The sequence below is a fragment of the Falco biarmicus genome, chromosome 4 (genome assembly GCF_023638135.1).
Source record: "Falco biarmicus isolate bFalBia1 chromosome 4, bFalBia1.pri, whole genome shotgun sequence".
NCBI lineage: Eukaryota > Metazoa > Chordata > Aves > Falconiformes > Falconidae > Falco > Falco biarmicus.
This window is the reverse complement of record NC_079291.1, coordinates 48,213,776-48,357,954: the sequence shown is the minus strand read 5'-3', so window position 1 is coordinate 48,357,954 and position 144,179 is coordinate 48,213,776.

The window sequence follows — 144,179 nt, the reverse complement described above, 5'->3', positions numbered from 1 at the left end:
AGAAAAGGTCCAGAGAAGAACAAAAAGGGTGTTAAAAGGTATAAAACAGAGTTTGTAAAAGAAGTGACTAAATAGCTGTAGGAAAAAAGTGAGACTACAATGCTCTACAAAATCATGAATGGCATGGAGACTGGTAGACATGGATAGATAATCAATCTTTTAGATAGTCTATTTTCCAGAAGACCCAGAAACTACCAGGTGAAACTGGTGGGATCCTTGCTCTACGTGAATAAAAGGTGGACAAACAACCTTACTGTCAGGAAATCACTTGACTTGAAAATAGCCAAACAATTACATTATACCTGTTTTATTCTTATCAGGGCAACCACTATACAAGCAAAATACAGAGCTATACAAAGCTTTGGTCTGAAACACAATCACACATCTTATGTCCACATAGTTTTATAACCATCTGGTCAATTTGAGTTAAAAAACATAACTTACTATTTGAGTTACACTAAAACTGAATGATGACATTCAATTTGGAGTATTGTGTAATAATACTCCCAAGAAACATTGACAGTTCTAAACAGATTCTCAATCCCAAAACTTCAGATGTGATAATTCATCTCAAACTGTTAACTTTCTGGGGTAGAGTTTTGTCAGCACCACTGTCAGCACAGTCTCTGTATGCAGGCCAATTATTTATACAGTGATAAATGTGTATTTTTAGCTACCTTTCCAGCTGCAACTATTGTTAGGACTTTGGTTTGGGTATTTTTTTCTCTTTTTTTTTTTTTCTGGCAGATGAGAGTAGTAAGTTGCTTGTGCTAGGAAGTGCTGCATTTCAATACTAGGAAGAGCTAGTTAATAAACAAAAAAGGTTTATTCTCTTTCAAAGGAGCAAAGAAATACAAATTTTGAGATCCTATAGGACCTCAGATTTAGGTAAAGGTAGTTGCATTTATTGGATTAGTAGTAATAGTAACAAGCAATTTACTCTCAGCAAATGAATAGTTAGTAATAACAACTAGATTCTTTCTCACACAAATACACACATATTTGCTGAAGTTCCAGGCAAAAATTATTTGGCTGATGGCCTGCTTGTATCACTAAGGCTCAGGCTCAGAGCATGTAGCAAGACTTCTAGTACCCCCCTATGAATTGCTAATCAGGAATCCTATGAGCCATAGCCTATGCCAGTATCTGTGCTTTATGTAAAACACACAAGTGGCTTTTGGACCTTCAAATGCAGATGTCCAGACCATACACAGAAAGCAAGCAAATATAAGCAAAATAATGTGTTTTTTTTTTTAAAAAAAAAGCAATATAGCTATTTTTTTAAACATAGTAACAAATCTCCTTTTTCAAGTTAATAATCCTATTACTCATTTCCTGAAAAAATCCTTGACATTTATGTTTTTTAAAACACTCAAAAAACGCCCCAACAAACACCCCATATAACTAGACGTATTGTTGTGACCAGTTCACCAATAGCCCTGAACATTATCCAAAGCACAGCATTTAAAGCAAGACACATATCCCTGGCAATTAATTTTAATTATAATTTTTAGGGGTGATTTTTAAGGGCAGGCAAAGTAGGCTACCATGAAGAAATGCAAGACATGGCTGTAAAAACATGTGTACCATAGAATAGTTTTGGTTGGCAGGGACCATTAAAGGTCATCTAGCCCAACACGCCTGCAATGAGCAGGGACATCTGTAAGCAGATCAGGTTGCTCAGAGCCCCATCCAACCTGACCTTGAATGTTGCCAGGGATGCAGCATCTACCTCTTCTCTGGGCAGCCTGTTCCAGTCTTTCACCATACATAAAAATGCAATTTTCTGAAATTGGAGCTCACAGACAAGAAATGTTTCCTGGTTAAAGCTGTCAAACTGACAACAGTGATGAGTCTCATTTTCTTAGTACTGTATTGGAAAGTCATGGAGGGCGGAAGCAGAAAATGTTCCTCTAACCCTAAAAACTACACAGGAGTCAAGGTCAATTGGTATTTTATATATGAAGTCAAAAGTTGGACAAGGCATAAAACTATATAAACTTACACAACTTGTGAAAGGCAAGCTTCGTTTTCAAAATTAATGTACTTTTTCCCCTAACCTTTTCTTCAAAACTACCATAATGCCACTAAATTAGTTTTCCATTCCAGCATTCTTCATCACATTCTAATCTTCTCTGGCATCTGAAATGTGATTTCTTATCAGCAAAACTAACTTATTTTTCTCCCTCTAGTCCTGTGAAAATATTTAAGCATTCAAAGTTATGTAACCTAGTGTCCAAATTATACTGGACAAGGTTTAATATATTAAAACAAGAAAGAAAGAGTAAGAAGTAAAACGCACTAATGAAGTGGCAGAACTTACGGTTCTCCCTTCAGAGCACACTGCTCCACAGCTTGAGGAATCCAGATGGAGAATTTACTTCAGATTGCCACTGTACACTTCCTGTTCAATTTGCTGGGCAGATAAAATATATTCACTGTCTTTCCTAATAAATTCAAAGTCTGAATTGTTTCTCAAAGAATCCCTCAGATTCATGAAAATATCTGAACATGTTTCCTTTATTTAAATGGCTTTAAAAAGTTGAACAAATAGGTTCTTGTAATTCAGCCATATTCTAGCCTCTGCTCATTCTGGCTTTGTCACTGCAAAAATCAACTTTCATTTATACAAGAGTGTACAGAAGTATAGAAGAAATTGTGCTATTTTCTGCATATTAGAGGCGATGTTATCTTATGTAGGGAAATGTGTGTTTACAGAGCACGATCCAGTGTGCAATGTAAAGCCAGTTTGCCTGACATTTGACACCAAAGATAACATTATACAAATGTTTACATTTTATACATGGGTGGGATGGGATGTGCTAAAATCAAGTGAATTTTCTTATATTGAAAGCAAAACGGCATTCAGAAATCAAATTCAGTGGAATTCAGCAGAAAGACTACAAGAATAACAAGAAACACTTCCATGTTGAAGTCCTACACATGTAGACCATGTTTCTCCTTTTCCTGTGGACTACAGTAAGTCAAACTGTCCAACCCTTAGTATTTTACAACATTATTTTCTTCCCTTGTCACTGGCAGGAAAGCAAATTGAAATATAACCCTTTGTATGCAATGCTTTTGGGTAAAACAATCCAAAGAGTACCTATGCAAATGTAGATATTTTAAATGCACTGTAGCGTTTACACTGCGGCAACACATGTAGAAGTGACAAGCTGACGACTACTCTAACAGCTGTGTGTGTTTGATACAACTGCAAGAGTAGTTTGTAGTTTTTCATTTCCATCAGGTAGCATCTCAGAAGGACAAATTTCCTAGGAGGAGGGGACATGAACAAAAAACCTTGTGATTTGCTGATAACTGGAACTGTCTTGAAATAAAAACTTTCCATACCGAAGATGCATTAATTTTTAGTTTTCTAATTTAAGACTTCATTCCTGATTTATAGAACAAGCTTTAGTGATTATCATTACTTTTCCAAAGTCACATTGCAACATTTCTTTTGGCTTTTCTTCACATCTTCACAGCCACTAGATATCATAATGGGAGATATTTTAATTATCAGTCAGAAATGTGAAAATCCTGTACACCTAAAAAGAGAAATTGTTGTTGGATTAAAATTTAGAACTGTTACATCAATGTATTACAGCAACACAAATAACACACAGTAACGATTCCAGTTTTACTTCTTCCAGTCTCATCAGGTTCTCTTACTCCTTACTATTTGCTGCAGCTCTAAGTTAGTTAACAAATGTACAGTTTGCAGGGTATGCCTTGATTTGAACAGCATCAAAATCCTGGTCTAATAAAATAGAAAATACTAGTTATATTAGTAACAAGAAAGTAATACACTGTGAACTATGCTGATTAAATTTACAGATGCTATACATATATCAAAATCAGAAATTAAGTAGAAGTTGGAAAAGAAAGCTCTCCATTTCACAGAAGGAAGTTAAGCACACTTACAGCAGATTACGGCATGGTATGGCAATTAATTTACACCATGGCTTGGTTGACACAGTGTAGCCTGAACTTTTTTTAATACAGAACTATTATGTGTAAGAATTAGATTTAAGTGAATAACTGTCCTCCCCTATCCATTTACCTATCCGTATGGCTGATTATCTTTTTTTGTTGTTGTTTTGGATCATTTTAGTACACATTCCCACCATTTACCACTTGTAAAATAATTATGCAGTTCATTTCTACATTCCAAACCTACAGGTCACTGTAATGTCTGAGTATGTATCGTATAACCTCAAAAACTCAGACATGTGTCATATTTTCTACAGCTACTACAATCAAATAATCTTCCAGATTCTGGTCTAAGTATGAAAAATTAATAAAATATTAATTCAACTTCAGTTTTCAATGCATATTGAAATGCTGCCAATAATTACAATGCTTTGGGAGAGCATTCAAAATGGAAATTACTATTGCAGATTTGTTTGAAAAATAAACCCTGAGCCAAAAGCTGCAGACTTCATTACAGAAGTCTACAAAAGTGTGTGATTTTTTTTTTCCCCTCCCCATCCTCCTCAGAGCTCTCACTATGCAGAACTTCAGCACATTTTTAACATGATATTATTTGAATCCATTTTTTTCTTATTTCTCCATGACAAAAGTAACCTGTATTCTGGAGAGACAACACTGCAATTTAGCACACCAGGTTCACAGAAAGCGAGCTGGTACCACACATATAACAAATACACCAGCTGCTAACTTAACAAAAATTCTAACATTCAGTCATATGTGTTTCTGCAGATAAATAAAACTGCACACATTTTTCATATATTTAATTTTGTCTTTTGTACTCTGTTAAGACAACCTTCTACAGACCTCACTTCAAAGCTATGTGGGAAATTCAAGAGATGGAAAAGAGACACTATGCAACTATTAAAAATGGAGCAAGAACCAAGTAGGCAGTCTAGCAGGAAATTAGTGGAGACCTATAGATTCCTACATCCCTCTCCAGTTTTTTTGTATATTAATATTCCATTAGGGTGTTAGTACAGAAAAAAACAACATAATCTGAAGTGCACACTTTTGACTTTTCGCAGCTAACAGGCAGGAGTCTTACTTTTACCTAGTCTCCTGTAGCCATTTAATTCTTAGCCATGACTACCTAAATGTATGAATTCAACTGAAAAAAAAATAAAAAATTAAAAAACATATTATCTCAAAAGACTCCTCTTCATGGTTTGGGCAGTCTCCTGGAAGGCAGGAAATTACATTCAAACCTTCTTTGACTGCAAAGACTCTAAAACATCTGGATAAATCCCCTCCTACCAGGCTACTATTTAAGAGACAGTGAGGGCTGCTGCGGTCAGTGGGTGACTTCTACTCAGTTAGGTGCTCTCAGTTGGAAGAGCTCTCTCTCCTCTCAGTCAATAGGTGTGTTGGCAAAGAAAATGTGCCACCATCTGTGATACAGCCCAAAACAGGATGGTTTCATTGGTTTGTCCTCAGGGCATGCTGTCCCCTTATCATTACCCAGGCATTGTCTAGGATAGTGCTAATAATGTTAGCCAAAACCATGCCAAGGAAATATAAATAATGAAACACTACGGAGCATGAAAGTGCTTAATTCCTTGCTCTGGCCTTATTTAGAGCATTAACACAGGCATACCTGGATAGAGGAACACCATATTTTCAGACATATCAATCTTCAAAGAAGATGGTCTGAATCCTTATTAATTTTTAGCATTGTTTTTCCTTTTGTTGAACTTACTTATTCCTAATTGGTTTTGCCAAGATTAAATTTATTATCTGATTTTCAGAGGTGGCAAGGAATTAAAATGTTTGCTTTCAATGTAGTATTGAGCATGTGGAACACGAAATCATAAATTTAACTTTGGCAAGGAGAGTTAGGGCAATGGCACAGTGAAGAGAAACACAGGTAGTCTCCCAAAAGGAACCGAACACCTTAGAATAATAACACAGGATACTAACAAAAAGGCATATAGCCAACACAATAAAGTTAAATTTGGAGCAGCTTGAGTGAGATAAAGGTTTTGTATGGTTTTTTACCTCATGAGAAATGCTAATCATTTTTATTACCATTTTCTAACTTAAAAATTACTAAAAAAAGGAACAGCAATGAAAAAGAAGACCATGAAATAGATGATATTTGTGTTTAAATCAGTGCCAGCTTTGTCAGTGATTTCAATAACTCATGATTTCATCTTATCCTGCTAGAGCTTCAGTCTTAACTAGTTCTCAGTCTGGTCTTGGACTTTGATGGAAACCTTGAGTGCCTAGATATTGCTGAAGTGACAGCAGAGACCATATAGCTGTACTTTCACAAGATTCATCATCATTCAATGGCTATCCAATGTACATTGAGCCCTACGAAGGCTTCTGTAATTTGTTCATATTTTCTCATTTATACTGGCAAATACATAAAATATACATACCTTTTCAGACAAATTGACAACCTTCTATAAATTTAAAATCTAGCTGTAACTCCACTTATTGTCAAAACAAGACAAGAATTTCTATTTTTGAAACCCTTTAAACTATTGGTATTGTCACCTTTGCAAAAATGAAGAAAATCAGCCTATATATTGCAGATGTGTAATTTGCAGGAGGAATGAAAATGTGAAATGGTGATCTTGTTTCCTTTCTTTTGACAGGTCCTGTATAGCTTGTTTAGCAGTATTTCTGCTCCTGTCTTTTTCAAGAACACGTTCAGATTAGATTTACAGTAGAATCCTACAGACAAACCACAGTCAGTTTATGAGTGTTGAGAGGATCCACAAGAGGCCCTGGAGGGGCAGACAGTCTGCAGTAGTTGTGGTCTAAAGATGGTGGAAACTCAAAACCTTTAGTTTAGGCCTCTAGACTAGTTGTTGCTCTAAGTAGATATGAATGAATATTATTCTACTTATTTAGTGCACATATACTTTTTTCCCCTGTACTAACTAGCTAACAGGAGTTATTATTGACGCAAAGTAAAACTATTCCCCTGGTTTATAGCTGGTTGTTCAGTTTCCCTGCTAAATAAACACTTTTCTAAATAAATTATGATTTTCAGATGGCTTCAAAAAGAAAACAAAAAATAATTAGGTTTTGACCACTATTTTGCTCCTTAATGCTATGTAAAGAAGACCTGGGGGGGGTGTGTCTGTGCCATCTTTTATTTTGGTTTATTTTTTACTATAAGTTCATTATCATTTTCCATTCTTTTTCTGAAAAGATTCTACCTCAGATTCCAAAGAACTGTAACATGTTTACTTGAGACAGCAATTTCATAGCCTAACATGTTTACTTGAGACAGCAATTTCATAGCCTTAGCTTTTACTGCTGCTATTGGTTATACTCTGGGCATTTTTCCGATCTCAATATCAACTCTGAGAACGGAAAGACTGGCATTTAAGGGGACACTAACACCAAACAAGAAGGGAGCCATGAGATGACAACTTAAGAAACCATTCTTAGTATTGCCAGGTACCCAGAGGAACTTCTTGCTTTTAGTACTAGGTGAATCAATCATATTGAGTGCCTTGATATAAATCCCCACGGGATGCCTGAGCCAGCTCAGTTTCTGAGTCACTAATGAGTCATAATGCTTTGTCAAAAAATTGCTCCTCAGCACTTCAGGTTCAAGTAGAGGGAATTCTGAACTCACACCAGTGCTCCATAGGAGGTCTGTAACAAAGCAAGAGAAGGTCTGTAGGCAGACACGGTACCTTTTATTCTACCACCTGGTGTGGCTGGAGAAATTAGACATGTTTTCAGTCACACAGGTCCTTCTTTAGGTCTGAAATAACTTTAAAAACTAAATACTACTAAAGAGCAGTGGCTCAAAGTTTAGTTAGTACGTATCAATTAGACTATCTTTGAAAGAAAAGATAGTTGGTGACTGTGAAGCAGAGGAGATGTAATTAGAGGAAGAGGAAAGAGAGGCAGAAAGATGGTAAGGTATTTTCAGCCCAGGGAGAAAAGAAAGAAAAGTATGCTGTGGGACATGGAGAGGTTGCGAGGGAAAGGCACAGAGATTTTACTCTGCCGTAAAATTAGTATCTCTCTATAGAGCCCAAGGTTATCTATCAGTAAAGAGATACATTTTCATTCTCAGCATCTCTCAAAGGTGTTCTGAGGGTTTCTTTTCTTTTTCCCCCCAATTATAACTGTGTTTTAACAAGTGCTACCATGTCCACTTACTGCTTCCTTACTACTATTTTCCTTGTGTTCCTATCATCTTTGATACCTACAGCAAGATTACTCTGTAGTAAAGCAAGAAAGAAAAGACAATAATGATCTAATACATGAAAAGAACAATTGCCTATAATTGAAGAAGAAAAAAAGGTTGTTACAGGCAATTTCCATTTGTCACATATTAACCCAAAATTTCGTAATTTAGTTCTGTTTCTTTGGAAGGTTACATGGTCTGGATTACAGGACAGTAGTAGGTGTATCAATACTACCTGTTCACAGGTGGGACAGCAGAGCCTTCCTCTCATAAACCTGTGTATGTGCATAGTTGAAGGATAGGTAACATCTATATGTCCTTTTCTGGATTACTTTACAGGCAGGTTACTCTCATTTCCACTCCAATACTGCGAACCTTAGTTCTAGTCAGTATCTACCATGTGCAAGACATCCCAAGTGTTGTCATTAGTTGTAGATGTGCACACTCACCAAAAAAAAATTTGCTGTTCTTCTCAATACCAATATGTATCAGTTATAATGAAACATGAAAACATTAACACTAAATATTAATGAGCACTATAGTATGAGTAGCAAGTAACAAACTTGTTCCTGTCATTGAAATGTTTCTAATAAGCACATTATATATAAATACATAAATGCTGTAGATCTCAGCTAGTGAAGTGGTCTTTAGTCCCTTGTGGAAGCAGGAGACAATTCAAGAAAGAGCTTAGGATAGGGACAAAGTAAATAGCTCCAGGATCCTAACACAGGGTCGATACTTCCAGATATCCTGAATGATTTGACACTGTTTATTACTGTTTCTAAACAGTAGATGATTTTCTGTATTTATGATGATTTCAAATATTCACAAAAACATACATATTTACACATACACGTGTGAGTGTTCATGTGTGTGTCAATGTTTAGCAGTCAGAAGCCTGCTTTCTTTCTTTTCCTTTCTTGCTTGCTTGCTTTTTTTTCTTCATACCTGCCCTCTTTCTTGCTTGCTTTTCTTCTTTCCTCCTTTCCTCCTTCCTTCCTTTCTTTTCCTTCCTATCTTTCTTTTATTTTTCTTTCTCTTTCTCTCTCTCTCCCTGGCCCGCCCCCCCCCCCCCCCCCCCCCCTTTTCTTTCTCTTCCTGCCTGCCTTCCTTTTTTGATTGCTTGATAGGAGGGAAATAACAATAGAACTCAACTAATATAAATCTTTAGAGTGTGATTCATTTAGCATACTTTTAGCCACCTAAGATGAAGTCATCTAAATTCCCTCCAGATGAATTACCACATGGATCAACTGTCTCTTGATGTCCCATTACCTCTAAATAAAATATAGGAGGTGGGGCTCGCTGCTCGTGGCTGAAGACAGATGAATGTAAGTGCCTATATGGAGATGTCTGGAGAGCTATTCAGGACTCACTGTGGACACAAGCATCCAATCAGCTGCATAACTCTCCAGATTCTATCATCTGAATCAACTAAGGGCTGGATAAAGTTGCTGAAACATAGATTTCTAGTATAGTTTGAGGTGTCCTGGAGAATCTAAGATATACATGGAGGATCAATAGGTAAGACTCACTGAAAACCCATGTTCTTCTGGAGGAAAATATGGAAGCCAGGTGAGATATCATAAAGAATTTCATGCTGACGTTAGGTGACTATTTCGAGGCAAATGAACTGAATGACTGACCTTTGTGGACTGTATAAGGAGCTTAGAGTACAAGTAATCCCCTAAATGTAGCTCTATTAAACTGAATTTTTGGTTGATGGCCTATCAATACACCCAGCAGAGACTTCTGCTGCCTAAACATGAGCACCTAGTGCCATTTGAGAGTCTCTAAATCACCTCTAAGATCTGATCTTACAAGCAGGACCAAAGATATCAGGTATGCGATAACGTATCTAGAGTGTCAAATGGAGGCCAGGTATGAGACATCACAAAACTTAAATAAACCTAGATGTCTAAGATGAGGAAACTTCAATCCACCCCCTGATTTGTATTTAACTAAAAGTAGATTTGGTTAATCTTATTTTCAATTATGGACACAATTAACACATTGAAGTCTGATTTTGTAGAAAAGCAAGGTCTAAATGCTGAAGGCCATATCTTTAAACTAACAGTATTCCTAGATAGTTGTTATAGTTTTGTAAACCATTTATGTACCTTATAATGCCACAAAAATGAAGATTATAGCATCAGATTTTATTAGAAATTATAAATACCTATAGATTGAAAATTATCTTTTCTCTATTTTTTATATAATTGAGACTGTATTTTATGTAAGATGAAGTGATTTCAATGGAAAATTTTGCACCTATTTAAACATTTCTACCTGAAGATCCCAAGTCATTGTACAGATGTGAATACATTTAAGCTAATAGAATTTCTGTAGCATCACATTCCAGATTCTCTTTTTTAAATGATAGATCACAACAAAATGAAATGTTCTGTAGTGTATGAATGATGTGCTATGAAAAATATATATCTCATACATGAATGCTATAGTATAATGCATTTCCTGATCACAGAAACTTGATTGATTGATATCATTTATTCTGTGTTAGCTGAACATATTCTCCAAAGAGTTTAATTCACTACAGATTCAGATCCAGAGACAATAAATTTTGATAAGCTCTCCTGAACCCCTTACTCTGAGTGAATCCATATTGCGACTCCAGAGAAAAGTAAATTTTCCACTTCCTGCCAATCTCTAATCTCTCCAACTATGAAAGTTATTCTTGGGGTTTTTTTGACAAGATGAAAAAGTTCACAAAATTTGCCTTCTTTCTTGTTAAAAATCTATATTAATAATCTCTCCATTAATACTGATCTCTTATTCAGGTTCCATATTTTGAGCTTTCTGTGCCTCCTCGGCAAAGCTATAGTACTGATCCTAGAGAGACTTCTTTATTTCAGCAGGTACTCTGACATCTTTCTTATCAGGCAAGCCAAAAAAAAAAAAAAGCCCGAATCAATGTAATTGCTCTACAAGTCTTGGAGCCAAACTCAGATCACTCCCTACAGGACTTAGAACATATGGAACCAATAGTATTTACATGACTAAAAGAGGTTATTCAGGATACTTGTTTTGCAATGTTTCTAGACTTTGGAAATAAATTTAGTCTTCCCATCGTGTTTTCAGCTCTGAAGATATGTACATCTCTAATCATAGTTGCATCTGTGCTCCCCCTAAATACACTAACAGCTGCCAGAATCAACAAGGAACCACCAAGTCATGAGAGCCCTTCTATGTGCAGTCAGCACACTTCTCGTACTTGCCACTTGCATCCAGTCAAGCTGAAAACACAATACAGACAATATTATATTGCCTGCAGTGATTCTGCATAACAGCCTAGTGCTTAGTGCCTGGGTCCGTGAAGAAGAAAACCCAGGCGTCCCCAGCCAGCAAGCAGGATTGAACCTGTTGGCATTAATCCCATGCCAGTGAATTAACCTTAAATATGAAGCTTGGATTAAAGGCTACTCTTCATCCCAACCATCAATACAAAATCACTTCTCGTTTTACGACCATAATGTCTCATAACAGCTGCTTTTTACTGTAATGGTAAAACTATGTCCTAAAAAATATATGAGCAGAGGAGAAGGAACATTCAAAGTCACTGAGCCTGTGCAACAGAACTCACTTTTCTACAGGAGATAAATAAACCACAGTTATCTATCTGTCAGAGTATGAGAAAAATTTATTCTTTCAGTTTATTTTTCCTTCACACAAAGTTCCACACATAAGGAATCCGATTAAAGAACTAAATTCTTTCTCCTACTTATTTTTAAATAGTGTTACTGACATTCCTGTACATTCAGCTATCCAAGCTCTGGGATTGATTTAATACAGGCAGAAATATCAGTTTTTCTTAATATATCCAATTTAAAAGAATTTTTAGTTTTGTGTACTATTTTTTCAGATATTGGTAATATCTACAAATGAGCATTATCTTTTATCATTCCAGGAGAAAATTAACAGTGCTAAATCATAATCTGCTCTAGCAGAAACTGGAATCCTCTGCAAATGCAAAAAAAATCTGCCTTTTGAGTGTGTTTTGCTTTGAATTGGTTTCTTCATTTTATAAATCCTAATAATTTGCTACTACTTTGTAACAGGAAAACATGAACATAGAAATTAAAACTCCTTTCAAAGGGAAAGCTGAAGCATTGGTTCAGAAAAAGCCAATCTGCAACAGTTTAACATTTTGGAATTATTTTTTGCCCATATCCACAAATTCGTATGCGTGTCTAGTTAAAGCTCTGTTATAACCATCGCTGGTATTTGCGTCTCAAGTCTATAGCTTTTGTACTTTAACCTTCTGAGACAGAGGTTGGAGTTGGGAATGTTTGGAATAAACTCCAGCAGGTGGAGATAAAGAGTAGTAACGAACACAACGTGCCTCCAAATAGCACAGTCTGGTTTTCATCATCTGGGAGTTCGTGTGGTTTAAGTGACACCACTTGACAGAGAAGGATGACTGATTCAGTGCTACAACCACTGCCACCCTTAGTCTGCAAAACCAGTAGACTGCCTGGTGCCTCTGTGCTGGCAGTGCCTTTGGTTAATCACACGGCGGCAGCTGGCCAGCAGGACGCTCCAGCTCAGAGCCAGCTACGCTGATTGACTGCCTTGATCTGAAGTGTCTGAAGTGACTAATGATGCAGAGGAATAAGATCTAGCAGGAATGAAGGTTGGTGAAAACTCCTGAGGTCACCAATGCATGTCTAGCATTTGTTTGCTCTTGCCAGCTGACCAGCAAGACGGGCGGGCTGCATGGAGAACGTATGGCATTTTCCTGGAGGCAGTAGCAATTTGAAAGAGAGGGAATGGGAATCTTATCTAGGAATAGGTAAATGAAATATAGACAGGATTTTTAGGTTAGGATTAATTTATTTTATTTTAGCTACGGGATTCGTAGCTTGCAGTAATTCAGACAGAAGCACAGATTCCACTGTTCCTTTCCTTTGCAGCTCACAGTAATTTATTGTGGAACAGGCCAACATGAAAAATTAACTCTCTCCCTCAACAGACACTGAGTCAGTATAGTCAACATATTGTGTAAAAAAAGAAGTCTCTTCCTCAATTATGATAACTACGTATTGTGTAACAACACAATTTGTTGACTGACTGTGAGAACATCATCATGAAAATATTGCCCCACTGCAAAACCATAGGCCCTGAGATCCTGACGCACTCATTTTAAATTTCTTTATCCTAAAACCGTTTTCTGGGTTATGAGCACAACCTAGGGTCTTGCATAATGGGATCTAAAAAACACATTATCCACAGCAGCAGCATTACTAGCAGGGTATTTGTCTTCCCTCTGTCTCCTAACAAACTTAAGCTGGTTATTACCCTCTTTTTCATCACTAGGAACAGGTAATCTGATGGGGCACACATGAAGAAACTGGCAGGTGTTTTTGACTCACTTTAGGAAGATGTGTGCAAAATATTGGAGACAACCTGAGTGTTACAGTATGACCTTTAAAGTATGACTGCCCATGGCTGAAAGACATTAATCTCAGACATCAATTTGTTTTCAAAATGAAAATGGCCATGTAGATTGGGCATTTAGTACTGTTTCTGTGCTATAGATCTCTGATGTGCTCTAACAAAGTCTCTGGATACTGCTGTCCACTGGATCACACAATGATTTTGGGCTTAATTGTGCAAAATAACAGTGGCTCCTATGTTGGAGTCTGTATTTGAGAGGTGGCTGGAGCTGCATCATGCCAGAGGGAGCACTGCCACTGTAATGATGGAGGAGTAGAATCTGGGGCATTCTTCTGTCTTACGAAACTGTTCCAGGGAGTAGATTCAGCCTTGCTAGGAAAGGCTGGAGTTAAAAGGTCTTGTGGCTTTTTGAGTGAGAGCAGCAGAATCCAGCATAGTCATCACGGAACCTATCCAAGGGAGAGGGAAAGTCACTCTGAGATGATATTATTCTGGATGAGTTTTAGTTTTACAACTTCTGTTTTCTTGGAATGTAAAGTAGTAATGCAACTCTTTTATACTGAAAGTGGATGAATGTTAAAGGTTGTTGTTCTTTGTTGTTGTTGTTGTTCTTTACTGACTTTTCCTGAATTTTAGCTTCTTTTACCATTAAGGAAAATCTCAGTCCAATGGGAAACTAAGTTAGTGATGACAGACATGGTGATGGAGCAAAGAAAATGTAAATTATACCATTCACCCTCTCAAACTTACTTATAATCATCCATGATTGGTCTTTAAGTACAAGAATTAAAAAAAAAAAAAGGCCACATAAATAATGTTTTTTTGAGTATCTTGTTGAAGACAGTGAGGCCATGCAACTTTAAGTTATAAGGTTTAGGAGGAGTGTTTTTCTTACATTGATTAGAAAGTATCTGTTTTTCATTTAATTTAGTGTTATAGGTTATTTCCCTAACAACACAATAATGGGAACTTGAGTAATCTATCTTTCAAATGTCAAACTGGATTAGAGAGATTTCACTCTAGTGACTACGACAGTTTAATTCTAGCAGTTTGATAAGAATTTAATCTTTTTTTCCAAAGAGATAACTGTAACTTTTAAATCATCATTTTCCATCCATGAAGAAGAATCTACCTGTAGTATTCAGCTGAAGCACTGAACTACATCACTGCAGTTACCATTATGTTCTTAATTTCTCAGGCTGATTCCTCTAAGCACATTTTCAATATTATCCTGTAAATGGGTAGGTTCCATAAAAGTCATTTTCTTCTCCAAAATATTTGATTATCCTATGTGATGATTATTAGGAACAAATGTAGTTTCAGCTGTCTAAAGAGCTTCTTCTATTCCCAATATTTTAAATGAAGAAAGACAAATTCCTGTCACTTGTATAATTGCTCAAGATAGTTAAGGCCAGCTTTTTAAAACACAAAACTTAATCCTCTTTATGCCTGCTTTTGTAGTCCATCTTTTCTGAAATTAGGTACTGTATAACATCTGGAGTATGACACATGATAGTCAGTACTGAAATCTGTCTTCAAAATACTAATAATTTTGTCATAGAATTAAAAAAAATGTGAAAAGTAGATAATTTTCATACAATTTTTGCTTCTGATTTCATTGCCCAAAAGAACCATATAGTTCTTTTAGTAGTACGAAATTCATAAAACCATCTGCATAGACACAACAAACTAGAGATCACATCTAATGAAATAAAGCTCAAAATATGTATTTGATTTATTTAAAATGTTACAAAGACCCACAAAGTCTTCAAATCCTGAAGGCTCTTTTACAAATATTTCTCTCTTACAAGAATACATTTTTGTGTGTGTGGTCCTTCGCATTAGAGGACTGGAGAGCAATGAAGATTTGCATTGAGCCAGCACTGTAATTCCATTCAGTAGTCTAATGCTTTTTAAACAAAAAAAAAAGTAAAATACTTATGTAGACAAGCAGATACTGTATACTTTGTTTATTCTACAAGTCAATCTGTGATCATAAGCTCTTGGTAAATGTGTGCTCTTTGGAGATTAGATTTAACATACTTGCATTTACTTGCAATTAAAATGTTGCTTTCGTGATGACTGTTGCATGGGCTGCAGTATTTCATCAGTGACATAACATAATGTAAAGATAAGAGTTAAATAGAAAGAAGTCTGTTGTGAATATGGCTGTGGTCTGTTTCTGAAATCAACAGTTTATGGCAGTTTTATATGGATAATTTTTCACTTCTTTAACCTTCCTTCAGTTTGACACTATCAGATCCTGAATCTGTAATTATTTTTCTGGTGGGTTTTCTGGGGTTTGGGTTTTTTCTTCTTTAAAAAATGCCGTCATTTTACAGCCTCTACCATGTTTGTTAAAGAACAAAGATGCTTTTCTTCCTTACTTATATGATTTATTGACTATTATGCACCCAACACTTCCAAATTGCTTCCAAAGGCAATAAAGTAGCAGGATAAATTCTAAGAAACAAATGTATGACAGAATTCACTTGTTGACTCTAAAAACAAAAAATTCAACATTAATGTTGTATTTTTTCATGGTATTTAAGTTTTTTAGACTAAATGCAAAAAGGTCCTTTTATTTTGCCATGCTGCATCAGTCCAAAGGGATTGACTTAGTATATTGGAGATATTTATGATGCGAGGAACATAACAGTCCTTTAGCAGTTCCAAGCCTGCGATGGCAATACACTTTTGCGTTTACTTTCATAGCTCTGTTTACTAAGCTAACACATACCTAAAGCAGACTATGTTATTAAAGACATCATAATTGTACAATATATTTATGAACCATATTCTCACCTCTAACAAACCAGCTTAGCTCTGTTAACTACGGTATAGTTATACTGATGTATACAATATGGCAATGTAGTATCCATATACATGCATACATACACATTCATCCCACATGAAATCGCTTACACACACATATAACAAGCAGTTCAAAGAAACTGATGACACTGGTAATTTTAGAAACTTCCATTTCATAGGAGTAGAAATAAGAACTCAGTAAAAATTTCAATATAGCAATCCATTTCAGTAGTAATTTCACATCTAAAAATTTAGAGGAGGAAACCAAGCTGCTATCATCTAATCTTATTTTCCCTCTGCTTCGACTTGTGAATTCGTAACTTCCACTTCACCATCTCCACCTTCTTCTCCCTTGCCTTTCAGTTTTCAGAATCATTCAGTTGAAAAACAGTATTTCCTCACTTATCAAGGATCTAGTGTACGTTTTCATCTGGATTCATCTCTCATGCTTTTTTAAGCCAAAAATTCAAACTCTTCTCATCTATATCCATTGTTCTACTTCTTCCATAACAACTATGCTAACTTCTTTCCAGATTTCTTTTAAAATTTTATCATAGACAGTACATTTTTGTGGGAACTTAAATAAATGTTCTGTCTTTTGTCAATTATTTCTGAAATCTTTCCTGAACCACTATCCTGATGCTCCATACAAACTGGTTACAATTAATTGTCATGAACTGAAGAATATTTCTGTGTTGTACCATAAAGCAGTCATTATTTTATCAAGGAATATAAATATCTTAAGGGTGAGTGTGAAGAGGATGGGGCCAGGCTCTTTTCAGTGGTGCCCAGTGACAGGACAAGGGGCAACAGGCAAAAACTGCAATGCAGGGAGTTCCAGCTGAGTTTAGGGAAGAACTTCTTTACTTTGAGGGTGACAGAGCCCTGGAACAGGCTGCCCAGAGAGGCTGTGCAGTCTCCTTCTCTGATGACATTCAAAACCCATTTGGACACAATTCTGTGCAACCTGCTCTAGATGAACCTGCTTTAGCAGGGGTTGGACTAGATGATCCCCAGAGCTCCCTTCCAACCCTGACCTTTCTGTGATCCTGTGAATCACAAAATCCTTTGTAATTTTAATATGAAAAATATATTTACCGTTAAGTACTGAAGTTGAACACCAACACAGTGAAGCTTGGAATAAGCAAAACAAAGATCATGGTAGAATGGAGGCAATGAGTAGAGTATAAGACATGTTACAGAACATATTTCATAGATGAAAAAGATATTGTCCTTCAGTTTGTAACATTAGGCAGAATCTCCGTTGGATAGAGAGTAATTAATGAAGTCATTGCTCCTTCATTGGTATTGAGAAATTTACAGGCTGTCACAGAATACAAAAGTTTCCACGACTGGGAAGATGAAGATCTGTGATCCAACAGGATGCATTAATGCAGTGCTCTGCAAATGAGTAGCAAGTCTCTGCAGAAAGTAGCAACCACTCAAAATTTTTCTTAAATTTCAGACAATCCCCATTCAGCATTGGAATCAAATTCAGAATTTAAGAAAATATTTGCTACTGTTCATATCTTCTCCTCTTAACTTAAGCAATGAAGGTTTCTTTTCCAGTTTTGAAATGTGTCACTTGTGACCATTCACATGATAAAGAGCTTAAATTTCAAAACAAGACTCTTTTTAACAAGACCTAGTCTTTTTCAAAATATTTTCACAACAGAGAAATTAGAAGAAATTTCAAGTAGCTCTTGTGACAAACACAGTCCAAGATGTTTTTCCTTTTTGCTAAATAGAAATATACCCTTGCAATGTCAGTTTGTTTGCAGGTGAAATGCAAAATCCTCAGATGGTCACTGATTTCATTAGGAAATGTCTATCTCACTCTTCTAGCCCTACTGCACAAGATCAATTAAAGCATTCATTTTAATAGACTACCTTTATATTTTGTTTATATTTGTTGATCTGACTGCCACTATCTTTGATCAAATGCAGGCAGAATCTCCTGACCTTTAGATCACTTTGTAAGGTCGAGCTTTTTTCTGTTGTATCACACAGGGAGGTAATTAAATACTATGCTAAGGATTTCATTACTAGTCCCACTGAACTCTCCAGCTGTAGTTAGCTCAATTATTTCAAATTACGCATGTGATTTAAATAACTTGTGGCATATTTGTGCATATGGTAAGCAACATTTCATAAGTATATCTTATAAATGTTACTAATAATTACTAATAGGTAAGCAAATGTAAAGGAAAAGGCAACTGAGTTCTTACAAGCATTCAAAGCCTTTCCTCCCTCCCTACTCCTCCCCCTGCCTAACACTGGGTTTTGGAAAACATAAGCCCTACATTTACAGGGTGTCTTTATATTTTGCTAAGCTATATAAGATTTGTTCAAGCTTCCCTCCTGTGTGCCCTAAAATATTTTTGTTAATGAAAGAAAACTTTGAGAAGCACATTTATGTTAAAAAAATGAAAAGATTTTCATTAAAATTCGTAGAACTGCAATTGCACAAGCTAAATTTTATCTGATAGCAGCTTGCAAGTTCTTGTTAATTAACTACATTAAATAAATTGATTGCACCTTTCCTATTTCTGTTAATTAATATGTGCTAAGAATCATTGTGAGAAGAAGAAGTAGGATGAACAGCACTGATGGTATCAATGTTACAGCCGCCTGTCACATCTGCCAAAAAGTAGGCTGAAAGTTTCTAAAAAATAGTGAGATACATTATAATGAAGACTTAGGGGAGAGAAAGAGATGAATACTGGCATTTAAACATCCGTACCAGCCCTCGCAGAATTGATGACTGCAAGTGGGTGTAGCTGTCAACTAATATTCTCCTAATAACTTTATTACCTAGGGAAATCAGATACCCTAGTGAGTGTGTATTTTTACCCTCCTGAAACTAATATACATGTAAACTGTGTCAAAGAGGTATCAGATTGTTTGCTATATGGTGAACATATATAATCCACCATACCATGTATCTCTGGGTCAAAAATCAGAAAAATATATACCCTTTGGAATAATTCACTTTTTGAATTTCAATAAAAATCGCAACCCAGCTCTGCTCTGTGCCTGGGCATGCATAGCTCAACCTTTTAAGGTAACAGAAATCTCACTGATCCCAGCAGAGGGAATATCCCAGTGGTTTCACCACTTTCCTTCTCATTGCTTTTGAGGTGCCACAGTCACAGCGGGGCCCTACTACTCCTTCCTGCATTGCCCATCAATCAGTTAGTCTTTGGGGAACATAAATTTTTTAGTTGGACAGCTGGGAGGTTGGGAGGCAAAAAAACACTTCAGGGATATTATACAGCTGTGAGATATCAAACCATGATACTTGGGGTTTATGGCACACAGGTTTCTGCCCAGGTTGTCCAGCTTCATATCCATATACAAACTTTCCCTTTAATGTCCAGGGCCACCATCTCTCCCCAGTCAGTCTCTCTGAAGCATTTTCTCTGGCACTGAGAGGCACAAATAAGGCAGGGTTTACTCAGGAGCCTCCTGTCATGATCTCAGTGATGGGATACAATGTGGGAAATATAGTAGATTTAAGAGATGAAGAATTCATGAAGACTTCATGAAACTCCTTGACCCCCAATTGTTTCATATCATATTAGGAAAAATGTCACAAATTCACTGGGTTATATGCAATATAGAAGAAAGGATATCTGTCAAAAGTTTTCTGTACTTTATATATTTAACATTGTCTTTTTCCTTTGTTCCTTAGCGCAATCTTTCAAAAACATACGTAACTGCCTTCTAAAGTTAATCACCTCTCTTGGTGCCATTCTTTGATTCATCTTCTGTGAAATCAACCACTTCCACTTCCATCTCCCTGTTCCCTACCCTCAAGAAAATTGATTCTCTAATTTGGACTGGAGCTGGTTTTTCTCTATACAGAGAGAAACAAAGATCAATTTTAAAATCCTGATAGATTTTAATCTTTATTTGGCAGCTTGCATACAATACCTTGTTAAAAGAAATCAGTTCTCTAGTTCAAGGGCCCCTTGTTAATCTTTCGCACTCGTATTTTTCCTCACTATTCTACTATATTTTCTGCCTCTTAGGGGGATGGGCATTTATTTTAGTTGGATTAATTTTGATTGCAGCATTCTTGACTGCATTTTAAGTATTTCCCATGCATTACTGAATCCCAGCCAAATCACTTTAACTCATTTCACATTCATTCAAGTAGCTATTGACGAAGTAAAAATAATACTGCAGTGCATAAAAAGCTTGAATAGCTTCCTTTCTGATTAGTGTAGCAGTTAAAAACTCAGGCTAACATCATAGGCAGCTCTGTTCTGAATTTCGAAGAACAGATTTAGATCTCACTCTTTCACCACTTATAGATTTAATTCCTAAAAAAATATAATTTTGTCAAGTTTTACAGTTTCATCTTTTCAAATCATTCAAGGACTTCTGATTTAATCCTTCATCTGTCTGCCAAATTCAGTTTTGTCAATAATAGTGCTATGTAACACCATTTTGGTTGTGAAAGAATTCAATTTCCAAATGGTACCTTTTATCACTTTGAATCAATACATTTTTATCAAAGGTATATGAAGAACCACCAATAATTCAATAACTAATGAACCAACTCAACCAAATGACAGTCTTTGAGAAGCATGATGTACTTGCAGGGCCTCATCCTGTACTCAATCAATACAGACTTTACAGAGTGAAAAAATTTGGATATCAAATGGGTATAACCAACCCAGACACATAGATGTGCTTTTATTCTTTCTGGTCACAAGCTTAGGTTTCTGCATGTACTTTCTTGTGAAATATTTATGTTTGTTTTCAGAAAAACAAAACAGTATCTTAAATTGTCTGTTATGAAATAGATCCAAACTAAGGCAAAGATTTCAATCTAGGAGAAAAACATTTAACTACTGCTCTTCAGTCAAACTATCCAGGACCCAGTGTTCCCAGACAATTCTTCTAAACAACAGGCTAGTGGATTTGGAAGCAAGTTCTTTGACCCTTGGCTAGTAACTGGCACATTGTATTTTTTCTGAACCTTAAGTAATTTTCTGTACCAAGATAATTCTATGTATATAATTACAGCATTAGTGCAAAAATTGTTCCAGCTGTCCAGAAGGTTTTGCTATTTGATGATATCATAACCAGGGTGTTATTAAATCTCACAGCAGCTGGAGACATGAATCCAGTCAAGCAAGAATCCTATAGAGATATCGAGTAGTGATGGATTTCCTGCGTATCTTTCAGTGAAAAAACCCTAAGGTTTTTAAATAAGTCATAATGTCAGCAGAATTTTTTAAACAAATCTACATCATCAGTTGAAACTATTTTTAAATTTGTATGAAGGTAAAAGTTGATACCATCTCTTTTGAAGTCTAAAAACTTTCAGGTAGTAAATCAAATTCACAAAATAAGTGCATGTATTTCTTGTGTGAATAATAATTTCATGTTTCCAAACACTGGTAGAAATAATGTGGAACATACAGTATCAGCATACTGCTAAGAAGAGACAAAGTACTTCTCCAACTTTAGTCTGAAAACCATTCACTGTGTTATGAATGCAGAATGTATCCTTTCAATAAAATAAAAAGATAGCACACAAAGAAGATTTTAATCTTAATTTGCATTTAGAACCACATGGAAGAGCCTAAGGCCTTGCAGATATTTCTGTACATTTTATATTCAAGTCAAGTCAAAGTATATAGTCTTGCTGGACAAAGAAACATTATGCAATGGCCATCCACTCTGATTTTCATCATCTTTTTTTATCATCTGATGAGACTTGGTGGATTTTTTAAATGCCAGTGCCAATAATGATGTTATTTAAAAAAAAAAATAACCTCTTTAAAGAAACTAGCAATTACTGCATAGTAGCTGGAATGTTACAGTATTGTAGGAAGCCATAGCACCCGGCAAAAAATACGCTTCTCCAAAGTACTAATCTAGTGCAAAAGGGGAATATTGATCCTGCCTAACTTCATTTTTACACTTTAATGAAGAGATTCAGAACCTCATTTTTCCTTTAAGATAATGGAAGACAGGTGACTGCGTCCAGGAATTACAACAAAGCTGTTTAAATTAGGTGTTAGTCAGGTACCTGATTTAAATATCTGTGTGTACTGATGTGCCTCTCACTTTTTTCCATTGCTGTCACAGAGAATGGGGAAGCCTATGAATGTGACTTATCCAGCTAAGTTCTTTAAGAAGTGGTGTGACTGCCTTCCTCAGCCTCATATACACAGTTTCGATCAGATGGTGGGTACCTACAAATGAGATCTATAAAAGTCACCAACCTGAACACCTGTAGCTGAAAATGCTTGAGATAGCTGATAGCAGCTTTATTACTTCTACACTGGAGTAAGATCCATTTTGTAATGAGCTTATGCATGGCAGCAAAACGTCACATACACTAAAGAAGTGAAGATGAGACCACAGGCTCTTGTTTTGTCTTTGAATTAGACAACATACTCAATCTATTTGCTAATGTGAATTAGTGGATTATATAGTCCCCATACATTTATGCTGATATATACTAATTTCCAGTGTTATGTTCTTGGTTTTGCTTTCAGCATAACAACATTACATTTTGCAGGAACTTTTACTTTTCTTATCCTGCTTCCAGAGTCCTACCCATATATCTTTTCTCTGTATCCACAGAGACAGAGGGAAACTTGGAGTAAAAATAGTTAGAGGACAGAAAAATAAAGTTAGGGAGGGATGGGAAAGCTGATTTTGCCAAATTTAGACCCCATCAAAAACCCTTGGGCTCTGTATTGCAAAACAGACCTGGAAACTTTAGAGTACTGGTATGGTCTGGTGTTTGTTACTTTTTTCTTTTTCTTCTTCTTCTTTTTTTTTTTTTAATACTCCTCTGGTAACCCTAGAAACAGAGCAAGGTTTGCTTTCAGGCAAGAAAAGCTGCTTGCTGGAACAAGTTAACATTAAGAAAGAATACATACTCAAAACTGGAAAATAGAGGCAAGTAACATGGTTTCTTTCTTTGGAAAACTCAGGAGTTTTAACCGGTCTTTTCTGTGCTGACAGCAATTTCGATCCTTAAAAGCCTTTTACTGAAGAAGTAGCCATCACTCTACGGTCAAACTGTGACCTTAAGTTAGAGAATATACGTGTTCATGAGTAGACCCTAAAAAGCAGTCCTTATTCAACCAGCTTCATACACTTCACTGAGGAAAGATTGATCAACGTGTTACAAGACTAAGCCTTTTTTTCTGTTTCTACATGCACTTTGGAGGAGGAATATATCAAAGAACAATGCCATAAAAACATATTCCTTCTATGAAAAATACACAGCATAGCAAATTATGTTCTACCGTGACTGCCTTCCTTTCCTGAGAGCTTAAATTCAAGAGAAAAAGATATAGAGCAGAAAGAAGACTTTTGAAAGCATTGGTTAGCATGGACATCCCCAGAAAAAGAATATATATGTGGAACAAATTTTTAAGCTCACTCTGGGACCCAGTATAACATATAGTCATAGCTCTGCAGGTGAATATTGATCAGGAGCCATAAGCAGTAACAGACTGACTTTTATTTCTGTGCTCCAGATGGAAAGCAATTGACTGCTGCACCAGAAGACCTTTCCACTGTCCAGCTGGAGGCCCTGTGCTGGCACACACTTCCCTTGAATGGCACAGTTTGGCTCTTCGCAAGGACACTGATCTGTGCATGTGGTGAGTTGAATGTGGCTGGATTCCAGGTGCTCACCAGTCTGCTCTATCACTCCCCTCCATTGGATCTGGGAAAGAAAGTATAAAAAAAGGCTCGGGGGTTGAAATAAGGACAGGGGGAGATCATTCACCAGTTACTGTCATGGGCAAAACAGATTTGACTTGGGAAAATTAGTTCAATTTATTACTATTCGACTCAGAGTAGGATAATGAGAAATACATCCAAAACTTAAAAACACCTTCCCCCCACCCTTCCCTTCTTCCTGGGCTTTGCTTTACTCTGCAGTTCTCTACCTCCTTCCCACTAAGTGTCACATGGGGGTGAGGAACAGGCGTTGTGGTCAGTTCATCACATTTTGTCTCTGCCACTCCTTCCTCCTCACGCTCTGCCCCAGCTCCAGCGTGGGGTCCCTCCCACGGGAGACAGTTCTCCATGAACTTCTGCAAGGTGAGTCCTTCCCACAGGCTGCAGTTTTTCACACTGCTCCAGCCTGGGTTCCCGTGGGGTCAAAAGCCCTGCACGCCATCCTGCTCCAGCCTGGGCTCCTCTCTCCACAGAGCCACAGGTCCTGCCAGTAGCCGGCTCCAGCACAGGCTTCCCACAGGGTCACAGCCTTTTCCAGGCATCCCCCTGCTCTGGCATGGGGTCCTCCATGGGCTTCAGGGGCACAGCCTGCCTCTCCACGGTCTTCGTCACAGGCTGCCCGGGGATCTCTTCTCCAATACCTGGAGCACCTTTTCCTTCTCCTCCTTCACTGGCCTTGGTGTCTGCAGAGTTGTTGCTCTCACATAGCCTCTTTCCTCTCTTCTGCTGTAATTTGTTGTGCAGGATTTTTCCCTCCCCTTCTTAAATACATTATCCCAGAGGCACTACCACCATCACTGATGGCTCAGCCTTGGCCAGCGGCAGGTCCCTCTGAGAGCTGGCTGGCATTGGCTCCATTGGTCATGGGGGACACTTCTGGTAGCTTCTCACAGAAGCCGCCCCTGTGCCCCCCGCTACCAAAACCTTGTCATGCAAACCCAATGCAGTGCATGACTGCACAGTTATAAAGAATTTCAACTGAATTGCCTGTAAAAATTTTGACACCAAACACTTTCTGCTGGTGATGAATTTATTTTAACAAACTGGCTAAATTGATCACTTAGAAGCTATCCATCAACTAATTTAATGAAATCTGGCTAAGTTACAGAAATCCTGCTGAGATCTGTTCTTTCCTCTTTTCTGACATACACTAGACTGGAATTTTACTGAACCAGTCCCAGCCTGTGCTGTACACCTAATTTTTCACATGGTAGCAGATACCTTGCATTAGTATTCTGTGAAGAGTATTCACACACGACCCCAAAAACACATGCTCGTGAGAATCCTGCTTCTGAGAGGAAACTGAGTAGCTCCTTTCCCTTCATTGAGAAGCTAACCCTGTTTCTTCAAAAGGATTCCAGTTATGTAACAGAACATTTTAAGATCTAACTTTTAGAAGTTCTACCACTATGGTAGAATGGCATCTACCAAGTCAAAATGAGCACAGTTTTTTTTCCATATGTGATGGATGAGGACAGTTAGATATCTAAGCAGATGCACATGTGAACACATGCAGGTAGAAAAAAGCCAGCCTCTGCCCACTGAGAGGAGGACAGCATGCTAGCTGTGCCCATTATTTCTGTCTTTCTGAAAAAATGTGTCTCTAAGACAGATCCTGTACTACAGCTAGCAAATGCCTAATCAAATGGGGATGCGAGAAAAGGAGCTTCTCTGTACCTGTCTGGCCATGCAGATTTGTCCTAAAAATGTGATTCACAAAAGCTGATTTAAAAACCAGTAACAATCTTTATTTCTTATAAAAGCAGGGTGATCTTTGGAAAAGAGGTGTTACTGTCTGGAGTTGAAGGAATGGTTTTGACTTCACTTAAATCCATCAGAAGTTAGTATGGCTGGTCAGTTTTCTCTCATAAAAACAGGGAAAGTCAATACTCCTCTTTTATTTCTCTAGCTTACTACACTTGCTTGCACTGTGAAACTGAGGTTATCTCCAATTTTGCACAAGGGAATCTGAACCAGCATTTCTAGGGTAAATTCTCTAGCAATTAGGCAAGAAAGTAATCAGAATTGTGGCTAAAAATATTATCTCATACAGGAGCTGCATAAACAATCGTGTGTGTTAATTTCATGTCAAAAGAGCCCAGTTTCTTTAGGCTTTGTCCCATTTCACTAAAGAGTGTGAAGTTCTGTCTTATTAGGGAATTCAAGGGGAAAAAAGAAAACAAACAGTAGATGGTAAATTCAAGGACTTCTGGCCAGAAATGTTTGCTATACCAAGACGGCTGTACAACATTACCCTTCTCTAGACCCAGTTGTCTCCCTTTGATTAAAGGCAATGTCAGGAAAGCATTCAGCCTTGATTATTTACTTTTTTAAAAATGAAAATATGGATGACCCATTAATTCCTTTGCTAGTTTGTGAAAATAGTTCTTCTGTCTTTTCCATGATAATTTTATTGTAATGTAATGCATTGTGTCTGACTATAAAAGTAATTTGACCGACTGTTAACTCTCACTTCTTCACTAGAAGTTTTGTTTCAAATCTTTTTGCTAGCCTGTTCATCCCACCTTTCCACCTGTTCATACTAATACCTCTGACTGATTTGAACAAATGATTACTCTATAGAAACAGTAGGTAGTGTTAGAATTCAGTTGCCCCATACACTGGCTGTTTCAAGTGCAGCCATGAGCTGACACATACACAAATTGTTTCGATTATTTTCACTATGCTTATCTAAATTTGCCAAAGCGTTTGAGCAGATGTGCTTGGCTACCATCTTTGGATCTATGCCTATGTCCTTATATGTAATATTATTGATAGTATATAGTACCGGCACTGAATATGTTACATTTAGCTTTGAGTGTAACATGGTCATGCTATATACTACATTAGCAAATATGCAACCCTATCGGTTAACCTAGAATCAAATCCACAAACTTCATCAAAAGGAGGCACCCACATTGTCATCACATTTCTTAGTGCTTAGAAGTCTATTTCTGAGCATGTTCACCACTAAATCTAATGCTTTTGAATGCTGGGCACCTGCCCAATCTTGTCAACTCACAAACTAGTACCTACTGGTCTGACTGGGGGTATGCTCTCAAGTTAATTTTCCCAGTCATCAGTTAATTTTCCCAGTCATCAGCAATGCAAAAATGTTCCCCTCCTCCCTAGATTACCCCACCCACTAGCTCAATAATTAAAGTACCCACTCCTGAAGTAGGCAACAGAAGTCAAATGTTCATTGCTGTCCAAGGGTGGAAGTTCTAACCATGAAGCAGTACTGCTTCTGGTGATGAGATGCTCTCAGGCTTTCTCTAGAATGTAATTATGTGGAATGGGATATGTGTTCTGGTCACCCTTCCTGTTACATGGGATGCACATAAACCCCTGATCCAGTTCTTGGGCCTCATCCTCCAACAACAAAGAACATGTGTTTCTTTAGCAGTCAAGAGAGGCATTTTCTCCTGTAGCCACAGCTATGAATCTGGTTTCAGGTTTTCTTCATTCTAGCACAAAACACCTTCCTGATGCATTCTACTGTGTCTTAAGTCCTCTTTGCTATAACATTCAGCAGGTGATAGTATTTGCAATCTAATGCCTTTAATTGTCTCATAATGCAGGCAGGCAACAGGGCCTCCAGCTTCAGTGGGGGAACCTGCGGTAGAAGGAGGCAATGCTTTTGCAAAGGCAGTCTGCAGTAGCAGGAGGAACTAGTCTCTTGTTTGAATGGGAGACAATTTTACTCTGGAATAACTGTCCAGCAGTTCTTGTGTGCCATTCAGCTTTTCCCAGTGTCTGTCAGTGATTCAGATCATAGTGGGAAAGCCAAAAACCAAACTACAAACAGCACAAAATACAGCTAATTGAGGATGCTGACAAAGCATTATCTGGATGCTTTGGACCACGCGTGTGTGAAAAACAATTTCACTCCTATTTAACTGAACTCCTATATCAGTCTTGTATTGACACAAGGTTCTTGATTGCAATCTGACTTTTCCTGGCTCAACACAGGTTCCATCCTTTTTTTTTCTTGTGAAGTTAAAAAGTGAACATTGGGTTTTGTGTATATCTATTACATAAATTGTTATGTTTTGCTTATTAAGTTGGAGGAATATGTTACTCTCCAGATTGACAATCAGATGGATAAGGTTGATATTCTACTTACATTGCAAATAAGCCAATTCACCCTGTTTGTTCTTTGCTAGTTCAATTGTATGTCTTGTACACCAGACCCATTGAACCTGGTAAAGCTAGACCACTTCTCTCTTCATAGTGAACACAATAATTATTTTTTCCAATCTGTCCGCTGGCTTTTCCCCATGTTTGAACTGATTTAAAAGTTAATGGTTCATTTGCGAGCTTTTGACTTCTGTACAATATGTAGTATTCTGTTCCAAATAGAAGAACAGAAAAACTAACCTCCTCTCACTGTCTTCTAGTGAATTTTGAACTTTTACTGCAAGACTTTTGGCTATAGGCACTTTTTTGATATACAGCAGCAACACTTGGTAAATTTTATCATTCCTGAAATGCATCCAGCTAAATCATTGACTGCCTCTCAACTCAGTGCTCAGGGTCTACATTCACTGGTTCACTCCTGATAATGAGCATTAATGTAATAATGAGATTTTTCTTAGCTTGAAAGAGAGTCTATAATAAAACACTGACTTATTTCAATGGTTTGACTCCATAAAATGCCTACAAACACAATCTAAAGAGGTGATATCACCAAGTAGCTCACCAAGTTAACCAGAACTGGGGCAATTAATGGGATGCGTGTAATAATGGATCACCCTGAACATCTAAGCAGAGGTATAAAGGTGCTGCATAAGCTGCGACAGACACATTGGAAAGATATCTAAAAGGCAGCCTTTTTTAATGGAAACCAGAAGTGTCCCCAGCACAGGCCTTGTACAAACACACTTAAAAGGGCAGTCCCCACATGACTCACTTTCTAAATAAGAGCATAAATACTATTGCTTCAGTCTTTGGGGACAATCTAAAAAAAAATAAATATTTTGATAATTCAGATTTATGATGAGAGGAGTGCATTTTGTCCTACGTGTGTTGCGATATTGAAACACAGTGCTCTGTGAAAGCAAGTGGTCTGCTATATGGAGTTTTACAAGAATACTGTTCAGTTAGTTTAGAAAACTGATGTTAAAGTAAGACTTAAAATACAAACTATATCAAACCTAGAAAAAATATAAATCAAAATAAAAATGTGCTTGAATGAGGTTTTAGAGTTTAAGTGCAAGACCAATCTTTTGTGTAGTATTCTGCAGTATTTTTGAAAATATGTCTATCCTCAATAAAAAAAGTTGGAACCTTAAAAAAAAGATAACTTCTCTGAAAATTTTGGTCTTAATAGGATGTTTTGGAAGTAATTTTAATATTATAGTTTTCTTTTAAGATTTTCCAATCCATCTGTAATTTGAATAGCAACACAACTTCATCCACACAGACTAAAGTCTCGCTTACAAATAGTCCTTAAACTTTTTTACTGCTATCAGAGATTTTACTGAAATTAAGAGAATCTTTTTTCTTTCTTGCTTTTTTTAACAAGAGTTACAAAACAATAATATTACTTTTTTATCAAGAATTGCAAAATTTCAGGTAATCATATAGTAGACATAAATTCATATTTTTTCGCTTCTGTTTCATCAACCAGATTATTCCTAAATTGCTGATCATCATCCATTAACATCATCCTATAACAGAAATGAGCTGCAATTTTAGTTCTCTTATCATGATTAACACAAACCCTCTCAAATCCAGCTTTCTATTATAGACTCCCTGAGGTTTTATCCAATTGACTAACTGCAACCAGTTAATCAGAAAACCATTAATTTAATTTAACAGGCCACAAATGCTTCATATATAGTTTTGCAGCTTCCTGTAATAATTAACTGCACCTGCTACATTAAAAATCTCCATAGTAGACATACACAATAAGTTTGTGATAAGGCATAGCTTCAGATGTTTAGTGGGATGCTGCATTATTTACTGACACTGGAGTTTTAACTCTTTGTGTCCATTAAACTGTTATTATTTGGGGAACATTTTAGCGACTGTAGAGGGAGATTCTGTAGGAGACAAAATGATCTAGATATGTATATGACATCTTTTGTATCACAGTCTGTATCATATAAGTTCTCTGCTGTGGAGTAGCAAGTTTGGTATGTTACAATTTTAAATAAAATCAATAAATAAAATAGTAATAGCAGAAGTAAGATGCAATGATTTGGCACAGGTCAAAATGAAGGTGGTGATTGCAAATAAATTCTACATTTTGAGTAATGCTTTTCCTTTTAGCTACTGAAACCTTCCCAGTTTTGATGGGTTAACTGGTGTTGATAAAAATTTGGAAAGGAGAAAGAAGGAAGCTTTATATTTGGTACATTTGTTCTGTAATTTAGTGACATGCATAGGTCCACATTTGTGGTGACTGACTGAATTCTTGTTGGCTTTTGCTCTAGTGCCTCCCCTGACCCTCTCTGGACATCACTGGAAAAGCTGAGTAAGATGTCAGAAGGCGGCCCATTCCCCCAGGGAGCCTGAGCCCTCTCCCACCTGGAGCACAACAGTGAACCACACAAAAATTGCCACCAGCTGACCACTAAGAGGCTATGGGGCTAACTGCTGCCTGGCAGATGAAAGCAGTGTCTCTTTGGTTGTGTAAGTTGTCTTTCAACCTGTGGTTGAAACATATCTGTTAGATGTCATTCTTCTCTACTGGAGCAATGATTGCACAGGTCCTCCACAAACCAGATTCAGTCTCGGCAAGACAGCTGTTTATACTGTTCTGCTAAGCCTGTCATTCTCAACTCATTACAGCAACTTTCATGTCAAATTCCTGGTAGATGTAGAGAGTTCACATCAGCAAATATTACTTATGCAAGTGAGAGTTACAGAGTAAACCAGGGAGGAGATTCAGCAGTTGCCCCTTCCAGTGCTTATGCCACCCACACCTAGCTATACAAAATTATATTATTTGTGGCACACTGTATTTAGCGGATACGTTATCTTGCAGAAGGTTCCCATGCCCCTCCACAACAACTATCAAATATCAACTCCATATGTTTCAATTATACCACATACTGTTGAAGCAAGTATAGATAAAAAGGTATATCATAGTGCATTGACAAGCACTTCTGGATGTATCTTCAAGATAATAGGCAAGGTTTTTCCTTCAAAGTGATAGCACTTCTAAGGCAAAAAACAGACTGTTAGGAGGGACAGTCTTTAGACAGCCATCATACCAGAAATAAGTTTTCTAAGACTTCTGTAACTTTAAATGGTTCAGTAAAGCACAAGCTTTAATTTACTCAGCTTTATCAACTTTTTTTTGGTTACTTCTATCAACTATCTGGTTTTACTAAGACAGTAACACAAAACTCTGCAGGCAAAGCAGAGAAGAAGTGATGGAGGGAGTACAGCTGTAGAGCATTTCTGCCTGAAGCTGCCAGGCTCTTCCTGAAAACCTGTGTCCCCTTCAGGATCACTCCGTCATCCAGAAAGCACTGTGTATGCCTTTATGTGCACATGCATAGTCTTACAAAAGGCAAAAAAAAACATCATCAGCAGGCAAGCTTTCTACATCTTTAAGTCCATTTTATAACGTCATTGGCTTTGGGAGGTAACATAACATTACTTTTTTTGGGCAATTTTTTTATGTGTTACAAAGTGGGTGGATGAGGGAGGGGAAAAAACTTGAACTCTAGCTGTCTGAACCATAGGGGAGGCCAGAGAGAGGGGATAGAAAGGTCAGAGGGACCTTGGGGACCTTGAATTCATTACTCTGATTACTAATTTGTGTATGCCTTGTGGGGTACATCAAGAGAATGAGGTTGGCATTTGTTTGTTTTTATCTGCAGTGTGTTGCCTTGTGGCCTTTGCTAAAATGAAGAAGTATAATCTCCATGGTGCAAAACGAAAGCCAGCAAGCCTCCTGCCAAGAGGCAGACAGCGAGAAATGCTTTCTGGGCACTCCTCTTTTGGGCCATTTGCCAGGTGAAACATTTTAAGATTTCTCCACCATTTACATAAACATGTCTTTCTCCTTTTCATAATCACAGGGGTCTGGGAGTTGGGTTTTTTCCTATACTTTTGTGTTTCTTTTCTGGTTAGGGAAATAGATAGCCATTGCTTTACATACCTTGGTTGTCAAGCTTTAGGATTTGTCTTTTAAGAGAGCACAGTAATAATCTTTGCGTTTTCTCACCAGTATTGTATTGCAGCCAAATTTTACGGTTGCAGAAAGCATTAGTGGGACAGGACAAGAGGCATTTTTGACTTTGATTTAATATGAAATTTTACATTGCAGCCCCAGCTCTTTGCATCATTACTGTAATTATTTGGCATGCTTTATTTTTCACACTGACTGCAGAAAGGCACTATTCCTGGCCCCCAAGAACAGCAGTGTCTGGTATAAACAGAATATTACTCAGATACAGGGAGGCCAGTCAGTCAACAACATGTTCATACATGACGTAGTGTTATTAACTGCATTTCATAAATCCTAGCTGTGTTGACTTCCAGTCTAAACTCCTCCTTGTTTCTTGCTGGTATTTTTGTATCTTTTTTTTCACTGGTTCAAAAAGTATTTCCTTTTTAAAACTTGGTCAATTATTTATACGAGAATACAGAAGGCACAACATTTAACATATCAAACAAGGACAGCTTCCCTGCTTAGAGCAACTTTGAATGTCAAGACTCAGTCATGCTGTGTAGGTACAACTGAGATTATCATGCTTTGGCAAGATAGAATTACTCTGGAGGTTCAAGGAACAGAAACAGACTACACCCTACTCTACCTTCCTTTTGGCAGTTCCAGACTATTGCTTCACTGCAGCTGACCTGGTCTTTGTAAGATAAGGAAACCAGTTTCTTCTCCCTCTCTTCCTATCCCATACAAATCCTTTACTAATCCCTTTGCAATGGTTTTCTTCTACAATAGAAACCACAATAGAAACAACAAGGTGAAATTTCTAAAACGGCAGCCAAAGAATATGGGGACCTGTAAGCAGCAGTTGCCACCCAGCCTAGGGATATGTGAAGAACACGGCCCTTCTTCCTGCTCCACTCCTAGGAAAGTAAACAGGACCAAAAATAAAGCAAAACCTACTAAAACATCATAAATGCAGCAACACCATCTACCTCAGTAGTATAATGGCAATATAATGGGGGCTACTTCACAATTTACCTTGCATAACATTTAGAAGAGCTAGTTATGAAGTGTCATCACTAATGACATAACAAGAATGAAGAAAAAGCAAAGCTAGGACTGAGTAAGGAAGACTGGTAGAGAGTGAGGTCTGCCCTCAAGCGGATCTAGCTGGCAGGCATAAAGCTCTAGATGGGAAGTAATCTTGAATTCTCATGTAGTGAGTAGAGATATCATGGTAAGAAAAGATTGAGAAGAGGGTTCCAGGCATAGCAGTAAAAAGTCTTTAATCATAGAATCATAGAACAGTTTGGGTTAGAAGGAACCTTAAAGATCATCTAGTTGCAACCCCCCTGCCCAAGGAGACCTTCCACTAGACCAGGTTGCTCAAAGCTCCATCCAACCTGGCCTTGAGTACTGCCAGGGATGGGGCATCCACAGCTTCTCTGGGCAACCTGTAATAATAATAATGAGGCATTTGCAAGTTAGGCCCCACCATGGAGTAATCTGGGGAGATTTCTGAGGAAAAGGTATCAATTACATATTGATGTATGTAGAAAATAACTTAGTTTCTAAAGAAAATGCATCAACTTCTTTCTGCACTACAACATGATGTAAATACCATACTGTAACTGGCATCACTAGAGGATATGTTCAGCCAACGTCCAGCATGGCACTAAGAGAATCTAATTTATCATTGTTGCTTATTTCTATTACAGTTATTCCACTGGGAAGAAAAATCCCTGCAATTTAAATTTTTTTCTGCTTTCCTCTTTTTAAGCTTAATGCAAGTCATAGCTCCAGAGAAACCATCTGGGATTTCAGATATAGAGATTTGTCAGTCCCTCTGTATAAGAAATTGAAGTTCTGATGAAAATAGTGACTTGTCTCTATTTCACATCTGGACAACTTTGTAGTCAGGAATGGAACTAAAGCATGAATTCTGAGCATTAATTTTCATTTGTTTGTTATGATATAAGGTATCTCACAGGAGGCAAAGGGTTATTTTACAGAACGTTGGAGAGCAGTGCAAAAATGAGAGGTTTTAAAGCCATGAGAATAAATTATCATTTTTACTTTGGTGGTTAAATTGCTAAATCAAAACTGAACAGCTGTCTTAGTTCAACCTATATTTTAATTTCAGTAAGTTTTCTTGTCAAAAAAGAATATTTCACTTAATTTGTTGGGGCATCTAATCAGTTTTAAAATTGTTCAGTGATTTTGTGAGAAGCTATGAAGTAGTTAATATTCTGAACTTCTTTCATAATTTTTCTTAGGTGTTATGTTTTTCTAATTCAGACTGAATTTTTAAAAAACTAGTTTCCTCAAAATATATTTTTGACTCATTATGGCCCCTGAAAACTCATGTTGTTTTACCCTGTACCCCATATATAAGATTTAACAATAATCTGACCAATGAGTATTTTTAAAAATGCAAGTTGAATTGCACATATCATATCAGAAAACCTCTCTCCATTGACTACAACTTTAGAAATTATTCTCAGAGTGTCAAAGTTTAGACAAAAATGATCTCACAGGTTTTTTGCCTCTCTCTCTAATAGGAATTTCCACAGGGATTAAGCAACATGAATAAATATGAAACAGAAAAATTTTGGCACCCAGGAGCCCCATAAACATGAAAATAAGGATTACTTGAGTTCTGAATCACTGGCTCTGTTGATGTAACTTAGGAAAACTAAAACTTCTTTCAAAATGTCAAATAATGGGGGCACATTTGTACAACAGCAGTTTTTTTACAGGTGGCTTGTAAAAGTTGCTTTTGACTGCATCCATACCTAGAGCACCTTCCCAATGATGGCACCTCACTTGTGTTTCAGCCACGGCTGAGGCTTTTAGGGTACCTGCAGTGTGATCCAATGGCTTTCCCTTTGTCTGCTGAAAAGGGCATTTTCATGCAGCCCTATTCAGCATGCACAGACATTTCTGTAATTTCTGGCAATTTTTTATACAAACCAAATACACAGATTACAGATCCATTAGTGCTTCATTGACAATAATTGTGTTTGGCTTAGGCTGTAAGAGGAATGAAGACCATCTTTGTAATGTTATCAAGAGAAGCAGTATAAACTTCATTCTTTGGTTGCTTGAGAATAAAAAACTTTAAGTGTAGTTAAACATGTGGTGCCAAGCATGCAAAAAGTTACTTATGTGAGTAATTTCTTCAATTTGTTATTTCTGTGATGTATTAAGCACCTGAAAAAATACTTCCTGTTCTTTGCCAGCATTCTCTCTATATATATACAGAAATCACACACAGAGAAACAGAATAATCAGTTATTTTCCATAGGTGTGGGGTTTTTTCAACAGTGCATGAAGAAATGCATTCTGTGATTCACTTGTTTTGGCAAATTTTCATAGTCAATAATTGCCCGTTAAAAATGTATATGAAAATCCCCAGTTGTATTAATACCAGAAGAATAATAGTTTAAGCAGTTTTGCTGTCCATAACTGTGGCTTTGTCTCAGTAGGAGAGATATAGGCTTAAAAATACTAAGGACTTTATAGCTTCAAGTCAACACGACTATATACAAAACGTTTGCTTTTTTGCTATCAGTGTAAGTTCCAGGTGGCAACTTCCTGCAGCGCTTTCATTTTCCAATGGTCTAACAACAATCATTACAATAGACTAGTTCTGGAGAGATAAATACATGCCTGATAATACAGCAGGGGTGAAAAGATTGTGCTGAAGAAAATAAAACAAAATCAAAGTATTTCACTCAAACTTTCTGCCAGAGCAGTCAGAAATTGCAAATCAAATAAAATTATCCCTAAATTCCAAACCAAAATTGAAATTTAACTGTGCTTCCTTGAAGAGAAGAAATAATCAGGTCTTTCTTCTAGCTCCTTCCTTCTGTCTACCAATCTCTGCAACCCAGACACACGCCATTCAAGTAACACAGACCTTTTCTTCAAAACTGCTCTGTGGAACTGCTCTGAGAACAGTGGAGCCTGGCGTTCTCAGGTGCCCCTAACACACCTGCCTGGGCTCACATGGGGACAGAAAGGCTGAGAGAAAAGTGGCCATCTCTAGTACCTACTTTATATTTATTTGGCCTCCATGAGGCTTTGTTCATAAACATTTCTTTCCTGGTGAGAAAAGAACACCATCACACAGTCACGATGTGATGACTATATGCTAGATTAGACTTCTGGGTATTATCTCTGTCAGGTGAGGATCAATTTTCTGTTAAAAGCTGACATATTCACATAGTGTTCCACTTTATGGCATCAACTTTTGAGCAAAATTACTTTCCCCTTGTGTCACTGAACTGTAACTTTTATTTATATATATATATATATATAAAATTAAAAAGCAGTAAGTGTTACGCAGACGTGAGGTATCTGGGTTGTTCATATGGCAAGGAGAAAAGAGTATATGGTGAAATATATACAACTGTGTAAATGTTTGATATTTTAGCTATAATAAAAATCTATAGCATTCAGCTATAGATTCTTCACTCTCTCTTCATCTTCACTCTCTCAAAAAACTCTTGAGCAGGCACCTTTTCAGAGGATGCTCAAGAGAAATATAAAGGTGAGATAGTATATGGGGACGGTGTGGGGAGGGGGTTGTGTGTGCGTGTGTGTGTGTGTGTGTATTTTTTCACAATTCATAGGAAAAATTGCCAATGGAAGAAGTAATTGATACAGCAGAAAAGTAGGAAAGTTCACTGCTGGGGGAAGATACTTGTAGAGAAAAGAAGTAAGAAGTTCCTGCCTAACAAATAAGAGAGTTTGGGAAAACATTTAGGTCAGTCCATGGTGAAGTTGCAGGAAATTCAAGGAGTGCCTTGAACATAACAGCCTCTTTCTTTTTGGCCTGAAAGTTTTCCTGTTAAGAGTCAGGTCAGTGAATATACTTTATCTTGGGAATACATTAAGAGAAAGAGTAGAGGGCTTTCTGCCGCCAAAGAAAGCCTAAACTATTTATACTTGACAAAAGGGAGGAAGAAAATCTTATGGAGCAAGGCATTTTGCAGGGATTTAAATGACCCCGTATGTGATTTACAGCTCTGCCACTGATCTATTGCGTGACCTTAGGCAAGTCACTTCACCTTTATGCCTCAGTTAACCTGTTCTACTGACATAATAACACTGAGCCTTACTGGGCTTCAAGATGATGAAACATTTCTTTCTTAGAGCTAAATCCCCTCTGTGATGTGAAAAAAAAACCCACCAGTGATTAATGTAATCCATTGTTCAAACTGAGCAAATGTACTTATGTGTTTGAAAAACATAATTTCAAACTTTAATGGTCTGTTTTTTTCATTTGTAATCTGAACTCATAACCGATTTGGACAGGTTTGATTAAAAGAATAGTGAGTATTTCCTAATATGAGCCAAGAAGTGGATGTGCGAGTATCTCAGTGGTAAGGAACGTGCATATAACAAATCGGAGTCCCTTTGCATTCCCTCCAGCATGCCTCTGGCTGTAGGAGCCAGAATCTAGCCCTAAATTAATAATTAGCACTTTCAGTTTAAGCTCTCCAGGAAATGTCATGAGGACAGACAGAAGTACTAGAAAATGTTAGTGGGCAGTGTAGAAAGGTAAGTGCCAAGAGATTTATACCCAGCATTCTTGACAAGCAAGAACAGAATATCAGGATTTAAATAACCCACTGGCAAGACCTTTCACATCAATTTGACTGTGGTGGGAGGAGAAACTCTACAGGGATGGCCTGTGTGTGTCTTCGCAGGTAATAAGAAAGAGGTACTCACATCAGCATGCATGTGAATACAGAAAGGGCTAAACCCCCTGTATTTATAAGGGGCTAAAGTCATATATCAAGTTATGCTTCCCCTTAGCCGTGTATGAATTTTGAATTCAGCAGAAGAAAGTGGGGGACCAAAACTCTCTGATCAACAGCAAGAAAATAGATTCAATTCAGCAATAAAATTATCACAAATGCTATGATAAAGGCTGCATATAAAATCTTGTCTCCCCGTACAATGTGGCAACATATTTTTCCTTTGAGATAATACTGCCAATGTTCAGTATATTTTTAGAGATGAGCCTAGTAACACATTATGGACAGATTTTTGATGAAGCCTCAAACCAGCATACAATTTTATACACATAATTAGTCCCAAGCACTGCATTTTTAGTGCAATTACCTAAATCTTGCCACTTCTTCCTACAGGTATATAATTAAATTAGATTTTTAAAAGACATCCACAAACGAAAAAAAAAAAATGTTCTGAACAACATAGCTTCCAAGTATCTTGTAAATTGTCCTAAATAAGTAGGCACTAATTTTCACAGAGTTGGTATTTTATTCCTTAGTTTTGTAACATGTCACCGAGTCAGCTGGAGAATATTTGGTTTGTTATTAACAACATCTATTAAACTAAAAAAGCACCTTTTTAAATTTATATTTTAAGTTCTAGATGTTCTTGAGATGGGTTTGTGGTCTCAAGTTCTTGAGTTTTTTGAACATTACATTAGAACAGCAAGTAGTTGACACAGGAATTGTGAAGCCATACCTGAAAATCTGGCATAGAATACAAAATGTATTCTACCCATGCCTGAAAAAAGTTTAAATTTGAGTGACCAGAATGGCATAAAACCATATTCCACCTCATTCTAATCACTACTATATATACGTGTGTGCCTGTATCTGTATGTATAAATAAGTAAAGATACATAATGTATGTATATGTGAAAAAATATATATACTGTGTAGATAGTGTGTATACATGTGTTATATATATATATATGTAAAAGGAAATACGTGTAGGTGATACCACATTTTTAAACACAATGTTTGAACCAGATAAAACATACCCTGGTGTTCTACAGAAACACAGTTGAGCCTTTTTATAAACCCTACCTACTTCACATATCAAAGAGCCCATCACAGGTGGTTGTAGTCATATTAGAGGAGCCTGTCCGAAAAGGGTCAGAGATTTAGGTGGGGTTTGGTTGTTCAGACACCCTCCCGGGTTAGCTGAGGTTTGCAGCCAGGTGTATATATATGTTAACAGCCATTGTGGCGTTTCTACTGCAGCACAGGGCTGCTTACAGGGCAGGATGAAAGGCGGTTCAGCACTCGGCTGAGTACTGAAGCAGCCAGGCCAAATTAACCAAAGCTAGACCTGCCTCCTTGGCTGCAGAGCGTGCCAACTCCTGGGCTTTGCCATAAACCAAATTTCTACGCACACACGTGCAGGCACACGTGTAAATGGACAAATTACCTGCATATCTCCGGCTGCCCGTTGTCTGAGGTGCACTACTGCAGAGTACTGTTGTCCATCAGGTTATGCCTTCCTTGTCTGGAAACCTGCCAATGGATGCACTGAAGACTACATGGATTTTGAATCCTGCTGAGGCTGTAGCATGAAGAAGGGCTGAAAGTTGTCTCAGGACGTTAGGATTTACTTCTGCATGTGGTCCCTAGTAGAAATGAAGGCATCTTTAGTGAGTTGCTGGCAGCAACAGAGGCACCTAAAGGGTTAGGCAGCAGCTGAGCTGGGATTTTGAGAATCAGAGTGGTGCCGAAATGGGGGTTTGACTATTGGTCCTCGTTTAGGTACTAAAATAAATTCAGTTAGCTGGCAAATTTGAAACTGCTCCTCAGAAAAAAAATCTGGCTTTAATTGTGGCTGCTGAGCTGTTTCAAAAATCTGGTCCTGTACAAATACACTGTAAATGTAAGCAAATACTGATCCCTTGCTGAGTTCTCAGATCTATTGCAAACAATCCAAGCCTTCATAAAAATACACAGCTTTTCACTTATCCTATATTTTGTCTCATATTAGGTCACTAGCCAAAAAGTCTCTTGCCAGCAGTCAGTTTAATAGGGAGAAGGAAACAGTCTTATTAGTTAGGTTTATTTATGATGACAAAAGGAAAATCATGAAAAGCCGAAGTTGTAAGTGGTAATTTATTCCTGATAAGTAGTAAATCAGCAGGATTTCACTGCCCACATGGGGACCTGCAGTTAAATAATTAATGATAAATAATGAGCCTCATAAATGTTCACAGTGGTTTTGAGCAACTGTTTATACATGAACTCATTCTACAAACTCTCCTGCTGCTATAATCATGATAACCTGGTGTCCTTACTGCATTACAAAAACATAAGATGATAACACCAGCCATCTCTGTGGTTAAGTTTATATCGTTCATTGCCAGGTTAAACTAATTATTCACTGCCTCCAAGGCAGTACTGGGCTAATATTTCAAACTGATGTATCTTTAGTCATGATAAACTTAGCTCACACTGTATCATCATGCATTCCACTGATGTGGCCTTTGCCTGAAAAAAAATGCAGAATTATTAAAAGAAGTGGGCAACAGGAGAAGGCTCTAAACCTTTATATTCTGGGTCTGAAACCAGTGAAAAATACTGGTAGTAGTAGTAGTAAAAAACAGAAATATAAAAATGCAGTTAAAAACATATTTTCCCATGTATCAAAGGGTCTGAACACTTGTAGATTTGTATGCATGATTTTTCATCACCATTGTTCAGCACTGGCCACCAGAAGAGTCCAAAGTCAGCTCTAACATGGTAATCTTTACATTCCAGAAAAATAAATTGCCTGAGAATGCCCTCAGTCCTCATTGACTAATATTATGATAAAGAACCCATGATTGTGCCAATGACTATTTTTTTTTCTTTTTTTTTTTTCTTTCCCTTTTCTAGCTCCTAATCTTGTTTCTCCTGTATTCTCTGGCTATCATGTCATGACTTTCATGGGATGCAAGATCAGTACTTCAATAGTTCAAATCTGTTGTGCTGGTCAAATTTGGTTTTACTTCAGAAGCATCCAACATGACTCCACAGCGAACCGACTTACTGGGACTGAGGGTAATCATCACAGTTGTCTTCACTTTCAGTCTACCAACATGCACCACACACAGACATTCTGCATGTACAAATTATTAAATTCAGTACTGAGTTATATTCAGAGCTTATGAAAATCCACCCTTTTAGCTGGTCTGTCATGCTCAGAGATACTTTTGGATTTTGGAAGGATTTTGAAGTAGCCCCTGCCCATTAAAAATCAGCATTTAGGGTGCTTGTCCAGAAGGTCATGCACGACACCCCACTCTCAGCTATCTGGTATGGTGCGTTGCGTGCATGCATGTAAATTCAAGCTAGCAAACTGCATGGGCACTCTGTTATTTTCCATGCTGCAGACGTGAAATTGATAAAACACAATGAAAGGTGAGAAGAGAACTTGGCCTGACTTTATTTTTTTAACTTTGACAGCAAAGGGAGAGATGTGAATGCAAAGAACATAGAGAATGGTGATTTTAAAAACACAGTGCACACCAATTCACTAAGTTATATTTTATAACAGGAAACAGAAAGAGGGAACCAAATGCATTGAACAATTTTATACAAGAATGAAAAGTCTAAAACTCAAAAAACAACAGCCCAGACCACACCTGACGTATCGGGCTCTGCCTGGGCAGGGGAGAGCCAGCATGTGAGGTGACAGCAGAAGCTGCAGCCCCTTGCTGGGTGGGTGAGCAGGCAGCAGGAATCCAGCTGGAGCAGGGCATGGGGGCAGCCACCCAGACCCCGGTCTGGCCCCCAGCCCAAGGCGACCTAAGCTTTTCCACAGCCGCAGCAGCAGCTCTCCCTGGGGTGGTGGGATGCAAGGCCGCCCAGCCCAGCTCAGCCCATGCAGGGGCCCCCCAGCACCTCAGCAGGAGAGGGAAGGAGTGGCCATGGCAGGCCAGTGGCACCTCACAGCCTGTGCCAGGCGTCACCCCGGCACCAACAAGCCACAAGTTGTTTGATTATGTGGAGCTGAAAGGCAACAAAAACAAGGAGTCTCCTTCCCTGTATTTATGACTTAATAAGTATGGCATTTTTTCTGAGTCTTATTCGTTGTACAAATTGTGCAGGTAATTGCATGTAGATTAAAAGAATGGAAAAAAAGGAGGTTTATCATTATACTGTTACTCCAAAAAGTCTACTTTTCCTGTCTCAGTCAGCATGTAGTGACTTACCTGAGTGAAATAAAAAGAAAAAAATTAAAACACAGACATTCAAAATAAACCACTAACGAGTAAGGTAAGTAACTGTCACCTGACAACATTTGGGTTTTGACACTGCTGATTTTGCAAGAGAACAAATTGCTTCCTCTGGAACCGACTTATTTTTGAAAAAAGATTACAGAATTCAGGTTGCACACCCCATCTCTGTAAAACCACACTTGACATCTGCAGTCCTGTGTTCAGAGGAGTTGCTTAATAAAGTCAATGGATCACAAGGTGACTTTTCATATTGATGATGTTGAAATAGAATATAAATTCATGGTATTTATTAATGGCCCACAAGAAACTAGAAGAAAGGTAAATTTATGAAGATATATCTTCTGTGTGTAGATATGTACCTATATTTATTTATACATATAAATACACAGTTGCATATACATAGCTACACACGTATCTGTTAGCATATATATTATTAACAAGTCCGCATTTGATTTTTTAACTCTGACTTATTCAAACTTAAGATTCAGTACTTTTAAACTGATAAACCCCTAGGGAAAAAACTGCTTTTGAAAGAAGGGGAGGAGGGTCAAATAGCTCTGCACTTCTCGATCAGTGTGGGAAAGTTGCTGTCACTCATCTGAATGAAATATCTTGCAAGGAAGACTAGCCCTGTCCCTAGGTTTGCTGAAATGTAACATGAAAACTGGTTCCCTTAAACCACATTTTGTGCTAGATTAGGAGCACACAAAGTTTAGTTGCTGAGTGTAACCTAAAGGTCAGTAACTCCTATCTGAGAGGCGATAACTTCTTAAGACTCATTGGCCTGATCACTCAATGAACAGCTAACTCCATGGCAAATTTGTTCCATAGAAACATGAGAGTACCACCCCATGTCAGACCATAATGAGCAACACAGAGTCCTTTGGGAGAAATTGTAGGAGATCTTTCCATTAAATAATTGTCATCACAAAGTAAAGTTTCTTCCTGTGGCTTTATTTAATTCATGAAGAGCAAAAGGCTTACCTTCCTTCAAAACTAAGCCTTCCTAGCTAGCATTGCTCAGATGTTCCCATACAACATCTACCTTTTCTTGGAATCATGCTAAGCCCTTGGCCTCAGTAACATTTTGTTACAATGGTTTTCACAAGGTATTAAAGAAAAGAAATTACCTTTAATAGGTGTTAGATCCAGCGTCTTTCATTGTATGCCCCTTGTGCTTTTATTGTAAATGAATTTATTGTAAAGACTAAACAAGAGCTCCTGATTTATTTTCTCAATATCATTCATTAGTCACCTTTATCTGGTCTCCTTTGATTTCTCACCTTTCTAATAAGTTCCAATGTTTTCAATACTTCCTTATACAGAAAGCTTTTGAACCTCTAATTGTTTTTGATGTTCATTTCTGAGCTCTATTTTGCTATCCATTTCTGCATGCAAATTGTTACCTGCACTGCAGACAGTCATCTAGTTGAAAGCAGACCACTGATACTTTTAGTATTGTTCTGTGTGCTCTCTCTCTAACATCCAAGCATTTTTGTTCTTTGTTTTAAACTAAAAGACATACCCTCACAGTTTTGTTGTGCGCTTGACTGGTAGGCAGATGCTTTCATTATTGTTCAACGTTAGAATAAGTAAGCCAGTCTTCAAAGGGGTTTTAGACAATTACTTTTGCTTAACCTGAAATCATAGTGGGGCTAAATGCAGCCACAGTCAGGACAGGGGATAGTGAAGACAGCAGGTGGGGTAGCAATATGATTCCTCTCCTCTCAGGAGATCAGAAATCACATCATCACATCACACCGCACAATGACATTTGGAAAGGAGACAAAAGGAAAAGAGGAAGCAACCTGTAACTACTGCCCTGCTTATGTTGACCAGCTAGGATAGGTGCTGAAACACATCTTGAAAAAAATCATTCTTATTTTTCACCAGAAGCTGGTTTCCCTTTCCTGCTTTGGTGAGGAAAGAGTCCTCATGGAGACCCCTTCTAAAAAGGCATTCAAACCAGAGGCTGTCATAACTGGAGTGCAAGGGCCATGGGATTTAGTTTTACTGTTACTTTGACCAGCAGTACCAAAGCATGCTCAGGCATTCGCTTCTCAGCACAGGGGCACGGTCATCTGGCTTCTCACCCATGGCTGCCTGGGAGACACTGTGTTAGCAAAGGTATTAGGATCACAGGACACACTGCTTGCCGGGATCTGTCCCTTCCCAAGATAGTTCTTGCCCTCTGAGGTTTTCAAATAACAGTACTGTTTTCTACAAAAACCTTCCTTATAGGAACGCTTGTCATGATTCTGCAGATTTTCTGCTAACTCTGTGTGCATTAAACGCAAGATATGAGTGGTGAAGAAGCTCCCTGCTGTATCTGCTGTTACTTTAAGACTACATTGCTACATTAAGACTCTCCTAAGCAGCACAAAGATCTTTCCTCTTTAACATGTGAATAATGAAAACCAGACAGATGTCTGCTATTAAGATAAAGCACTCAGTGGAGGTTTCTTGTGTTTTCTGAACAGAGAAGTAGAAGCTATTCCCGCCACCAACTATGGATTATCTCACTGAAAAATCATAGAATAGCAACAAACTATTAATTATCTTTCCTTACTATAAACTACTGAAATCGCTCTGTAAATGTTTTTCTTTTATAATGATAAACATTTCTGTCACATAGTTTGTACAATTAATCCTTTTTCAATTTAAAGCACCATCTCATTTCACTGGGAAACAGTTTATAAAAATACTTGGGAGTGAAAGATTGGTAATAAAGTTTTCAAAGTACACTCTATGTTTTTTAGCTTAAACAGTCACTCAGTATTTGTGGGATGTCCAGACTATGTCAAATTATGCAGCTAAGCTGTTTCCACAAAGGAACTGGGGGAAAAAAACATAGACTTGGGAGCTGTCCAATGATTCTCAATTTAGCTTCTGTAAAAGAAACTTATACTTGTGAAGAAAGGTTGTTGGAAGCAGCTTTATAGGATGAAAAATGGGAAAGAGATAATTAAGATGGTTATGTTCATTCCCCAAACTAATCGTATCATTTTGAAACAATATAACATAAGAAACCAAATATTATTTTTTCATATTACTCATGTTCACATCACAGAAGGCAATACTATATGATAAACAAATTTATCATATACACCCAGCTTCCTTAACAGCTCTGCCACTACACTCTGATGAGCATCTTCTAAGATTCCAAGTTTCTTGAGAAACAACACCCCAGTGTCTGTCTTTGAACCTGCACAAAACTCATCCCTTCCTTCAATGTAACAACCAGAATATTGCTTTTTTATGATTCTTGGCTAAACAGAGTTCTTTCTACCTCAAAACCATCTTTTATATTGCTAACAATCTCAAGCGGATTATCTTGTGACATTGACGGACTTCACCAAAATGAGAAATTCACTTGAAATGACAGTTTTCTGTTTTTATTTCCAAGATTCCTATGCATTATTTTCAAAACTATCTAGAATATCACTTTTTTAAAAGACAGGTTGTGTTTGGCTTGTAATGAAACTGTAACTGGCATCCTTTGTGCACCTGCATAGTGTTGGAAGCAACCTAAACTTCTGTACTCAAGGATTAGGATTCTTTGTTCAAATATTTCTTAGCAAAGATGATATTTTTCTAGACCAAATTTTTAAATGTGAAAAATAAGGTTATAATTTTTTCCTTTTAAAAAATGTTTAGAAGCGAGCAAAGTTGAGCAAACTTAGCTCTCATAATAGGTGTAACTCAGATGTTCCAAGATCTCTTCTGTAAAGGTTTACTGTTGATCTTCTTTTCCCATAATGGTCTCAAATCTCCTATGTATTGGATTCACAGAAATTCAAGAAATTTATCTATCATGGGAACCTAACTCTGCTTGTGGAGGTAGAAACAGAGCCATGCAGCAATGACACTACTTTCATAATACCACAACAGCTGTGACAGACAGAGATTAATATCAGATTTAGACAAAACAAACGCTTTTTTCTTGCAGAATATCAGTACATAATAATTTAGTATTTTATACTAAAACCAAAGCTGAGTGTCATGGTATTCCCAAATTGTTACCATTTATTTTCAGTCAAGTATTTTGATATTTGATTTCCCATCTCAGTTTGAAACAAAAAGATTTCTGAACATTTATATGCATTTTAATAGGGATGCATGTCCTTAACATACAACACAATATTGATCATAGTCTCCATCCACACTGGAATTCTTATTACTGTATTTACACAATATAATCAGTCTTTTTTTCTTCGTTGTGTCTCACACACTGCCTCATATTGGCTCAGTTCCACATAATACAAATGCAAAGACCATTTTATCTGGAGGTATGCCTGGAACAATTTAGCCTTTCACATATCAAAATTTGAGTGGCACTTCTTGTGCCACTACAAACCTCATCAGCAGAATTATCACCTTGAGCTCAAAACCACAACCAAAATGTAACTGATCGGATCACATGTAAGCTGGTGGATATTGCGACATATTATACATCATTATTTTTTCTTCCCATGATACTGAAAACAAGAAGAATGTACACAGAAGCAAGAGAGTTGCATCTACCAAGTGTGACAGTGTAGTGTTCAATTTTAACTGGTGACCATCTTCACTCCTTGATGACTGTTTTGCTACACGCTGTCTTGTATAATTGCTTGCACACCATAGAAAGACTGCCAGGAATAAAAATAAAAAGAAGCAACCAAACCCACAGTAAATAATATGAAGCCCATAAATAATGACAGTGTCATGTTTCATGTGAGATTTAGCCATGATCTGATGTTACTAAGTTCCAGCCAGCCAGCAAGCTTATGTTCAGACAGCAATGTGTCCAAACACATGCTAATGGAGTGCTCTGAAAATTTGAATACAACCTTTTTTGTTGCGTGACTTTTACTTCACAGAGATTTTTTCACGAGATCCAAAACTTCTCACTTAATTGATTTATAACTAGCTTATACATGTTTCAGCACTTTGTAAAGCAAATTATGGCTATAATGAAGAAACACTCAGAGTGCTGGTCCATTCCTTGTAAGTATACATGGGTAAGACATAACTATAGCGAGGCTATGCTTGTTCTCATATCACAATGTTAAGCATTCAAGGACAGCCAGGTGAAGCATTCTCAGTTATTTCTCCCCTCTCACTTCCATGTAAATAATACTGAAAAGCTACAGAATTAGATAGAGGTCATGCTGCAAACTGTCAGTTCTAGCTTCTCAAAGCTTTCATTACCCATGTCATGTATGAAGACATAAGAAAATCTTGGATCTTGCAAGAAGAGGAAAAGCCCTAAATTGAATATGAATTGTAGCATGGGAGACCTCACACGGCTTTTTAAAAAGACCGAGGGTTCCTGAGATTGTCCATTTTATCCGTTGTCAAGAAAAGCCCATCTGTATCTTGGAAACTACCTTTTCTCACATAAACGGTGAGGTATCATCTCAGACAAACTGGGTAAGTTTTCAAGGGTATGCACAGGAGATCCACTAAACAATTGCCTGTATTTGTCAATGGGCAGTTAAACACAGTGCTTTGGAAATTCACCTCTGCTTGTCCACTCTTCTTTTAGCTGTACAACAGCAGCAGCCCGTTTTCTAAAGGAGCTCCAGCCAGCCAGCCTTCCCAGCTGGGAGGGCAGGAGGACATCTGTCTTCCGAGCCAGTTTCAATCATATTCTAAGAATCAGTATTTTTCCCCAGCTGAATTTATTATTTGCACTAAGTGATCTGTTTCTCTCAGCTGGTCTTCTAAACTCCCTTTTCCAAGGTTACTGCATATGAGATTTAAAAGTCTGTCTGTTGCCTGACTTTTTTTACCCCTAAAAGTTTTTTTGTCATTGAGACAGAACCACATTCTTTACATATGAGGTCCCAGATTCTTTCCTGCTGGCTCTTCAGTGCTTTTACCCAAGAATATCTCTGCTTGATTTTTCCCTCACTCTAATGCTGATTTTGCTCAAATTGTGTTTTTTTCTGTACTTTTGCAATAAGACTCCTTTTCAAAAGAAGACCATGATGTTTATTGCATACTCTCCCAAGTAGACAGCTTGTCATCCTGTGTGATTTTGAAATGCCACATGTACCAAACACTAAAATAAGAAATTACTAAACTTAAAGGAACATGCTAAGTAAAAATGATAATTGAAACATGTCTTGAATAGAAAGAGGATTTATAGCTTATAATAGATCCAGTTGTCATGTGCTTATCTATGTTAGTGGGTTGCTACACTTATTTAATTTACTCTTCCGATATGTTTATTAGGGGTATTTTGCTCTGTGCTGTATATACTACCATGTGCAGCCAAAAACATATCGTACATTCATATTTCAATTATAATTCTTCATATTATGTCTCTCTCCATCCCAAAATGAAATCATCAGAAACACTTAAAAGCAGAAGGTATGATCGCTTCAGGGGTCCTTCAGACGGGAACAGAATTTTTACCTGTGCAGAGACACTAACTGCAAATTTGACACATAAGTTAGCAAAGAGACTGATGTCACCTTCCAAATTAACTTCTTTGCAAAGGTAAGACTCTCATTTCCAGTTTAGGTGTTCCCAAACTTATCCCCACAGACTGAATTTTAAAACACCCACAGCTGCTTTTTTTTGGCTCCATCTCACAAGGACTTCTGACAAACAAAATACTGAGTGCAAACAGGTAAAATTGCATTTAATATATGCTTTCATAGATAGCAGCAGCTCATCACATGGTACTTATGTTAGCATTTACTAATGTTTGAAGGATGATCTGTGATTGTATTCACACCATCCTAGAGGCCAGAACCTTGCTTCATTACATGTATTCTTATTATTACATTGTAGTACTGTGCAGCCTTAATCTTTAAACTGCTTTCAGGCCAATGTTCACTCTAGTCTGTGAACAGGTCTGTCCAAGGCTCCAGCCACCTGTGTAGGGAGAAGGCTGACAATACACATCTGAATAATCTGCCTAACTGGACAGCCTGCAAGCATGAAAAACTTTGCAGGATGTTAGTGATCCGGAAGCAAATGCAGATTAAACCTCCGCGTAGAAATAAATATGTACACTCATATTTGACTTAAAATTTTCCACATGCAGAGTTATTTGACTATGCTTTCTCTCCTGGGTATCTTTGCTTACAAAGTGCCACAAAATACTGGTAAATATAGCAGCCAAAATCAAATAGGTTGTAGTCCCTTGACCTTAATGTAATATTCATTGTAAAAATAGCAAAATCAAACAATTGCCTGGATCTGATGGGAAGGAAGTTCCTAGTGGTTCCATACATCCTTTTATTATTTTTTTTCTTATTCACCTCCACTACAACCTCTCTTACTATGTTAAATATTTCCTCTCTGTTTTAAAACGTTTACACAGAATTTTGTAGAGTTACTGTGTCTTTCATTGCTGGTCATTTAGCACAGCAACATTTATTTCAGCTCATTCTGTGAATTATTCCTTCTCTGTGTGTGCATTTCTTTTTATTCTAATTTTCCAGCAAAACAGGTATTGCTTTTGATGCAGATAAAAGTCAGATATTGGAAAAAAAATCTCAAATTTATTTACATCTTAGTATTCTTATTTTAAAGGGGTCTATTTAAATGTTATTTTCATTTCAGAAGTGCCATGTTACTTATCAGTTGGTCAGTGAGCAGATACAAGCTCAGGATATGCTCAGGAAATCACATACATCCTCAGCAGTCTTAGATAAGGCAGTGTTTATATTAGCACTGCACTGCTTTTAGCATTTGAAAAATACGGTCATGGATGTTTCAAGACAGTTTGAAAACAGTCTTTTCTAGAAAAGATCTAGGGTAGGATGAGGCCACGTTGAAGACTAAGGGAGGTGAAATTATTATTTAGATGATCTGGAGAACAGCTTTCTACCTCTGACATTTTTTCTGTGAACAAGGTGAGATAATTAAGTCAAATTAAATCTGTATGTGTGTAAGTGGTGAAGTATGGTTAGTAAGAGACTTCAATACTTAGTAGCTACTTACTAGATACCTGTTCCTAAGGGACAAATCAAAACAGGATTGAAACAGGTGACTATTAGGCCAAATTCAGGGTTATCACACAAAACTATTTTAAGAGACTGGTTTAAGAGAGGAGCATGTAAGGGAGTAACCTGGCAGGAAAAGCAAGACTACCGTTACTACTGTGTGGTACTTACCTGTGCACTTCAAGAATCTTTGCAAACATTTCTTTAACAACACATAACATTCACTTCATCCTTCTAATACAATCACTAACAGGTAGCATCAATTTGAGTAAATACATACTACAGCTTAGCATATGGACATTTTATACACAAGCAGTTAGCAAAACTGTGGGTTGTGTGAGAGGCCAGTACAAAGCTGTTCTGTCCTGCCTTTCCCACTACAGTATACCTCTTCCATCTTCTGAAGCAGTATCTACCTGCTTCCACCCAAGCAAGATGAATCCCTGAAAAATCTCACATTTGTTTTTGTTTTGAATGGAAATGTGCTCAAAGTCACTTTCACAGCTTTCTCAAATGGGGTCATGCTGAGTTTTAAGTTTCCTGTTTATTCTCGTCTCTCTCACAATGGTTTATCATTTAAATCTTCAGCATTAATTTATCAACATTAAAACTCAGCAGCATCAGTATCCTAACCTAAAGCAACAGTATTCTTAATTACATTCTCACGTGGCCCATTGAGGGATTCTTATACTCACAGTGACTCTGAGCATAACTTCATATTGAGACAAACATTTGTTTTCAAGGCAGCCACAAAATCAGTCTTCAGAGACTCACTCATGCCTGAGAGTGCCAATACTAGTCTGATGCCAGTGAATATGTCAACAATCATCCAGTTAATTTTGTTTGGGTCTTGATCCCTGGTTTTATTACAGTCTTTTACATTTAGATCACAATCCAAGACAGGAGTGTCAGAGCTAACCAGCTATGTAAGTTCATCCTTAAATACATCAACCATTTTTCCTCCTTGTGAGCCAGTTGAAATAAATAGGGAGGAGGGACTTTATTAAGCTGTCAGTTATGCTGAGAGTACAGACTGTACCTCTGGGAATATGGATGCAACACAGAATGCCTGGTGTTCTCATGTTAATATTAATACACTGGGTTCTGTTCCAGTTCACTTATTTTAATACTGGAATTTGAGCTTTGGGAATAGACCTAATGGGTAGAGGTTTAGATTCAAACAGGAACAAACTTTACACAGCTGCATTTCTTGCACAACTGTCCACATATCTAGAAAGTACCTGAATTATCATGATTTCACTGCTTAGGAGTAGAAGTGAGCTATGAACAGGGCTTTCAGGATATTATATAACTCCTTTGGAACCAACTAGTTCAAGTTTCCATTCCACCTCTCAGTCACAAGGGAATAGAAATAGGACACAGATTTGGCATCTGAGTAAGGAAACTGTATATGAGCACAGATTGAGCCTCCTGCATAGAGAGTATAGCTGGTCACAGCTCCTAGTTTAAGGATTTATGGATAGCTATATTATGTCTCAGCATCTGTTCTGCATCACAGCTTCTGACTTGGAGAAGGAATCGCCCAGTGATTTAAGCAAAGACAACACTGCATTCATAGACAGTATGGCAGACAAAATTTTGGCCCTGAAAACAAAATATTTGGTTCATTGGTTGGTTGGTTGGTTGGATTTTCTGAAAATAGTCAGGCTTCCTGCTTTAAATTTCTACATAGTTATTAGACATTAAAAGCTAAATTTGGGTCACTGCATGATCTCATTATCATTTCTACCTACTCTGCCAAAATAAAACAATTTACATTTTAAATGATAACAAGAAAGTGAGACATATTTTTCTCTTCATGTCTGTCCAGGTTTGAATTTATTCCTTGTCAGAGGCCTGGTAAACAGCATTTCTCATGGTTAGACATTCTGCAGTGTATGATGTCCAAAAGACATAGGAACTTATTTCAGACTGGAGAATTTTCTTTTGAAGAAGTCTTATGGAGATGTGCCACTTAATTTTTTTTAAAAAAACCTTAAATTTAAAAAAAAGCTTTGGTCCTTACTTTTTGTGACATTTTACTCTTCCTTTCTATAAAAAAAATAATCACTTTCATTGACTGAGCAAGAGTCACAAGTGTTGGATTACATGACCATTGTTTGGTTTCTCAGTGACATCCTATCAACCATCCCCAGCCTAGTAACACTGAATGATTTTCTTCTAATCTTTTAAGATTCAAAAATAATATAATATATATTCAATATATAAAAATAAATATATAAATATAAATTATGTAGTAAATATATACATGAATTTATAAAATATATGTGTGTGTGTGTGCGCGCGCATGTGCGTGCACTATTATTGCTTAGATACTGTCATTCTCTCTGGGTTCTTTCATGGCCCTTATAATTGTCAGATTTGAACACCTGATTGCTATAATTCGATCATATTAAACCAGGCAATCTGTTAAGTCAAAAATTCTTCAGTGGAAGTGGTGATAGAAAGGAGACTTCACCGCCTTTACTCAGCTTCATTCTCCTGAGGATGACAAAAAAGTACTAAAACAGAGCAATTTTAAGAATCAGTTTTATGGGAGCAGAGAGAATCAACTTGAACTATACGTTATGCTCAGAAACAGACATGAGAAGAAACCCGTAATGAAATAAGAACCAAAATTTAAGCTTTTGTAGTGCAGACTAAAACTCTGAGGAGTAACATCAATGACACCTTACTAAAGGGCACCTGGCACACAAAAGTATAACCACCATCTCCCTTACAAAGTCCAATCTGGCCCACTACAAGTTGGGATATTCAAGTCAGAATTCAATCAGAATACTATGAATGATTCAAATGCACTTACTGTAAGGGGTCAATTTGGCTCTTCCTTGAAGACATCATCTGGAATCTGATGTACTGTATTGTTTGTTACAGTTTGAGAGGAATGGAGTATCAAGCAGCTTCCAAAGGAATACAGACAAATTGACTCTCAATTGATTCGGCCACGTATTGCATGTTGTAAGGCAAGGAAACCAGGGATGTTGCATACAAGAATAGATTTCATTTCTCAGAGGCCAAAAATTTGACATAAGAAAATAACTAGCTGTCAGATAGTAGCTTTGAAATTGCTCATTTCCAGGGTGATGAAGACAGTAATGCACAGAAGATTTTGAGTTTAATAGAAGCAAACACCATTTCTGGGGTGATTAATAAGATCCTGCTGAAGCATTACCCCACACTTACTTTATCATGTGCCAAATTTTACAAAATTGGCAATGAGAATTACAGAAAAATAACTCAAGGATAGATGAGCACTCTTGGCCCCCTCTTGTAGTCAGAATGAATTAGAACATTAAGAAGGAGCACGTTCAGAAAAGATGTAAAATTATTCCACTGTGGAGTTGTATACAGACTCTTTCTGAGTAGGAGTAGGTTATGTGCCCAGGTTAGATTGTTCAGACATTTAACAGCAAATCGAAGTTAATGCACCATCTGGTAATGTGTGTCCACTTCCTATTTTTCTGATAATTAAGTGTCTTTCTTTTCTGAGACGTTTTCCCTTTGAGAAAATATCTTGTATGCAGCAGTACAAATGTTTCAGATTTTATACGGTGCCCTGAAAATTCTGTTCTGTTTTGTGGAGACCTAGGTGCCAAGCAGTGACTGCTGTTCATTGTTTGCTCTGGTTGTGCTTCTTTACAAGCTGATTTCTTCACACAGGGGGTATTTGAAAATTACCATAAAGTGTCTGTTATGTGATCTGTTCTTTAATAAAGAACTCCTAAAAAATAAGGAGTCAAAAGAGGAGACAAAAAAAAATTGTCTCTTTAACAAGCAGGTTCAAATTTTGAATGTGCTTGATGTGGATCAGTAGTCTGCTGCTACTGAACTCATTTAAAGTGCTTACGAGTAAGATCTAGTGTATGTGGGTAATAACCTTCACAGGAAGAAAATAGTATAGAAATAGGGAGGGTTGTGCTGTGCTGAGTAGCTGAGCTGCCAGCACTTTTCTGTTCTCAACAATGCAATTTTATTAGCAGCACCCAGACATCCACAAATCTGCCTGCCTTTTGGAGTATGTCATTAAGGTCTTGAGGGTTTTCAGTATCACATTGTGAATGGGAACATTAACAACTAAAAGGCTTTCAAGATACACACTCCAGTCCACAGTGCAGTGTCTTTTCCAGCCCCTTGGAAAACTGTAAATTGGAACTAACCATTGGAAATGTCCAATGTAAATATTTAAGTTGATTATTCTTATCTTACTTGTGCATTAGCTAAAAAGCCCAAGAGGTTGCCAAGCAAACAGTCCTGAGGAGTTCTTACTGAAGAACAAGACATTCCAGTTACTGCAGTGAAAATACAAACAGCGTTTCTCCTAACAATTATCTGTAAGAATAGAAACAATGTGAGCATTCTACTAGATATAAAACAGTACAGCATGGGAAGTCCTTGTCTTGAAAAAACAAACCTTTTTCTGAAAAATCATTGATTCTATTTAAATACTTGTTAGCTAAACTAATCAAAGGTTTAAATTTTTATTACCATTCACAGATATGCTTTTTACATCCCCAAAAATCAATCTGTCTTACGTAAGTGGTGTGTTTTCAATAGGTTTTACATTTTTTTATCATAATACACTCCAGTTCTCTAAAAGATATTTTCTTAATTTATTTTAATGTTTTAGTTATGGTCACTGAACAGCTACCTTTTGCAGCATAAAAGACCCTCTAGCTTAAATGGAATCAAACTATTTCAAAAAACTATAAAAGAGAAATTATTCCTGAGAATATTTCTGTATTCTTTCACCAAAGGTGTATTCCTGTGGCTTAGTCAGCCACTCCTGGAGAGGGGAAAAGAGTTTATAATGGAAGCATTGACACAATCAAAGTCACCTGTTGGCTTTCTAGCCTGGTATATTTGATGTGCACATCCCCGTGATCTTTTTAGTAATATTGTAGCAACAAGAGTAATGTACGCTGCAGCCCTCAGAAAGTGACTCCCAGCGTGATTTGAGGTTTTTCTCTTCTCATGGGAAGAACAAATATTAAAAAAATGAAAATTATCAGTATTTTTTTGCATCAAATTATATTCTCAGATCATTGATGTTATGAACTAAAAAGACTGGGTTTTTTTAAAGAGCTAAGCTAAGAATGATTTTCTTCTTGACTAGTTTTAGCCATCTATACCATGGCTGTCTCCCCCAGGATTCTGATTTACTAGCCTTCTCATTACAGAAAGGAACTGGTATTGCCAGAGTGTGTGCAACATATCCCATATCTGTAACACCTTAGTCATACAGAGTGAATCCCTCTGTGCTGGGGTCGGTCACTTAGACAAGTGTGTAGAAACTATTTCAACCTTTACTCGTCCTTTCTCTTTCAGTTCTTTGCAACCCATTGTAAGGAATTTACTCATGCAGACAGATGATATGCAGTTGATACTCCTAGCTCCATAGACACTGCCCTTTGTTTCAATATATCTTCCTTCCCCACGCTGTGCATAGCTGGCTTAGATTTTTGGTTTGTCTTAAGGCTGAAATATGTCCCTAATTATCAAGAATTCCACTTAGTTTAACAAGTGAGTGCTTTGAATCAATTAATTACTGTTGCTGAAATACATACTTAAATTATAAGCAACTGTGTAAAAGTGAGTAGAGATAAAGTGAATGGGGACTAGAAAAAAATGTATTGATCTACCAACAAAAAATAAAGCAATAATTAATTTGAAAAAAATCCAAATCAGTTTTTTCCACCCAGATTTAAAAAGTCAAAAATGATGGTACATGTTTAGGAGGTAGAATATATATGGGAATGCTTCTAAATTCTAAAAATTTCTGCTGGAGGGAAAGAACATTTATGTATTACATATATATATACACACATATGTACATATGTGTGTATATGTACATTGTGAGGTGCGTATACACATGTACATTGTGCATGTGTGTATGAAGGTGAAATATATTTATTATTTTGCAATGTCAAATAATAACAAAAAGATTGCTACAGTTTAACACACACAAAGAGACAACTGTCACTGAAGTCTAGTCACTTTTGTACTCCCCAGACTGGAATGCAATGTCTACTGTGCTAGGCAAATCATTTCCCTTCCTTCCCTCTGAATTTGCCATCTGACCTAATTGTTCCTCAAAACAATCCAACCCATGTTGTTGCAGTTTCCTAGTTATAAAGACTGAGTACTTGCCCCTCCTTTTTCATCATGAGATCCAGGAATAACCTGATCCTTTTTCATGCTTCCAAAATCCTTCTGTGATAGTTTCCTTTCCCAGTTTCCATTTATGTTACAGATCCATTGACTAATTTTTTTTTTCTTGTGCTATGAAAAAATAACCTTCCTGCAGAAACTCAGTGCCTTTGAATAGTCTCCACACACTAATTTTATCTTTAATATAATTTTCTTCTTCTTTCTCCTCCAGCTGGATCCATGGTTATTGAGCTTATTCTATCGAATCCGCTTCTACAAAGAAACATTCCTCTCCCACATCATTATTCTTCCATCATCTCTTTTAATTGCAGAGTGGTCCAGAGCTGTGTTTTCATTTGGGCTCTGTGCATTTTGATTCCTGCATGTAGTTACTGATATTTTTTTCCCTCATTATTTTATCACTATCATTTATCATTATCACCTGACGATGGGATAAATGGTTTGTATTAGTTTTCCCACTAAGGCAACACCAGAAAGAAGGCATTTAAGCTCCTCATGCTCCAGATGTAGAAAGATCTGTAGAAGTTAGAGGAAGTTCATTCATGCACTGGAATGAAACTTAGAGGGGGAATATTTGTGCCAGATGTGAGAAAAAACTGTCTCTCAGACTTCCGGCCAGAAAATGGGTGCCCGAGAAGGAGAATATGACCATGAAAGGAAAGAGAATTCATCCATTTCTAATTTGTGTGTCCTAGTCTGTGACTTGGACGTAAGGTATTAGGCATTTCCTCTGAGGTACCTCCCTGAGGTGCTGCACAGCACTGAGGTACAATTCCTTCTGGGCCTTCCCTCCAGTCTGGAATGTAGTAATTTAGGATGAGATCCAGAATACTACCTTTGCCATTTTAGGCACCTAAACAGATTAGGTGGGTTTTTTTGGATGACTCTCCTGAATCTAGGCACCTAAATTGCCATTTGGACACCTAAGTACTAGTTCAGTGCTGGAGTAAGTGTGTAGCAAATTACAAACACCCACAATTAATAATTTCTGACATACCAAGTAGGCTTTGTATCTTGTGGGGAATGATGAGCCAAGACCTTCCACCCACCTTCACCACTCCCTGCCTAGTTGCACCTGCTCCCTTGTATGCACCCAAATCCATGTTCCAGGGGTGTATGAATAATGGGCAAACATAAAACTTGCAGAGTTAATGATGGCCAAATGTGTCCCAACAAGTCCACAGAGAATTGTTAGTGTGAGTGAATTTACAGGGGAAGCTAAAAATGTCTCAGTGAATCTACAAGGAAGTAGTAGACCTGTCATGACTTAACTAATTTTTTAAAACCAAGGTATTATAAGGAACTCACAGACTACACTAATAGTAAAATAATATATACAGATTCAAACAATGAAGATATCCCTAAGTTTCTAACTTTCTCATACACGTAAACTTTAAAATGCAAAGCTATTCGAAAGTAACTGTGGAAGTGGAATAGTAAATCTGAGTAAAAGTAACAAGGCTTTTGTTTTAGAAAGTTATTAAACATTAAACACAATGCTGGAAGCATGCTGGGCTTCCTTGATTTTCTGCAAGACCATAGATCATCAGATATTAGCTTATATTCCAACATCACTTCACAGCTGAGAACCTCTTTAAAAGTTGTGAAAGTTTTTAGCTAATTCAAGAACTGTAAATGAGATTGTCCTAGATGATAATTCCTGTATTCTCAGTAGTGTATCTGTGTGTGGGCCTAAAGATAATTTGCATAGTACAATCTGTATTACAGCAAGATGGGGCAAGCATAATCTGTTTACTTTGCTTCAACTGTTGCTCATCCTGTAGCCAAAGAATAAGGTGGGGCTGATTCCTTCAGGTTCCCTTTGCTTAGCCTCTTTGCACCATTGCTGCATCTCACATTTGAGGTATGGAAAGTTTTATTTTGAAAGCCTAAGGTTATTTCTTTGAGGATTATCTTTGTCACTCTCAAAGCTTTTCAACAGGACTTGTTAGCTCAGGAGTGCACCACACTAACAGAAGACACCTAATTTCCAGGTGGTTTTACACCATGTGGTGTGAGCACTGCAAGTTCAGATCTTCAGGCAAGGTCCTTCATGTAGGCTTACCCTCAGTGGCTGGGTAAATAAAACAGAGGAAGGGCTATTCCTTCACTCAAAATAAGATGGCATTGCTTACACCTGTACAAGTAAAGTCTTTTCTCTCACCACCAACACTGTGTTGTGAGCAGTATGTGGCCTGTGCTGTGCCCTGAACCACATTCAGGTATGTCTGGGAAAGTCTTAGCACAAGCTTTGTGTCAGGCAGAAGACAAACAATTGATGAGTCTTAACCATGTGGGAGACTGCTTAAAACTGTATTCTGGCCCTCAGTGTACTATTTTAGATACGCCTCTTGAGGAAGTCAGGGGGGCAGGGTGGTGTTTTGTGTGTTCTTTTTCAAACTTAGCAATCATTTATCTTCAAAAGCAGAGGCTGGCTTGGGGCATCACCATTTTTACATGCATATCTTGACATCCTTTATTCTTTATTTGCACATATGGAGTGATTATGCATTCCTGAAACACCATTTGGGTGCTTTAAGGCGACTGTTAAAACCAGAAAGAGTTCCCCAGAAATACTGGGACAGCGTCAAGATTTCATTCTATACCAAATACCTGTCCCATCAAGGACCTTATAAATATAGTTTTAAATGGCCTGTTGTTTCAGTAAATCAGTTGGATTCACCTATGTTAAGCTTAGAGCTTTCTAATGAAACCTTTATTTGGTTTTTTTTTCCTGTGGAGAAGTGTCCTATGGCCAGTCTTTGTGTAATATGGTCACAGCTGTCTTATAAGGTACCTCTCGAAGGACCTCAGAAGAGCTTAGTCTACAGAAATGGTGGTATTCCTTCATGAACTTAATGAATCACTGTTTAACCTTTTTTTAATGATCATGTAAAGGAGAAAGACAGCATACAACTGTTTTGGATGAAAAAATGCCCTGAGAATTTCTGCCTTTGGATCTGCAGACTCGTATATCTTCTTTTGCTGTGGAGCAGAACCATACAGCATGAAGAGCCACCATTTAAAGAGTCTCTAATATTTTTAGAGCTGAAAGAATAAAATGTTCCCAATGTGCGCTTTGTTGTCCACTCTGCTTAGGCTTTACATAACCAGAATTATTTCAGAAGTACACAACAAATGTTGAGGTATTGTTAATAGTTTTGTTCCACTGCTTGACACGGCAAATACCAATCTGCTGCTGTTGTGTTATGTAGTTTTATATTCTAAGAGTGGTTTTGATTTAGGCAACACTTATGGGTTCATTTAGACGATCTTCACTCCTCTTTGAAAACGATTGGTGTTCAGAAATCCTAGTACTGATACTGTAAATATGAACCTTGCATGCCCAAACACCATCTCTCTAATCTTCTATGCACTGGACTTGGTTAAGACATATAAGAATAACTGAAAAAAGGGCTGTCAGCAGTGGAGAGGAGCAGCACTTTGTCACACCACTTCAGGACTGTATGGTTGCAGACACAAGACTCCTATGAAACTAATCAGGTCTTAGTAATACTTTACATAGCAACAGTAATTATTATCATTTCAAAAATGGCATCATCTATACATTTAGTAGAAAGAAAGATCTAGAGATATAACTGCATTTTTTGTTTCTTTGACATAGATTCCAAAAAAATGGGAAGACACCTTGAATAGCTCAGCTTTGAGATGATAAGCTTATTTCAAGGTGACTGAAATTTGCCCCTCCCATCAAGACTGCATGCTTTAGGTACATACAAGCTGAAGATGGGCTTATTAGATTTCCCCTGGGCTGTCATACCCAAAAGGCAGAGGACACCCAGGTGTATTTTAAACCAAGCTTGAAGCTGTCCAAGCAAGTTAAGTATGGTCTGAGCATGCCCAAGAAGCCAAGACCCCTCTGGCATGTGCAGAGATATTTTCCTACCCTTCACCAGCAGAATTTCAGCTTAACCAGTGCATGGTTATATCCAGTGGGTGATACTGCATAAGCCTCTGCCCAGGTTGTGCTGCATATCTACTTTCTGAGACCCAAGTCCATTAGTAATATCTAATACTGTAAATCTAAAATTTAAGGCAATCTAGGGCTATTATTAGATGTCAAAAATAGTTAAAAAATGAAGGCAACTGTATTCTGGTCCAGTTTTAGGAAGCAAGTATCCAAACACTGTTATCTGTTTACTCATGAAAATCCTTTAAACCTTAAAGGTGCTCTCTGTGAGAAGCATTTATACTATCTTTTGTGTATGAAAATTGCTGTTGACACCTGGGTTGGGAAGAATTTGGACATAAAGACATAAAGTATCTAAAAGAAAATTGTTACCAATTAAAAATGCATTTGCTTCTTCTGTACAGGACAAAGAATAAGTAGATGGGATAATAAGATGAGAACAAGGGGAAATTTACAGATCAAAATATCTAATTTTCTGTGTTAAATGGAGCAAATTACTTCAGGAGGTAATAAACAGAAAATTAAAAAGATGAGAGAGAACAGTTACTTGGCTTTTCCTTATCAGCATGCATGGTAGTGGAGATAAATGCTTATGTTACCCATTGTTCTGGTCCAGCTTCCTTTTTGACTGTCCTGGAAAACTATTAGTAAAACATTGACAATTGATGGAAGTTCAAAGAACAAGCAACTTGATTTTTTGTTTGAGAAATAAAAATCAGAAACCATTTTAAAATGTTATTAATTTAACTTCCTCTTTGGATCTTGAGGTCATGTTCTGCATGTCTTTGCACAGCAAACACTGAAGAATGCAGCAGTCAAATATTCCTTATAAAAGGCAGCCAATCATTACTTTCAGAGATGAATGTGTTCATTTTCTGTATAATTCAGGGTTTTGCAGACACAACTACGTGCTTCATCATCACTTCCAGGAACTTGTTCTGTTAATCTAATGAGGTGTCAGTTCAGAATTCAATTGAAAAAAATATAACACTTAAGAGTTGATCATATTGGTAATGCAGACAATTGTGCTACTTCTGATCCCAGCTGTGCCAGAACTGTGCATTAATTTTATCTGTACAAAAAAGAAGAGTATGTTAGAACCTTGACCAAGGATGTTAGAAGTCTGTCAGCTGTATCATAGCTATGTTGTGTTAGTTGATCACTTTTCTCTCCTTCTTTCTCAGTTCCTTGCCTATTTAGTTTAGCAAAGCTGCTCAAAATGAACGAGTGGCAAATTGTCACCATGTTATAATTTCTTTATCTATAACACATTATACAAAACAGTAGTATCATCTTGTGAAAGGACACATTTAAGACTGCCACATACCCTAGAGAAAACAATATGTGCAGTAACCTTCCAGTTTGCTTACAATCCCAGATAGGGAATTAAATACTGGCATTTGTTGCATTATTTATATGAAGGACTCAGAAATACTGACTATTGTTTTATAGGAAGGGGATTATCTTCAAGTGTTAAAAGCAAACCAAAAAAAGGTTAATAGTGTTCTCAAGTCTACCTGAGACTTGATGTATAAAATAAGAAAAGTAAACTAAATTTCATGGTCTGACTAGTAATCACTATTCCTCACAAATTCTTCTCTAGCTACAACTTCTGCACTCTGACTGGCAATGCTGATACTATCTTTAAGAGTTATTACTTCTCTTTTTACCTTTGTATCATTATGCTTAGCAAGGGCAAAAGGTGAGCAGCCTGAGGAATTAAAAGTGGAAATGAAGCACACTTTTCCAACAAAGACATTGCTTAATTAATGAAACAACTTATTTGGAGAAGCTGTGAGATCTTGAACTTTGGTTGGATTCCTTTCAGAATGCACATTTTAGTCAAGCATATATTAGGCTCAGTAGAGATGTAGAGGCCATTTAGAGTCACGCAGTGTGTGAGAATAAGTGGTTCATTCTAAAATTGAGCTAAAGGTACTTAAAAATCTATATTTGAGATTCTGAAAGTCTGAGATCACAAAGGCTGTAAACTTTCTTATCATTTCAATATATACATAAAGGTTGCCCAGGAAGTGCAATCTTATACCTGTGCAAAACACCCATCAAAACGTAAGTACAGTTTCTACCACTGTGCAAGTAGTGACCCAGCAATAGGAATGCAGATGGCTATCCAAGTGACTCACTGGCAAAGCAGAGAGAGTAAATGCAATAGTGGCTGCTACTGATGGCAAAAAGGAAGAATAAAGAATAATATATGCTCTGAATCAACAAATCATTAATACCCATGCTACTGGGTTTGTTTCAAATATTGTTTTGAAAATTTCTTTTTTGGTTAAATTAAATTAATTAAATTAAATTAAAAATTGCTTTGCTCTGTGTATTTTTTTATGTCTAAGACCATGTGGAGCTATTCTGAATCTTTCCTGGAACTGAAGATTTCACCCTAGCTGAATATCTCCTGTAAGATGTATCCTTTCATGCTGTTTCTCATTAGAACTGTAAGATTAAAGAGGTTTTAATCCATGGACTGTATTAGAGGTTAGCAAGTGCTGATGCTGGCCCATGTCAGTATTGGCTTTTAGATGACTCTATGCATGGTTAGCTTGCTTCTAGCATCCCTGTGTCCACCAATATTAGGACTGAACATCAAGGGAACTTGGATCCACTCTCTGCAATTAATAAGCCTTTTTTTGTAATCCTACCCATAAGGAAAGAAGAATTAGATTACACAGAATTAATTTAAAGTCATAGCTCTACAATATATTTATAATCCTTAGTTAAAATTATATGTTTTCTTACCAGCAGATATATATTTACATGACTCAAGATCCTAGAATGGGTTGTGCTCTTCTAAATTTGCCAGTATTTCCGTACCCAATGACTTGGCTATAGCTATGCACTATTTTTGCCCAGTGCTGACAAATTTAGATTGCATGTTTTTGGAATGATGGAAGATGCAGTTAATAGTTTAAATCATATGGCTGGTCATGGTGACTTGCATTTAAAATATCTTAGGTTTTGCTGGCCTATTTTTTTTTTCTTGGAGCTCTCTTTGTTAATGGGAATTACTAGAAGCTTCTCCAAACCAATATGCCTTTGCAAAAATATAACCAAACTTTTGATATCTCAAATGTACTCAGAAACAAGAACCACAAGCCTATTGGTTTCTTTTCCTGTGGCCTGACTTAAGCCCAGACACAAAGTCTGAGTAATGGTAATGATACATAGCTTTAGTGCTGCCTTACTTCAATTACTTCTGACTATAAGGATGAGTCCTGGGCAGTCCTGACAGTCTAACCTAAGACCAAGTCAAAACCTGGCTTTGGCAGAGCTAGTAAATCTGGTAAAACATTAAGGAGGCAAGGCACAAAGGAAAAGTTTGTGAATACCATACTCCCCTCAGTTATACCCTGCAGGTATGTGAGTATGGTTCTGTTTACAAAGGAGTATTAGTAAAGGATGAGTGAAGCCAGTTTGTACAGAAGCTGAGTGTGTGTAGGATCTGTGTGCAGGGAAAGAACCAATTACTTTGTTCTACTGAGCTCCAGACTAGAGACTGAATTTTTTAACTGTCAGCGCAGCAAGCAGCAAAAATTTTATTCAAAGTTCTCAAGTCTTTGCATTTTTATGCAATGGTGTGTGACATTAATCTGTGCTAGAAGAGACTAGGAAATTTCAGAATCTAACCACAAACCACCATGCACGCAGTGCTATGCAATATATGCTTCATTATATCTAGCTAAAGGGTTAATGTCACACTTTTGGAAAAAAAATCTTTTCTTTTCTTCACTCCTTAAAAATAAGCATTGGGTTGGCTTCTCTCCACAAATATATTCTCTGTTGAATGAAGTGTGGAAAAAATTGCTCTCACAGCAGTGTGAGCCATACTCTTTCTGACTATTAGTTCTGTAAAGTAGCTGAGTGTTTGGTTGCTCCATCTGATTCAGTTGAGGTGGAGTTAAAATGTAAATGAAAAACAAACCTTCTGCTTTAATCTTTGCCTTAGGCTTGACCTTGAATTCCTCGAGTTCCTACTTGTCTCACTCATTCCAGTACAAGATCTGAAACAGCTTTTTGTGCATTATTTGGGACAACTAACCAAAGGTGGTGAAAAATGGGAGAAATTGAACAATAAGGAAAAACTCATTTCAGAGAGCTCATTGTGCTGACCTATTCCTGTTCTCAAATTATTCAGGGAGTCAGTAGGATGTTTATCCTCTGTCTGCTCTGGTGCTGTCAGTGCTGCTATTATAGATGTTTGATTAATGGACTAAATTTCCCATCCCAAATGCAGCCTGGCAAGAGTAAAGCCCTTTATCCTAGTGAAATGCTATATCATCAGACCTGTTATGGATGTTGATAAGGATATGTAGGCTTATTACATGCCAAGTATTTGTTTTAGTGAATAATCAAAAAGTTAAAGCTCAAAGAAATAACTCACTGATAAAAGAATATGTAAGTTGGGTTGTGAAATGTGGATTTGTAAATGAGTAAGATAAATGATGTGTTAAGGGATTAAAATCTGAACTCGTTTGTTGTGTAATGATGCCTGTCAGTATTCCATATTAAATAATTACTAGTTCTATTGTTAATAAGATGGGAGGTTATGTTTGTATGATCCCCTGATGAGTAGAAGAATAGCAGTATATGTATGACAGACAGGGGGAAAAGGAAATAAAAATCTAGTTCAATTCTTTATGAAAACACAGTCAAGAAACCTAAGGTGGACACAATGGACAGAAGGTACCAGAAGCCCAGGAGTGTCAGTCTGGCAACAGATGGAGCTTACTGTGTCTGCTACAGGCATGGTTATTATTCCATTATCATGTGGTATGTTCACAAAGAGCACGCCCGGTTTCTAGCTACTTGAGTTAAGATGAGTTTTATCTCCCTGGGTTGAACAAGAGTTCTATGATTAGGGAAAATATGATTGAATTTTATCAACTTTTCATTTCATACTTTTACATCTGACCGAAATGCATTCCAAGTTCAGTGAAGGAGGTGATGGGGAATGGACCCCAGCACAGAAAAGCCTTCCACCAGTGCAGAAGTCAAACATTGCCACTCCTTTTGGAAAAACTGCTTTCTGAATGGAGAAACTAATAAAGGTGCAGGGAACATTTCTGTGCTCACTGTTTGAACAGCTTATATGGAAGAAATGTGGCACAGAGCATCCATCCAGGATCTGTTCAGTCTTCTAGAAATGAAAGCTAAGGGGAAATCTTATTACTGTCTGCAAAACACCTAATGCAAGGATGTAGGAAATCCAGAGCCCACTGTTCTTTGCAGTGCACAGTGATGTGGCAGGAGTCAACAAACAGAACTTCAGAAACAGAAAATCTCAGTTAGATCCAAGGAAAAAAGAATTATGAAGGTAGTCAAACACTGGAAGAGGTTGCCCAGAAAGGCTGTGAAATCTTCATGCTTGGAGGTGTTCAGGGTGCATCTGGACAGGCCCTTAGCAAACAGGTTCTAATTAGACCTGCTTTGAACAGGGGCTTGGTTTAGATGACATCCAAAGGTCCATTCTGACCTAAACTAGCCTTTGATTCTATGCCAAAAAACCTCCACCAGCTAAAAGCACATAGGAAACAAGGCTAAGACTACAAACTTCACCCTATGATTGCAGTTAGATATTATTTTTACCTATACTTTAGAGAATTATCTTTTTCTACCTATCTTAGTGAATTATGATCTCAAGTTAGTCATTACCTCTTATTTATGCATATGCTTTACATAATAGGGTGAAAATAAAGTGTATGGCTTTTGAGGCTGAGGTCTAAAATAAACTAATTGTTTTTTAAAAATCTGTGGATACCCTAAGTTTATAGAGGATACACAAGTATTTTAACATGATTTACTCTTTAAGTGTTGAAATGCCATACTTTTGTATCAAGGAAAAAAAAAACAAAACCAAAACAAAACCAAAATATTTTTACAGGGACAGAATGAGTCTGGAAATACACAGAATTCCAACTAATTCTCTGAGATTCATCCTTACATAAGACAAGATGTATATTGATTTATGAAAAGAATGTACAAGTAACGGAACACATACGATTAAAAGCATTGTAACATTTGAGGAAACTAATGTGATTTAGAAAAATGGTGAAGAGAGAAAAGAGAAAAGACATAAGAAATAAATTAATGCCTCAGTTGCTTCTCATTTAGATTTTTCAGTTTGTCTTGAAATTAGGCTTCTCCTTTTCTATAGGAAATAGGACTGTTTTCTTAATATTTCACAGAACCATCAGTGATTAATCACTTTAGCAGATCTCTAACTGTGTAATAATCTTAAATTCTGGATATATGTATTTCATCACCTGTGAAACTTTCTTCATGTATTTTATTGCCAAAGGAACTTAAAGAGAATTTGGATGGAAAAGATTTCCAACTTCTGAAATTCTGGTGACATTTTTCTAAAGGAAAAAGTTTATGCTCTTCATTTCCATGGAAGAAAGATTCTGACCTACTAAAACAGGATTGTAAGCATGTCAGCACTTTCTTGCACCTGGGGATGGATTATTGAAACTCCATACAGGTCACAAGACCTCTTTTCAACATTTCTGTTGCCCACATCCCAGCAGTACCTTGCCCAGGTTATTGATTAGTTTGGGGCACTAATCCCACAAACTCTTCCCATACACTGCATTGGTAAGGATTTTCTGGAAATAGCGCAAATTCTTAATGCTAGTCCAGATCCAAACAGTTGTAGGCTGGTGCTAACTTTCAGACATCTATGTCCCTTACTAGACATATTACTTAATGTTTGCTCTGTGTTATTCAGCTATAAAAACCCAAGAGTGTTTGTTCTGTTCTATAATACTCTATCATCAGTTTATAAATCCTGTACTGTAAGCCAGGCTTCTAAGTCACTGCAGGTAAGGATGGGTTCCTGAAGTGTGATTTTAAAAGTTTGAATTTTTTTTCTGTGATAGATTTCAGGTTCTTTTCTATTTAATTTTGGTTTGTGAATTTCATGCCTGCAAACTTTTCTCACAGCTAGAAGGTTGAACATTTCTCTCTGACACTCTTTCTCTATTTTTTTAAAGGTCAGAGATATTTTCCTTAGAGTTGTAAAGAAAACATATTTTGACCAAACACAAAAGTGTTCTGATAAAACTGGTTTTATATATATACATATATACACACATACACCTCTTTTCTGATGCTGTACCCATTTTATATCTGTGGTTTGATTTGTTATATACATTTGAAAATTAGGAAGGTCAAGGGTGCTTACTGTTGTTACTCTCCCAGAGAAAATATTGCATGGCATTCTTCATAGCTGTAAAGCCTGTATTGGAGACTGACAGCTTTCAGAGAACATAATGTGTTTGTTGCACAACAGTGTACTTTATATAATTTGTCCTTTGTCCCAGAGAGAAAACTAGGTTAAATTTAATATGGTTTATATGTAGATAGGTTTTAACAGATAACCATTGTGTAACTGGATGTTAGGCAACAGACCATGCATTTCATTCTGTTTGGAAGGAAAAACCCCATCACTTAGGTAGCATTACCCTTTGAGAACATTATTTTTCACTTTTTAAAATTATTTCTAAAGCAGAAGGAAGATCAGATTCTTCCCTCAATTTCTGACATAGAAACAGAAAACTCCGGTAATTTAACCAGCTGGGGAAGACATTAATTTATCTGTCACTCTGGACTGCTCTTGCATATAATAGCAATTACTCTTGCTGTTATATGAGGATCAAAACATTGCTTACTAATAGCAACTACATCTCACACCACCTGTCTTACGCAGTGTATTACACAGTAATACACAAATGAGAAAAATGAAGCTCAAAATTGAAAAAAAATCAAATCTTTTGAGCTTTTGAACAGTAAGACTCTGTTCTTTCTATGCTGGTAAAGAACTTTGTAACAGTTATTCTTGAATTATCTTTTAGCAAGGTATAGGATGGAAAAAAAATGGTTGATTAGCAAAAATGTTCAAAATTATTATTGCAGATAAAAAATTAATCCACCACAGAAAATGTATGGAGCTGTCTTTCACTGTATGAATTCATTCTTTCACGAAGGACCTAGACTTGTAATTTTATGGTCCCTATTCAGACCACAAGTCCACATTTCACTGTAAAACCTAGAGACAGAAAAAGTAGATTCTTTTACCATTAATGGAGTAACTAATTGCTTTCTGAAAGATCCCTTTACTGTATCATCCTTAAAGTTAAAGAGGCAATATAAAAATGGAAGGGCAGCAGTCCTGTTGTAAAAGTTGTCATTACATGGTTAATATCTAAGGAGTGCTATATAACTGATGTTCTGTGTTGTTCTCCTGTGGTAGATCAAATAATATCATCATGCATCTTCCTTATTATCAGGAAATGTCAAGTCACATCTCACGTACTAGCAAGAGCTCCAGATACAACTTGAGTTAATAAAATGCTTGCATAAAATTATAATTGAAAAATTAATACAATCTGACGTGATCATTGACTGTAGAGTCTAAAAATCTGTAAATTAAAAGTAATGACATATGAACAGTTCACACAGGGATGAGGCAGAAAACTGTGAGATGCTGAAATTATTTTTGACCTGCTACATCAGAAGCCTTAAACAACTGTCTGAGTAAGATGAAGAGAATATTAATTCTTGAAAGGGAATATTCTCTCCGATAACTGACTGCATGTCCTTTGTCAACAATCCCACCATACTAGGTAAGCGCAAACTAACCTGGTTTTGATTCACAAAAAACCAAAAACAAACAAATGACCACTCTCTATCAGATCATCAAATGAGTTGCTTTTTAGTGACTTAACAGGAAGGGCTAGCCAAGAGCTGTTTAGCATGCTTTCACAGGGAGCTCAAAGAAGACTACAGATGGCTAAAAATTACTAGCAAGAATATTATGCACGCTTCTGAACACATCAGCAGTAAGAAGTACATTGACAAATCGGAACATATTTGGGCAAGGCCTTAACAATCGAAATTCATTGGAATGACTCCAAATGTAACTTGATCAGATGGTGACTAATGGTATCTTTAAACATCTACAACTATTTGTTGGATATAAGCAGAACCATTTACAAGTGGTGCAAGGAGTAAACTAATGAAACTTGAGCTCAGAAAAATGGAGGTAGAACCTAAGGAATCCTATGTTAAGGGCATCCTTACCTCAGTCCAATGAAGTCTTTGATATTATTAAGTATACTACAGCGGGAAAATACAAAGTCTAGAGCACATGGAAGAGAAAAAAATGGACCTGATGCTCCTTTCTACTAAAAGGCAACGAATTACTTTAAAATGAAACGTTCTGGCCCTGGTAGTCAGGGCAAATGTCTTTTGTACTGTAGGAATGCACACTTGCAGTGGATGATTGAAATGCTACTGTTGTAAAACAAACTATATTGTAACGCAATGCCTGAATTACACATAGTCAAAAACATCTGTAGCTTGGTTTTGGTCTTGTAGTCCCTGGGTTTTGTGAATAATAAAAATACCTCACACAGATCATTGGACTACCTGCTTAGCTGCTGCAGCCAGTTTAACTCTCCTTATGATGAAAAATGACTCATACAAATCACCACAAGGAGTCACTGACTGAACCTCTATGGTAGTTGTTATATGTTGAATATGATATAAGGTTCAGGATAAGTTTGGACTACTGTCCTTTTTCTCCTTTTTGAAAAGGATGTCAGGATGACAAGCTAACACGTCTCTGACAGCTTCTGTAGAAAAACCAGTGAATTATATGGAAACAGAAATACCATTCATTCATGACCTGGAGGCTTGGGAATGAAGCTTGTCTTCTTTCACCTAGCTGCCAGGAAAAATATATTGACATAATTGGTTGGGTTTTTTTAATAACATTCACCAGAAAAAGTCACCCTTTTAACGTAAGAAGTATGGGGTAGGACAATATCTTTGTAAACTCTGCCTCATGCATGACTGAGGCACAATAGTTTAAAGTGATTCTTTGAATGCTTTGAACTGACCAAGAAGAACTGAATTCTTTCCAGTGGGCTGAAAGTCCACTGCCAACTTTGTGTTACTGGGGTTCAGCGATCCTTTTAGCTATACTCTTCTGTGTACCTTTCCTGAAGCTGCTGGAGGTGTCGCTGCAGAGGGCAGAGTGGCTCAGCACTTCAGAACCCAGTGACTCAGGAGAGGAGAAAAGGCACAGCTTAGCAATTGCCAAACCCCTTCTCCCAACAGCTCCTGTGCTTTCAGATGGTTATTGAGCTGCTACTAGGACACTTAAAGAAAATACAACCTAAGTAGCATATGATAAGGACAAATATTTTTTTAACACGTTTCATGACAGGTCACTAGGACTGACCCTGGGGGTTGTAGGACTCCACCATTGATGTCCCTCTCCTGTCTGGCCTCACAGAGCAAAGGAGTCTGGCACACCCAAAACTAAAGTCTCTCCTCCAAGTACCTCCCCAGCCTGTGCTCACCTGTGCCTTTGCAATCCATGCCTTATGCCCGTAGTTGGCACACACAGCAAATTCCCTTGTGCTTAATTTTGTTTGTATCTTAGCTAATTTCCCTTCAGAGAAAGATATATTCCCTTTCTTGTTTCTTTGTAATCGTCCTGAAGTTTTTGATCTCATGTTGGGCTTTTCCAAGGCTTTTTCCTACCAGTACTATGCAGCAACATTTCAATAGTCATTTTCTCAGCACTTCCCACCAAAGCAGGATTGGCATCCTTAGCCACAATCTGTGGGGAACACAGTGGAATGAGGTAAGGGCAACTGTAACACATACTTCCTTCATGTCATGCTTGCTGAAGCATACTTTTTGTAGGTGTGAAGGGAATGTTTTGTTCTTTTTTTTTTTTTTTTTTTGAAGGGGACACTTAAGAGATGTGAAGATGGTAGCCACACTGTCATACTGGTGCATTCAAGCCTATGAGACAAACCATACAGTAGGATTTATTAGCTTGGCCACAGTTCCAAAATAATGCGGCTATACAGTACCAGATACGATGCTGGCAAACCTAGAATGGGAGAATAGCAAGCCCACATGTATGCGCCAGTAGTCTCGCTATTAAAGATTGTGAAAACATAGACTTTTTAAAAAAATATATTTTTTAAATGCAATGTAAAATCTGAAAAGTATATCAGTGACAGTTACAAAATAGGCAATGCCTAGCCATCATTGTTATTTCAGTCAGAAATTCACTTGGGAATTGGTTAGTTTCCATCCTCCCTGTATAATCTGAATTTTAAGATAGTAATTTTGAATTATTATCAATTCACAAATCTTGAAGAAATAAGGAAAGGGAAGGGTGGCACTACACTTCGCCTTCTACTCTGCTATAGTTATAAGGAGAAGGAAACCCAGTGATTTTTGTACACCACCCTCATTCTCTAGAAACAGGAATCAAATGATAAAATTTGAAGGAAGCAGTTTTGGGAGAGTTTTCCTATTACCTATGTAAAATTACAGTCAAGTCTTAATGTGTTCTAATTATGGTATAGCAACAAATTCTTTATGGAGACCTTTGATCTGTCCCATTTTATGGTGAGCAAAGTTCATTTGCTATCAGGTGGGGCCACATTTTTCCATTAGCATTTCATTATTCATTCAAACTCAGTCACAGTGAACCTTCACTGGACATTTCCCTGGGGTCAGTATAACTACCTAAGTGAATTGCATATGCAAATATTGCATATAATGAAGTGCAGGTTCAAAATAATAGCCACAAACCAGAAAGCCATTGTGAACAGTCTGGGCCGTAAAAGTATAAGGATAGTCATCTGTTGTTGATGGTTGCATAAACCAGAGAAAAAGATTGCCACAGAAAACAACAACATAGCTTAATATTTCATCATTTATCACTTCACACTAATGTTATTTTCCCTACTTTTTATCTTGTTTTGTCATGTGCATCTAAGTTTTGACTGCAAGAACGTCAACATTGTAATAATTTTTTTAGTGTGTCCCATCAGCAGAAAAATTAAATTTGGCCAAGAGAAAAATAATGGAGTCAGGCCAGAGAGGAATAAAATTTTCTTTAAGGCCCTTTAGATTTATCCTCTGGGAAACAGAAAAACATTCCCACCCAAGCAAACACTGTGAAAAATCAAGAACTATCAATATTTTATGCCTAAATTGAGAATATGGGCATCACTCTAACACTCTGGTGAAATTAGAGGAGCAAAATCTTATATTTTATATTTGGTTTTGGTGTTTGCCTTACATTACGTTAGTGTTGCATGACCTGAACTGCTTAGCTCTGAAGTTTGAGAACAAGTTTTCTGTATTAACAGAAAATGAGCAGGTTAGTATTTTGAGCCAGTGACATCTTAATCACTCATCTTTTTAAAAATGCATTTTAGCTCAAGATTTTAAGGCATATTATAGAAGTAAGGACTCCTCATTCCTCCATACAGGTGGGAAAATAAGGAATGTGCATTGGGGAGTGACTAGCCAAAGCCATTTAGCAACCTAATGTCAAAATTGGGATCACAAACTCCCCATAAGCATTGGCAGAACACAGATAACTTAAAAGGATTTGTGGTGCCTGCAGATGTATGTTTGTGTTGAATAGCTTGGAGGACAGAGTTTCTAAATTTGTATCGAGCTAAAGCAATCACTTGTTCTGGATTTATACGGTAGTAAGGTCTTTCTTCTTGCTAGAGTGTATCAGTATTTCCCCTTACTGTCTGCTAATCCTCCCCCAGCCATTAGCAAATAACTGATAAATCTCCACAGGTCACAGCTCATATCTCTTTATCATGAGGTCATATGTGTGAACTATGGCAGTTATTCCTTAAAGCACACCTCTGGGGGAAAGAATTCGATCTCCTTTTGCTCTGACAATGAAATAATCTGAGAACAGAGTAGTCACTGATATTTCAATCATCAGATCATTAAAATAAACTGCAAATTAAGGGTTGGGTTCTGCTCAGTCAACCTGAGCTGTCTACAACTTATATAAACTTAATTCATCCTCTTTGCTCTTCTTAAGCCCCTGGAAAGAGATAGGCAGCTGCTGAGAGCAATCCATGGCTCCTATTTTACATACCTTTTTTAATGTGGAAATAAACATCCTCTGGAGGTACCTCTCTCTCTCGACAATGGAGAACATATAGGCGACTAATTTAGAAGACAGGTAAATACACATGGCTAAAATTTGTGAAGAAAGTCTTACACTAGTTAAAATATTCCGCCAGCTATACTGTTTAGGTGTCACTCATATGGATTTATTTCTACGTTGTCAAATAAATCCTGCTTATAGTAGTCTGTGACCCCACCTTAAACTAATAATTGTCTCCTATTTTACTTTTCCACCTCGTTTGTTATAAGCTTCCTCCTTCTTTCTGCTGCCTCTTGATTAATAATGAGATTGTAATCTTTCCCAGGGCTGCAACCGTACTGCCACCATACCTTTTCAGCAGCTCCATTCTGAAACTATGAGTATTCCCATGTAACCGCAAAACACAAAGATAATGAAAATCACATCAGCACATCATGTTATTAATTATGAGAGGTATAATAAATATTTTTCAATGTTATCTCACCTATTACTACTTGTAATACAATAACAAAACATTGTATAATGGCTTAACGGTGACTGATTCTGAGCCAGCGTGTCAAATCTCTAATGCATGTTTTCAGTTCAGAGTATGGAAAGCAAGCGTTTAAAGTCCTGCTAAATCAATGATTGAAAGTTACGGGTTTCCTAGCCCAATAAAGGCTGATAATATAACGACGTGGTCTTACAGGAGCATTTTGAAGATACTTTCATAATCTATATTAAACACTGATGTGCCTATGCAACATTTATGCTCAAAATTGTTTACTCCGCTTAGCACTGGAAATTGTAACAAGCAAGTTTATATCAACAATAAACAAAATCTACTTGAATAGTTGCAAACACTTACAAGAAAGGCTAGAGATTTTGCTTGTGAGCAGAATAATATAGGGTTTTTTTCCCTGGGCACTAAAATGGAAAAAAAATTCAAACCCATTAAATCAGTACTAAACATTTTGCTCAAGCTATTTCACAGTCTGTCTGGGACTAAGGAACAAACTGAAAATTGCCACCTTATATATTGCAATTCAGTGTCTCTTTAACTTTGCATTTTGAAGGATTTTTTTTAGGTCAATCCACAGTGCTGAAATGAATTAAATAGACTCTGAATGGATTTTGTGTGGGCAGAGCTAAATTGGTGGTTAAGTACAAAATCCATGTTATAACCAACAGAAAATATTGATTTTTTTTCATTTATTTTTATTTTCCTTTCAAGAAATTTGAGGAGGTGACTTTTTTAAAGAGTTTGTCTTGTTCCTAACAGCGTTGTAACTCTGGCATAATTGGAGACTGTATGTGTCTTAATTCCACCAGTCAATACTATGCACTGTTCCACTGTCTGTTATTACGCACAGTAACACTTTGAACTTTCACATGCCTATATTTATTCAACAGATGGCAGAGCCTGTGAGAGGATCAAACATCTTCCTGACAAGAGAGCAGCTCATTTTGTGCAAGGAAACTGCCAGGTATCTTTACTGGATGGTAAACAAACTGATGGTCTGCTGCTTTTCCCAGGAGGAATTAGCTGCATGCAGCAGCCACAGAGGGCAGAGAGGCATGAGCTGCCGAATTCTGCAAGCCTTAATTCAGTGTCTGCCTAGGAGACACCGAATGTATCTTGAAGTAGGGTACAAATCTATGCTAAGACAAAAAAGTTCACCCTCAAGCTCTGTAGTATCATCTGGATAATAAACACTTATGGAAACATGATGTTAAAGGTAATAGACAATGAGAATCTTTCTTTGGTTTTCTATATGAGTCAACGTACTCAGAGTGCTTACTTAAATAGTTCCTAAAACAACTTCAGCACGGCTTCATGGTGTTATCAGAACATGAATGCTAAATAACAAGAGCTACAGCAGTTCTTTGTATTCAAAACATCTGCTTTGAGATAGTTAAGAAGCACCATCAGAAAGTTTTATTGGAACTGGATAGTTTTAACTGTACAGTATTTTTTATGGAAGCTTCTTTCCATCAAAGCACATTGTTTTCATTTCTGACAGTTCTCTAGGACTCTTCATAACAGACAATATACCAGCATGAACTTCTCACCAAAATTTTCAAAAGACAGCAGACCGGGCTCTGTTAGTTTCTTGTCCCAGCTTTAAAGTTGGGTAGCACAGAATTCACTGATCTACACCTCCAAAAAAACATCTCAAGATGAGTGAAATAAGACTGAAAATACAAGAATATGAATTACTGGAACAGCGTGAGTTGGTGAAACACAGAAGCAGGCAAAAGTCCACTAGGAAGTCCTTTATAACAGCACCAGAGACTGCTTTCTGAAGTGCCCTTGAAACAGAAATATGTGCACTGTTGCCCAGGTGACAAAATCCAAGTACATGGTACCTACTGTGAACAAAACAACTAACATTGTCTGTTCATTGTGGACTGGCTAGCATTAGTGATGCTGAGAGCTATCACTTTAAATGAACATAAGAAACAAAACCTATTTTTGTGTATATGTGTCAATCATCTAGACTAGGCAGCTTCTTCTTCAACAGAGGTGTTTTTAAACAAAGGCTTATCTTACTGTCTACAAATACATGTGTAAGTTCCATTGTTTCTTCCTCATATTTTTTGCAATGCCAAAGAAAATACATAAGGAATTACTCAGGTTAAACCTTGGTGATGAAGTCCCTGAAGTTGTTCAAGTGGCATTTGTTCTCTTAACCTGATTTTCAATTTCTCTGGTTCATTCAGACTTTTACACAGTTCCGCACTTAAAACATCATAGATGTATGGTACAGTTCTTCAGAAACACATAAAATAAAACTGACACCTTAAGGGTGAATTGTTTTCTTCTTCTCCATCCATTCATTCATATGTCCTAACTTGTTCTGCAAAGCATTGTTCCTAATTAAATCTTCCCTTTCATATTAATCCCTTAACATCTGCCTAGTAATCGAGAACAAATGTTTCTCATTGGTATTCACATGGGGTTGTTGGGCACTTACCTCTTTTGCTGAAATATTCAGCCCTTGCTAGTTTGGCTTACATTTTCGCTTGAGCTAGCAGCTGACTTGGCTGCTAGTTACTATTCCTCCGACTTTATTCTCTGTCAGTCATACCCATAGCTCATTGTCTAGCATGAAAAAGAAAGCTGACAACAGATACAAAGAGGGAATTCATAGTGTGTCCTATCTTCTGCCCCTGCCCAGGCTTTAAGAAATACAACAACCCCCACACCACACTCTCATAATCATATCTGCCCTTTTTATGGAGATAAGTGCTTTGTGAAAAAAAGTAATAACATCTCAAAAGCAGTGATGGGGTATTGTAGAAGAATGAAGCTAGGTTAATTAGCATTGGTAATATACAGCTGTGGGTTGGCTTCAGGGGCAGCGGGTTGGTCAATGCAGATAAGGTGCAGCTGTGGCTGGTTCTGTTAAGTGGTTGAGAGTCAATGAAGGGAGAGCAGCCAAGGAAGAAGCAAGAGAAGAGAGAACACACACCCTGGATGCAAAGAAATGGGGAGAAGTCAGCAGAGGGACTGGCATGAAGAGCATGCTGGTATGAGATAGTAAAAGATCTTGCTGCAACTTGATAGTTTGGAGTGCTGTGACAGTGTATAACTTAAATCCCTGCTTATCTGAATAGGAGGTACTAGTAGAAGGATTAATGGTATTGCGTATACCTCTTTCATACCTCTCTACCACAACTGTCTCATATGAACTAAAATATTTTGATGCTTTCCTCCTCATAGAAGTTTGGAATTTGCTGCAATCACCGCTATTGGCATTCCCTGCTTTTCATGTGCTGTTATGCTTTAAAATGATAGGTGTGATTTAAACAGCAAATATAGGAAAAAAGCAAAACCAGAGAACAGAAGAGACCCAAAAGGATTTGTTTGGGTTTTGGTTGGGTTTTTTTCAAAGGTGATTCCAGCTTCAGTGGAGCACAGGTTAAATGCCTGGCTGGACACAGCTCTAAAAAAAAAACATTTTCCAGGGTGTTTTTTTATACAGAAAGTTTTCAGTGGAGTTTGCTGAAAAATTTGTGTCTTTTGTCTTGCAAGAAAAAAATGCAATTGGAAGACAGGGAAAAATTCAGCTTTACTGCAATTGCTTGATATTCTACCTGGAAAACGAAAATAAATGCTTAAGGGTGGGTCAGCTCTCATTCCCAACTAAATGAAAACCTGAAATCCTAGCCTGTTGTTATCGTAGATTAGAAGTCTTGAAAATTAGGACATACCAAACTTTTGTTGTGGAAAAGATAGTATGCAAAAGTTATGGGAAGGTATAGATCAAGAAAGAGCTGATTGTTCCCCCTACTATTCAGCTCCTTGGAAGACACTTCTTTCTGTTCTCTTCTGTATTTATTCTAATGTCAGTCTAAGGTTGTATAGATGATTCACAGCTGATTATGCATTAATAATGTCAAAAGATATAATTTTTTCTATGCATTAGAATAAAATTGTCTTTCACATTTGAGAAGATAGGATTTGTCTTTTATGAGAGGTATAATTCAGTGAATACGAACATATATTTGTTTAATATTCTGTTTAACTGCATAAGTTCTTTTCCTATGCTCACAAGAGGCTCATTAACCCAATCAACTTTCTTCACTAATACCAGGGAGGTGAGGGGCTGCTCAGCTGAAGATACACACACATAGGTATCAAAGGATAACTCATGCATCTAAAGAAACTTGTATTCCCTGGGACTATGTGAGAGCAAAATAATCATTCAGGACAATGACAGAGCACACACCATAAGCTCTTTTTTTGTAGCTTGCACCTAAAAGTAGCCTCATGTTTTTCTTGGAGTTGTCCAGTAAGAACTTGAATTGTTTCCTCATACCTGGGTGATCTAAAGCCTGAAAAATAAAGTAACTGCTTGTCTTGGAAAATATTTTAATGGCTGCAGCAAGAGATGTAATATTTTTCATCTCAAGATTTGAATTAATTTTTTGAGAGAAGAGTCCTTATCCCATTTTCAAAAGGCTTTTCCTTTTAAGCCATCTCTTTTAATTGTTAATATGCAATTGTCTGAACTATAAAGATACCTAAACTTAGAAATTCCTCATTAGCACCTTGGACGGCTGTGGGATCTCATCACTGACATTGTTAAAAACTGGTTTACCAAACATCTGTCAGCAAAAGTTGATGTGCAGTCAGTCTTGTCTTCAGGAAGCAGGGTGGCCAGGCTGATCAACCTCAGCCCTATTTTCTGTGAATGTGTTACTAAGACACAAATGAAAATACTTTTAAAGTCAATTTACTTTAAAAGGCTTTAAAAAGTAATTACAATGACAAACAGCATCTTCCAATTTCACAACTTAAAAGAAGAGAGTCTGTATTGTCTGCAAGAAAGCTGAAATACCTCAATTATACGTACACTCCACGGTTCCTCAAAAATTATTAAAAAAAATAATCCTGTGGCATGTGTCAAGCCACCATTAGAATGAAGTATTTCAAACCTCAAATTACTAAGGACAGAGATAATTTACCAGCACTGTCACCATCTCCTGAGGAGGGCTATCACAGCTGAATACAGAAAAACAGGGATTTGGACCAAGATGAAACCTGGCTGTAGACCCACCTAGCAGATACAAGGAATAAGTACTGGTTGCACCAGTGATAAGAAAGTTGTGAAGACTGCCACAGACAGTTCAGTGCATGTTCACACTATGAGAGGCTGTTGGACAGGAAAACAGTGTAAGTCTTACCACAAGCATCATTATGCTCAGAGCAGATGATTTTCTAAATTGTTATTGGGCTGGAATTACTGACAGCTGTGTGTAGAATATAAAGGGAGCTTGAGGATGAGATTAAACAAGAAGTCAAATATATTTGGATTAATAAAAGTCTTTTATTCATCTCTTCTTCAGTAATCACGCTACATACGTATACATTTCCAGATGTTTTTAACAGGAAGGTCAGTGTCTGTAATTCCAAGCAATACTAGTTTTTCAAGAAATATATTCTGCACCCCCTGGAATTAGTATAAGAGAGATCTGCTGTAGGTCACATGTATCTGCATTATGGTATACCATTGTGAGCGAAATGAATTGTGTCAATCCATGTCTTCGCAATGCTGCTGTGAAATAAAATTCAACTTTTTCCATTTTCAGTAAGAGAACGCAAATTCCCTTAAGAGGACCTGAGGTTATCTCCAAAAGCAGTTGTGCAGTTACAATGCTCATCTGAGGTAAAGGAGGTGCTCTACCTCTTCATCTGAATTCCTGTTGGTATGTGAAAAGGAATTTAGAACAGAAAAAGAACTTGATTATACAGTCTTGCAATTAGAGGACCCACATGGGGCAAATAATCCTGGACTTCATGCTCGGGACTCTTACTGGTCAGTTTGTGTTCAATACATAAATAACCATAAGCTAGGACAATGTATGTTAAATATAAAAATAATCATATGTGAGGAAACAAAGATTCTTCCTTCCAAACAGAATACAGAACCATGTCTTTCTGTCTCATTCTCTCTTTCTCTGTCATTTGTTTCCTACAAAATTTTTTCTTCCATCTTTTGCCACATCTTTAGTAATGATCTTTTTAATTACAGAAACAGAAGGACAGAGGAAAAAAGGGAGGGAGGGACGGACGGACAGAAGGAAGGAAAGAAAAGAAGGAGGGAAGGAATACATTACAACTTCCAAACTACTATCCTTTAACAATTAGAACTAGGCATGAGTGCATTTTGTAATATGTCCTGTAAATCTGTGTTACTTACAGAGATTCTGGTCCTTCCAGGAAATGGACAGAAATACTTTCAGAACAAGGTTTTTCAAGCAAGGGAACAGGCTGCCCAGGGAAGCGGTTGAGTCACCATCCCTGGAGATATTTAAAAGATGTGTAGATGTGGCACTCGGGGACATGGTTTAGTGGTGGACTTGGCAGTGCTGGGTTACTGGTTGAACTTGATGATCCCAAAATTTTTTTTTCCAACCTAAAGGATTCTACAAGTCTATGATTCACTTGCACATAAGTACCAAATGGGCACTGTGTCCGTTTCAGGGCATATGCACCAGCTGTCCTATAGGACACTAACGTAAGATAAATCAAGGCATGCACCCTGGGAGCAGTAAGATATGAAGGCAGATGCCAAAAAACTTGAGGTGCCTTCAGAGCTAAGAAGCAGCTGAATGGCAATGTGCGTCATTATATTTGTGAATATAGACACTATACTTAACCTTCAGTCCCATTGTAAGGTAGCAAGTTCTTTTCTTGAAGTAGACAATGACTGTTGCAAAAACAGTTGTAAAACAGGTGGTAGTTCCTATGATCATGTCCTGGACTAGAACTCAGACCTGCCTTCAGCTCCCAGCAGAGCTGCAGACCTCTTTGGATGCTTGCAGATACAGGCCTACAACAAGATAACCATAACGATATTGTCTGACCCGTGTTATAACACAGGCAATAGGACACCAGAGGATGGAAAGAGAGTATCAGACAGAACATGGAGGCAGTGCAACCCTTCATCCTGCCCTGAGAATTCATAACCACCTCTAAGAGATGCTTATAAACCAACACTGATAACGTTTCTTAAACCTGTTGGCTCCATTTTTCCATGATATGAAGCTTCTTCTGAACCTTTATTGTTGTACTTTAAATGAATTTGTTTCTTCCTTATAGATGCAGAGAAAAGTTTGTTTTCTACCATTCTGTTCCATTTACTTTTCACATTTGAAGTTTGTTAGCCTGCTTTATTTCAGTATTTTTTACTTCCGTGACTCAAATCTTGCTTTAACTAAAACCACTTTTAAATGAAGTGTTCAGTTTTGGTAAGTTACTCCAGTAGGTTTTTTATTCTTCTAGTGAAAAAAATGTCTTATCTCCTATAATCAGATGTAGAAGACTTTTAAACTGTCTCAGCTTCTAATTGTGATTCTATTACAGACAGTAAATCTGCTTTTCTCTTCACACCCTTCTAAAGATAAGCCTACCGAGAAAATAAACTCTTTGGGGGACATCAAAATGGACTCCTGATATTAAAATAGGTCTCTGAACATCCTTGTGATGCAAACATAACCAGCGTTCCCTTTTAACCCAGGCTGGGATGAACAAGCACTGTACAGCTTGCAGCCATTTAAGATGCTGTCATCAGTCACCAGCATCGTGCTGATTACAGTCAGAATCTCAGCTGGTAGAAACCAGTATAACTCCTATCAGACATCACACTCAACAGTTCTTGCCTTCTTTATGAAAATGTGCCTTCTGACTGCCACAGGCTTTTATCAGCAGCATGCTTTGCTTAATGTGTCTGAGATCTGTAAGGGCACATTGAGCAATATGATAGGCATCTCATAAGGCTATCTGATCTTTTAAGGTCTGGATGGAATTGTAACATCCCTGAAGCATTCAACCTCTTTTAATTAGTGAGTCAATTCTGTCATAGCTACCTACTGAAAGACATATACCTAGGTCTCCTTTTCTCAAGCTCCTTCCTGTCTTAGCTTATCTGTTATTATAACAAAGACTCATCTCGGTTATAGGAGACATAGTCTTCTCATTAAGAAACTTGTAAGAACAGTACCAGTTCATGTTCAGTGGGAACATACACCCAAAACCTCTTTGTATAACTTCTGGAAGACTCCATGTTGTTCCTGTTATTACAGTAAATAGTTCTGCAGTAAGGGATGCCATACTATAGTATAAATACATGCTACGTTATATTTACATGTAGTTAGTTACGTTTACTGTGTTTAACTTACACATGCAAAAAGCTCATGGACTTTAGTGGGAAATGTGAGTGTGCAAATGTGCTAGTTTTGGCTGGGATAGAGTTATTTTCTCCACAGTAGCTGGTATGGGGCTGTGCTTTGGATCCATGCTGAGAGCAGCGCTGATAACACAGGGCTGGTTTTTTTTCCTGCTGAGCAGGGCTTGAGCAGCCCCAAGGGCTTTTCTGCCTCTTACCCCCACACCCCCCCCCCAGCGAGCGGGCTGGGAGGGGACACAGCCAGGACAGTTGACCTTAGCTGACCAAAGGGATATTCAGTACCACATGCATCGTGCTCAGCATGTAAAACTGGGGGAGGAAGGAGGAAACATTCAGAGTTACAGCATTTGTCTTCCACCCAAGTAATTGTTAGTTGTCACGGAGCCCTGCTTTCCTGGAGATGGCTGAACACCTGTCTGACGATGGGAAGGAATGGGAGTTCATTCCTTATTTTGCTTTGTTTGCATGTGCAGCTTTTGCTTTACCTATTGAACTGTCTTTATCTCAGCCCATGAGTTTTCTCACTTTTACTCTTCCGATTCTCCCCCCATCCCGATGCAGGGGAAATGAGTGAGCGGTTGTGTGGGGTTTAGTTGCCAGCTGGGGTTAAACCATGACAGCAAGAAATGCCATTTGGAGCTCATTAGGTAGACATAGCTTTTATTGTTTCTAAAGGATGTCTGCTCTTGTGTTCATACACAATGTGGGGATAGTATATGCACATGTTGTGTTAAAGGTTCTGTGCTTGCTTCGTTTTAGACAATGACTGGGCAACACTCCAAATTGTTCCTTATGAAAATGTATTAAATGTAATGGTTTTGAAAGAAAGGTATTGCATGGGGTCAGATAAATGTAAAACAGTTCCACTGGGTACCAGAGAAGTAGGAATAAAAAGTGTGTGAATTAATTTTTCCTTGGCAGCTAACGCTATTCAGTGCAAAATTTGTTCAGGGTTTGTTGCACAGCTTAAATACTTGAGCTTTTTGAGATTCAGATGAAATGTATGTTTGTTTTTTCTAAAGCTATCAGGGGCATACATGTGTCAGTTTTCATTAAGAATAATTTCCCTCAGGATCTTTGGCTTAAGTTAACCTTCAGACCTCCACCGACCCCTTCCGAACCATCAGGGTTTCTTTTTGTGTGTTGTTCCATGGATAAATGTACCTGCCAAAACCTAAGCGCCTTCAGAGGATGATGTTGACTGAATGTCTGAGCAGTTCTCAAACCTGAGAAATGTGCCCTGAAAAGTACAGCAAGAAATTCTCCTCCTTCCTTTCCCCTGAAATGATCTATTTCTCCAGCACTAATAAAGCAAGCGCTTAGGTAAGTGTATATAGTAGGGACATGTAATAAATAATGTCCTCTATATTAAAGCTTCTTTCTGGAAAAGCCACATTGTGCTGTATAGGTTAAGCCCAGTTCACACTCTGAAAAGGTATGCTTGCAAAGTAATGATAAAGCACAGCTCTGGCAGTTCTTGAAATATATGAAAAGGAATCCAGCTAGCTAACAAAATATCATAACAATAATATGCAGCTAAGGCAGCTCCTCTGGACAAAATACTGCTCTTCCACTGGCCAGAGGGACTTCACAAAGATGATAACTGGCGCTTGTGCACCAGTCAGGACATACACCTGAACCCCATTCCACTCTTGGCTGATGGCGTAGGCCACCCATTTGCTTAAGAGTTAATTTTGTTCCCTGTTCAAATGTAGCAAATAATTTTAGAGTTAGGTCACTGCTGGCAAGTAGAGGACGGCTGTTGAAAGTAAGGAAGTTTCCAGGGAAAAGCAGAGACAGAAATATTATTCAAGGATCCTTCTGCCTAAAAATCATGAGGTTATTGTAACACAGCATTCTGGTTCACACAATCCACTGATGTTAGTAAGTAAGGAATGCTGAAATGTTTTGATTTGAAGGCTGTGTTGGAAATGAATAATCCACTTCAGTTCTGCACCCATGAGCTGAGAAGTACATTTGCAATAAGCATTTCTCTTATTGAATGCTTTAATGAAAGATTTAGCTTATTTTCTTTCCCTTAGATAAAATACCATGATTTGCTCTTTGTAGAGAGCTATCAAAAAGTTCTTTTGCTGCAGGAACCAAGGCAAGGGATCAGCTCACCAATTTGCAAAAGCCATTCTAGTAACTGATATTTTAATGGCTAGTGCTTAGCAATATGAAACCTTACCATAGATAGACTTTTTTTAAACATATCACTCACAGTGAGGTTTATCTAAAGGTATTATTACCGATGTAATAAAACATTTTTCATTTGTGCGTTTACTAGTTGCAGAATCCCCTGAAAGTGTAAACTAAGTTATACACATTGATCTTTGTGTTGGGTTATGAGAAAATATCTTCAGAAACAGTAGGTACTCAGTGCTAGATGTTTTCCCTTTCCCCAACACATTCCATTTGCTTTTGGATAACCTGGGTAGAGTACAACTCAAAGGTGGGTGAAATCTGGCCCTAATTATTCATAGTTTCTACCTTAGAGATAAGCTGAAACCATTCTTAGGAAGACATACATTATTTCTCTTAACCATGATTTACTCTTATGTTCATCATATTGATGACAATGCAGCTTTGGACTTTACTCACATTTCAGAGGCTCTCTATATTCTGCAGCATGATATGGCAATAGCCAACCTAGAGTTAAACCATCTCCCTTGGGAAAATGAACAGGCCTGGTCATGACAGCAAAGTGCACCACGGTAATTATATATATTACTCGTTTAAAGAACAATACCTTCTTAGAAGTGTTTAAAATAAAAAATATGTTCATGAAAATGCTATACAAATGGTCCAAAACTATCCACTCAGCCATGTTCTGCTGGCTACCGGTTTGTATATAGGGTAACCCTGCCTGGAAAAATTCCTAAGAGAGAGAAGAAATTATAGAGCATGTCTATGTGGTCAGAAGGTGGATATCATTCCCTTGCTCTGTCCATGGCTTAGGGCCACTGAGATGTTATTCCAGATACTGGTCCTCCAGGCTCTGGGCCAGATCTTCCTAGCACACCTTCTCTACCTCAGACAGATCTCAGAACTCCAAAATTCACCCTGTTTCCCCGATTTCTTCTACGTCTGTCATATGGAGCCCATTAGAAATTAACAAACAAGATCAGTGACTTCCAATAAACCTTTATATAGGCATTGAAGAATAACAGCCCTCAGTACAGTATTCTGGAGTCTAGTTCCCAGTCACCACAGTTTTCCATGAAGCATTGTCTATTAAATAGCCAGGCAGTTTCCTCTGAAGCAATATTAGAATAATTTCGAAATGACTTGGAGCTCTTTTTAGCTGAAAATTGGCTCTGAACTAGTAGCTAACCTCAAAAATAAACTTTTTCTTTTGGAAGAGTTAAAAATGAGACCAACCAACACTGTTCAGTGCTAGTTTGTGTCTCCAACTGCTACTAATTATTGCATGGCATCTATTTCTAACTTGAAATCCCTTGTCTCCAGCTCTCCTCGCACCTTTGCTGGTCATTATTTTCCACATGATAAGACTCTATCAGCCTAACATTGTAAAATGTGTTATCTGATATTGGGTAGGTGCCAAGGCTCCCTATACAGCCAATGAAGAAAATCAGGTACAAACAAATGTATAAATGTATACCTTCCACCTACATTATATAGCTATCTTTGTCTCCTGGAGAAGACTATATACCTTTATCAACTATAAGGGAAATTTAGATTATCAGCCTAGGCTAGACACCTGAATTTTAGGTGGCTACAATCCCTTCAGATAAATCCCACTCTTTTGTCCATAGAAGACATTGTACAATAATGACCATAACCTGCAACTGTGCCGACACATTTTCACAGAATCAGTCTACGAAAATAAACCAAACTTCACTCTAATGCAGCTTGTCTGAAATGATCAGATATGTTTAACGTTATTTATTATTTATCATTACTTACAGGTGTCCAGTGCTACAAATGATAATCTATTTCTGGTAGTATTAGGGGGAACTGTGAGTGCTCATCATCTGAAACAATGCTTGTTTTGCCTTTAATTTAACATGCACAAAGCTACACCAGGGTGCTTTTGTATCATTCACTGGGCCAGTCATACCTTATTAAAGGTAATCAAAGTCATGATGGAAAAAGCATCACAGCGCTTCTCCTAAATTCAGGGAGTTTGACTCAGCGGGGTTGGACTGCAATACCTGAGAGGACCTCAGATTGTGATGAATGGTAAACAAATGAACAACCACCCCTAAACAGAAAGCTCAGATTTGCTTAATCCTTTCGGAGTATTGCCCTTAGCATAATCGGCAGAGGACAGGGCCAGACCTGGCCACAGTGGACCACTGCCTTAGTGTGTGACCAAGGCTGTGTTACACCAAATGGCACTAATACACAACATCGCATCAGGCGCCTCAGAAGTATCCTTGTTTCAGTGGTCCCTGCTCTCCCTTTAGCTTCACTCATCTGGCTCTTCAGCTGGCACCCACACCATGCTTTCAAAGAATGAAAGCATTTTCCTTAGCCATGCTTAGAAGTCTCCTTCAAAGATTTCCAGAGCGTTGTCACTGTTTCAGGACCCTAATTCAATGGGAGTTGAATAGCTAACTCCTTGGAGAAGATTGATAAACTAAATTGAGAATGCCCTAATTTTAATCAGGTTTATTTGGTAGCTTTGCAAATAAGTTGTTCTCAGAACCTTTTGGTGTCTGAACATACGGAAGCTGCTAAAACTCTGTCCTCATGCAAACCTAGCATGTTGGAAATGGCTTAGCTGTTTTGTTTTCTTATGTACTTGATAGGTGAGTAGAAGTACACCAATTTACTGATGGATTGGAGTCTAACTGAAGTGCCTCAGAAGCATATTGTTGTCCATAAAGGTGATACAGAATGTAAGAACCAGTCTTATTTCACACTCTTCTGGTTTAATGGGGAGCTGCAGATTGGAGGGCGAGCCATGGGACTGCATTTGCAAGTGTGTTTACAGATACAGTATTGATTTCCTTGCTCACTAAGAGCACTTCTGTACTGCTACTGCTTGCAATAAACAACCTGCAAGAGGTTGTGAAGCCATAATGCATTATTTAACAGAAGCTAATCAATACAAAACAAGCATTCCCTTTGTTACAGGAGTGCTATTGACAGAATGCTTCTCCCTTTTAATTTTTTATTATTTTGCATTGATTGCTGAAGTCCTGCATAGTCTTCAACAACACATACTGAGCCAGGCTTGACCATATATCTCACTTTTTATATAAAAACAGATTGCCCCATTTTAGCACAGAATTAATTTGGAAGAATATCCAGCATTCTAAGAAATCAATACGGGCATACCATTAACTTCAATAGAAGAGAAAAACAGGCCTTTGATCAGATATAAAAATCAGTCCATTTAACCATTTCTGAAATAAAGGATCAATAACAAAAAAAAAAAGCCCTCTCTTATTCCCAAATAAGTGCTCAACTTAAAAGTTCAACTGGAAAGAATCATGGAATTTGGATTACTCAGCTAATTGAAGATAAAGAATTTTGCCTTCTGTAATTTCAAAAATAATATTCTCTACTCTGTCTTAGATTTGACCTGAAGTTCTATAATGCCGTGCCTGTAACCTCGGTCAAGTAACTGTGAACAAGTACAAGAAGGGGTTTATAAAACTGACCTGTCTTGCACATACTTATCCCTTCTTAAAAATCTCCACCTAGTGCAGTAGGAGCAGGGATGAAGTAGGCTGAGAGAGGAACCTACTTGAAAATTCCACTTCCAGTTCTTGGACCTTCCTTTATAGGAATGCTTAATTAGTGAAGTGTTAGGATCTTCATAATGAAACTCACGGGCATTAATTGTCAACTACCACATTCCAGGCTCATGCCCTTAACTGGCATTTATTAACTGCAAATAAGACATATAGGGAATCAGATGATTTGCCATGCAAAGGTCTAAAAACTCCTAAAATAATTTTTTGAGTATGCTTATTTAAAATTTTATAGAAGGAAAAATAGGAATCAGATGATTTGCCATGCAAAGGTCTAAAAACTCCTAAAATAATTTTTTGAGTATGCTTATTTAAAATTTTATAGAAGGAAAAATACAGGCTTTTTCTTCCTCCTACTAGCTAAAACTTCAAACTAACAACTGAACTTTAACACTAACAATGTGATTGTTTTGACCCTACATATATCTACTTCAGCGAGAGTTATCAATATGGCTTCAAGTTGGATGATGACTAATGTGTCATTCAAAACTGAAAATCTTCATGAAGAAAAATATGAAGAACTATATGTTTGACATTTAGGAAACTGATTAAAGTTTTAAGTAACATATATATGAAACATATAAAGGCATGTCTCAAATATGAAGCAGGCAGCTTAGGGAAGATACTTCACTATTCTCTGAAATTTATTACAAAAAAGATAGAATAGACTGGGTAAAGATATGTTTTGCTGGTTAGGAAGGAGATATTGCAGGTTGCTCAGATGGAAAAGATAGGAGCAGAGAATTCCATTATTTTTTTTTAACTATAAAATAGCCACCAGTCATTGCTGAATGTAGAAAGCTTAATGGTCTCAGGATGTCCCTTTCAAGTCACAGCTGAAGAAATATTTACAAATTATAAATATCATAGGTGACTTTTAAAAAAGATTACAAATATTTCCTAATTGATTAGAAGTATCCTATGTTACACCATTCTATTAACAGACAAAAAAAAAAAAAAAAAGACATGAGAAAATGAGGTATTTTGCAGAAACTTTAAGCTTATACCTCACAGCATCGATCACAGGGAAGAGCACAGCTTGCCAGAGGCATTTCCTTTGTAATCTAGAAGACCATCTGTACAATGTCATGAAATAATACAAGAAGAAGCAGATTTCATACTGGTATCTGTCCCTATGTGCATATACACACCTCCTGCAAACGCTGAGATCACTTCTGCCCAGCATAATGAGGGGAAAAGGCATCACTGGTGCTCACTTTATAAATGATACACTAGACATTAGTTATACAAAGTCTAAAATGTGTCCCAGTCACACCCTTGAATGCTCCGAAGTCTGTTGGTATGGATGTACAGACTAGCCACACCAAAGTTTCCAAGTTCAGGTACGGAAGACAGTGATTGCTTGACAAATTGAGGGCTGTTTAGGAGGGTGCAAGGTACGTCTCGTAAGGATATGTGCAAAGTGACAGGGAGCATTGAACTAGGAGTCTGCTCCCTGTCCAGTAGACCATATCAAGGCATTCCAGTTTTAATAAAATTATTGGGGTTGCAGGTGTTTTGCTTAATGAGGGAGATGTCCACTGTCTGGATCTCTCTGCAGAGCCCAGAGAATTAGCCATAAAGACCAAGTGGGCTTAGGCGGTTTAGACTCTAGGGTGGGAAATTCATCTCAGAGTTTGAGGACAGAGATAAGGCTGCACAGATCTTGGGAGGTGCAAAGTCACATCTCTCAACAGGGAGAGAGAAGAGATCACCTGGAATTTGTGAATCGGGAAGGTAAACCCATGAAGTAGGCTGATTGCTCCTGCCAGAGACAGGCACTTTGTAAGTGAGCGTACCTGGCAAGACCGAACGATAGATGGCAAGGCAAGCCTCAGAGCTGCTGAAACACTGAAACTCTGACAAAGAAGCACCACAACTTAAAAACCTGCTGATGGCTTTAGAAAAGGAGTTGACCTGCCTGAACAGGTTAAAGCCAGCTAGGGATGTAATACAAAACTTGCCATCTCAAGATTCTCTATGATGTCATGAACTAGAACAACTTCTCCTTTCTCAGAGTAAGGAATTATGTACACATGTAAACAATTCATTTATTTATACTATTTTCTAATTCTAAGAAAATTCAGATTATTCAGTTAGGATTATATCAACTTTTTCCTTTTCTCTGCTTACTGTAGGAGCCATCCAGTAAGAAGGACTGTCGATACTACTATATATCTGAAAAGATAAACACTTGACAACTTGGCAACACTTAAGCATTCTTCATCCTTATGCTTTTATGCATCATAAGGATCTGCTCAGAACACCCACATACATGCACAAACATTGTGTCACTCACACATAATACACTCCTTTTTCCAACCACAATTTTTCCTTTCCCAGCAGTTCCAGCTATAATTCACTGGCAGAGCAACATCTTGGAATAAGCATCACACTTATCACCGGACAAAGACAGGCTTTTACTTCTCCTCGACTCTAAAGGCCAAGGTGGAACTGTCTGTATCTCATTTGTCATAAACGTTTAGTAGATGAGTTAGTTTATATCTGGGTGGATGGCGACAGGCTGGAGCTTACAGCAGTGGGGGTTTTTAGATTGTAGTCAGGATGGGGGCAGAATTCACAGTTCTGAAGTTTCACTTTCACTGCTGAGCAAGTCTGACTTTATCCTGCCTGCAAGAACCAGTACTGTGGTTCAGAAGAGCTCCCTGGGGTGCTCAGGCCAAGTAATTACAGTAATTTGCATAACACCTCTCATCAAGAAACTGCATTTTGCAGCAAGAAGAGGAGTCTTATTCCATTCACAATAGAGATTTTTAAAAAAAGAAAAATGTCAGTCTCCAGTACTAAACAGTCTGTAACCCATTTACCTCACCAGCAACAAGTAAGGGCAGCAAAACAGGAAAAAAAACCAAACCAAGACTGTCTATGTGCAATTTACTGAAGGATCAGAAAAGACACTATTCATTTTGTCTCAGTATGGTAGAAGTGAGTTTTCAGGAAGAGTTTACATAAGGATTAGTTAATGGCCCTGGAACAGCAGAGCTCTTGCAAGCTATCTCACAGTTCTTCACTGCCAAATTCGCAGGCTACCACCCAAGGAGGGACTGTGCCTGAGGCTCGCTTTTCTGTTCCACAATTGCTTGGTACATGTAGATGCCTGCATATGTTACAAAAGCTGTTAAGTTTGTGCAAGATGCAAACTTCCCTCTACCCCATGTAAGTCCTGCTCCCTCAGATGGGGACACATCCATGACAATCACCAGGCAATGCATAGCCCATGAAGTCCAACAAGGACCACCGGTGGACTGCAGGGGACCAAGTTTCTCAGGATGCCAGGCAAGAGTCAAGAGGGAGCCAATGACTTAAGCTCTTATGTACAAGGTGGGAGAATCCTTAGTAAAACAATGGTGGTGTTATGTGCAGATTGGGACTGCTTTCACAGGGAATTAAAAAAAAAAAAAAAAGTTTTAAAAAAATAATTCTTCCCCAGGATATTTCTTGGAAGGTAGAGACAGGGGTTCTCCACTGGCAGAGCACAGAGCTGTTCCCTTACCCCTTGGGCGAGTTCCCTAGCCACTGGATTATTGGCTGCAAGATGGACTGCATCACCCGCTGGTTTTATGAATGGTGTGCAAATCTGACACACCACTTCCCTGGCTTGGTTTTTAATGGAAATGTTGATATGTAAAATTAAAATGTTTTGTTTCATAGAAGAAAAAAAAATAAATCTCATTTTGCCTCCATAAAAAGTACTTCTAACCAATTACATTTCTTTTTTCAAGAAGCAAAAACTGGGACATGTTCATTTCAATTTAGCTCAAGCCAAGTTAATTTCCATTTTTTAAATATCACTGGCATTTAAAAGGGTAAAATATAACATATTGTGAATCAATTCCTATTCCATTGCTTGCTCTTTATGCTACATGGCTTAATAAATTAACAACTGGGAATTTTTACTGGGGTCCTTAAATTTTCAGAAAATTTATTTTAACTGTGATGAGAAAGCTTAGTCTTATATATTTGTTCTCTATACCTAAGTTACAATTTATTCTTATATTTCCAATTTTTAAGAGTTACACTTTTCTCCACAGGCACTGATTGGGTCTGTTCCCCTCCTATTTCAACCTTTTTTCCTCAAGTGCAAGGATACCAAGGTTCTACTCAGAACATAAAGCATCTGATATTTTGAAAGAACAAAAAAATCCTTTTCTTTTCTTGGTGAAGCATATATTTAAGGATGAATAGGCCATTTTAAAATTTCAACAACAGCACTTAGCCAAGAATGCAGAGATTGATAGTTTCGCAAAAAATTAAGATTATTTTAGGACATATTCGGTTAACAAAATATCTCAGGTTTCCCACCCAGCCTCAACAGTTGGCTTTTGCTGTACTAACCACTGCTGTTAAATTACATAGTGCACACTAAACTTATGATGGACATGGTTATAATGGACAATTGGTTATAGCGGACAAAAACAGATCTCCCAAACGAAACATATTAAGTTCAAGACATTCCTCTCTGGCTATAACAGACAAACTTTGGCCGCAATGCCAATTTCTGGGCTTTTTTCTGAACCCTGTAAGTGGACTGAATAGAAATGGGAGCTGGTGAGGAAAGTTACAGGAATACTATGTTTTTAAAATAGATTGTGCCTTAAACCAAAGACTGATCAAGATGGTAAAAGAGGTTATGCCAGACTGGCACTTTCTGCCAGCCTGATTGACCGCTGCATACCAGATAAACCCAGAATCTTCTATGACCTGTTCACTTCTGCTCTAAAAGGCAGCTTCAGTGGATGCAGTGCTGTGAAGATGTAAACCAGCTCTGAGTCACCACTCCTTCACAGGGCTCTTCCTTAGATGACACAGCCTGTCTGGCCCATGTGCAAGGCCAGAAACTCCAGGGTACTCCAAATGACACAATAATTTTCAAGGTAGCCTTTCACATCCTGTTTATATCCATATTTGCAAGGGCACAAGGGGGATTGGCAGGTGAGTTAAAATGTACCTATTTCAGATACAAAGATGAGCCTGTGAGCTGTCAAGAAATGTGAAATATTTATGATCCACAGCTCATGAAAAGATTGCATGTTAGGCTCATTCAAAACCCTTGTAAGATTTCTGTGACATGCACCAAACAAAGCTCTTACAAACAACAAAGATTTACGTGACCATGCAGGTCCGCTTCTTACACAGCATCTTTCCTGGCTAAATTTCAAAAACTGAACTATCAATGGTGGGTATAAAAGTGAGAGTTATTTTTCAGGTCTGCTTTTGAATCAAACAAAAACCCCAACCTTGTTTTATTTCACTTCTATTAAAAGTAAACAGCTTGAATTTCAACCTTTTGTTCTGGAGAAGCGTAACATAAGGCATGCTTGTCCCAAGTGTTGGTAACGCCTACTTACCTGAGGTCCTCATTGGGGATCTGGGCAATAAAACACATGACCCTTTTTGAAAGGCTTTAGAGCATATTTTTCCTTAGTAGCCACATACTTGCTTTTAGGGACCTTGTGGAAGGCTGTTCCTGCCAGCACCTGTGTCACTAGCAGAGTTAGTTCTGCAGGATCCTTGCCTGCCTGGAGCTCACAAACTCACACTTTGCTTTACCTCTTAAAAAAGAGTAACAAAGTAGGATGTAGTTCACACTTGTACATCCACAAGCATCTGCTCACACCTATGAAACAGCTGTGGTAGAAATAGAGATGTTCTGTGTTTGCGTGACTAAAGTCTTGCAAGAGGGCACCCTGTCAGCTGATGCTAATGGAAAAGAGCTGACACAAGATGCAATTCTGTATTTCAACAAAATGTATCATTTTATTCTATATGTTCTCTGTGGTCCAAGTCTATCAAGGCACAGTCTTGGCTTCCTGATGTCTAAAAGTATAAATGAGTACCTACTACATTTAGTAACACAAACAATCTTATCTGTGAATTTTATTTATGTCCTACGTGACCTCCCTGCAAAATAGAGATGAACATCTTAAGTCAGCACAAAGTACATCAAAAGTTCTTTTACCTAATACCTACAAAGTCTCAACACACATCTAAAAATAAATTATGACATTCTCAGAAAAATGATGGTAAAATATCTGTGATCCAGAATAGTCTTGCATGACACAGCATACACTTGAAAAGACTAGGGAGCTGACTTAGCAATTATTCTCTAGACAGTGGAGGTCTGTTTGCATCCGTAAGTCTTTTCTTGTCATACAATAAGGGCATCACACCACTTTGTGATTGTCTAAAGGTTGTTTCATTTCATCAGCAAGATAGATTCCTCAAGACATTTTCATTTTGGACGAAGATTGCTAACAAAATGTGATCAGCAAATGATCATTATGGCAAGTCCTATGGCTAGAAACTGTATAGGGAATATATACTGGCAAACACGCTTGCCATCTAGAATTATAATTAAAAGTGTTTGCAAAGTGCATTAAAATGTACTACATTTTCCAAAACTGTACAAAATACCTCAATTTAATTAGTCAGTTCAGAGGGTTTGGGATTTGGGTTTCTTCTGTTGTTCTGAGTTTCAATATTTTAAGATCTATTTTTCAGTTATTAAGTAGATGCTACCTGTATTCAGACAGTACTAATGCACAGAATTTGATAGATAACATGAAGTATCATCAAGACATGTGGTCGTCATATTTTTCTGTACACTTAAACTATCATCTTTGCACACAGCTTCATGTAAGCACTGGACATTCTCTTTGCTGGCTAACTAACAACACAAGAATAAAATATGGATCGATTCCCTAGAGAGTGTCTTAAATAATTTGATGTGCATGTTGATCTCTTCTCCTATCTATCTTCTTTTCATTTCCTTGGTTAAAGATACAATACTCAAGGCGGGGGGTGTGTGTGTGTATGTGTGTGTGTGTGAAAAGAGTGCATTAAGATTACATTTGGCATTTTGAATACAACAAAAGGTACCTATAGGGCTGCTTTATTGTACAGTCAAGTAAACTCCAGCTGTTAGTTTTGTGATCACTTCTTCAATAGGCAAAAAGGACTCGGCTCTAACCTGGCTACATGCTGGTTCTCACCAGTGTAACAACTGATATTTTCTTGCTTATGAATTGCACTTACAATTATTCCTTGGTTTTCAGGGAAAACTTTGAAAGAAAGATGTGAGTAGGCTTCCTGAGTGAGTGCTTTTCTGTTGTTGTTGTTAAACAAAAAAAAAAACCCTGTATATCTGTTTTTATTAGAGCTGAAGTAAAACTTTTTGGCCAAGATGAAAACTTCTACAGGATGACTTGCAAAATCCTGTAGTTTTATTGGCATTCCCCTATTATGTTCACATTACAGAGTACAAAAACTGCTAAATATGACCTTCCACCTAGAGAGCGAGCAACTAGTGCATATACAGAGTCAGAGAATAAGCATTGCTGAAAGTTTGATCACTTTTTAAAATGTGTCAGTAAGGGGAGAAATCCTGGCCTTGCTGAAGTGAACAGGAGTTTTGGCATTGGCTTCAGCTGGACCAAGGCTTCACTTGCTGTCTTCTGATAAGAATTCCTAGATTTATTGTGTAACTTTGCTCAGGATCCACACTTCACAGGAATAACAAATGTAACTAAACACTAGAATTGATTTAAAACTGGACAACATTTTCCTGAAAAGTTTTCTTTTTCAGAATGTTCTCTCAAATTTTCTGAAGGAAGAAAATCATGAAATCAAAGAAACTTAATTTTCAAAATCTGTTTCAGTCTTACTTGAAATGTCTGATATTGTGATGTTTTTCTTCTGCCTTCTCCCTTTTTCTTTATTAAATTCTGTCTTCACTTTCTTCTGAAATCTAAAGAATAATAAAAAAAATCTAAAAGGAAGAGGTGGACAGGGGAAGGACAGAACAGAGAAGGAATGACTATTATTTGGGAAGAGAGATGTCTTTTCTCCATATTCCCTTCCTTGCATTCAAAGTCAAAGACAAGACAGACAGGTGTCAGCTTCAAAACTACAAAATTCCATTTGTTCCTCAGAATGGTTTGCTACGCTGCTTTCAAAAGAAACCAATGCATTTTGGAAGCTAATTGCATGTTGTATGTTATTTCTTTTTTGAAATTACCTTTTTCATTTCTAAGTCCATTCTATTAAACGGTTTGTCAGAAACTTTAAAAAAATGCTATTCTAGATCACTCCATCATGTAAATAGACAAAACACAGAAGACTATGAAAACAGCAGTCTGTGCAAGGCTAAGCAGTGTATGGCCTTAAGCAAAAATAGGCCCTAAATATTTTCAAAAAAACGTTGTTTACTGTGGCATTATACATTTGAAAAACTATATCCCAGCCAACCAAAATATCAATAGCTATTCAGAGGACAATTTCTTTCCAGCAAAATGCATATCCAGGTGGTTGAATGCTTTGTTTTCAGTTCTGACCTCAGTCAGCTAACTAGTCTGTTCCTTCAGCCTTCTCTAAGTTCAGCAGCCTTAAAACCTCATAAAATTGACTCAGGATTTTTTTCCATAATTTCTTTATTAATCAATAGCTTATATGTCTATATGAAAATACTTTTTTCAAATGTCTGAAATGTCTTTCTATAGGCTCTTGCGTAAATGGTTAACTATGTAATTGACAAGCTGAAAGCATAAGGTGAGCTTTACAAGCCATTTTTTGGCTTCAACGGTAGCATTCTGGTAGCCCGATAACCCCATTGAACCATTTTAATGTAAAAATATACCAATAGAAAAATTAAATTATGAGGAGCAATGCTGCACAGAGATTTTCTGTCTAAAATCTTCTATTCAATACAAAACAAACAAACAAAAAAAACCCTACAAAATTGCATATTATGTATATGAGGGTACTTACTTCCAGTACTTACTTCCACCCTTAGCAACAGGCTGTCAACAGAAATCTGTAAAAAAACCCCAACACATATACATATGAAGGGTTTTCTAAGGGAAAAAATATTTCAGTTATGTCTAACGCAAATTTAATCCTGCCAGCTATATACTTGCTCTGTGTACAAACTCAAGCAACAAGCAGAGCAAGCTTTAAATTCTCACGCTTCATTGTTTGTGTCATACATTACCTGTACAATATAGAAAGAGATACTGCTGCAGAACAGAAAACTTGCCACAGATCCTACCAGAGTCCTGGGACAAAATCTTTTGATAAGTTAACAAAGTTTCTGATGATGTCATCAATAAGAATGGCACAGGAAAACATTTGAAAATTATATCATCTGTACCTGAGGATATCCTGTATTAATCAGAGGTGAAGGTTTACTTTTGAAAATCCTTTGACCTGGCATATCTGTGAAACACCTTTAAACACCTGCCTACCTCCAGGGTAGAACCTCTTTCTTAAGTTATTTATTTACACCTAGCTACCTCTTTAAATTGGCAAATCCCAAAAACCACTGTCCCAGTTACTCATTCACTCATCATGCTGCTTCAGTATCAAGGGCAACACTGCAGCAGGTATTCTGGGTGGTGGTTTTACCCACTGGGATTTGTGTTACACCAGAGACCCTTATGATTCTCCAAAGTACTCCAAGTACCACCGCAATCTAAATTTAAAGCTTTAAAGTGAATTGGATTTAACATCCATCTCCTTAGATCACTTCCCTTCTAGAACTTAATTCTTTTCATTGGGTTTGTTTTATAAAAACTCGCAGAAAAGACCTTCTATAAATAACTTACAGGATGAAGTTTGGAACAATGAGCAAAGTGAAAGCCATAATAACGTGCCGTGGTAATTCCATTCAATGTAAAAAAAAAAAAAAAAAAAAAAAAAAAAAGTAAATTATTATAGAATTCACTACATTGTATCGGTACTGAAGAACACATCAGAATAGAAGCCAGCATGTAACATGTGGGCAGCTTTGCTCTCAGATGTGTTACTCTCTGCCAAAGGCTGGAAAACATTCCAGAAAAATAATATCCCTAGGTTTCAAAACGTTAGTGAACTGAATATTTAGATTTATGTTTTTCATCTTTTCATATTAATATAAATATTTAACAATATTTAAAATACATAACATGAATTTGAGGAACCAAGTAAAATTAAGCATCCATTTTGCCTGAGCACTTTCCAAACATCGTTTTAGACCACCTAAATATTTAAACACCAAAACCAACAATGAAAAATATTATCCTAAACAGAGCTTTTAATAGCCATAAGTACCATAGTCTAGCCACTGTGAGATAGCTAGACAGATATCCTACTGGTGGAGGCTTTCATAACCAAAAGCATACATACTCTTTAGTATTCTGCTATTTAGAGTTCTTTTGGTTTTAATGCAGGTGGAAAATTTAACAACATAATTAATCTTCAATAGAGATATATGTGTTAGAGTGCTTACTAGTGGTACTCTTACTACAGAGGTAAGAACTTTATCCTTTAATAATACACAGGTTTTATGACTATTTTTGTGGACAGACAGCAGCGAAACTAGCAAAATTTTTAAAAACTCATTTTAGTTCAATGCAGGCTGTTCAAATATAAAGAGCATTTCCCACTCGACACTCCTGCTTGCTTCCCTTGAGGCGGGGAGAGAAAGCAACATTTCTGCAAAAAGGACACAAAACCTCCACACTTGTGTCACTGGCATGTTCCAAGTCCGTGCAGGAAACCACAGCCCATTTGGCAGGAATCTGCCATTCTACCGGCTGGAGTAACAATCTGCCTATTTCTGGACTTCCTGCAATCACATGCTGATTTCCCAACAAAATGGTTTCAGTACAGGTATAGTTCTCAGTGTACTCAAGGTGTTACAAGAAATGCATTGTGTCCCCTGCTTTCGGACAGCTCTATGGTGTCATGGTTGCGTACCACCGCTTCCCTGGGGCTCCCAGCATCTCTAGGAGGGTTGGGAGAGGGCCAGCACTTAAATGGTGGGGGACAGAGCCAGCAATCCCGCTGTGATACAGATTCATCAGCCACAGGAAGGGCATGTCTGAACACCGCCTGAAATCACAGCAAAGAGAGAAAGGAGCTGGTGCACCCCCATGGCATGTGCGCACTAACCTGGGACCCCATCACTGCGTGGCTGTGCTAGAACCGCGCTGCAGTCAGGCTGCCTGCCAGCAGGCACACGTCTAGTGTAGTGCCATGCTGGTGATGCTCCACTGCTCCCAGTTTCTGCAGCAGTTCACCCTACAACAGATGAAAACTGTGTGCTCTGTGCTGCCGAGTGAGGATCAGACAAGTCCTTAGAAGCGATATGTGGATAATTCTGCAAACACACACTCCCCTCTCTTAGACCAAAATGTACATTTTCAATGGTATTTGTTCATCAGTGTTCAGTTATGCTAAAGAGTCTTTATAAACCTGTCCTTTAGATTTATGACATTCTATTTTTTTATAAAGCCATCTGATGGTAATATCTGGCATCTATATATAGGAAATTAAACAAAACCCCTCTAATATCCATCTCAGAAGTAAACACAAAGCCTTCAGCTTCACAGCTACAGCTCTGCAATTCACGCAGCCACTCTGGGTAACAGAAAGCTTTCCTTTCCTTTGTCTTTTCCTTCTCTTAGCTGTGAAATCAGTACTCACAAACCAGCAACATTCAGTCACTCTACCTAGACAGCCTTGGCAAATACAACTTTCCCCATAGACAGCTTGTATAATCACTCCATGTGAGGTCTGAAACTAAGGGAAATAATGGAACCATCTCCAAAATCAGGAAGATTGGTTTAAATCCAAAACAATCCACTTGGAAATTGTTTTAGCTATAAAATCTCTGAAAGACTTATTCAGGTAAGTGGGATAAAGCTCATATCTTGATTTGGTAAATATTATGATAAAACTAATCTTTTTTTTTCAACAAACCCATTATTTCATTACAGCCAATGACCCCTCTTTTAAATGTTCTAGATAACGACCAGGTTTATACAGAGTTTATCTTTTTCTGTCTTGTTAATGTTTGGTCCATCAACCCCTCCTCTTCTTGTAGCACTGCTCCATCACTCTTTTCTTGTAGCAATTTCCATGCACTAACACATCCAAAGAAACATAACGAAAGCTTCTTAATTTCTTAATATGATCATGGAACCCTACTATTTTTAAGACAAACATCTTTTTCAACATATAAAATATTTTCTTTTCAATTAAGGTTGCCAGAACTGACTCATATTGTTTTAATTCCAAAGTAGTTTCATGTCAGTGGAATCAGGGATAGCTTTGAATTTGCTCTTGTGTTTAAATAATGTTCATGGTTTAAATAACATTCATGTTAATGAATGGACAGATAAATTGCCGAGAAAATATGACAATAGCGAGTGCTTCTCCAGATTGCTTTCTGCAGCTCTGACAGCTATATCAGCCCGTGAAGCCAGGTAAGGAAAAAAATCCCAAACCAGTATTTCAACCGGTATAAGTTTTTTATTATTTTAACTGGTACTTAGTACAAGTATAATGCACTCAAGTGCCTTCTACATTTTTTCTAAGCAATTTATAAAGCCTTTAACAAGTAAAACAGAGTAATTTTAATTTGAACATCAGCCATATCAGAATAATATTTAGGATATTATTGCAATCTGTCTAAATTGTGGAAGAAATTATTTTCACTATTCATTTGAGGTAAGAATGGATATAATACCTCCTACACATCAGGAGACTGAGAGAACCAAGATCAATGCTAGAATATTACACCATTTTCTAATTCAGGATCTTGAACACACACAGCTAATAGAATGAAAGCTTAAATATACAGTATTCCTCACAAAACAACCCTCAGCTTTCAGCAATACTTAAGATTTTCTACAAAGTCATGGGAGTTTTTCAGAGGAAGTTAACTAGAAGATATTAAGGTATTTTTGTGTGCTGAAATCAGAGTGAAAAAGCAGGTTTCAGATTAAGAACTAAGAAACTGAACAACATCCTTTTTTATTTTTCCTGCTTCACTATAACATGGTTTGACTTCAGTCACATTTATGTGAAAAAAAAAAAAACTATCAATTTTTTGTTGAAAGCTTTTCTCATTGAACACATTATGGCATAAAACATTAGAAATAAGATCATATTGTTATAACTGTACAATAGCAACTTTCTGAGAGAACTGTCACAGAAATCTAAGTGCTAAGCAGTTATTAAATCATCCTTAATATTTTTGTTATTGAAGATCTTAAAGAGTTTTAACTGATTAGTATTCGCCTAAAAACACACTTGCAATAGCTGAAAAATATTTTAAGACACTTCTAACTTCAGATGATATAACTTGTGAGTATAGTTATTTCTCAGAATTACTAAATGCACCAGGCTGAAAAAAAGAATCTCTTCCGAAATTCTGATGCTATTTAACTAGACCCAGAAAAAGTAATGAAAACTTATGTAATACAATCTATTAGTGATCAGATAGTGAATTACCTATATCACAGTTTCCTCATATACTATGTACTTAGCACGTGACAAATTCTCATTTTCATTTTATTTTCACCTGCAGAAACAAAGGTGCTTTTCTTGAAATTATCATTTACACAGGAGCAGTAATTTAGGTTGTATCAAGTAATGTAAAAGTTAAATACATTTACAAATTCTTTTCCACAATTATCTTGACATCTTGAAAGTTCAGTACATAATAGCTCAGTCCTTTCAGGTTGTGTAATAAGAAACACAAATCTTCCCATTACTTGAGTTATGGGCAGTCACAAAAGCATACTTCCTTCACTGTCAATTTTCCCAAATAGAAAGTGTGCTGATATGTTTTTGTAAATGCATGAAGTTTTGGTCCTGTAATAATAACTGTAATTCTTTGGCATTTCAGTAGTGGCTGATTTTTCTTCTGACTTCACAAAGAAACGTAAGCTCTTTGTTCATTTAGAAATGATCCTTGAGGGCCAGTAATTTCTTTCTGGTCTTACTGTGGCCAGTCCTCAGTCTTTGAATATTAGCCACATTTCAGGATATAAGGGATTTCCAGGTGAGATTTACAGGCTCATTTGAAACCTTCATCAAATGTCAGAAGAAACTAATTTCTCATTCTTGCACCATCACAGCTATGAAGTCCTTCCACATCTCCTCGACACCTCAGACAGCCACATTAGCACACAACACTGAAATCTCACGTGGGCAGATGTCCTGCTCTGTTTATAGAGTTTTACACCTGGAGAAATATTTGCAGAGAGCTCTGAGAAGACCTCTACCTGAAAAATGCCAGCAGGAGTTTGCTTGCAAATACATTTCAATGCTTCACCCAGAAAGTTTGCAATAAAACATGTCAGCACTTAGATGCAGCCAACACATTCAGAATGATGAATGAAGAGTTCAGAACATGTTCATTTTTTCATCACACTACCCAACCTGGGTTGCAGAGTCCTGGGACAGTATCCTGTTTGCTTGAAGCAAGGATAAAGCATTGAGACTCACACCTCTGTCACTTATACCAGGTGAACACTTCACTTTAGAGCAAGAACAGCACTGAAGAACTTTTTTCTTTAGCCGACTTCGGGGATTGATACCCTTTAAAACTGATTTTTACCCTGGAAACAGATTTAAATCAAATTGTTGTTGCTTAATGTTGCTTTGCTAAGCTTTCTCTGATTGATTTAGGCTTCTCTTATTTAGGCAGGAGCTACATGAACTGAGAAACATGTCCCATGATGAGCAAAGATGGGCATTACAGGGACAAAGCCAACAAATGAACCACAGCACATATTCTCCTCTATGAAGCCATACCATTTTGTTTTCCTATTTTATTTTCTCATCCTTTTGCCTAAATCTTATTCTGTGCCATGCAAATTAACTCCAGCAGCAGCTGTCTGGATGTTATCTCTATCTCAAAAAGGGCTTAGAAAATAAATCTGACACCCCAAATACGTAGACTCCAGTCTTATCATTCAGCCTTCTCTGCCCTTCCCATGAAAGCTGTGTATACAGACACATACAAACCCCAAAGTACAACGTTCAGCTTTCTTCCCAAATACAGCTCCTTCTTTCCAACATCAGAAGCTCCTTCCATCTCCTCTAAACTGTCTTTTTGTCCAGCTTCTGCCTTCCGGCCCCGTTTAATTTACGGGTCTCTGCTTTCTTCTACCCATGAGCAGTTTTGTTTCCATCAGGAATTTTGGTCACTCTTCCTCAGTAAACCATAAAGAGATATGCAAGCAAGCTGATGCAGAAGTGATTCCAACACAGTTATTCTGTAGCCATACTCCAGACTGAGGTCCAGAGCCATAAAAATAAAAGGCTGAGATTGGCAGGATCTAGGAGATTAGAGCCAAACTTGTGGCCCTCAAAACCTGTAAGCAGCTCTTCACTAATGGTCAGAGCTCCTAAACTGTCTGAAGCTCTTTCGGCACCTAAGGAAATGTCTGAAAAGGTCCTTAGGGCCGTGCTTTGACGAATAGGTTTGGCTATACCACCACTTATATAAAAATAGGTCAGTGATCCTTAGGGAAGCACTGGAAGCCAAGACACTGGAACAAGAAAGACCTTACCAGGCTGCAGGTGAGACACCTAAATCCAGACCAGTCCTTTGCCTTCAGAAGTAGCTCCCCACTCTGCATGTTGACCGCCTTTTCCCCATGATGACTCTTCACTCAGCACACACAGTGACCATGAGCATCCCTGCAGGGCAAAAGGCTACAGGCTCAGGCCTGTGTTACTGAACTGCCTTCCTTGGTGGCTCCAGCAGTGGATCTTATCTGGAAACATTTGGTTATATAGTAAAGTCACATATGTATGTCTGTACAAAACATTCCCTGATTGTTTTTCAAGTACCTTTACAGTGTTGTCCAGAATTAGAAAACCAAGAATTAAATCCAGACAGTCCAGCCCTGACCAAAACCATCTTTGTGGCTCTTTTCTAAGGGATTAGAAATCGCATCAGTGACATTTCTTACAGACCAGCTGGCGTATAGCTCACCAGGCATTCCAATTCACTACATGATGCATTTGTTTCTCTACTCCCCTATCACAAATCGTATTTTAATTCTTATATTTTGACTCTGCTGAACTCTGGAATGCTGTATTATTTCCCCAGGGCACCAGGCAAAACAAACAGAATTTCAAACTTCTTACATCATGCTGTGACGACATTGTCAGTTTACCCTCATATTTTGAAGACCATCTACCATCACCAGGATTGGGATCATGGGGTACACTTCTGCTCCACAAGATTTATTCACTGGTAAATTCTGTGCAGCTCTAAGTTACTCAAGCCTCCAAAACTACAGACCGTCATCTATTTACAGCTCAGGGACATACAACTTTGTGTCTTTTGACTGAAAAGTTTATTTACCTGGTGAAAGGGAGAGCATAAGGGATCTTAGCAGTGGAGCCAGGGTTTCCAGACAAGGTAAACAATGAAGATACTTGTAAAAAAAGACACAATTGGAGTATCGGTAATAGTACTAGTATTAACACAGCTGCTAGTACTGATGTTAAACAAATCAACCAATTTCAGAAACTTTTAGTTATTTCCGTCTTCAGCTTTATCACCTGGTTTCTTTGCTCTGTCCTCAAACAGCCTTCACTACATGTCTATCTATCTCCTTACATTCCAGTTCTTGGGTGCAAGGATTGTTTTCTCTCTTGTATTTGGAAGGTGCCCAGGCCATTTTAGACATAGCCACAACATAAATAATTTTTATCCAGACTGCTGGAATGCCCACTCAGAGCTTTAGCTGCATGGCTGCACGTTCAGTCACCTCTTGTTCTCTTCCAAGGACTGTCCCATATTTCCTGCAATTTACTGCCAGCAGCAGGGGAGCATCTATACAATCAGATGTCCAGTTCTAGAAAAGCAGTTATTTCCCCCCACCAAGTTTTTCCGGGAAAATTAGATAATGACAGTTTTAATGAACTCACTAAAAGGGGTAATCTACACAGAATCTATCAACACTGAGACTGTGTGCATTACTCAGCAAGACATGCTGCAAACACAAGTATAATAAACACCACTGGAGAGGGCTGCCTGGTGAACTTGTGGTGCAGCTGTGGAGCGCTGCACTGCTAGCCAAGTGACCCCAATCCCAGAGCAGTCACAGAATCCAGAAAGCTGAGTTCATAACAGTTATATGTTCATAGTCAGGGAGAGTCAGAAAAACAAATATTTCTTCTTGGTTTAGCATATGGGATTTAAAGTACAAGACCTGGCTTTAAATTACCGTCCAGGTTCTCTAGCTCTCCCATGCACCAACTGCTTTGTGCTGGCACAAATGCTGCTCCATGGAGGTCAATGGGAGTTCCATCTGACCTCCGTGAAAGATCAGTTGAATGAAACACATCAAACAATTGGATTCCCTAAGCAGTCTCTTCCTCAAGTTTCCCTGCTGTAAAGGAATGGAGACTGTTACTTACTCTGTTGCATAAATCTCTTCAAAAACTTCAACAGTAAGGCAAAAAACTTAATTCAGTGACAAATTCAGGCATCACTGCAGAATTCCTACACCTCTAATTAAAGCAGAATTACACTATTTGTAGTACTGTATATATGACCAAATTGCATTCCTTGTGAACTAAAAAGTATGTAGCTTGTAAAAATCAATTCATAACCAGACAAAGTTTGTATTTTTTATTTGAGAGATATGTAGGCAATCTGTTGGGAAGTCAAACAAACATTTCCCATATTACTAGATCTTTCACAAAATTTGTATAACTGTAAATTTTGCACCATAGATGAATCTCCTCATTAACTTAAAATAAATGAAGTCAATTAAAATCCATTATATCTTAAAAATACATGTAAAATATTAATAATAATGTGAAAACATAAGAAAGCATTAATTGCACATTTTACACCTGTCTCACTATCCAGAAGTATAACTGCCAAGAATCCATTCCCATACATAGCAGTAAGGCTGTACTTCTAGAACAATCTCTGCTAATGTAGCTACATGAACAGATTCACCATTCTTTTACCACGTCTGTCATTTTGGATCTAAAGATACCTTCCTATATAATGCAGAAGTAGTAGTATAGTGCCAACATATACAGTATGTGCAGATAATGAGCCATCCAGCCATTCAACAGGCATGCTAAAATTATGATTGTAAAGACACAGAGCAAAAAATCAACTTTTCTTCATTGTGACCCGTGTTTAGGTTGTATTAACCACAGACCACGGTCAGACTTCTGCAAATAAAACCTGTATTTGATACCCCAGAGAACTCTTAGTTTTTCTCTGTTTTTCTTGTTTGGCATGTTAACTAAACTGACACTGGCATGTTAATTAAACTGATACAGGACAGATTCATATCAAAAGTTCATAGGATTTGCCTACAGTAATAAAATAAGCACCATTATCACTGCACTTGCAGGTATCGTGGAAGGGAGGAGATTTTAAAGTAAAACAATTGCACAAGATATACAATTATCCGTGTAGATTCATGTATCACGTTACTCAACAAAGACCATTTTTAAGCACTTCTAAGTTAGGTAACAGAATAATGGAACTTTCTTGCACAACCTTAATTCATCTCAGTAAGGTACATGGATGATGAGACAATCTTTAATTAAGTGATTATGTACTACAAATTCTGTATGGCATTCTACAATGCACATAACACACTTTTTCTTTCTGGAAATGAATCAAAGTTTTTTAAAGAAGCCCCTTTTACACATGCCCATACCATAACAATAAAACCTTATAACTATAGCTATCTAAAGCTGAATAAAAACAACACTTACCGGTGTTTTCCATCTGGCCTCCTCAAGAAGATTTACACCATTGTACCAGGATATCTGAAATCTAGCTTGCAAGTGAAATAAGTGGAAGCACAGCAAAGTCTTCATCTGCACCTTGAAGGCTGTTCCACATTGTTCTTTGTAATGAACAGAAGAAAATAGCAGACCTCAATTTTCTTCCTTTCTTGAAACCACCTAAAATTAGGGATTGCATGGTTCACAATGAACTTTTGGAATTGCTTTCTAAAGCTTTATAGAGATATGTATTAAAAGCATATGTCTTATTGCACTTTTTAAAGATGGAAAGGGTTCTACCTGTATTTACATATTTTGATTCAGAAATCTCCTTTATTCTCAGTTGGGAACAGAAAAGCCTTTATTATTCTCAGCTGGGCCCAGTCCCACAAACATTTCAACTCTGCCTTCATCAGATGCAGATCACACCAGCATTTATCCCCACTAATCACCACTCCCTCTGGCACTGACATTATCCTGGGGAGTTTCCCATTCACCTGACATCAATTACCCTAGACCCTGCTGATACTTAATTTATATCATCATACTTAATTAATCATTAACCCCTTCACTGCAGTCAGTGTTCTGTAATTGGTGTTCACAGCATCTGCAAAATATTAAGGGTATTTGACTGTACATTCATCATGAGCTTTTCTACTAGAGAAGGAGGTACCGTCTACAGACCTCAGCCATGTTTCAGAAGGGTATCACCCAAATATATTTACACTAGGAAAAATTAGTATTCCTGATCCAGCAGCTCCATAAATCTAGCAGCTGCACATCTACCATCCGGTTCTCTTCAGAGGCATTTAATAAAATCCTGTTCTCACAAGGACATCAGGAGACTTGCCTAATCACTTAGCCAGGAAAAATGTTCATGGAAATAAACAGAGTCCGCTGAAGAGCTTCATGTTTTAAAATATTTAAATAAAAAAGACAGAGATTTAAAAGAAAAGTCCAGTTTAAAGTTTTAGTTCAGCTTACTGTAGAAATAGGGCTTTTCTCCTGATTGTGAAACTGATGGAGCCAAAATATCTGAATAAATATATGAGGTAAAACCACAGCTAGCTATGCATCTTGGAGAATATTTTATGTTGTTTAGGTGACATTGTAAAGGGGAATACTTTCCTTTATAGTAGGCTAGAATTCTATTTAGCTTCAAAAATCCACTTATCCAGACTAATATTCCACCTTTTCATAGGAGACCTATAGGAAAAAAATAAGTCTAAAGTGCATGGAGTCTGGTGTAGGACTCTAAACATACAGTGAGAAATGCAAGGAGGCTGAGGAATAAAACAAGTACTGGGGATGGCTCGCTTCAGGGAGCAACCACCTACTCAATATGCAACAAAATTATCCATTAATATCAGTGGATTGGATTATTAGAGTTTAATTGTGGTTCTTTGTTCTATCTCATAACCTCTTTTTGTGTTTCTCTTTTAATGGTAAATTTGAACAGAAGGTCTATGAAATGACATTTAACTGAACCAAAAGAACCAAAGAATCATTACAGAGGATGTACTAGTGGATCTCAAGTTAGCAACAAATCTGGAGGTCTATATTCAACGTTTCCTCTACTGAAAGACAAAGAGCACATCGCTGATGAGATGTTTCCCAGGTCTCTTTATTCTGCTTTTAGTTTGTTTTGCTTTTAGCTTAGCAGCAGAGAAATATTTAAAGAGCGGAGTATCTAACAAATCTCATTTCACAAGCATCAAGAAAGAGGTTAATGAGGTTTCAAAATAGGGTTAAGTGGTACCACCATTACAGGAGCTGTGAATGTTTGTAGAAGATGTACATGAAAGAAGACCCATTTTAATAGTATGGAAGATTCTCACTTTCATTTCTTCTAGCAGGGTAATGTCAGAGAGATTTTTAAATTTTTATTAGAGGTGCAAGATAAAATAGAACAAAGCCACATTTACTGCTCTCATATCTTCACTAATCAGGTTGCAGAGATCAATTAATACAAAACTAAAAATTTAACTATTTTCTAATATGTATTTCTCTTAGAAATATCTTTAGCAAATACATCAAAGTTATACACCAGTCCATGTCAGACTGAAATCAAACAGTTTTTCCGTGTGGCCAGGCAGAATACAATCATATCTGTAGATCAATGCCTATTACTTCACTTTGAAAATGAAATAAAACAAAAATAATCAAGCATTCTATTCCCTCCAGTTCCACAGAACTGATGGCACCAGTCTTAAACTTTTTACAAAAACCTGTGGATCCACATGGTAGGTCAAAATCTTAGTGATGCAAAATCACCCATCCACCCCACCCCCCATTAGAGTCACCAGTGTTATGTTTACTTTCACCAAGTAAGGAGCTCGTTGAGCATTTCCAAGGAAAAGTATATTACTGCAGGAATCTTTTGTTGCAGGAATGGAAGGAGCTGGTTTATTTCTAGTAGTTGGAAAGACTCCAAGTTCAGCCAGTTGAAAGAAAATTTCTTTAGCTAAAGGATTTTTGTTTAAATTTTCCTAAAGAATTTAGCCTGAGGCAGTCAATGAGTATGGAAAACTTCAGTCCAAACAGCTGAAGTTTGATGAACATATTAGCATTTGAAACTGGGATTTTATCATGGAATGTGTCAGGCAACTTTAGTAACAGTCAGATCTTTCTGCCCCTCCTGTAATATTGCTCTCCTTAAAGGCACCAGTAACTGCCATTAATTTCAGATCTGGTTGTAAGCGATGGTGCTCTTCCCACTCCCTCTTGGGCTAATTGACAGAACTGCTTCAGTGCATTTATGGAATCCAGTATCATGAAAATCAGAATCTATTTCACAGAAGATCTGACCCAATGGTAAAAGCTGAGCAAAGCCAAGCTTCATGGTCTGGGAGTTTTTCTTACGGCTGGTTGTATGCACACCTCATGGAGGTTTCATAGCAAGGACTGGGTGTGCAAAGCAGGAAAAACTCTCATACAGAGAAGCACTCATGAGGGAACAGGAGTAAAAGACCTTTGTGGCATAGGAGAGGATTGAAAAATAGGCTTGCAAACTGCAATCAAGAGAACTGTTGTGGTATTGCTTTTTCAGCTGTATCTGTTCTGCATTTGGCTAGGACCATCATTTTTTCTCTTATCAGAGAAAAATCTCTGATGCTCATTAATTATACAGAACAAAGATCAAATTTATAAACATTTATGTATACTGCTGTTTATTTATTGTTTTTATTTCTCTGAGATGGTAAAAGCCTTTACATAAATTTCATAAATGTATAATATTTGCATTTAGTTTGTTTGATACCACTACCTGCATTTGACTCCTAGTAATACCTTAGTCAGAGAAATTATTTTTGAGTGCCATTGGTGTCTGTAATCTACAATTATGCCATATTAATGGTTTCTACTCCATTTCATGGATCACATGAATTCTGTTTGTCTTCATTGTATATAAGATGTCACCACCCTTATTTAAGTGCAGTGTAACTCCTGATGTGTCCTCATGTACTTGTTATCAAATATAAGGGTTACACAAGTAATATTTTGTTGGATTACACTGCATTAATAATTTCTTATTTAGCACATCACCGTTTGGCAGGAGAGATACACTGCTATTTCTAATGAGAAAGCAAAACATATCAGTTCAACTGGGTTGTGACGGAAGCTCCAATGCCTTCTCCCTTTAGCACTGCCCGGTGCGTAGTGCAGTGCAGACCTACACAGCAATTGCAGCCAGCCCTGATTACAATACTGCCATCTGCCTGAACCGTTCCTTCTCCAAAAATAGGTGCCCACACTGACGAACACCAGTTCTCCCCAGCTAGCATGTTTGTCATTGGCTTAAAATGTGCACTTAATCCACTAGCAACCGACTGGCTACTCCTCTTCTGCAAATTCCCCCAAAAACATTTCTTGACCTGGTTGTCCACCTGGGATTTGACTCTTTGCAGCTAAACCACAGACGTGCAGATATAATACCTGCTGGGGACCTAGAAAATGGTCAAGAGAGAGTGGAATAGCAGTTTCTATTTCTATACAAATAAAATATGTCCTTCAAGGAATAAAAGGTTGCTGCCAGCTTTGTATCATTTGCAGGAATACTGCGATAAGGGACATCACTGACCCAGGATATAGAAAAACTAGTGATTCCCCTTTAGAAAAAACATTTTTTAATCAGTCAAAATAGTTTTAAGAACCTGTGAATCCTATTGCCCCTTTTTCCATCTAAAATACTGTTATAATCTCAGCCTCAATATAATCTCAACAATATGAGAGGATTAACTTTATAATTGACATCAAATTATAGCTTCTTTGCCTCCCCACCCTTTTGAATGTGCTCAAATTAAAATCAGTAACATTTTTTCTATACATATTTAGACTTTTCTTGCTGAGCTACCTTGATCATGACAGTTTGAAGTGTAAATATTTCCTAGAAAAAAAGGGACATTTTAATTGCTATCTTTGCTATTCCTATGGCTGACTGAAAAACACTCTTTCTGGGTAGGTCTCTGAAACAGACTGAAATATCCATCAAGATAAAGAAAGCCTCTCCTAGAGGGATTGCCTGAGAGGCAGATGGACTAGCAGAATCTTTTGACTGTTATTGTTGTCTGACAGTTGGCGATAAGTACAGACTAAAAAATAAATTTTAAAGTAACTTTTGCTTACCAGTTGAGCAGAAAATAGCAGCCTGGTATAGAATAGAAATAGTAAATGGGAGGCATACGTGGGTTTGGAACTGTAAAGATCCCCTGATAGGATTGGGCAAACAGTTTCATTCCAAGTCCAAACAACCTGAACTCCAGCTATATAATTATGTTTGGATCTGGGTTTTTTCTGCCCGTAATATTTTGCTTGGCTTCTGAACTGTTTGGAAGTTAGAATTTCTTCTGCTGCCTATTTACTTACGACATTCAGTGTTGGCAAGGCTGTTGCATTTCTGAACCGTGGAACTCTCTAAATTCCCAAGGATACTTGAAAACCATCATTGTCTGTAATAAAGTTTAGATATTGTGGGTAATAAGAGCAACTTCAGTAATGAAAGGCTCACAATATATCAGTCTTGTGACTTCGTTTGCTTGAAAGCTAAGGGGTGGGAGAGCAAGTGTGTGATACGAACTAGCAAGTATTCATCCTAATTGTTATGGAGTTACAGTAATGTCATTAATAAAAATTATTCAGGGCCTCACTAGTTGAGTGTGGTCTAAAAGCAGGGTTTCTCATTTGCAGGAAATGCTAGCTGGCTTGTTATTTAGTTGCAAATTCAAACCTACTGCAAAACTTTTCAAAATTCCATATAAACTCAAGACCCTGGAGCAGCCTAGTGTTCATATCAGACAAATCACTGTCTTCACCACCTCCTGTAAAGCAATCTATATGGCCTGGCATGCACTGCATATTCAGAACACTAATCATGACTGGTGAACCCAAAAGAAAATAAGATTGTACAGTCACACATACACGCAAAATTAACCTCTTCTAACAGTTGGTGGAAGGGTTGCCTAAGTGCTTCTGCAATGTTGTATGTTACTACAGCTGCCTGAGTTTAGCTGATCCCATTTCCACTCATTTATTGTAATGTATTTACTAATTAGTTGGTCTTCACATATTGACAACAGTTGTCTCTCTCATACTAGATGTCTCCTAAAGTTCCCCCTTTGCTGACCCAGAATCCTTGTTCTCCTTTCATTACTTCCTTTGTGCTCTGCACTTGTGACACAAAAACTTCAAGCTTCTACATGACATACTGACACTGACCAGTTTTACCCGAGACTGTATAGGACTAGAATTGCCCATGTATGAGTGATTCAGCCTTCCCCTGACTCACTACTTCACTGTCAATCTACACTTAAAAATGGTATAATAACATAGATACAGTGGTATGACATAATCTGCACACAGGGTTGGTACCTGGTTGGTACAGTTCACCAAAAAACTTAGTAAAAGCACATATTTGGGAAAGATTTCAAAACTTCAGCCAAGGATTCCCCGAAACTGGTCCACCATGTCCTTTGGAAATAGGCCTGCTAAAGAACTGCATCTTAGTAAAAGCCCACTCGATATATTTTAACCCCGTTTTAATCGTACAAAGCTGGGTGTCTTCAACAAGACTAAACCAACTGTATCCTGTCAGTTTATACCAGACAGAGCACCCCACAAAAAATTCAGGTGGTTCTTGTATGAAACTGAGATTGATTCTACGGGGACTCATTTTATTTTGTCCAAAGCTCTGGTTGTGAAGATTGAGGGAACTTTTCCAGCACATTACACAATGATCCTTCATTAGAAGACTATAAAGTTTTGAGTGAAAAAATCACTTCTGGCTTCCATACCGTGTAACCCCATGCAATGCTGTAAAAACCCTTCCAAAATTGGCCTACATAGAGGCCAGATCTTTTGCTTTGGTCATCCCTTATTAGTCACTAATATAATTAAATTTGTCTCAAAGTTTCCACAGAGAAATTCCATCTCTGAGGGGTTATGATTCAGCTGTAAATTTTTAGTCTAGAGTGATATTTAACAAACAAAGGCTTATCCCAAGAGCAAATTATAATAGTATTACTTTAAATATATGTATTATTTTTTATGCTTTTAAGCTATTAAACTTTTCACGTCCCCAACACCTTATGTGGCTGGGGTAAGTTTTAAAAGGAAGTTACACTTAAGGCATATCTAACTGATGGTACGAAAACCAGTTCTTGCATAAAACAGTACTTCTCTGACTCTCCGTAGTGATGCCTGATGCACTGGATACTAGGACACATCTGATGCACCATACCAAGGGCCTTAGCAGCACTCATGTGGGTACGTCAGCTCTAATATTTATGTAGATACCCAGTTCCAACACCACTGACCTGGAGATGAAAGCCCTGAGTTCAATCTCCTCTTTAGTTGTTCAGACTCAATGGTAGCTCAGGGCTTTTTGAATCCTTTTTGCACAAGAGCGAGCACCTACTCCCATGTGACGCAGCCTGTCCTCAACTGTGCTGAGAGTAGCCCAGTACTCAGCAGTTGCCCACAGCTCCCACTAAAGTGTGGTAGCGCTCTTTGGAGGATCTCAGCACACACTTTCCTGATCACAGTCAACTTCAGTTCCAACTCTCTCAGGCAGCTGCTCTCCTACCTTTGGCAGGGTCCTACTGAGTTGAATTCACAGTAAAAATTCAGAGCCATAGCTTTGCACAAAGGTAAGATTCTTCAGTGTGTTATGCAGCTGTTTTCTCATATGTCTGTTCTCCATGGAAGCCAAGGGCTTCTTCCCAATGTAGATGCAATTTGCTGCACATTTTCAGGGTCTTGTAAGACAGAAAAGAACTTTCTCTCACTTCCCTCATCACAAACACAGGTTAAAAATGTTTTGCTTGACATCAAACCTTCCTTGCACCTGTTTCTCATTGTTCTCTAAGATTTATTAGGTTTCCTTGGGTTTTTAATATATTCTTTAAAGTATCATATTCTTTTAATGCCAGGGGTCTTTACACATAGATCTGAATGTCTGTTGATGGGCATAATTCACATTGGTTGTTAAAATCAAAGCAAAGTCTTTTTGATTTTGCTCTTGCTTTGTAACATTCAAAGCAGAATAAATGGCTACATGAACAAGATCCACACTGAACATAAGAATTAGATACAGCATTTTCCTTCCACACAAATATATGTGTGTACAAAATCACATAAATGTTAGAAAAAGTGCATGATATTAAATTACATAATTTTGAAAATTCCAACAACAAAAAAACTCTGGACAAAAAAAAATATAGATTCAGCCAGCACAAAATGTCAAATCTGAGAATTTTGCAAAAAGTGTTTGGATAAGCAGCATATGTCTTTTCCAGTTGATAATACTGCACCTCCCAACAAATATTCTCTGTTTTATTTAATATTACTTGGTAAACAAACAAAAATCCAGAATATTAAGAACCCTAAATTCCCTTACGTTGAGTGCCCTTAAAAGAACCTCCTCACTCATAAATATTCTGAGATCACGAGTGAAACAGAAAAACTGCATGAGAGGTGCAAAACTTTAAACATCAAGCTGAGGAAAAGTAGCAGAGAAAACCTAAACCATCTTCTTCAGCTGCACAAGCAGAGGCACACATGGCTCAGCTGCGCTCAGCCCCGGGCAGGAGCCGGACCCCTGGGACGGGGGGCAGGCAGAGGGGACAGGCCTGGGTTGTGTTATTGCTTACGGACACACAGTCACAATCTTCAGTTGTAATCAGGTATTATGGGGTATGTCGGTATGTAATGATGTGTGAGAAAAAGATTCTTCATCAGATCATGGCAAAATCTAAGAGAAGACTTTCTTACTCATCTGCAATTTATTTTTGTGCATTTAAATAAATTATATCTGCTGCCTGTGAAGTAAAATAAATGCTTTTCAATTTATGGTTCAACTGATCTGATTTTTAAAACAAGTATTTCGATTTTTTTTTTCGAGGGATCCAGTCATTACTCAGGTTTTTAATGGTACATACCCACACTGGCATGACTGAGCTGCCCTCTGTGGATGGGCTGTATAAAGACTTTCACACCCTAATAATATGCTCACGTCCTCCAGGACCAGTCCAGCCAGGTATTTTGACTCCTAACTGCTGCATTAAATGGAACCAGATCTAAACACCTTTGTGGATCTGACCTTGCACATAAGGTCTGCTATATGTTTAGTAAATCCAGCAGCTTTTTTTGAATTTCAGGAGTTTAAATCTTCCTATTCACTGATAAATATTGACTTTAAGTATGTGTATATGTTGCATATGGAAAAACATTTTTTCATTTTGTTTTTAACCCAGCTAATTACTTCTGTCTACTTTTGAGGACTGTGCCTTTTGTGAACAGAGCGCCACTGTCTAATTTTCAGTTTGAAGACCTGAACGTTAGTAAGGTATTGTTATTACTATTAAGTAAATCCTTAGCTTAAAATGCAGGTCTGCAGAGGACTCCTTGCATACCACACCTTTTAAAAACTTCAGTAATGTCTAAAGCATGTTCAGGCCTGCCAGTACCCAGATCCACATTTTGCAAAGTTGCCTAACGTCTGGGACCAAGGTTTAAATATACCAAGAAAATATTATAGGCAGACCTCTAGCAATATTTTTATGTATCCATTTTTCCAAGGAAAAAGTGATTGAATTGTATAAGCTGCCCCTCTTCCATTTTATTGTAAGAATTCCCTGGTGCTGTTAGTTCATTGAAAGCCAGAAGTATCACTTTACAGTTTTTCATTGTACTCAGGGGAAGTATATGGAAATTTTACAGCAATAAGCTACAAATGGGGAGCTGGACTGCAGCCAGTCTGCATCCTTCTCATGCCCTTACAGCATTTTTCTTCAGCATTCAATGTTCTCCACAGTGTATTGAATATTTATCCTGAAAGGCTATTATATTTGTTTTAGAGATGCAAAACATAGTAAGTAGCCTTTAACAATGATGTCTAAGCAGCAAACTGACATTTTTTTTCTTTTTATTTCAAGAAAAGTTAATTAGCGGAGTTTTTAAGCTCACAAAATCAAACTTTTCCATAATGTGCAGCTCTGGCATTTCAGGTTATTCTTTTCCAAGTGGTCAGTAATTACTGTTCTGGTGTTATACAATGCAATTACCATTGCATCTCTTGCACAAACTGTCAACATACACAACATGAAGGTGTTGGGCTGGCCTGACTCAGGTTCTCATGTTTTTTTCTTTGTATTTTTGTAAGTGAAAAGAGGGGATAAACACAATAGTGTTGTAAATGCTAGAGGAATGTAAGATAACATGTTATGAAAATACTCAAGGAGTGAAGTATTTAAGCCCATAGGAAGGTTGCTATTTCAGAGTTCTCATGGTATGATGAGGTTTCCATCAATAATGTACAGCTGACGTTTTAATAGCAGGCTAACATATTTCATCCTTTGTATACCGAATAGGCACATGAACATAGCCATTGTAGGCGTTGCATCCACTCCTCAGAGAGTGGTTACTCCACAGAAGATAGGATTTTACAATTGAAAGGATCATATATTCTGTAGAAAGATGCAGTTGGTTGTTTCTTCCCGGAGTATGAAAATCCCTCTGGAGCAGAAGCCTATAGAGACTGTCTTTATAATGAAGACTTTATTTTCATAGATTTCATAGCTCTTAGATGGGAACTATGTAATTCACTTATATTTCAGACATCTACATTTGAGCCAGATACTACGTCTGCAGTTCGCAACTGATGGAAAGAAGCCGGTGCTCTAAGGACAAGGTTCAGCTGTCCAATTTTAAAAATAACTTTAGGATAAAACAAGTAACACCAGAGGCTCTATTAACCCCGCCTCTTCTCTGATCATAGAGGGGGATTAAAATGATCAGTTCTGATGGGTCTTTCTACACTACAGATTTTCACATTTAAATATATGAATAGCCAGGCCAGCAGGGCAATGGCAGGAGGCATGATATAGGCACAAAAAGAAGTGGTAGCTGCCTTAAATCCAAAAGCTATCACATCATAAGACCTTACCATAACACCAAGCCTCCTACAACTTCTGTATACATCAGCCCAAAGCTTTGCTCAGGATAGATGTGGAATGACCCGAAATCAACAGCAAACTTGTTGACATTAATGTGGTCAATTAGAATCATTTCCTAAAGATCCAGTTCCCAGGAGGTTGCTAACACTTTCATGATCCAATAGGATAACAACACCAAGATTCCATCATGTCTTGGGAAGCAATGGATAGAAAAAATACCATGACAATTAATTATAAAAACAGTGAAAAGCTCTTGCATTTCGAGGGCTAAAATAAAATTCACTATACCTATTTTTTTGTAATTTACTCTAGGAAAATTAATTTAGTCTTTCTGTGTCTCAGCTCCCTATCTGTTCAGCAAAGGGGCAGTGTTCTATTTCTTGTAATTTCTGAAAGGTTAGGGTGAAAGTCCTCATTGCAAAGACTTACTGTGTATCTTTGTAGTACCTAACACAGACAGCTCAGCTGGGATATTTAGGTAGAGCTGGAATATACATAACAGTGTACTAAACCCATACTTAATTAATGTCAGTTCCTCACTGTTAATATACATACATGTATATGATTATGGTGTTAGAAATCTTGTATTTTGTATAAATGTATTTCTAGAATATATTGCTGCAACTTATTCACGTTGTTGCAGTGCCTGCAGATGATTTCTTAATTTAGAGGCTAACAACAAGCATATTTAAGAGTGAGAATTCATGCTTATGGCTCTAGGTTTCTTTTTCAGCATTTGATTAGTAAAACCTAAAACTATACTGGGAGCTATATTTCTTGCATCTTTATACAGCCTTAGAGCTGTCATCACCACCAGAGGACACACAAAGATTTTTGTATAACTACAAGATTAGCAGGTAGGGAAAAGAGGAATTGACTTTCAATTATGTATATAAAATAATACATTGTATATTCCATGTTTATTTTTAATATGACAGAAACATTCTGAAAACGGTACAAGATTTTCACCAGGTTACTTTCTAATACTGCTTTACCATACATAAAGTGTTTTACCACACCAGTTTGTATACACTCATTTTTCATGATGAGTCTTCAGGAAGATGTGAACTTTTGACCTCCCACCTTCCCAACACAGGTTCTATTCATTAAAAAAAAAAAAAAAAAATAGCTTACACACATGTACGAGTAATACACATCCTGGTTGTAAAAAGCACTTGGTGTACTATATACTAGTTGTTCAAGACGGTAACCCCAGCAACAAGAAACCTTTCAATCAATTGATGTGGGGGTTTTGTGAAGTTTCTCCTTCAAAAAATAATGTTTCAGGGGTGTAAAATAAAATACCAAATATTCACATACATCATCAATCCAATTCTTGACATTACAGGCTCATGCAAAAAGAAATGCAAATGGACAGCTATGGACAGCTATTTGATCAGGTATTATAATGACCTCTTACTTTTTGAAATGTTTTTGGATTTTTTAAAAGTTTTCAGCTTTTTAAAAAGTTTTTGGCTTTTTACATTTCGACTCACTGATCTTGAAGATCTTGTCCAACTTAAATGATTCAATGATTCTATGATTCACTTCACTTGAAATAGGACTCTTTTTCTCTATGTAGATATGGCTACCAGACTGTTCCAAAGAAAATTAAAATTTGGGTCCTTTATATTTGTTACTGAAAGTGTCATAAGAAAAATAGCCTTTGAATTCCATTGGCTTTAAGAGGTTATGACTAATTTTATTCAAAACCAGTTGAGATTCCAGGCTATAAGATTAGAGGAGTGGTAATTTGTCAGAGCAAGGGACTGGTATCTTTGCCAGCAAAGATACAAGCAGATGATGAACTTTGCACATGTCAACTCCATTTCTGTCAATGGAAAGACTATAGTTTGGCACACAATATCTTCATGGAGACGCACTATGCCTATGAAGAGGGAAGATATCACAGGTTTTCCATATGGGAAATAAATTCTTCATTCATACTGTATATAGAATCTCCTATCCTTTCACTTTACTGTGTACCTGGATGTAGAGTGAAAAATGAAATTGATGAAGAACTAAAAATAAGATTCATTCTTCTAACCCCCTGACATTGACTCATTCGCCCTTATATGAACACCAAGAAATGTCATCATACTGAAGTTACATCTCAGCTGGATTAATAATCACCGAAATGTCTGTTACTCATCCAGGTTATCATTTCCTATTAAGAAATGTGCTGTCTTCTCAACAAATGTCTGATATTTTGATCCAATCCCACATTTTGGGCTCAGTGCGATGTTATAATCTAGACAATATTAAATATGAAGTACATTTATTCAAAGCCAGTTTAAAAAGGGAAATAAAACACTGGTTTAGTGTCTGTTATTTTACACAACTTTGAAATACCTTGAGAGTAAATTCAGAAAAAAAAAGAAGTTAATGGGTTTTATTAAATCTGTGGTCTGGTCCCTCTTCATTGTTAACAGGCGAGCCAAAACTTGCTGATTTATGCAACATGAGCTAAAACCTGAAGCCACATTTACATTTTATAAATCAGATGAAGACCTGGAGAAGCCAAACCGCAGAATTCTACAGAATCTCTGCAGCTTCTAGTCACTTAGCTGGAGAACACAAGTCTTAAAGATAAAGAAAAATATGTTTATTATACCAAATAATACCAAGTTGTATTTAATTTTTAAATTGACTGTTTCTCAGAGATTGTAAAAATATCCACAGACAACCAGCTTTCTGATTTCCTTTGCATTGTAACTCTGTTAAAGAAAGGTGCTCAGTCTGAGAAAAGCACACTATAGGTGATTGCTCTGACCTCTGATATTTTTACTTCCTTGTATTCTCTTAGTGCATAAATTTGCCAAAATAAGCACCCAACCTCAAGTCAGGGCCAAAACTCATCAATCCCAATCAGACTTAGCTATCATTCTCTAACACGGAGTTGAACACTAACTATTATAGCTATCTAGTAATGAGTCTGATTAGTGTAAGATACTCTAGGCTCAGCGTACAGATTGGCGTCAGTAGTGCAGAGAAGTTAGCACAATGCTAGCTAAGAAATGTAAAACCAGTCCGTGCTGATGCCCCATCTACCATCCCTCTTGAGCACATATTGCTGCCCCGAGCCCTGCGCTGTGTGACTGCAGTACATCTATGTAGTATTTAGTGGCAAGTACCAACACATGGAGGTCCATCTAGTTCTTTAGTTTACCGAACAGAGAATCCTAAGGGTTACAACCTTTAATTTCCCCTAGAACCAAAAAATTGGGATCATCCATATCTAGAAGTCAAGCTACTGAGGCATATCCAGAAAGTTTCTTACACCTCCCTTACATGTTATGTGGGATGCACACATGTTGCTGGGACATCCATGAGTGACTTCTCCCTCCCTCCCAGGCTTTCAGAAAGTCCTGCCTATAAATTTGTCCTCAATAGCAGTGAGTTTTATTCAGTTCCCATACAGGCAACTAACTGCCTAGGCATCTTATGCATTAGCTCAGTCAGTGTCTGCCTCAGAGTGAAAACTCCCACGGAAAAGCTACAAACATTCAGATTCTGAAACCTCAGGCTTGAATTGCCCAAGTCATTACATAGAATGGGACTGGAAACTTTATCCATTATCATCTTCTTGTGAATTTCACATTTGTGAATGCTGTAAATCACTCAGGTGCTTTCCTAACTGCAGTTTTATGAAATACTGCACAGAAGGTAGCAAAATTTAAAAAAAAAAAAAAAACAAAAAAACAAAAAAATAACCAGACAACTATTGCTATCAAACACAAGGTGTACATGATTAACCTTGGTCTCATAATCCACTATCTAATTTGTTGGTCATTACACATCAGATCTGAGGATTCATTAGCCAACAGTTAGGTCTGATGGATAGGTAGGAACTTAACAGTAAGTACAGATGACTTTTTAAGCATGGTCTCTGCTATCAGAGACACCAAAGGTCAATTAGCAATATGACTGCTGAGCTGAGATAGTGATGATGTGAAGAGAAGTTATTACCTTCTTAGGACATGAGGGAGCTTTCCTGCTAAAGCACAGTAATCTATATAGACAGGATGGCCTAAGTCTGAACAAAGGCAAAGTAGTGCCTTGAAGCCTCAGGACATCATTTCCCTTGTTCTCAAACTCAGTACTAAGCACTGGAGGCAAGGTTGAAATGTTAATGCAGGGGGTAAAGAGGGTGTCCCTCATTCTCTGGCTTGTCTTTCAAGGGATCTTCTCCCAGATTTCCATTTGAATTCTGGGGAGGAGATACATCAATACAGTCTTTCAAAAATAAATGAGGCCACAGGCACCCACTGACTGCACTCTATTTAAAACTCTCTTGTAATACTTTGGTTCAGCCAGTCTATAGGTTCTTGTACTGTACAAAATCCCTACTGAGTAAGGCAGTGCTACTTAGACAGGTGCCAAATCAGCACTGCAGGGATCCAGCAAGTCATTGCAGGCCAGCAGGTGACTACAAACTACCAGTAATGATCCATTGGATACATACAGATTTAGATACAGATGATGGAGAGAAACAGATAAGATAGAGGTAGAGATATAGAGATGATAGAGATAATAGAGGCAGATAGAGATAGATGACAGAGAGGCAGAGACAGATGCACAGATAGCGATAGATAGAGACAGAAATTAATGGTGACGCTGACAACAGAGGAAGAAGAAGCAGAGAAATCAGAGCAAATATTTAAATAAATATGTCTGAGACATTCATCTAGTAGGAAACAGCAGAGTCCAGCCGATCAGACACTGTTTTGCGGGAATCCTGAGACTAAAATCTTGCAGTAGTAAGCAAACGGATAGTGAAAGGAAACGGAACAGCCTGACATCCCTCTCCATGCAATGGGATTTAGGAGTCCTAGGCTCAAAACTCTTCTCTAAATCAGAAGAATTAGAAAATTACTTTGAATCCAAGCTTCATGTATGAATCCCTGGTGACCAAGAAATAAATATCGTATCCCCCAGCTACTTTATGTACAGTTTAGGTCTATGCATACATACAGGTATGCTTTTCTGTCTAAAAGGGCAGCTGGCTGCCTAACATCCATAGGCCTTTGTGCTGAATTAACAGGTTTGGGGCTCCAAACTCCAGCTGATTCTTGCATAACTATTACAGACAATGCTGAGTCCTACAGTTAGGTGTTGCTGGAGGCGCCACTGGTGCACGTTGCTTTGCATTCATGCAACTATGAACTAAAGCAGCATGGGGAATTCTTTCAGAATGGCTGAAATATTTGTCAGCTTGTAACAAAAACTTTTGCCATTTGTCAAGAAAGGATTTTTTTGTGTAACATTAATAGTAACTGTGATTTATGGAGACAAGTCATCAAGAAATATATGAATCAAGTGAGCATGGTTTAGTAGAGAACTTTCTTCTTTCTATTTTACAGCTCTAGCTAGAATCCAATGACTCCCCAACTGCTCTGAAAATGAATCTGTTATGAACTAGGTCTAAGACTGGGGGGGGAGGGGGGGGGCGGGGGGAGGGGAACCCAATGTTAATTTTTGGAGTTTAGATACAGTTTGGGATTGTCAAAACTGAGTATGAATTTTCTTTCTTTGCAAGCAAAGAGGAAACTTCCTTGCCTGCATGTATGCATAGTGAAAAAGATTACCACTGCAGTGCTAATTGCAGGCAATACAGAGTAAAAAACAAAGTATTGACCAAACTCAGTTAAACTACGAAAGAGCATCCTAAAATCCAACAGTAAAACAGGACCCGAGAAGAACAGGATTTAACCTTTGCAGAAAAGATTCTGGGGTTTTGAAGAGGAAGGTTCTAGAAGTAGAGGCTATTCACTACCAACAGTTAAATCACTGAAGGGAGTATAGGAAACATTTCTGTTGGCAATGTAAAAAATAACGGTATTATTATAACCTAAGTCTTTTCTAAAATTCAGTAGCAGGAATAAATTCTGTTAATGCATTCAGAAGGAACCTGGCTAATATCACCTTCTAAGTCACAAATATCGAATCATTCCAATGTAAAAGTGATATATATTACTTAGTCTGCAACTACAAATTATTAAAGTTTCACTCCTTTTTTTTTCTGGCAGTTAACACGCCAGGCCATCTTAAAATTCAGTGTCAGGTGCAGACCTGTCATCCTTACTCAATGGAGAAAGATAGACACCAGAAAGAATGATTTATGCCATTTATAGGGTGAGGGTCCAAAAGTCACCATATCTCCCTAGCAGCTATGGCAGGAACCAAGATTAGATAAGTGATCTTTAGACAGCTAAACATGAGAGATCCTATGAAGTCCTCCACCTGTATGGACATGACAAATTCCTTGAATTGCAGTCGAATCAGTTAACAAAGGCTGTGCATGCACTATAGGAATAAAATCCTACTCTTATCAGAAAGGAGTTAACATCTTTGTTTTTAATTGGAGGAAGTTGTTTTTTTTTCTTTAAAAAGGAAAAACAGAATGAAAAGTCTAAAACCCAGAGGATCCTGACTAATTTACATTTTACAGCCCCAACCAAAACCTGTTCACACTGAAGGCTGAGTTTCTCCTTAGCAGCAAAAAATGACACTTGTCTGTAGGGGCAGGGGGTTTGGGAGAGGAATTCTGCTTCTGCCAAGAATGACCCAGGGCAATACCCTGTGGGAAGTGTTTTGTTGCTTCTCCAAGCAACACCAGTGCATGTATACCTACTACTCCAAGACAGAGTTCCTGCCTATGGAAGCGGTTGGGTAGATGGCTGGGTGAGTAACCAGAGCCATCATCCTGAAGGGTGCACACAGAAGGGAATATGGTGCTCTTGGCCCACCTCTAGTGTCCACCTTTCTGAGCTTTGGAGAGATGCTGTAACGGATGCCATTCAGTGTTACTTGCTGGCTTAGATGACTGCCTATGCTCTTGGTTCTTCTCTTATCACAACAACCTAGGAGGGAACATAATACCCTATGGATGCTTGAACCAGCTGTTGCAAAGTTCACAGTCCACTGTCACCGAGGCTATATTTCCCAACATAACATTTTTCTGAGCTTTCCTGTCTCCTAGTGCCAATATGAGCTGAATCACAAACAGCTTGTCAGGCGTTTAAGCACTCCAGTTCCTCATATGGTAGGAATATTCTCTGAACATACTTAGGAGTCTTTTTGTCATATTCTAAATACGAACCATTTACTAAATTTTAATTGTACGATCCTTTGGCAAATGCACTATAAAATTAAATAGGTGGTATCTACAGCCAAATTTATTTATAGAAATTAAAAGTATCAAAAGGTTATCATTTCTGTTTAGGGAACCCCATACGTGCCTGGCAGATAGCAAAGCAGAGTATGTGTACTGAATAGTTTCTCAGATATGTCCTATTTTTGAAGAGATTGCCTGTTCTCACAGCATTATGTGTTACTGGCATTTGTCAGTCTCATTGATTTAGAAGGACTTATCACTTGCCTCTTAAAGCAAATACTTCCTAGCAATATAGTGTCACTCTGATTATTCTCCTGCTAACTAATCTAATTTCCATAAATTTTTTTTCAACTAGAATAAAGTATTGCAGCTGATTTCTACACTCAGATGAAAGTCATAATCATCTCATTCTGAAGTTCAGTTTTAGTTCCTTATACCTCTCCATATTTATGCATCTCCAGTCTTCATATACCTCCATGGGCATTGTGTTTGTGTGACTGAGGGTACTCAGCAGTTTGCCAATTAATAAAATAGCATTCCTGAAGTGTTTCAACCAACATGGAGTGCAGAGATTTGCTAAAAACTGTTTTCCATACCTTTTTTTTTTTTTTTTTTTTTTTTTTTAATGGAGCAAATCTATCGGGACTTGATTGTTTTTGGGAGAAGTGGGATGTAATAGGGAGTTTACTTTCTTTTTTAGAGGCAAAATGAAACAATCACCTCCAGGCCCAGACTTTGGATTCTGCCACACCTTACCCTTGGCTTATTAACTATGACTTTGCCAGAATTACACTTGTTTTTAATTTTTCTGTTTATTTTATATTTTTCTTTTCTTTCTTTTCTTTTTCTTTTTCATTTCTTTTTTCTTTTTTCCTTGTGTTTTTCCATGGACTTCCCCTCTTTTCACTGTTTTCTTTATCACATCCCTCTCCTTTTAATTTTGTTTCCTCTTACAGAATAAGGCTGTAAGTCCAATGACAGAAATTTTGCCATGTATAGAACCAAAACTGTCACCCAACCACAGATCTGGTAATATGATTTGAAAAGAAATTTCCTATTTATTAAAACTGGAGTCTTTTTTAGTATTTTTCTACGGATATCATATAATTCTGTGATTTTTCATGTTCATTGGTTGAAGCTGCCTACTACCTCTGTGATCATTCAAGTAGCTTAGGTTTTATTGTTGTTAAATTAAACTTTCATTTTAAAGGGCTTATTTTACTTTTATTTGAATTCTGTGATATTTTTCAACCAAGCCTTCTAAAGAGATTCTTGCCAGGAGGTTGTCTTAATTCCCCTATGACTCAATATACGTTCCTCCCTCTTTCCACCTTACCTTTTAAGCTGTTTTTAAAAGTTCTCTAGATACTCCAAAGGGTCCATCATTTATCTATCAATCCTTTTGAAGCATCCTCAATATTTTTCATTCTCATCTACTCTGTGCTTGCAGTTTTGCAGATAACACAAAATTTGTTGATTTTTAATATCTGTCATGTGTTGTTTCTCCTTCAGTCTCCCAAATTCTGTAACACAACAGATCAACTTACAAACCCTCCATGCTTTACAGTAAGGAGATATTGACACCAGTCAATTTTAGATACTATTTCAAGTCTCCACAGAGATCAGGATGGCAGTCACAGCTTTGATAAGTGTTCCTTCTATTGAATACTACATTTCTTCTAGCACGCTAGCAAACCTGACCCTTCGTTTTCTTTCCAAACTGGATATATTTAGACAAGCTGTCACAGCACACTGTATGGCATAGAAACAAATAATACATAAGCTAATGATCACAGTGAAACTAAACTTAGATATCCAGTCAGATTCCTCTTGTTCTTGTAGATGGTAAAGAGTGAATATTCTTTTTGACAACAGTTGCTCTTTTGGAGAGTAAAAAACATGGGGACAGGGAAATGCTTAAATTAACTCATATTGATTTTCCCTCTTTAGTGGATTTTTCTATTTGGTAGCCAAAGAAAAGGTCAGTTAAGCAACACAGTCCTACTTTTAATCTTCATTTTTGTATTCTGGCAAACAGAATTCAGGTGCAAATCCAGACAGATCAAGTAGTGTGTGGTAACATGCTCTTGCTCAGGGTAACTTTCTGCAGATTTATTTACTCCTCCACTTTTTGCTTCACAAGAAATGAAGCTTCACTTTGAAATGAGAAGACAGAGTTGAAGACCTACAGAGGAACAACATAGGCTGGGAGATGGATGACACAAGCCTAGAGGATTTAGCTTATCTTAGTGATTGTAGTACAAGGCATGGTAGTAAATAGTTCTTACTATTGCTTTTCTTTCTCTCCGTTGTATTCCTTTCAATCCTAAGGTAAAGATGTGTTTTTCTTTAAGGGCACATTCATGACACTACATACAGTAGTTTTGAAGTTTAGATGTTGAAATTTAAATGTAGGTTTTTCATTTTTCTTAATCCTAGAAAGTGTTTGAAGCATATGTTGGTATGGCTCTACCCAGGAGTAAATGGATGTGATTCCTTATGTGGTTCTCAGTCACAAATACAGTGTTTACGAGTAAAAAGTATCTACACAGTATTACTCAGTAATTGAAGAATATTTTAGAGAAACGAAACATACAGTCCCAGTATCTACCTAGAAGCTTGTCTAAGTTGCCTCTTCAGATTCAAGGAATGAATAAAGAATTTACAATTCAACCCTGTAGTTGAGTTTGATTCCAATTCCCTCCAGAGTGTTTTTTCTTTCCCTACTGCTACCTAACTTTTCCTGGCAGGTATTTCCCCTGGCCTAAGGTTCTCAGCAATCATGCTGGTTTTCACTGCTTGGAGAGAAGACTGCAGAAGGAAGCTCTTAATTGCTCTCTTAACAGCACCAGCTGGTTCTGGTAAAAGCATCAGGTCTTTAAATCCCACTGCAAATTGCAAGTTTTTTTTAAAGGAGCTTGCAAGAAGAGACCAAACTCAGAATCAACTCATAATGGTAGGACAGAGAGAAAAATGAGAAAGGATATTTTATGTGACTTTTCAGTGTTCTGTGGGTTCTAAATTAAGAATAAAAGAAACCCACAGTCATAGAGAGCTTACTCTGTGGGAGGTCTGAGTGAAATAGCCCATAGCAGAAGGCAGAAGCCTTTCAGGAAATGTGCCATTCCATCTGCATTAACTCTTGCCTCTCTTGAATTATTGCTGTTAAGCTCCCTAGATCTGGTCGCTGATAAAATGTGCTTCTAAAAGATTGTCCAAGACCTTTCCAGGAATGGCAGTGCAAGCTGTTGAAGGCTTTTGTGCATACAATGGAGCTTCTGTGAAAAATATGTGGTATAACACTGATGGTATTTTAAAGTGTCATTTAGCATCAGAGTAAAGGTTTACACAGCATACATAATATATAGCTCTGGTTACTAAATGTCTGCTGCCAGTGCTTCCTGATGTCAACAATGGCTACCATTGTTTAGTCAACTTAAAATCTTTAGAAATATAGCTGTGAAATTCTTCCCTCAAATGCAAATTGAACAGCCCTAATAAATACACTGTGCTTTTAGTGACATATGAAATTCGCTTTAGGATTACAGGAAGCTGAAGAGGCTTATTAACATAGCACTCAGTGCCATTCAGAGCTGGTGGAGTAGGAGTATTTAAAAGTATTCAGTCTGGACTGATTATGTTCCTGCTAAAGTCAGCCTCCCACTCACTTTAATGGCCAGAACAGAAATTACCCAGCAGCACAAACTGAAGTGATACATCTGATGAAGAAACTCCTTGAGAGTGGCTCTATAAAACTAGCCAAGTTACTTGCCTGTAGTTGTCCCTTTGACTTTGAACCCTCAAGGGTTTTTTGTCACACCTCTTGCTTTTAAGTACCATTTCTAGACAACACTTTCAGAGAGGAAGCACCATTGGGGGGGGGGGTGAGGATGCTGTAAAAGCATATGACAGCAGTGCCTTAAACTTTCCATTTAAAAGGATTCCTCTAACTTGTTCTTTCAAAGTTCTCCCACATTCACTGCTTGCTACAGCCTTTTCATATTCAGCAAAGAAAATTCCCTTGGGTAACAAAACTTTTTTTTTTTTTTACCCCTACCTCCCACCCCAATTCTTTTCAGATTTTGCCACGATATGAAGTAAATAAATGTGATTTGGGATCCCAGTGTTGATTGGAGAGAGGATGGGAGATAGAGGAGAAAAGGAGACAGAAGAGAGCATCCATTTGCAAGAACATGTATTTTGCCTTTTTGCTTTACGATGCAAAAGAAAGCAACAAATTATACATGAACTAAGACAGCAAAAGAAGAGCACCAGTCTGCAAAAACAAGCTGAGGTTTGCTATTGGTTTTATACTTCTTATTCTTTCCCCTTGTACAAACACATGTAGTCCAAACTGATGATTTTGCTGGAAATTACTGTGAAGCAGGGGACAGAAGGAGGTTCACACGGTACACCTTCAGTCTGTCCTATCCTCTGGTTTATGGGCTCAGCTTTTTTTATCTAAAAAAAAACCTTCTTAAATCTACATTTTGTAATTTATTTTTCAATACTTTGACAATATTACACAGTAGTGTATCTTCCATACTATTTTTTCCCATAGCGTAGATACTGAGTTTTATCATTCCTCGTCAAGAACAGATCCAGTCATCATAATGAGTAGTCCCCAGAACTTTAGGCCCTCAAAACTCAATCATTTTATTCCCAAATCTTAATTTCCTGAGGTTTTTGGCAGCTTTTTGTACTGTTCCTTAATCACACAGTCTGCAGTCTTTTTCTTTTCCCCCCCAAAAAAATAATGCTATAAGATTGTATGTTCTGCAAACAAGACAAATAGAAAAGTGTACCAGAAATGGGCTGAAGAAGGACATACAAATTCTTTTCTCAAAAGATTTAATCTCAGAGGTGAAGTCTATCTTTTCACTAGTGCTACCTTCATTGCTGCATGCAACAGACATATTTACTCCCCACGGCTGCCACGCTGGTGCCACTACCTAAAGTGATTCCCTTTCAGTTAGTCATCACAGTGTTACGGTGTGGGCAAGCCATGCAGTTAGCTGATAGCTGTGCTTAGGTGACGTGTGTGGTGCAAGAAAAAAAATGGAGCAGCATGGAAAAGGGTACCTGAGGTCTAGTTTTATATTGTTCATGTACAAGGGGTAATAAGTTTGCTCAAGGATGTTGGGCTTTGTCAGTACAAAAGCACCATCTGTAGCTATCACATGTGGAGCAATGCCAGTCATAGCACAATAAAAGAAAATCTTTAAGAAATAGCTAAGCCCTGGCAAGGTCCATGAAGCCAGTGAGCTTCAGTGTTGTTCGTGCACACACATATCCATGCTGCTGGCAGTGTTTTGCAGTGTTGGAGTAATGCTGTTCTAGCCGCACATCACTGGAAGCCTAATTTATCTCATCATATTTCCAAAGATCTAGGCAATAACACATTTTAAATAGCATACTACATCATCTACAATTATTTCTAGTCAGATTCACACAGATCATTTCAAATGAGCCTCAGTATATGATACTCTCTAAAAGCAGGCTTTTACCACTTAGGAGTCTGGGTTTGAGGGACCAGTTCTCGGTGCTCACCCTTTCTATCTTCCCTTCTTTCTTTGAAACCAGATAATTCTGTATATCCTAATTTGGATGCATTTGCTACTGATGGAAGTAACAATAACAACACTAAGCAATAACATATGCTTTCTTTCAAGTTCAATCATATCTAAGTCATAAAATTCATCATTCATAGTCAATTTTGGACTCATTTTCACATATTTGGAACTCAAAATATTTGTGAGTTCATGTTAACTGAAGCCCTAGTGGAAGCTGATTATGAGTAGCTTCTAAAAAGTTGGTTTATTTTTAGAGAGCTTAGAGGGTGAATGTCAATAATTCTTCATTTAGCTCACGCTGAGCATATTTTAACTGTGTGTCTGAATCACTACAGCTTGTTTGGTATTAGCATTATAACCCTCTGTTTTTGACCAAGAGGCTTATAACGAAGTGGAAAGATGTATTCCAGAATTAAAGTGCTTCTCTCACCAGGAACATATTTTGGTTTTGTATTTAAATGGATACTGTCAAGTTTGTTGACTGGAGGACTGTTACACCTTGGATAGTCTCTTAGGCATGTAACTGGAATTAATTTCCAAAAGTAAGGGCTCTGGTGAAGAAATTGCTTTGGAATTTTACAGTAGAGAAAGAGCTTCTTTCTAAAGCAGTTCTGTAATTAACATGTATTTCTATAGAAGGAAAACATTTTTCCTTAACTTTCCTTTGAAACTATTGCATCCTTAATAGTCAAGGAAATAGATGGTCAGTAAAAGAAAGGAAATCAGTTCCTATATTTTTTTTATTTTTCTATGCATAAAAGCAAGGCAGCTTATAGCTTTGGTGATAACGTAAGAACTATTTATTAAAAATTGAAATAAGATAAGATGGCGTTAGAGCTGTGGTAATTTTGAAAAGAAAACAGTTGGTTAGTGTTAGAAAACACCAGCTCTTCTAAAACGCCTGAAGTGTGTAAACCTTCCAGGAATTCTGACCATAAATAAAAAAAGACAAACAAACAGAACCAGCACCCTGTAAGATAACCAATTCTTTTGGCTTATATGCATTCTCTAACCTTTCACATGAAAGCCATTTGTTTGAATCTTGCATTGCTCAATATTAATGATTTAAGCCTACAATCACCTGATAGTTGTTTACAGCTTTATATGTAATTAACAGTTGATCTGATGGTAGAGTTCACAGCTGACAGATATGCATCACCCAAAATACTATCTGGTTTCCCATCTGGTGAGCAGCATTTCATAGACATTAGATAAATAAATAGACTTTACCTCTTCAGCTTTATTTGTGCACCTTGTTTGAAAGACAGGTAGTGTGGGCAGACGTTGCCTTTCGAATTTAGGGACATGTCACTATGTTACATAGCCTGCATAGCAAACCCGTAGGGAAACTACCCATTTTAAATAGGCAGTTAAACAGGCAAATGCAACAGCTACTGAATGAATCATAAGCAAACAGTATACTGTTGTTTAATGAATGAATAACATATAATGAAACTTTTTTTGTTGTTGTTCTTTGAAAACCTGTTTTATAAATATTGCTTTAGGAACAGAATTGCCTCCAACATGGCCCTTTAATATTCTTGGAGTCATTGGGATTTTTTTCAACATTATGTCAAAAATTTCTTTTTCATTTGTTTAGGGCTTTTGGGGTGAGATTTTTTGAGTTCAGAATTAGCCTAACAAAATAGAAACTGACTTCTGTCTGCCTTGAGAAGTTTTGCTAAGTTAAGAACTCATGAAACTGGTGGCTGGATGGATTTCTGTATGCTTTACTTGAGGAATACAACCATTCTTTCATAAAGCACTGGGGTTTTTTTGCTGATGGGGATGATGATCCTTTAAAGGCTTAAAATTTAAAACATCCTACCTTCGAAAGTAGCTATATTTCTGTTCCTGTGTTTATGTGGTTGTCACTTCAGTGTACGTCTAGATGTTATCTTGTTTCAGTGAAGGAAGTAGCACCACAGAGAAGGGGAGGCTGAGCGATGACTACCAGAAATTGGTCATTAGCCATAGCTACATAAACATTAATGAACTGCTATCTCTGAACTGCCTTACCCATTAGGTGTATCTAATCACCTAGATTATACAACTAGGTGTATGTGTATCACCTGCAACACATATGGAGTTGAATAATTCAACCTATTCAGCATATGAATTTGTACCAATAATGCAGGTGAATAACATTTAGAAAGATCAATAATTCCTATGTAACTATGCAGATTCACGTGATTTCAGTCTTTACCATTTTGGCAGCCCCACATCTGCTTTCTTCTGTCACCAACAGCAAAAACAGTAAAATAGTAAAATCAGCCCATCATTAAGGATGTGTCACATACCTGAAGGGCCCAAGACCTTGGCTATTTAGGATATTTTTAGTTCAATGAACTATCAAGAAATATGCTTTGTTACTGAAGAAAAGTTAGAATGGTAAAGAAAGACCATCTCTCCCTTAAAATCAGTCTCAAGAACAGCTTTCTTTTCTCCTTATGTGTTTTCTTACCTCCTGGTTTATTGATTATCAGTTGCAACACTCCAGGCACAGAAAGCTACAGATGTGGCTGCGGTAGCATTCAGCCTAGGACATTTCTGTTCAGTCTGATAAAACTTCCATTCTTGGAAACTAGGAAATTAAAAAGAATACATAACCCTTACAGTAAATACTTCTATTCGCTGGACACAAACTGCCTTCTTGGCTGAATAAAATACAATGAGTCCTACAAAATTTAATAATGTATTTTATTTAAAGAACAAGTAATAAAAACAGTGACAGACAATAGAAGTAACCCAAGGAGGGCACATAATGACATGTTGGTATTTTTAATGCTAATGGAAACAGAGAAATATTGAAGCAAAGTTTTCACTATATCCCCAGGTTCCCATATGCAGCTCTGAAGGTACTTGAGTCCTGACCAACTTCCAACAGTAAGGCTGCAAGGGAAATCTCCAATTGAAATCTGAATTTACTCCCACAAGGGAAGTTACAAGTTAGACTAATGAAGCAGATGCAAAGTCTTATCGGTCTCAACAATGTCTTGAAACACCAGCATCCACACCAACATCCAAAAACAGAAGACCAAATATTCAGTACCCATGAGCAAGCCTAATTAAGTAGGAAAAGGAGGTGGCCAGTCAGAAGGGACACCCACCATGGCAAAACCGCTCTGTCACTTCTGGGGCTGGATGAGTGCCAAAGCCCTGGTCCGCCTGCCTCTGCAAGCACACAAGGTGTCTCCAAAAGCGAGCTGCTGCATTGCTACTGGGCACACGCGTGCCAGCGACGTGCTTCCCCAGCGCAGGATGCTGCTGTGGATGCGTTTGGAGAACAGAGAGGACAGTTGTCCTGCTGCAGGATGGGTGCGGGCACAGTCACCAATAAGGCAGCTCAGAGCTGACAAAGTGTTTTACCAGCACACTTGTCATCCTTCTGAGTCGCTCCAGCAGACAATAACATGGTTTTTCTACTTCATCAGTGCTCTTTCCCTGTTTCCTCAGGGAAGTCAAATTTCCAAAGGAAACCTGGCTATGGGAAGCAGATTCTTCCAGAGGTCTAACACCAGAGCCCCTCAAGGGGGAAGGTGGTGTAGTAGGGCCCGTGGGAAGAAGTAGGTGGATAGAAAACCAACCAAAACTATTCAAGTCTAAATGCTCCTTTGCTGTGGCCCTGTAAGGGCCACAACAAATATTTAACTAAAAAAAAGGGGGTCATGATGGAGAAGTTTGGGGGGAAAAGGATGCCAAATAAAGGGGACAAAAGTCCTTTGTAAATGTAAATATAAACCTGATAAAGGCTGAAGCAAATCTGTGTCTTCCCATAGAGAGCTACAAAGCAACACTGCTGAGAATGCCATCCCAAGGAACAGCTAGAGAGTGAAAGGTAGGCTTTTTGGTGCTGATCTTCACTCCTGGGTATGAATTTTGGCTTTTAAGGTGGCAGTAAGACAGATTTTTCATAGTTATCCTTGATTCAGCTGAGGACTATCACTGGAGCAGTGCTTTCAGGTAGTCCCTTCCCATGATATAATTGATTAGTTTTCAGGAAAGCTGAAGCAAATAACCTGTTTGTATGCAGCACCCCACTGGTTTCCCTGATGGCCTCTTCTTCTAGCTAATATGCCAAGGAATCTGGTCCCTTTGAGAAATCCCCACGCTACCACTAATCATTAAATTATCTGAATACGAAGATGCTTCTAGCTGCCAAAAAACTTACAGTGGGTCTTGAAAAAAATTCAAAACAGAACTATCATTGTCTTAGCCTGTCAAAGTAATAGTGTAGGTAATAATTTGCAGACCGATACACAAACGAGATAGGGTAAGCATTAGGATAGACTTTTCAATAATAATCTGCCTATAGACAAATTTCCCCAGAAAGGAACTATGCTTTAAATATTGTCAACACAGACATACAGTCTCTGAGGTTACACTCAGTGGGAAAAGATGAAAACTACTCATCATTTCACATATATATATATATATAATTTTAAACCTGTGAGATATACAATAGAAACAAGGAACTAGGATTGTAGATACCATTTTCAGTTAAAATAAAGGTCAATGTTTGTCTGCGGTGTAGGTATGTGGTTATGGATACACAAAAAAATTGCTGAGCTTTGTGTGCAAAAGAACATGAAAGTCCAAGTCAGGCTGAATAAGATGGAGGAAAGAAGTAAGAATACAGAGCTTTTCTTTGTATTCACCTAAAAATTAAAAGCAAACCTGAATATTTCCTTAATGGCCGGTGCCTGAATAAAACTTTAGGCAATAAGATTCAAAATTGCAGTGATTTGTAGTCCTTTGTTTGGTCTATCATATTTATTATATGGTTGGTTAGTGGTTTATGGGACTGGTAGTATGAATGCTCTGCTTAGAAGTTGATTCATTGTAATTCAGCACAAACTGACTGGATGTGGACTTCAATGTATTGCCCCAAGACACATAAAAAACGATGAGTAAAACTAGATTATTTATTTGGAAATCTTTTTTAATGTTTATATCCTTGCTTACTGATCAAGCTAATAATCACACCTTGCTAAAGGCTGGTAGAAAAGAAATCCAGTCAGTTTAAATGCCAGTAACAACACTGAATTATCCATTACCCACATTTTTGGTTGAACAACAAAGGCTCTTGCAACAACAAAGTGAACTACATTTCCTGGATCTGGCAACATTTCATACAACCAAACTAGTAATTCACACATCTGCATAGTATCAGTCTTTGTTACCTTCAAGATATCCAACAAAGATGCAAAGTCTGAAATCTTTTATTTCCATTCCTGACTCCACCTTGAAAATAGTCATCTTTTGCTGAATGCTCAGTTTGTTTCAGGGCCTGGACTATGCCAAACATTCTTGTTCCAGCTTACAGAGGTTTACTGTAGTTCCATGGTAGAGCTCTGCAGCTGCTCAATTCCCATAATAGCAAAGCTGAAACAAGAGGGGCATGTCTTCTAATATTCCCAATCTGACTTGTCTATTTTGACATGAAAGGGAGCAAATGTGGGATTAAACCGCAGTTTATTCCAGAACTGAAAGAGAATAGATAGTGGTGGAACAAGCATCAAAAAATACAGCATTCAGTACCCCCAGCCTAGATTTAAAGACCAATTGTAGAGGACATGATATAGTTGTTATGGTATTTTTTGGCACAGATTCCTATGTGATATGTCCTAGATAATTTCAGAATTCCATTTGAGTTAAATACGAAAAGTCTGAGAAAAAGTGTTGAGAAGTTTTGATAAAAACTTGTTTTGTTTACATGCCAAAAGTGAGAGAGCATATGCAACCCTATACAGCAAAACCAAGGCAAACAGATTAAACCAGAGAAGAGATTAATTCATGGATCTTCAGCAAAATACTGCCATGTACTTTTTTTTTTCTTGTCAGTATAGGTATCATGCTGCAAAGAAACTTGCCACAGCCTTTTCACTATTTGTGTGCACATGTTGGTTTTAGTCTGGGGAGGGGAGTTATACTTGTCTATGAAAAGTAGATAACATATCTGCAATGTCCAGAGGTGAATGTACCTAAAGCATGAATAAATAGGTGAATGAGAAAAGTTGATGGTGGATAACAACTCAGACACAGGCCTAATGAATAGAGGCAACAAAACATCACAGAGGAAGGCAGGAATGGGTATCCCAGTGTTAGAGACCTCTACAAGCTACTCTAAGTTTGTGGTAAGGGCACAAAGGATAAAACAGAAATGTAAAATCAGTTTCGTCTAAGAAAACCTTACATGTGTCGACTTGCAGCTGACATTATCTTTAAATTATGCCACAGAATCAAGTCAGACTCTTCTATGCTACCAAAATACTTTCTCTTCCAAACAATGGAATTATCTCCTCCCACACATACCAAGATCCTCTGGAAGTTCAATGTAACTCAGTACATACAAGGATTAGGGCAACATTCATTTCATATTTGTAAGTTGAAGTAATAAGAAAGGAAGTAGCTCTCTTGAGGAAAGATACGAAATATATTGTGTTACCAGAAAAAGGAAAGAAAGAACTTGAAGATAATAAAGTAAATACTGAAAAATGTACCAAATATCCTAAAGGAAAAGTACATCCTGCAAAACCCTCTGCTCAGCCTGGTGCCTCTTGTCTGTGCTCGCCCAAGAACCTTACTCACTAGGAAGGATTAGTCACTTTTTAAGTGTTTTAAGTGCAGGCCTCCTTGGCTTGTGGGTTTCTACACTGGTTTTAGTCCTGTGCAGTTCTTATTTAAAATCCTGACTGAGATTACAGGTGTTACTGGCAAGTTTGTTCCCAAGGAATATGCCTGCCTCTCAGGTCATTTTGCAGCCTGAACATGCCAAGCAACAGGATGCCCTGGCATTACCAAGTGAGTAATGAGTAATTCCAAAGTGAAGCCTGTCAAAGGCAAGGTAGTGCCTGTAATTCTTTTGCTCTACTGCTTGTCTTGACATTAAAGCAGCAAGTCTTTCTAAAAGATATGCTACAGCTGCACAGGAAACTTCACCTTAGTGAAATATTAGTGATAAGAGCCTATGTGCAATGTTATACAAAGGGATAGACTAGATGTCACCGAGTTTGCTTTTTGACTACAGAACAAGTGAACTTATGACTGCTGTAATAGGGAATATGTCTGTGTCAAAACCAAACTTCTGAATGGATTTTATAGAATATTCACAGAAGAGGATGTGTTTGGGTGTTTTTTTGGTGTATAATTGCTAATTACATATATAAAAATTAGTAATTATATATATCTTTATATAATTACTAATAATACACTAAAAAAGTGTCTAATTAATAATATTCTCATAGTAACCATGATTTTAATAGTAATGCATGTTATCATTGGAAAAAAAAACAACATATGCAATGATGTGACATTGATGCTTAATTTACCAATCTGAATTTTGAATGTCACATGATTTCTAATAGTTTCATTGGAGCTCAAATCCACTTATAAATTGCTTTGGAACTTGAAAACAAAGATTTCTATTATAAATTAATTAAGGAAAAGCATGAATGTTTACCCAGAACATTGTGTTAAGCCTATAGATGAGTCATTGAAAGAAAAAAAGGAGAAAAATAATTAAGTGGTGGTTTATTTTTTTATGAATCACTCACCCATGGATCTAGATGTGTCTAGCAGGCATCAGGATTTATGGTGTTAATCTGAACGCAAGTGGTGAGTTAAAGCACAACAACCTTTTTTATCCACTTCTCTGCATTCCATGCTAGGGTATTTACCATCACTAAGCCTCAGCTGAAAGAACCAGCAGATTACATTTCTCTCAGCCTTCAGAAACACCATCATATCACCTACTTGTTTCAAATCAGCAATGCTCAGTTCATGCTCTATCTAACTGGTTTTCTTCAAAACCCAACCCTTTCGCCATATTTTTAATCTACTGCTTCAGTCTGCTGCATCTGCAAAGCTCCGCACTGGAGAACACACTCACAGCAAAACTCCTACTAAGCCTGAGATACTATTTACTGGTCATTATGTTTTTCTGCTAGAAATAAAAAAGACTCCTGGTTTAGTCATTTACATGTCAGCCTAGAAACAGTGAAAACCGTTTTTTTCCCCTCTCTTACCCACATTTCATGAATTTAAAACTGACTGTTCCGTTGGCAAAAGGAGAGGAAGGGGGGAGGGTGCCTCTCCAGCTGCTAGCAGCAATCTTGGCACGGACAGAGGCTGCTGGAGACTGGAAAAGTCGGACTGAGGACAGGGAAGCAATCCCACAGAAGGTCTAGCTCCCAAACGTCCCTGATTTTTTCATCAACAATCTTCATTGTTTGTTCTCTGTCTGGGGGTTTCCCTTCAGTAAGTGTGCAGATTTGGAAAGACTCAAAAAATCCCAATTTTAAAGGAATAGCTGAGTACTTTTGCACATCTTTCAACACTGTCCCTCTTTCTCATTCAATAGCCCCCTGCTTATATTTTTACAGTTTTTACCTGTATTGCTGCTCCTTTGGCACAGTTTCATTTTTTGTCCTGTTACTTCTGTGTATTTTAATTTCAGATCCCACTTCCCTATTGTGATGTGCATTTCAGGTTTGGAGGCGATAGTCTTTAAAAAAAAAAGCAAAAAAAAACCAACAATGAGTGGCAGAGTGTATTGACTTCTCTAGATTTACATTTCCCTCAGCATTCACAGGAGTCTAATTGATTTGTGAACCTTTTAAGCTTTCCCCTTCAAAAAAAAAAATTGTGTATGCAGTCCAATTATACCCAAGGCAGTTAAGAATCACAATTTGAGTTAGAAATAATAACAGAATTCAAGACAGAAAGCAATCACCTTTTTTGGTCTGTTTCTTTTCTAAAAGAGGTCAGAGCCAATACTTCCAGTGAGTTCAAGAGGAAGACTTCTCTGCCTTTATTGTCAAGTAAACACAGTTAAAATACATAAACCAGACATATACAGACAAAATACATGGACTATTTCTGAGGCCAAATTTGGTAACCGATCACAATGAATTCACTGTTTCTAAATGAGGGCAGAAGTTCCTGCTACGAGACATTTTATTTAGGATTTCAGTAAGCTCTACTGAGTTTATCAAGACCTGCTTTTTTTGTTTTGCGTACAGAGAGTACCTCACACAGTGGACTACTGCTCCACCTCTGAGACTGTATGGCAGTTCTGCAGCACAAAACCAAACAAAAAAAAATATTCCAGTATACTATGAAATCCTTTCACCTGGCTTCTTTCTCCAGAATACTGCTATTGTTTATGTAAAGAGTGCCATTTTGAGACTCAAGTAAGGCCATCCTTCTAAATACTTAATGCTTACATTTTTTAGAACATCTGCACACAGGTGGCTGCAAACTCCTGAAATTTAGAAGATAGTCATAAAACCAAACCAAACAAAACCAAAGAAAGCCAAAAATCAACAAACAAACAAAAAAACCCCAAGAATAACACTGAGCTGAATTTTAGTTTAGTTGGAAAAATCTTCAGGCTTTAGAAGCATCCTCTGCAGAGAAGTGCAGAGAACCTAAATCTTGAGTATTTTTCCAAGCAAAAAGGAAGAACCCACTGCTGGTAGTACACCATTAGCTGAAGGTAGCTTGGGGGTGGGAATAAAATTCAGTCCCTTGGAAGAGACAGCCCAAGAGTGGCCATGCCACCATATTCTAAAACAAAACTGAAGTAAATTATTAGCTGGAGCAGGCAGCTGACTCCACCCAAAATGATTAATATTTTCATGTGTAAGAAGCTGAAGAAAAAATCCCTGACTTTGCTAAAGTCAGCCACTTCTTATGACTGATAACATCAGGGACACAAAGTGCAGGAAAATAGTTAAGGAATTGCTCCTGTAAGTCCACATCTACATACCTTTGTGCTCTCCATTTGTAAGAAACTTGTTAAGGACCTTCTGTTGCTTTCAAGCTGAAAGCTCTCTGAAGAAGGCTGCTGTGCTCTTGGTGGATCCTACATAACCACAGGCTCTCCCTTCTCTTTAGGGGAGATTTTCTGAGGTGCAGTTGGGAGTTACATGTCCAGGTCCCATTATCTCCCAAAGACAATTACATACTTAGCTGCCCTCCGTGCCTTTTATAACCTTCCCTTTTACAGTCAGATGTTCATGATTACATAGATTATCTACAATAGGTTTCACAACAGCAGTACTTTGAGGCAATTTTTTAAAATGCTGTTGGAAGGTTTGACAACATACACAAAATATAGAGTAATGATCATGTAGTCTATGGATTGTTTGTTTTAAGAAGCTGAGATTTTCTTGCTAAAATAGGATACATTTTTAAGGAAGCATACCCTTAAGTCCAAAATATATGTAATTATGGTTTATTTTGTTGCTCCAGTGGATTAAAATATTCATTATAAAAGCCACAGATAAGACACAATCTGGGAGGTTGATGAATTTTTGCAACATCACAGAAGACTAAAGGGGAGATTTGGTTGTAAACTAGTTGAGTTTGCAGTAGAAAATTATGTCCACTATGCAGTAAAAGGGTGGCTGTCACTTTCAGCTCTGGCCGTGCTTTATTTTATTTTTCCTAGTCTAGCTGGCTGTAAATCTTTGAAATTGCATAATGCCAATTAAGAAAAATAAAAAGCAAATTGAGATACCAGTATTCATAGAGGAATGCTGTTGGCTGAGGCCCCAGATATTTTTTTGTCTCCAGTGATTTGCCTGTAACTGTTCCAGGAAGTTTGGGAAAAGCTTTGCATTGACATCGTGCTGCAAGTGCTGGAAAAGCTTTACCCTGGGAAAGATCTGGGGCCTAGTTCAATGTCCTGGGTAACCTATCCTATGACTTCTATGGACATTCTCAAGGTTAATGAATTTAGCAGAAATCTAACCAGTCTCCCTCTCACCCCACCCTCTACTTCGAAGCTGTTTTATTGACGAGAAAGTTTAAAAATTGTTTATTTTTGTGTTATTTTTCTCCTGATTTCTCTCTTCCTAAAGTCTTGGAGTTTTGTTTCAGTTTAGGGTGGTTTTTTTTGCTCTCAGTGCATATGCTCCTATGAACCATTTAAAGAGAAAGAACTTTATAATACCCTGATTTTTAAAAAAATATTTTTAATGCCCACAGTAGTTTATCCTCACTACAAAAATAAACAGATTGTGTGACTCTGTCTTCCTAAGTCATGGGCTTGAGACTTGTTTCTTTCTTTTTACAAGTGAAAGACAATAGACAAAAAGACAATAGACACAAACAAAAAGTTCTAGAAAACAAAAGAGCCATGGGACCCTTTAGCTTCAGTTCAGAAGGTGGACACTGTGGAAGGATAAGCCAAGGTCCTGGTTTCAGCTGGGATGGAGTAATTATCTTCTCAGGAGCTGGTGCAGTGCTGTGTTTTGGCTCTGATGTGAGACTTTTCAGTTCCTCAGGCCTTGTTAGTGATAAGGCTGGAGGGGCACAAGGAATTGGGAGGGGACACAGCCAGGTCTGCTGACCCGAACCAGCCAAAGAGGTGTTACATACCATGGGACGCCATGCCAGGTATATATATACCTGGGGGTTGCCCGATGTGGGCAGATCATTTTCAGGGACTGGCTGGGCATCGGCTAGCAGGAGGTGAGCAGTTGTACTGTGTACCATGTGTTCCTTTCCTCTTTTTCCCTCTGGATTTTACTCTTTCCCTTCCCCTTTTCCTTATAACCCTTATTGTCATCATTGTTATTATTGTTCTTTCATGTTTTTTCTATTTCAATTATTAAATTGTTCTTAATTCTCCAGTTTGCATTCCTTTCCAACTCCCCTCCCCATCCCTCGTGGTGAGGGGGGAGTGAGTGAGTGGCTGCATGGTACTTCATTACCAGCTGGGGTTAAACCATGACAGCCATGTAAGAGTTAGCTTCTGAAGAGGGGAGAAAGCATCCACCTCTGTTAGGTTCAGTGCTTAATTCCCGCAGTAGAAGATTCAATGCAGTTACTATTCTAAGTGGGGTTCTGTTTTCTAGGATTGCTGTATTTACTTTCACTTGTCAGGGACTGGTTGAGCTCTTCTGAACTAGACTGAATGACTGAGAAGCTGAGTGATCCAGGCCCTGCAGAGGTATTAAAGACCTGGAAGCTGCACTGCTCTTCTCAAGGTGCCAGTCCCTCTCCAGCTACAAGAAGAGCTAGCTGACTAGTTTGAACTAGAAGCCTTATTTTTAGATCACCAAAGTCAGTCAAGAAAAAAGTCAACTAAATAAATGTTAGTAATTGTATTGCTCTTAATTTCCAAGTTAAATCTAGCAATATGAAAGGTGCATAAAAGCTGTAAAAAAAAATAATAAATGAGAAGCAGCAATCATTTTCTCTGACAAAGATTGGGGGAAAACAGGAAATAGAGTGACCTTGAATATTAAACAAAAAATGAACTTCTATTGCAGTTGCTTCTAAATGTGCCAGTTTTTCTGACTTCTTATTCTTGAAGTACATTTTCTTCATAAATATGTTGTACGGGAAAAACTGTTTTTATAACCTCTCACATTTGGCAAATTGAAACCCCAATGTCTTATTTTGCTTTGCTGATATTTCACAGACAAGGGCAAGTAACATCTTAGAAACAATGCTAAGACTGTGTGTACTTGTTGTTTTTAATAAAACTGTCAAATACTAAAACCCTGTGAGTGCATAGGTATATTTATAGATTGTTTCTCTCCAAATGGATAGGAATAATTATTTTTCAAACCACATTCCCAAATGTAAAGCTAGGAAAACAAAAAATAACTAATTACAAAAAATATTATAAAGAAATAAATGCAGTTCTTGGACAGAGAGAGAAAAGCATATATATTGAGTAGACACAAGAAAAAGTATTCATTCAAAATTTTATTTAAAGAAAACCTTTAAAATGTATTCTAAAAATAATTTTATTCTAATCAAGAAAAGCAAAAATGAACTATTAGAAACTATTTTGTTTCCTTTTGGTTTTGGTATGGCTTTCTACCGTTGTATCAACCTTATTCAAGACAGATAATCTACTATTAACATTTCAGTGTGTATCATAACCCTTACTGGACTTCAAAAACACAGGTAAGCATTATTTATTTCTTTATACGGGTAAGCAAACTCAGGTGTAGACAGCTTATGCTCAATACCTTTAAGTTCAATTACTTGCATCTAGTACAAGGGCACTCAAAATCACTTTCAGAGGTACTGACTATGAAAATCCCAGAGAATTTAGCCAGAAGGAGAGTCCAGAGGTAAGAGCTGCAAAAGTATTTAGGCCATTAAATTCCATCAGCTATTTTAGTGGAAGACGGATGCTTAAATACACTTAAGTTTACGGCTATAAAACTGCAAGAGCATTTCTTAAATGTCCAGGTAACTTGTAAAAATAACTTGTCCTAATTAGTTAGTCAGACTTACTCCATAAGCCTGCAATAGTAGCAATACTTTTGAGCACTTTTTAATAGATGTGCAGAAGTGATCAAGTTAATCAAGCACTACCTGAAACTGAAGGTGTCAAAGGAAGGGAGGGCATCTCTGTCCTGTTCTTGAAACATAATTTAGCTCATATCCTCAGACAAGATTTAAGGTCTGGTTAAGTTCTTAGAGTCAGAAACCCAAGTCAACTTAGCCCCTTGCCTTCACATAATGAAGTTATTTTCTGCATTTATCAAATCTGAAAGCCAGATCTATGCTACTATCCTTGCAGAGAGCCAACAAAACCATCCATCCTATGCATAAGGGATCAGAACCACAATACATGTTTTCTTGCTCTGCAGCAACTCCACAAATGTTAAGAAATGAGTCCTAAAGCATATGTTTCACTCTGGTTCTGAAAAGATCAATAATGCAAGGTGCCCTCCATTTCAATAATGGTGGCAATGAGAAAGTGGAAATGCTCGGCTCAAGGCTGAAAACTGTCAGACTTTAAGGACACTTCAGCTTTAAGAGTAGAAATAATCTGGCTCAGTGCAGACGTCAACACAATTAATCATCCTGGGTTCCCTTGACAGTCAATGGAGATCTATTCAGTGCAGACAGTAGAGTTCAGGTTGTGATTCATGTCATCCTAAAGTACACACTTAAAATAGGTCAGAGAAACCATGCCCTAATAAGGCCTGTTTCTCTTCATAGGCAACAGATGCAGCCTAAAATGATGAACTTGACGGAAGATAGCTGAAACTAAAATTAATCCATGCCTGCATTATGCAATACAACCTTTGTGACTGTACTCTATTCTACCCAGCATCCTGTTTTCCAAAGAAGATGATGGAGAAAAAGAACATTCAAGTAAAAATGTTTTCAAGCCTAGACTCTTGCAGGTTTACCTTTAAAATATATCTCAAATCTTTAATGTATCTATTTAAAGGTTACAGTAAAAATTAGTGTGAAGAGACTCTGAAGAATCAAGGTCTTCAAAGAAAAAAAGAAGTAAAAATTAGACATGGGATTTCAAAAGCAAAGGGATTTGAATGGCTAATGGAAACTGAGCTAGCATATCCCTTGGGTTTCTTTGAAAGCCTAAATATTAGTAAAGGGAAAATTAGATCAAGAAAATGTTGGCATTTCTTACCAGTTTTTCATTGAAAAGGGAATGCAGCAAAAATAGCTTGTTCTCTTTTAGCAAATGTGTTAATGTAAAGTTGTTCTTTCATTTATTCCATCATATTTTATGTCTGGAGAAAGAACATTCCAGTAGTCACATTTTATTCACTTCAGGTTTTTTTTCAGTGCATATGAGTCCACATTTATGCAACCTCTGACCACTGGTTTTGAAAAACAAAACTCACAGGAATCCTGTGAGCATAGTTCTTTTTCAAAAGCACCATTTAAAACTTTAAAAATAATTGCTAGTGTTCCATTCCAACTACACAGTATTAAGCTCTGTCCATTCAGAAGTTTCTAAAGAGATTTTGGTAGGAAGACT